Source organism: Zonotrichia leucophrys, chromosome 2, assembly GCF_028769735.1.
Source record: "Zonotrichia leucophrys gambelii isolate GWCS_2022_RI chromosome 2, RI_Zleu_2.0, whole genome shotgun sequence".
Lineage (NCBI taxonomy): Eukaryota > Metazoa > Chordata > Aves > Passeriformes > Passerellidae > Zonotrichia > Zonotrichia leucophrys.
In genome coordinates, this window is record NC_088171.1 from 101,643,700 (window position 1) to 101,765,595 (window position 121,896).

Below are 121,896 nucleotides of genomic sequence, written 5' to 3' on the forward strand. Positions count from 1 at the left end.
CACGGTGTTTCCAGGCAGAGCAAGCCCGCGGTGAGTCAGTGCTCCGACCTCCTGCCAAGCATCCCAGAGACTGTGCAGCCTCCAGCTCCGGCTCCCACCAAGAACAGGGCAGGATCCTCAGTTTGAGCAATCTGTGTCCGGGAAACAGGGACAAAATCAAGACCCAAATGAAGTTCTTTTATGAGGTCAATAAACACAAATCCCCAGTAGCTCATATAACCCTAAACATCAGAGTCCTCAAAAGTCTACCTCAACCACTTAGTTAAGGACACAAACTCAAGAAGTCCTGCTAATGCAAAATACTGTGCTGAATCCAAACCTACAGACTCTGGAGAGACAAAAAGCAGCCTTCTTTATGATTCCCTTTTGAACTCACTGCATTATTTCTGGCCTGTACATTAAAACAGATGTCTCATTGATTTCCCAGTCACAAAGAAATCATTCTTTTCTTGTCTTGTGATGGATGTTTCTTCAGATGAACAGCTTCCACTTCAAACAGGGTCTTTACCTCATGGAATAACTTTTCCCAAACTGATTTTAAAATATCTATTAGCAAACTAAAGCCAGCCTCATTGTATTTCTTAAGCAAGGGGTGAGCACAAATGATCTTTGCAAAATTGCACAAAATGTCACTGCCACTAGGCATTTTTGTCCCTTAAAGCACTGATCACAACGGAACATAACAGGTGCCTAATTAAGGAGCATTTACTTACCCTTATTTTAAATCTCATTATCAACCCTGAAAGAGTAAACTCCAAAAACATCAGTGTTTCACTTCAATCATCTCTCCTTCATAAATGAGGGAAAGTTTAATGCACTTTAAACCTTCTCAAACTGCTTTTGTAGAGTTTGCTTATTCAGTAATCCCTGGAAAAGCATTAAAGGAAAGGGAAGGAAAGGACAGAAGTATATAAATAACATTTTCTACTTTAAAAGTAAAATGCCCTGTGCTGAGGTAAAGGAAAACTGGGGAAATAACTTTGTGATTTACTGGAATTCAAGAAGGAAAATCTTTTATACACCATTTGGGGTTTTGGTTTGCAGAGGGGCACAATAATAGAAAGATTTGCTTGGCCTTTTCCACTTAGTCCTTGGCCACACAAATCCTTTGTCTCACTTGAGCTCACTATAAAAGGGGAATAAACCTCTCCCATGAGCTAACTTAGTTAAACAGAACCTGGTGGTGGGGAAACACTTGATTTTAATGTGGCTCTTGATTTAGCCAGGAGATTAATAATGCCAGCAGACCTTTTTCCTCAAGAGATTACATCAAGAATAAAAAAAAGAGAAGGTAATACATCTTACAGTGAATGTGACATGAATAACTACATGCAACCAATTAATTTCACAGGCTGCTTCTATCTGACCAGAGCACACCTGAGCATCTGCTTCTCAAGAATATGCCTGCAGTAGCTGTTTGCTTGTCAGGCACTACTTGAAAGGCCTCATAGAAGGGACCAAAAATACACTCACAAAGTCACTACTTCAAATCAGCTACAAGCTTGTAAACAACTTTCTCATGATATATTTAATTTAGTAGAAAATCCAGATTTATGATTTAAGAAAAAGGTAAATATGAGCATTGGAAATGCCAAAACTTAATCTCCAAAAGACACTCTCGCATGAATTGTTCTGTTGTCATTATACCACAAGGGTTCCATATTGCCAGAGTTTTGTACTTTCTCAGTGTTTCTTGTGGGGAACTCCTCCAGGCACTGACTCTTCCTTGTCCTCACAGCAGCCAACTGACTCCACTTCCCACCAATCCACTCTTTTATAACACTTCTTATTGGCTACAGGTGTGGCCTGTTAACATCAGGCCTGCTCCTAATCTTTAGTAATTGGTTCAGCTGCAATTCTTTAGGGGATAAGATTACATTCTATACCACCTTCACTTACCCATACTGTATCCCCCTACATTGTTCATCTTCATCACAGCTATATCTGATGCCTGCTTCTGTTTTCCAGGTAACACTGTGTAATATAAAATAAAGGTGGTCTTGTGGACTGGGATTTCACATGGTAAACTCTGGAGCTCCTGCTCCTCTGTGCTATTCTACTGGTGACCACTCTGTTTACATCCCTGTGTATACAGACCTGCAAAATAGAGACTTTGCCAAACAGAACAAAAGCATTACTCAAATGTCAGGACCACAAGTTTTCTGCCCTGGAAATTTGAAACATCAAATTTCCTAGCGGAAAAAATTTAGTCACCTCAAGCATTTTTTAAGACTTGAAATTTGCGGCAAAAATTCTTTTCAAACAGAAAGCATTTTAAAAAAGAAAATGTCAGCCACATAGAGAAGAGACATTTTGTTCCATGACAAACCCTTTAGCATCAGGGGCAGCACATAGGTCCTTTTGTTTTGCTCTGTCTTTTCAAAAGTCTTCAGGGTTTATGGTGAAGTAACATAGCACTGTGCCTGCTCTTTATGTTGAATTATGAAATATTCAACATATTTTGAATATTCAAATGTTGAATTATAAAATATTATGAGCTGGAGGGGACCCACAAGGATCACCAAGTCAGAGTGTGGCTCTCCATCCACGTGTGGATGTAACTAAGGGATATCTACAGCCACAGAGATGATAACAGGGCCGCAGGCAGGTATGGCACGTAACACACACAGATGTCCATGACTGCTTAGATGTGAGGCATGCATGAAAATACCAGGAGACCTGGAGTTCCAGCAACACAGGCTATGTTATCCTTCAATCAACCCCAGCAAACCACCTATTTTAGGCACTGCAGGAGCATGGGTTATGCTCACATACAAAAACAAACACGTGGGGTGACATCCTCTCCACATGAAAAGAGGAGACTGTAATCTCTGTGGGTGTCAATTTAGCATAATCCCCACAGAAAGGTTTAGCTTGCTTTAAAATACACAGATGTCGTATTTAAGAAGGGCCCATTCATTTCAGGCCCAAAATACATAAACATGCCTTGAGTAATAAAGCAAAAAAGGTACTTTTTGCTGATGTGTTGTGGTTTAGGATTTCTGAGGAGGTGAAGTATGGAGCTCAGTTGTTGTTTTCGTTTTCTGAGGAGGTTTTATTATTATTATTAAGTTTTAATTTAGTTTGGCTCAATCTTTATTTTGCAGGTATGTAAATACAGGGAACCCAGTGCCAATAGCTAGAGCAATAATTCTGGTCAAAATGAAAAACAGAGCTTTAGGCTATAAATGTAAGACAGAAAATCAAAGGATTTAAATGAAATCTGACATGGCAACTCATTAAATTCAAGAGTATCTACAATATTTTATTAAACATCAGTTAAGTGCATCTTTAAACAAGATGAATGTAACTTCAGGAAATGAAACAGTCATTGCCTAAATATTTAACATGCTAGAGACAAAGGAAATGCACCACTGTGTCAGAGGCATCACCCCAGCTAGTCCACAGCCTTACCTGCAAGACTGGCCATTTCAGCGTCTGCAGAGGCATTTATCTCCTTCCTAGAAGAAAGTCTAAAACTGGTCTTAAGATTGGCTGACCAAACTGAGCACAGTGTTTCTGATGAGGCCACATCTCTGTGATGGTATCAGAGCATTTCATTGTTTGACATCTTCTTTCTTAGTATGCAAATCTGCTTAATGCAAATCTTTCACCACACCACCCAATTACTGATTTTCAGGATCTAAAAAATGCCATACTGGGTCAGAATCAAACTCTCAGGATGCAGTTCAGTTTCCAACCATGTCTAGGTGATTCAGTGGGAGACACACAAGACCTACAGCAAGTAACTGAGATGATGTCTGCTGCCATTGCAGAGGTCTCCCTTATCTCTGCTGGCTGGCTTTTGTGTAAGATCTTTTTCTGTGTTGATAGGATAATTCAGAGTTCCAGATGTTTCTTCCAAAAACATGTTACTTTCTAGCCTTCTTTGAATTTTATCTGTCATTCACTCAAGAAAGTTAAGTCCACCTGGCTTTCTCCTCAGTCACACTCACTGAAACAATTTTGTGCTATTACACGGTGCTTTTTTGTCTCCTATTGCATATCATTAGCAAATAAAGCAACTCTTATCACCAGATATGAATTCAGCTCCCTTTTTGGAAACATTTTGCTATAATATTCTTGGAGTTGGCCAAGGCAGGAAGGGGTATTTCTCAAAACACTTTGTTTCTCACACCATAACTGTCTAAACATTTTGGGCAAGTTTTTTACCAAGATGAGAATTAAATTAAATGTATCAACCAACTTTCCTTTATCTGGTATGTTATTTTATTACAACCTAATTGAAATTTATTGATAGGCTGCAAAAGCTATACCAGTTACATTCAGGTATTTCATGGTAGTCTCAATCTTTTATTTCACTTTCAAATTTTTTTATTAAGCAGTAAGAATCATTCTGTGCAGATGTTGCTACTTTCTAATTAATCATGTTGCCCTCTGGCCTTTTAAAAATATGGATCGAACACAGTAAAATAAATTAAATAAATATAAATAAATATAAATTTAAGCAGATTATTAAAGCAATGAGTTTGTTAAAGTAAGGAGATCTTTAAATAGTTAGCTACTGCCTTAAGTTAAGAAAAGTCTCTTTTCCTGTGTATGCGTAAATAATTAGAACTTACAGGAAGGTGCAGCTGAGATTCCTCAAAAATAGGTGGTCCCATTCCTGTCATTTACAGAGCTAACATAATGCATGTTGACCTGCACTACCAGCAGCCCAAGTGTCCATCTCAGTGCTCAGACATACACGGAGTGGCAATTCAAAACAGATTTGCCCAACACACAAAATAGAGACCTCAACCTCCAGAGAATGAAAAATGGCTACAAACAGGGAAACTTAAGTAGCTGCAAAAGTAATCTGAGTGTGACCATTGTCCCCAGCCCCTCCTGGCTGAGCAGGCTACAAGAAACAGGGCTTGTTTTACCACACATCCTGGGCTGTGGCCATGCTTCCCTACTGCCAGAGCTCTGTAAACTGTCTAAGCTGTGCATGCAGTCTGCTTCTCAGAGGACTCCAGACTGCTACGGAGATTATTTTTATCAATGTTATCACAGGCAGTGTGCTAAAGTCATCAAGTTTCCTCAGCAACACTTCAAAGTAAAAGAAGGAAGAAAAAGAATTTAAGAATGCTTACCAGCCTGAGAGGAAGATCAAATCTCAAAATTACTGTGTTAGAACCAAAGATGTTTTGCTCTGCCAAATTTAAAGGACCGGTTTCCAAAAAGTATTCCTTGTGAGCAATATGACAGCCATTATCCATGGCTGTCATATAGATGAAGTAATATGCCCTGCTTCATGAGAAAAATCAGTAGTGACCATTTAACTAGAAAGGAGAAGAATGATTTTGTCTGGCTTCTATGCATTACTCTGCATCTGGTTGTGAACTCTGAGTTGTCCATAGATACAGAGCAGCCACAGAGCTCACAGTTAGCACTGAAATGCCAATATCTTGTTTGCTCCCTTGCCTTGGACCATCATGAGAATTCCCGGCTGACACTTGTCTGGCCCTCCATGCATCCTGTTCTCCACTTTTTGTGGCTTGACACACCAGACACATCACCCAGCATGACACATAACCCTGCATGCTCTGGCCTGCTTTAAAAATATTGCAACAGGTGTTAGTCTCCCATGTGGGATAATACCATGATACCACTTCTAATCCTCTACACAAGAGCTGAAGCCCCAGGCCATGGCGTGCTCCACAAAGAGAGCCTAATCCTTCCTTGCTTTATCTAGGAGGAATGGCACCAACATTTTCCTAAAGCCTCACACTTTGGGGTGAAAAGTTCCTTCTTCAAGGTGTTTCTGATAGTCCACCATTCACACTGTTACCCAACACCTTCCTCAGCAGCATCCAGGAAAAGTAAAAGTCATTGCTAATCTTAGAGGGGGTGGTTTGAGCAGCCACAGCATAAGTGATATGAAACATAATGCAGGGGACAGGAGAGGGAGTCAGAGCAAAGTGAACCTCTGAGCCTGAGGACTTTTTCAGAGGGCAGTGGAAAAACAATCACATGACTGTGGGAGTTGCTTCCAAAGGGCACGCCATGACGGAATGAGTCCAGTATCCACGAGCTCTTTGATCTGAGTTGTAAAAATAAATTATTTATGGAGTTAGATGGTATCTTTGGGAGTTCTGGTAGTATTGTCTTTAAATTTCCTTTAGCTGTGCAGAACAGATGGGCAAAACGTTAGTTTTATTTACAGACAGCCCTCATTCACAGAACAACAGAGGTGGAAAGGGAACTGCCTGTTTAGCTTTGACGTGAAGGACTTCTCTTGGAAAAAATTCTGCTGAGAGGTTTAGGGGAACTTTTTATTTTTAATTTTTTGCATTATCAGTTGAACTTAAACATCTATCCCACAGCTCTATTGTTCTCCCCTGGAAAAATCTTAATCAAAGTTTAAACATTAATCAAAAAGGAAATAAAACTAAAATTACCTTTAACTACAGTGAGTTATGCCTTGGCAACTCTACCCTTTTGACCCCATTATCACTTTGATGAATTCAGCCTATTGTTTTGTGTAGTAGTAAAGTGCTGGCTTGCATGAGCTACAGCACAGTTTGCAAAGTAGTGCAATGACTGGTTTGTAGATGACTCTACAAACTCCATTTCCAAAGCTTCTGACAGTGTGTAGACAATGTCATATGTTGGTTTAAACCAAGCTGCCGAACAAAAACAACATCCAGACAACAACTCCCATTCATCAGACAGAAGTCTAGGAGGACCTTGGGCTTCGTACCATCTAAAGAAGATCAGGAGCCTCAAATTCTCCTAGATCAATGGAAGAAAAGTTGCAGGGGTAGTATTTTTCCTTAAGAATAATTGGTTGGTGTCTACAATTAGTAGATTTGCCATTAGTTGGTCATAATTAATTAATACCAATAAATCACTGTTTATACTAACAATATACTCATGTCACTTGTCATGGCAAGACAAGTAACAGCTCAAAAGGTCTTCTGGCCTGTGTAAGGAATCAAAAACCCTTGGGTCCAATAGGCTTTGTGCCAATTGTCACACAGAATTCTGTATCAACATCTTTAACTGTACTCACATGCAAAGAGCTTGCACTGGAGAAAAAAAATCCAATCTCTTTTCCTTTGGCAAACCACAGACCTGTATGCTTGTATCGGGTTTGCTGAGCAAGGTTTTGGTGGCCAGGGTTGGTCTACCATCAGCAGCAGTGGTGGAGCCTCTGGGATAATGTAGATAAAAGGGGGGAAAGCTACTATGCAAGAGCAAATTGCAGCCAGAGAGAGGAGCAATGATTTATATGTCAGAGCAACAACAGCTGACACCAAGGTTTGTGAAGAAAGAGGACTTGCACCCCTGCAGCCCACAGTGAAGACCATGGTGAAGCAGGTTTTCTCCCTGCAGACATGGAGGTCCCTGATGGAGCAGAGATCCACCTGCAGACCCTGGAAGACCCCACGCTGGAGCAGGTGGATGCCTGAAGGAGGCTGTGACCTCATGAGAAGCCTTTGCTGGAGCAGGTTTTTTGTCAGGACTTGTGACCCCACAGGGGAACCACAGGGGAACACTGGAGCAATCGGTTCCTGAAGGATTGCACCCTGTGAGAGAGACCCACACTGGAGCACAGCCAGATCATAAGGAACCCTTTCATTTAATAGGAAAGAGCAGCAGAGATGTGATGATCTGACTGCAAACCCCATTCCCCATCTCCCTGCACTGCTGGGGGAACAGAGCTAGAGAATTCATGAGTAAAGCTAGGCCTGGAAAAAAGGGACCTGTAGGGGGGAGGTATTTTAGGTTTGGCTTTATTTCTCATCACCCTACTCTCATTTCTTCATTAATAAATAAGTAGTTTACCTGAGTCAAGTGTTTTGCCCATGGCTTTCATACTGTGTGATTTCTCCCTGTCTACATCTTGACCTATGAGTCTTTTGTTACATTTTCTCTCCCTTGCTCAGCTGAGGAAGGGAAGGATTGAATGGCTTGGGTGGCACAGAGTGACATCCAACCATGGACAACAGACCACAGCACAATTATTATGGTTTCATGCACAAAGGAGACCTCAGATGCTGTGAAAACCCAGAACAAACTCCCAGATCTGCCACTGTTCTGCACTGGGACCTTACTCATGCCATGTGAACGTTTTGTCATTCTCATCATCTCTGCTTTAGCTTGATATTTTGCACTACACCCACACTGGGTCATGTAGGCAGTAATTTTTTTTTTAAATCTGTCAAAATCTAGATCTAGCAGTAGGCTGCAATTATTTTCAGAGAAGATGCTTTTCTAGTGATACAATTTCAGTGTCATCAGAGCCGTCTGAAACAAATCCTTCATTGTTTTATTGCATAAACATCCTTCTAGGTCACATCTGTCTGCATGAGCTTGGCCTGTGCCACCAGAGGCTGGAAGGTGGCAGAGGCAGCCAAAGTGCGTCAGCCCTGCAATCCCACTGCTTCCTGCTCCAGCAGCAACCAGCCACACGTCACTGCTGGGAGACGCCTGCTTCCCAGGGGGAAAAATAGCAAATGCACTCTCTCATTGTGGGGCAGCTCCAGCACACTAAATAGAGCCATATACTATCACTCTATAAGCAAAACCTGCTGCTGAGGGGAAGGAAAGGTTATGTTTGGTTTTGAGGTTTTAAAGCTTTTTTTTTTTTAATTTTTTTTTTCTCTTAACCCAAAGGGATCCAAACCAGAAGTTCCTTCCTGTCCAAAAGAGTTAGGCAGATGACATTTGTGGCCTGATTCTCTTCTCAAATTAAGTCAGATACATCTCCGATGAGCTGACAGAGCTACTTCAGAGTGAAGCCAGGGTGAGAGAGACAAGGATCTGTGCCACACTAATGAAGTCATAACAGCAGCAGTGGTCCAGAGCAGAGTCAGCATTTTAAAACCAAAATTATGTTGATCTTTCAGTTGGAACACACAGGATTTTGAAGTTCATACAAGTACTCTGCACCAAAATATTCAATTCCTTTCCAGCATTGTTTCATTGCAGTTGATAATATGGGTCTGTAGCCTGCTGAAAGAAAAAAGAAAAATGGTAATGACTTTACTCTCTTCTCTCAGCTCGCCAGTTTTTGACTCATAGGAAAGAGAATATTAAGTAGAATAATCCACAGCAACAACTAAGGAGCCCTTGTAGGTGCCACAAGGTGTGACATATTCTAAAGCATCCTGACACTTATTGACAAGAGGGATGTGGTGATCACAGCCTGTGGCACACAGACCACAGAAGTCATTCAGAAATTCCTGCAGTCAGACTTGAGTGACTTGAAAGGTCTAGATTAGAAAGGTTTGGACACTGGAAATTATTTTGGATATTTGCCTCAAACAAGAAGAAAGAACTACCATCACATGGTAGCTCTTTTTCTTTCAAAAGGTAGTTATCTTCATAGAGTCTAGAAAAGGGAGAATCTCAGAGGATTCTGTCTGTGATAAATAAAACTCCTCTCTCTGAAGGAAGACAAGTGCAGCCTCCAAGCTGGGTCCCTGTAAGTATCTGAGACACAGCGCAAAATCAGAATTTCTGGTCCTAGTTAATACAGTACGGGTAGAGTCTGCTATGTGGTATATGTATATCCAATGTTTAGCTGTTCAGCATGCAGTGTTCCTTGTGTGCTCAGTCTTTGCTTTGGCCTTTGAACCTCACTTGTAATTCCCTGCTTAGCTCTTGACCCTTCTTCACAGACTTCTGCTTTGACCTTTGCTAATTTTCTTTCTCTAATCCTGACCTGCTTGTCTTACATTGCTTAAATCTTATCTCATGTGCTATCCCAGAATCTGCTCTGCAGTTTATAGTCCCTAATTTTGTGGTTAAGCCTCTAAGGACCCTCTTGACCAGACATTCTGGCGAAATGCAGCATAATTCCCAGATTCTGAGTGCAGTACCTTCATCCCACCTCTAAACCTCATTCCAATTTGACTCTCATTGGGGAGCCTAATTATCCATTCCTAATTATCCCTTCAGTATGTGCTTTATCTGCCAGGGCAGAGCAACCTGGCAGATTATCTCTGGAGTCATCCATGAGGGCTACCAATATCCAGCCTACCTTCTCTGCTAAGCCTCCCCACTCTTCTACAACTGAAATTCTCTCCTTTTTGGGCAGGTTTTTGGGCATTTTTTGCATTTTTTGCATTTCTTGTTACATTGCTGTACTTAAGCATGTGAATGCAGTGGAGGCCCTGAGCCATCAGTAGATCCCCTGGATCCACCTTGCACACTCCAAGTAAAAGATGTCTTTTTCTGTTTTGTTACAGAAGGCAACAGAGAACATCCTCTGGCAGCAGACAGCATCAGCCCAAGGCAGGGCTAACCATTCAAGCCTCACATTGCCCTTCCAGTCTTGTCATATCTTCTGTGGTACTTTCCTGTGCTGCCTTGCTTCTCCTTCCCAACTTCACCCTGATCTTCATAGTCCAATGAGTGTGTTGGCCAAGAGAGGATTCCTACAGGTCCCATCCTCTTATTGATCCCATCTTGCACAGCACATTGTCACTTGTCACACATCTGAATATTCAGTGATATCACAGAGTGACTGTACACCGAGGAGTCATGAGGACATTGCCTTTCCTTTTGTCTCCATCTCCTGAATGAAAGTCCTTTTTCTCAGGGTGAACCACTTCTCCTTAAAGAAGAGAAGCCCAGCCCCATAGACAAATGTAGCTTCCCTTTCCACACCCTGGCTGGGTCTGCTGGCTCTTTCCAGTGGCATGGGGTGAAGAAGGCAAGATGCTTCCTGCCTGCAGTTCCAAGCTCTTTGGAAGCACCCAAGATGTGGGTGCTACAACACTCCCAAAGAGCTTAAATTATAGCTCTGCAATCTGGGTATGGGACTGGTGGAAAAGTATTGTCCTCTTCCGTGCCAGCACAATCTGAATCAGCTCAAAGTTACTAAAGCAAAATTGGCTGTAGTTGCTGTTAGTTAAGTCATGACTTTTCAGAGTAATTTTCCCATAACAGGATACTCAAAAACAGGTGAAAAATCAATCTGACTAATAATAGGAAACCAAATAAGAACAAGGCAGATATTATGCACAGATTCTTCTCCAGGCAGCACAAAGGCAGGTTTTCTCAAAGTCACAGCCAATTTTAATAAATTCTAGATCGCATAATAGGTCCCTTCTTTAATCATCTCCTAAGATTTGTGAAGCAGTGTGATCCAAAAAGTTGTTGGCTTCTCTAGTAAAGGAAGGTGGGCTGGGTGGATGTCTGTAAATCCAACAGCTAGAAATTATGATTTTCCTCCTTACCTGCAAAAGATACTCACAGACTGACTCCTTTCCTTTCTGGAGAAATAATCCAACATGTATGCACAAGCATACTGATGATTTTTTTACTTTTTCCCTTACTTTTCTTCTGATGGACTGTCCAAGGAACTAAATAGGTGGAGGTTTACTATTTTATTACTTCTGTAGCCTTATTCTGATATGTTTATAAAGAAGGAAATCGACCTTTTCCTGGATACCAATGAACTGTCAGCTTCATGCAGCCAGCTTCCTTGTAATATATGTAAAGTCTTTATGATAGGCAGGCTTACTAGCCTTGCTCCACTATAAAAGGAAAAGAGAGCAAATCAAATTCTCAAATCCTTCTCCTGAACACCTCCTCATATTCACCAGAAAGAGGTAGGAGCTCAGTATGTGGTGCACATCTCAGGCTGGGTTCACTCCTCTCTGTTTTGGGACAGATCTGAGCAAGGACAAGGCAAGCAGTGAGTCAGGGCTTCCACTGAAAGGAGAGGGCTTAAGCAGAACCCCTCCTGCCCACTGAAGTACCCAGAATAAATTATTCACTCTTCCCAAATATGTGAACAAGAGATTCTTCAGCTTTCACCCAAGCCCTTACAATTTCAATTCTTTCCTTCACATGTGTGTCTGGAAATGCTCTTCGCTAATATCTAAATGCTCCATTTCTCTGTCCCAGCAGGAAACCTGGGACGTCCATTAAGAGCATCACAGCTTGCCAATACCCTGAAACCCATAACACTGAGTGAAACACCTGACCTGATGGTTCCTAGATTCAGTTTTATGCTTTTTCTCTCTCACACACACATACACACACACACACCATAAACCTGCAGGCAACTACGTACTTTCCTCTGCAAGTGTCTGGAGGAGAGTTCTGTCCCCTCTACCTTAAGGGAGGGTTAGATTTCAATGGTTTTCCAAGCTGGGCTGGAATCACAAATCAGGCTTAAACTATGGGCCCACCTCTCTCAAATTCTGGGAGGTAAATTAGGGAAATTCATGCACAATATCAAATGTCTGAGCCAGGTGGGGATTCGTAATGGCTGGACCATTACCTTTAGCAGGATTAGGACAGCAAGCCCTCGTAGCTTGGGCAAAGAAATAGGTATGGACAAAGAACAGTTAAACATATCTCCCATGATGTGATTCTGAGTCCTCATACATGGGAAATTGTGTGGGGATAGCCCCTCCTGTACAGCCAGTTGGTTCAGTGGCCAAAGTAGTGCATTGCAAGGGGGTAGATGAAAGCCAGAATCAGTGCAGGAGGTAGGAGGTTAAAATGGATCACATCCCTGGGAGGCCTGAGCTCCTTCAGGACAAAAGTAGCTAAAGCTTCCTAAAATAAAATAAAATTAAAAGATAATAGGAGATTAAAATAAAAACAAAAAACAGCCCAAGGGCACAGTGGAAGGACCCAGGCAAAGAACCTATTAAAGTTATTTAAAGTCCTGGTGGGTGGCAGTGGTGGGATTTTTAGTTTTGATACTGGGAGCATAGAGGAGGCAGCTGCAGTAGGAAGGAGGCTGGACCTCACCACACTGGGGGAAGAAAGGGCTAATAGGGAATCTCAGGGGGAAAGGAGCTGAGCTTAGGGCAACATCACAGCTCCAGAAAGCTGTCCTGCTGCAAGGGTGGTGAGTGCCGAAGGATTGGGAAGACAACATTTATTGCAGGGTCAAGGGCTGATGGTCTGAGACTGATTTGATGGCAGGATCCCATGTTAGGAAGCAGGAGAATTTTACAGTCATGAGACTCTCTCACAGGTACAAGAGTACTTCAGTTCTCTGGTTTACAACATGCTTTTCCCCAGCATGAGCAGCCCAATGGCTCATCAGTTCATGCTATCAACAGAGAGAACATTTTGTCTGTAGTGTACCCTTGCCCTCCCAGCATCAATCCGTAATTTTATTTCATTTTCAGCTTACAGAATTTACTGGTATAAAGCCAGAGCTGCTGCACTTCCCTTTGTTTCCTGGCAAAGGGAGGAGAGAAGGAAAGATAAAAAAGCCAGGGAGCTGTACAACTGTACAAGCTGTCAGAAGCAGCCTTTCTGTAGCCAGAGGGAGACAGCCATCAGTGAGAGGCATTTTGTAGGGAAGCACAGCACATTTAAAATGCACATTTTTCCCTGGATTGCTCATCTACTTTGAGCTGTCCTTCTCTCATCATTTTGTTGTTCTATTCCAAAGGTTTAAGGGGATTAGTGACTACTTTATGCTGAATCTGGAATAATGCCAGGAAGGCTGAAGGAAGCTGAGAACAGCTGTGTCAGATACCCAAATTTCAGGACATTGCTGTGCCCCTTGTATGTCTCCAAGACTGTTTTCCAGTCCTAAAGGAGCAGGGTCAAGAAAAAGGTGGGCAGATCTGGACCCATCAACACAACCTCTCTGGCTTATTGACACTACAATCGGTTGCTACTTATATTCTTTTAGTGCAAGGCACTAAACACTAGGTAAACAAAATGCTGTTTACCCGGGAAAAGAATCAGTACAAAGGTAGTATATATCACCTTGAGGGGCTTTCCCCAGCTGTGACACTTTGATGCAGCTCTGCAGTTTGTGGTTTTCCTTCCAGCCTCACCATTTCAAAATGCTTCTGTGCCCTCCCTTGCCAAGCATCTTGTGCAGAGTTGCTCCAAACATGTGACAATCTCAACATTGCTCATGGGACTGGAGTCACAAACTGTTCAGCCAATCCATTGGCAAACAAGCAGGCCACCTTCTCATCCAGCTCATCTCTACAGCCACAACAGCCCTATTTTCCACAATACCAGCAGTTTTGCTCCTAACTCTACTAGTTCTCCTCTTACTAACTATCCTCGATGTGGCAGTAGCGATAATCCAAGCCTATGTCTTCTTGCTCCTACTGAGCCTTTACCTCCTTAGAAAAAAGAAAGACAAAAAAAAAAGGAAAGAAAACTAAAGTACTAGTGAACAGGTATCTCAGTTCAAGAAGGCTTCTCCTCCAAGAGCATCAAGCATGGGCAGCTGAGAATGCACAAGTCAGGCCCAAAACAGCTCCAGTGCCAACCCAGTTCTCCCCAACCTCCTCCATCCAGCCCATCCCTCTGCCTGCTCCGACTGAGGGCCTGATGCAGGAGTGCACATGTGCACAAGGATAGGAGTGATGTGTGATTTGGTTCTGTGACAATTGCTGCCTGCTGGCATCGGTACACATCGAGCTGCCTGTCAGACAGAGGCAGGAGCTAAGGAGGCAGGAGCTGTTCCCTGGCAGGCACACTGGCCTCACACACTGGCTTGCCTCTCCAGCACGGAGCCGTGCCTGCCTGAAAGGCTCATCCCTGCCTTTGCCCTCACTCTCCTGCTGCCAATGTTTCAGTCTTGCACTTGCATTTCCTGCCGTGAGCTCGCCCTGACCTTTGACAGGCTCCACACAGTTAATTAAATTCGTCTGAAGTTGCTTCATTTTTAGAGGGGTTTTCATTTTGGCTATTCCCTTTCCCGCCACACTGCAGGATACAGCTCCTTAAGGAAAACAGATTCTGTCTTCAGCTGAAAGTCCAGAGAGGTTTTTTCATAGACCTAAATTAAATTCCAGATTTGCATTGACATCAGAATTTACTCCCAGAACTTTCAAGTCCTGCCAAATTCATAGAAATTGAGAGCAGCATAGTTAAATATCTGCTTCCACTCTTTAATTAAACAATATTTATAGTACAATTGGACATACGTATATGCATTTTGAGTGAATATTAATGCTTTAAATTATACAATTAAATTAATCATGAAAATAAATTATATGCCTCTATTCAGGGAGTCAGCAAAAGCAGGGACAGAAAGGATTTCTCCTCTTTTACCTGCTTAAGAAAAGAGTTGAAATTATATACGTTAATGCTAGAAAGTGGTTCATTAATTAAAATATCACAGGGCCCTCCAAAGAGAATAAAAAGCTAGGTAAGAATGATTAATGTGCTTTTACACAAAGAATGATACATTTTATATATCTTTGACCTTCTAAGGTCAAAGGGATTATAGGACTGTTTGAAGTTCAGGAGGAGCTGAGCAAGGAAACAAGAAGGCTTTTCATGGGGTGATGAGAAGCTGCAGCTGACATTTCAAGAGCAAAAAGCCTATTTTTATTAACTCCTTCTTTCTCAGGTCAAAAATGTTTTTGACAGAAGAAATAAAAACAAGCATGCAAATGTGCAAAAAGTAATCCAATTTCCTCTGCAAGCACACAGACCTCATCTTGAAGCTGAGCAGATGCAGCCGCACCAGCGCGGCCGACCATGAGGAGGCAGAAAGGAAAGATCCACAGGAGGCAGGTCACTGAAGGCAGGATGGCATGGCACTCAGTCAACTCACTTCTGGAAATTTATTAGGGCAGCTGTTCAAATTCTGCAGCAATCGTAGCATATTGTCATCACAGATCTTTCTGTTTCAACTTCTGATGAGCATGTCCTGCACACTCCTGTGCACAGCTCAGTGAGTAAGTGAACATCAGGGCAGTTATTTGAGCATGCAAATAATGGCAAATAAAGCATGCAAACCAGAGAAAGGAGTGCAGCATGAGGTCTCAAGGGTAGATTAGGTTATTTATCCTCAGTGAGTATTTTATATGCTGAAAAACACTTTTTGCAAGGGAGTAGAGGAAGGATAGATGAAATTTAATTAAAAGTTTTGACAGTGAGATCTTAGAAACATGAATGACAGGCCAAAGTGTTTCATTTTATATTTTCAGTATTCTTTCACTTTTTTGTTTTAAAATGGCATTTTTACTTTAAAGTAGTCCAATTATTCAAAGGGGTTTTAAAAAGGGTTTAAAACCTTACAAAGGAAACTAAATATTTGACTTTCCATCAAATGAAAGTTTTTGATCAATCCTAAATTATTTTCAGTTTTATATTGTAATTACAAATTACCTTTTATGTGACTTTTAGCATAAATTTTCATATTTTGTACACATATGTGCTATATAAAACCTAAAGTAAATTATGTATATCTACCTACTCAGCCACAGTGGTAAAATGTGGAGAAGACAAGTTTCTTCTTTATCTGTTCTGAAATAAACTGAAATTTTGTATTTTAATGCCACAAGAAAGTCCTGATGTTGAGTCCTGGCAAAACAGGACAAGTACAAATATAAACAAGTATTGGTCACTTAGGGGTCACCAGTATAGAAAGAGTTTGTTTCAGCACCCTCAATTCAGCTACCCAAGTGAAAATTCAGTAGAGGCCTTGTATGGAACACTTGGATCAGAGCTTGCTTCTCCCTTTTCATTTTTGTCTGGTTTTCCTGATATTTTATAGACAAAATGAAACTTTCTCACTTTTCCAAGATTGTTTTTCATTTTTTAGCTCTAATAAAGAATTGGGAAGAAAAAAAATCTCATTTTTCTCTGCCTCCCTTTGCTTACCCTCAAGCTCTGAACACTAATGCTTGACTGCTATTAATGCAGCTTGCTCAATTTAAACAGACTTTGCGAGCATAAGCTGAGGTTGCCAACAAAAGTTCTTCATCTGCAAAAACAAAGTCACATACACAGGGACCATTTTCTACAAAAATCCAGTAAATTGGAAAATTGAAGCTGAACTGGAAGTAGATTGCAAGTTTCCACAATCTAAGGGATGAGTAACTTGATTGCATGCAGAGCAATTGTCTTGGTCTCAGACTTTTTCCTTGTCTGTATCAGGAAAACACAAGAAGGTTCCTTGGTCATGAATATGCTACCACAGAAATGTACAATTCTGGAAAACCTATTCAAGGCTAAACCCGGCCTCTCTCAGCTCATCTTCATAAATAAAGTATTTTTTTTCCTCTTATTCTTTAATATTCTCTCTACAGACACCCAAATGCTGCAGGCAACTTCAGCAAAGATTATTCAGTCAAGGGCTTAGTCCAAGCATAAAACTATACCTAGAAGATATGGTATCTACCCTATAAAATCTACAATTCAAATTTCTTTGCTGCCTATAGACTACTCTGCTATAGCTCTATTTGTGTTGAGAGGAATGCCATGTATGGTCTTGATTTCTAGTGCTCTCTGAAAGGAAAGGTGAATTTCACCTTAAAGGCTTAATTCAGCCCACTGTTTATTCTGGACTTGTACTGTAAATTCACACATGTTTGAGGACATTTTTTATTTGGTGGGATACCTGCCATGTAATATATGTAGCAAAGGGCAGGCTGGTCAAATTCACCAAATCATTTTGGCTTGAAGAAAAGTTAAAAAAAGGCAGACTTGGGAGAGTATTAGTTTGTGGTATACTTTTAGCTAGTATTATACCAGTGGGAAAACACAGCTGGATGTGAGAAAACCCTGGTTTTCCTCCTCTGACAGAGGAGATGTAACCAATGGCCCTCACTTCCCAGAAGTTCACTGATTATATCAAATCTTGTCATGTTCAGGGCAGGGCATCTACCTCAGTCTGCCAGGCTATCTTGTTTCACTGGCAATCAGTAACTTTAGAAAACCTTGAACTGCAGGTTTCTCACCTTCCAGCTGAGCATCCTACCCCTTGGGGTAGGGAGCCACATTCACTTCCTCTAGCTGTCTTACCTCCTAAAAATCTAAAAAACAGGGTAGAAGCACTTTAGCAGAAGAGACTGAGGGAGCACCAGTAAAACCTGGTGGTTTGGATGTTTGCTACAGAGATCTGAGTTAAAATTCACTGCTTTGTGCTCCAGGGGCTTGGTAGCACAGGAAAAGTGAGCAGTACATGTCAGGAGTGGTTAAATGTTTTGCCATGCAAAGAAGGTGTGTGTGAACTCATCCTTCATCTTTACCACTGCTGTGCTTCAGGAATGGATGGGAGTGAAGATGCTGCCTTCTGGTCTACTTTTTGTTGAATATTTTTTTTAAATCTTCAAGGGAAATAGACACAGGAGGAGGTCTAGGTAACCTGCAAGTTGGAACAGTCCTCTGGGCTCATTTCTGTTTTCTAATAAATATTTATACAAAGTTGAAAAGTGACAGAACAGTTCTCTGGCACTAAGCTAAAATTGTCCAACTCTCCATTTCATTTTCTAGTTCTGTGACTCTATCCCTTCATTTCCTTTGCTTTTTTTGTAAAGGCTTGGGAAAACAAATGTTTCATTTGGGATTGAACAGAAAGTTTCATTTGACATAAAATATAATTTGGGGAGTTTTCATTCTTCTTTGGGGACAAAAAAAATGTTTAAAAGTCTAGATTTATTTTAATACAAACCAAAATCTTGATAATTTTTGTTTGGGGTTTTTTTCCCTGCTTGTTTGCTTGTTTGTTTGTTCATTTGTTTGGGGGGTTTGGTTTGGTTTGGTTTGGTTTGGTTTGTTTTTTTACCTCATCACTAGAGACAAACAAAATCAATTCTTCACATAGCCTTAATGGCACCTTCAATCAATTCCAACTGTTAGGTCTCATTTCCTCGGCCTCTGTAAGAATTCCAGACTATAAAAGAAATTGCTGCAACTGGAGAAGGTGTACTAAGCAGGTTTAAGGAAAAGACAATATGATTATTGTAAGATAGATGAGAAAGGAGAAGAGAAGAGAAGAGAAGAGAAGAGAAGAGAAGAGAAGAGAAGAGAAGAGAAGAGAAGAGAAGAGAAGAGAAGAGAAGAGAAGAGAAGAGAAGAGAAGAGAAGAGAAGAGAAGAGAAGAGAAGAGAAGAGAAGAGAAGAGAAGAGAAGAGAAGAGAAGAGAAGAGAAGAGAAGAGAAGAGAAGAGAAGAGAAGAGAAGAGAAGAGAATTGTCTGATACTATTTGCAACAAGAGAAGTCCCACTGACAGCTAGTTATTCTGACTTTGAGAAATGTGAAAAGCAAGCAGGCAATGGGAAATTTGCATCTGTTGTTTTGTAGCATTAATGAAAAGAATTAAAAAGAAAAACCAGTCCAAACTCCTACACTTCAAGACTCCTCTGCATGCAAAACCAGGTGAGCCTACGCCAATTCTTTCCAGTGTGTGTGTTGAGACTTGGCTGATGATGCATTCCACAAATAATTCCTCTTCTCTGTGCCTGCAAGACATTTTGGTGTAGGAATTAGAACACAATCCAGCATTTCAATTAAAATAATTATATCAATGAAATGAATATGGAGAGAAATTTTGTTTATGGATCAATGCAGTTTTAGGAAAATCCTGCATCTTGCTTGCTTGTCCTAAAGATCACACCCCCCCCCCAAGGCCTCCTTGTAAAAGGACATTGTTAATATGTACACGTAAGGATCTTATTGCACATTCAGGAAAATGTTCCCAGTAAAACATAAATTACAGTGCCACAAATATTGGGCAGGACAGCACATAAAATAATTCTATTACTTGCATAGAACAATTTGCCATCTCCCTTTCTAATGCTTTAATATTAATTAAGCATGTCACTATCCTTTTTACATGCTCAATTTTAATTTCTCAATTAATATATAGGAAAACAAAGGAAAATATGAGAGATTATTTTATTTTCTCTTTATTCAGAGTGAGAAAAAACAGGGCTCATGAGAACAGCACATATAAACAAATAGCCTTTTTTTAATTACAAATAGCTATTAAGTCTCATTTCTTATGCAAGATCATTCTCAGAGAGAATCTGGTCTGGTGCTACCAGACTGTGACTTCTAAGCCCTACTAGACGTTGTGTGTATATGCATCATAGCTTTGCTGAGGCAAGTTCTATTCTTTGACTCCAAATGTCTCCCCTGTGGCTCAACCCTTTCCTGTTGCTTTCATGAAAATGAGAAATAGTCCTTGATCACAGAGTTCCCAGGTTTTTCCTCACACTGACAAAGGAGATTGTTGTCAGCCTGCTGGCAAGTGTTTTGAAGGATACCAAAGAAATGGGATCCAAGTGAATATCCTCATGCATCAGGAAGAGGGCTGTTAATCCTCACTAGAAGCATTATGGACACAGAGATTGGAACATGCAGGAGAGGCCAAGGGCGGCAGGGCACTTAAACACAGATCTTTGGGCAGTTCCTCAGCTTCTCCCTCTCGTGACCTCGCTTCCCAGTGCACTTCCAGGCTCATGACCCCACTTCTGATTGCCAGCCCTACTCCTGCAATCAGCTTCCCATCAAGCCACCTCTTAAGTACCATGACCTCTTGTTTGTAACCCGGTGTTCTGAGAGGCTGGTAAAGAGGCAACTCCCTTGTGATTCCCTCAGCACAGATGCTGCCAGCAAACCACAGAGATCTCAGCTTGCCTGCTCGGTATTTCCTCACACCAGGACTGGAGGCATTTATACCAAGGATTTTGTCTGGGAGAACAATTGTCTTGCCATTATGCACTCCTGTCCTTCAAACTATAGAAATAAGAAGTTTAAACCTTCAAAATACAGGAAGGCCAAGATGTCTCACCCTGCCCAGCCTAGGTGCTCAGCCTGTGATCTCTCAGGATCAAAGGCACATTTCCACTGACCACCCAGACTTCTATGGAAGAGTGCAGCCACAAAGATAACGTGAAACCACACCTTGCCACGACTCTTTCACAGTCACTTCACCCGCAATTTGCAGTGTTCGTTGTGCTGCTAACAGAGGGAAGGGGAAACTAAGCCATTCTGGTAAACCTCCCTTCATTTTAATCCTTCCTCATCAAACAATGCCTCAGCTCCTGACTCTCTGTCCCTTCATCTCTGGCTTTCTCCATTTTACCATTGAAGTCTGAGAGTTTTTAATAGTGAGAACTTTTTCTGAGGTGGTCTTTAAAGGAGAATGTGTATCTAATCACAGAAGAACTACAGACCCAGGTCATTATTTAGGACTGAAACTGATGCTAGTCAGCCTCACACATGCTTTCCTCTTCTTGGTATCTCCTCTTCTGAACTGCCCAGAATCCCACAATGTTTCATTTGTCAAACTGCAGATGTCACTGCAGATTGGTAGAATCCCACAAGGATCCACATTCAGCTCTCCATGGAAGATCCACACAGGCCAGCTTAAGGTACACACATGCAGGTCCGCTAAAGCAACAGAGGGGAAAATGCATCCAACAAAATGTTTTTCTTTTAATAACAAATATTTTCTTACAGTGTGTTGGTACATCTGCCACACATTAAAAACGCCATCTCTGACTGCAGTAACCATATAGGGAATCTTGGATTCAACTGAAGATTTCCGATGCCTGTTAGTAGTAATGCCACATGACTCCCTCTCCCTGACCCTGTTTTGCTAAACACAGGGGAGATCCTCACACCTTTGCAGAAAAGCACAGAAGCATGGATTGATTTTCTTTTCCCCTTAGCGAACATGCCTGCCAGAAAGCAAGCCAGGAAATACCAGCTTCCATAGGCACTGCCGCCGTGGGTGGCTCCAGGCCGGTGCACCCATCCCTCTGGGGGAACAGATGTTGCCACTGATTCACTTTGCAAGCATGTGAGTCAAAGTTTGCATCTGTGACAACTTACACTAAAGAATTGCGAGCAGCTGCAGAGCAAAAAGCACAGAGTGAAAAGTCAATCAAGATGTAAGGCAAGATACGGCATCAACCCTGAAAACTGACAAATGGAATCCATTTGATTCAAGCTGCAGCAAATCTACCTGAGCAGAAGAAAGAAACAGAAAGAAGAGACAGTCAGCAATTCACTGAGTGCCCCGTGTACAATCCACAGTGACTGCTCTCTCATGCCTTACATACCTCGTTTGACATCAGAAAAAGCTGGAAGGAGTCTGTAAGATACAACAGGACTTCTGATCTGAGTGCTGCAATCTCTCCCTGACCAGTGAATTGCTCAGAGGGTTTGGCTGAAGCACCTGGCCATTTGCAGCAGCAGAAAGATCTAGGACATTCTTCATTGCAATGAAAATGTTGGTTCAAGTCTGCTGGTCAAATTCCACTTTTGCCATTTATTTCCTCTTTGATTCAATATTGGCACAGTGTCAAAACTAGGGGAGATGGCTTCTAATTGGTATGCTCTGCCTCACACCACAGGCTAGTGCAGTTCAGCTCGCACCAATGCAATTGAAGTTTATATGTTGCTTCTTGTCTGCAAAACAGGTCGAATTGTCTACAGGAAAAGCACTGCCTACATAAAGAAAACTACTTCTGTGCCTGCACAGGAAAGTGAATACTGGGCAGAAGGAAAAAAAGTGTGCAAATATTTGATCAACCTCCTAAACAAATGTTTCCCAGCTGTTTTTTCCTCCTTTATGTTTGCTTTTTCTGGATATTCATGATATTGGATTTTACTAGCTCAAATGCTTGTACAAGGCAGACAAGCACAAAGTTGCATATTGAGGAAAAACAAATTTTAAATAGGCTTTATCCCCTAACTTGGCAATCAGCAGGATTATGTTACTACACAGGTCAGTCACAAAAGAGAAACAATTCCACAAGTCTTAAGCAAATTAAGGCAGTGATGTGAAAACTTTCTCAAACTTACAGGTAGCATTGGTAGACCAAAAGATAGTTATCTTTATAATCTTCAAACAACTTATAATGATAATTAACCTAATTTAGTCAAAGTTGGAGGTTTCACCAGTCAGAACACTTTTCTAGCTAGTTACCAGGACTATAATTATGCAAAGGGAAGCAACATCTTCAAAATTATGTTCTTTATGAATGTTTTGTCTTCCAAACCCATGTGGTTCAGGGACTTCTTAAATTTAAAAGGAGCGATTTGACTACATGAATAGTTTCCATTTCTTCTTTGGGTAGGACTTTCCCTACTGAATATGCTACTTGTAGCAGCTTAGTAGCTACAAGCTGAGCAGATATTTTTCAATGTTTTCATGAGCTGCTGTAACATAGGACTGTCTTCAGCATACAGAGCACTTCCATACATTTGCACTGTGTTTTTCCATTGTTTTTATAACTAATACTGCAGTTATAAATTGCATTTAGCCATACTGAACCTCATTTGCTATGAGTAGTTCATTTATCTAGATTTCTTAAGCTTCACCAAATTTTTCCCAGTTTTTGTCTTCCTATCTACATCTTTCATCTTGACTCGTCTAAATTATTTGGGGGCCATCTGCTGACTTTCTGCCTCTGGGCTCACCATCCTTTCCAAGTTATTATTGTATACACGAAACATTGGCTGTAATACAGAAACTTGTCAGACCCTGCTCTTAGGATTTTGTAATAATGAAAACTGATCACCGATAGAAATTTATTCCTTCCTGCTTTTTCAGCAATAACAACAGCAGTGACTACTTAATTTTTTAATAGTTGCTGTTAAAGGTCTTTCAAATTCTAAATAAATTTTATTAACTCATTTTAATTTATCCACTGACCACTTCATTGACACAGTCAAAGAAGTCCAAGGATCTGCTCAGCACAATCTCCACTGCAAACACTCATTGTAATCTTCTAGATTAATTTTATTTCAGTGGCTCAAAGCCTTTTGCAAGGCTTGAATGAAAGGTTCTTGGCCTGAAACCTTCTGAATCATCTCTAAACCACTACAATATTTCTTTACAAAATAAAGAAAGACAAATAAAGAAAACTTTCAAATAAAATATTTTGAAAAAAAAGTGAAAGGAAAAATTTTGTGAATTTCCCTAGAAGAGTTTGTTTTCATTCTGGATTTTAAAAAAATCATCCTATCCAACTTGAAAGAAACGTTGTTTTATTATTTTTTTTAATAGCTATGCTTCAGCTTGGCTGGTCTAGTCTAGTTCTCTAGACTGATAAAAAATTATGATCTCTGAGACAATTATCCCTCTAGAGTACAATCCTTTCTGTGGAATATTGTCACATAAATACAGGTTTTGCAGCAAGAAGCCATCAGTAAGGAAAATAAAACAGTGGGGTTTTTAAAGAAAAGACTGAAAGTTGTTATTATGCCACTGTGTTATTTCTCATGTGACTGCACCTTGAATGCCCTGTGCAGTTTTGTTCCTCTGAAGCCAAAAAGGATATATTTGAACTGGGGAAGGTTCAGGAAAAGGTCACAAGGATGATCAAAGGTGTGGATCAGCTTCCCCACCAGGAATCACTAAAGAGAATAGGCTGGAAATGAAATGAGGAGCGGGGTAGGACAGAGGTCCATAAATCACACACGTGAGCCACGGGAGCAGACTGGGCACAATGGGAGTGTACCCTCAGGGCAGGGACCGGGCACGGCTGCAGAGAGGAGGCACCAGGTGGAAAACAAAGGAAAGGCAGAGGCTCTTCACACAACGTGTCATTAAACTCTGCAGCACCTTGCCTCAGGATGCTGTGGATACCAGCAGTTTCAGCAAACAGCCAGACAAACTCACAGAACAAAGGTTTGCAGGGGACTTTCAGCTCAGGGGAGATTGAGCCCCAGATTGCTGGCTGGCAGGAGAGTACACCAGGCAAGTACTGCTCACTAAGCCCTGTTCTTATTTTTCCTGACCATCCATGGCTCACCAACACCAGAGAGAGGACCCAAGGTTAGAAGGTTGTGTGGTCTGACCAGCACTGTCATTCCTACACTCCTGTTTTCTATCTCTGATGCTGAAAACCACTTCTAGTGACAGGTTTTTGTTAGCATCCAAACCATCCCATATCCAAGTTACCTGCCAACCCTCTTCTCGTGAGAACCACAGCCTGCTTTCAGCACCCTGCTTGCAGCATTTCAGTCCTTCCTCTTTGCAACAGAATAGGACCTTTCTGGAGATAAATCTTCTTTGGAGTCCCCTGAGGAACATCCCACCAACTGATAGGGAAACACAACTGTACTGATGACAAGGAGAACTGCACAAGTTGAATGACAAACAGATTTTGGTGTTTTCATAGCAAAGTATAGAAGATGTCATGCAAATGGATAAATTAATCCACAGAGCACCTGATGCCCCATGCTTTGGGCACTTAATCAGCATGACTTGTCAGAGAATGACCAAGGGATAGGCTGGTCTGAACCTAATCTGTAAATTTAAAGCCAAAGCAAAATGTTCCAACTTTTTTTTTAAAAACTAAAACAAAAACCCAAACAAATACCCAAATAAACACATAAAACTGAAACAAACAAACAAACAACCCATAAAATAATCCTGCTTTACTGATAAACATTATAAATGCCTATATGATATTTCAATAGCCACATTGGATTATCTCATCCTCGTGGTAAAGAAAAGCCATTAAAAATGCATTTCAGAAAAAGCTCGAGATATTATGGAGGAAACAAGTAAATAAACTTGATGGTCAAGATGAAGTATGGTATTTTCAAGCTTGTCCAACTGTGATTAAAAATTCAGGGCTGGCTTGTGAACATTTTGTCTTGCCTACTTACAGGCAAACATTCCACCATTTGTTCAAAAAAGATACTTTTAAATTTATTTATACACACTGAAAGCAAAAACCCCAACACTGCAACAACAGAACATCCAGCAAAAATCTTGTTGCTAAATTTGACAGGATCAAGCTAAAAATCCTCTGGGCTTACTTAATAAATATTCAGCCTTAAAAGGGTCAGTAACACTTATCCTGGACTCATTCCAAATGTCAACTTTTCAGAAGGCTCTCAAAATAGGTCTTTCATGCTAGTGAGACATCCTGCACTAAAAATTAGCTCTGCTTAGAAAAGTATGGGACAACGTGACCTACTTGACACGAGGAACTAAATTTTATGTGTTTCATTTCTGCAACTGTCACCAAAGCATTGTATAATTCAGTCAACATGATGGCAGGCATTTTTTCAATTAAATCGGCTTTTCTTCAATCAAAAAAATGTGATTTTTGTAAACACAGAGTTTTGATGTTTGTGTCCTTTAAACAATCCCAACTGATTCCTTTTTTTATTGCTTTTTAAAAGTTTTGACATTTGCTACTTCAAAAGCACTAGAAAAGTCCTGATCTCCTCTTTGTTATCTTTATTTATGTTTTTCTTTGCATTGAAAAGAAAAAGGTCATAAAAAAAAAAAGATTAAAGATACCATCAATATTTTTACCTTTCTGTACTCAACTCTGGAAAACTGACAAGACAACAAAGGTGTCAAACAAAAATAATTTAAAATGTAACTCACACAATGCACTGTAAGTACACTTCAGCTGGAACTCCCTGCACCCCAGGACTCATGGTGCTCGGCGTCCCTCTTCTTTCTTCCGAAGGAGTATGTCCCTTTGGATACCACCTAATCCTTGGCCATTCCTTCCTACCACTACTCTGGTTTGGGCATGATCTCCTCATGCTAAAAGGTGGCTGGGCTGAGGAGCACTTACTTTTTGGGCAGATCATTCCCTGGTCAGGATCACCAGGTAACCAGAGAGCAGCTTGTGCTGGCCAGAAGTGACTGCTCTCCCAGATGGAAATGAGCACACAAAACCAGAAAATCCAGCTCAGTTCTCTCAGGACCTGTTTGTTAAATTACAGACCCCATCTCCAGAAAGGCTGGAGTGACCTTCCCAGGTCCCTCCAGGAAGGCAGGGTACTCCTGGAGGTGTACCAGCAGCCACACAGGAGGAACAGGCAGCCCCAGGAGGGTGTCCTGAGGGGACAGCCTGTGTCCTACCAAGAGGCACAACTCTGCCCCTTCCACATGTGCTGGCCACTCCATAACCTAAAATCCCTTGTCCTAGGGTGACGTTATGATGCTTGTATCCCCATTCATGTGTTCTGTTTATGCTGGATATTCTGTTCTGTGTCTTCAAAACTGGCTCTGAAGAGCGAATGTTTTGTTTTGTTATCAGCCTGCTCCCCATGACTGGAGGGACGCAGAGACGGGGCAGTACATAGTGCTGCTTCTGCTTTTTGCTTGGCTTTTGCTTTGCACTTGCTTCTGCTTTGCTCCTGCTTTGCTCTTGCTTTTTGCTTCTGCTCATTAGTTAGTTTAGCTAAGCAGTCCGAATTTTTCCCTGGACTGTTTTTCCTTTTCGTTTTTTAGAACCACTCAAACCTGCTCTGGACTGGGACCTGGGAACACCGAGAGTTTGCACCTTGTGGCTGCAGCAGCTGCCCCAGCACCAGAGGGACTGATAACAGAGCAACCACCCCCAGGAGAGATTTTCTGAATCTGTCATCCTTTTCAGAGCAGTGAAAGAGTGGTGTCACCCAGTATTGTTCATTGGTGTGCTGGGGGGTGCTGTGCCTGTGAAATAAACAGATTCTTTCCACTTCTCTCTGAGGAATCCTTCCTGAACTGGTTGGAAGAGGGGGCCATGTGGGTTTGCTTTCTGGAATTTTTCTCCTAAATTTGCCCTAAACCAGGACATCCCTATTAGCAAAAGCAAATCCATCTTTTCGTGAGAGCACGGCTGCTGCTGGCCTCTCGAAGCGCTACGTGTGCATGTGCTGCGTGCCCAAGTACGTGCTGTGTCAGAAATGGTTATGAGAGAAATTGATGAAATTATGCACAATGTTAGGAGCTTCCAGGAGAGAAACAGCAATGTTTACAAATGCATAAGATGAGATTTCATCAGAAAAAAACTATGTGGATATGGGATCTTGCTTCTTTCCACATTAAAAGCACGTGTGCCCCACTGTTGGATCCAATACACTTACAGGCAATAGACCTCACTCAAAATTAATTTAGCTGCCTGGCCTACAGAGTACGTGCATGAAAATTTATGGTGTGCCTCATCTTTTCCTGAATGTACATGATAAGGCTTACCTACTCCTTAAGGTTATTATGAGAACATTTTAATCTGATTGAATTTAATTCAGTGCTTTCGTGCCACTTACCTACAGCTTTAAGAGTGAAATGGATACATCATTTTATTCCAAGTAGCAGAGTTGTTCACACAGAACCACATCCTCCAGACACAGGTACAGACAATTCCCATAAATATTAGATTATTCAGGAACATAACAGCATGCAAGAATGGAGTCTAAAATTTGTCCTGGTGCCTAGTCTGTAGATTAGTATTTGTTGGACACTGATACTTATTATTCATTGGTTTTGTTTTTTAGTTCTGTTTCTTTAATAGCCTGATTTATTTTGCACAGTGGTCCACCATCTCATGGAATAATTTGTCTTTTCTGAAAGGGATCACGTGCTAAATTCTTTTTCTTTGTTTCTTTTTAGTATTGTACCGTTATATTTTAAAATTTCAAATAAAAGCATGACTGGATTAAAAGACAGCTAAATTACGCCTACATGGATACTAATAGGCAGCCTCTAAAGTCTTAGCCAGTCGCCTCACCAAAACACAAAGCATATGGGAGAGAAGGGGGCCTAAAACTGAAAAACAGCAATTCTGTGCTTGGATTGTTTAGTCTGTGTGGTTGAGGGAACATGAGACTAGGGATAGGAGGGCAAGCATTGGAAGCCTAGTGCAACTATTTGGATACATAACGATGTTAAAGGACCCCCACCTGCATGTGTAGATCAATGTAGTATGCATTTAGACCTCTGTTCTTCTAAAAGCTTCTATTTCTCTTTGTTTCCTGTATATCTGTACATCTAAAAATTCCAGGACCTGGTGCAACATAATTGCATCCACAGCCTTGTGTGGAAGACTGAACAGCCTTACTCCTAGAAGGAGACCACACCGGAGACCACTATGAGCTCAGAGGTGCTTATAAATTATGGTCTTTCCAAGGCCCTGTAGGGTGCAACAAGCCATGCAAAAGGAGTTGTACAAAGTGGGAATGGCTGCAAGAGCCCCTCCACCTCACTGAGCCCATTTGCAAAAGGGAAATGCACACAGCATTGACACCCAGCCTGCTCCATGCTGAAACACTCACACAACTGGATCACTCATGCTTCCCAGTTTTTGCATTTTACTGAGGGACAATTACAGCTGAAAAACTGTGACATTTTTCACAACTGCAATTTGCTATTTTTCTGCTTTCATTTCTACTCAGGCAGATAAAGTAAAAAAACTTTCCAGAGCCCACATTTCTTTGCCCTGACACATATTGTGGTATGTTGATGAAAAGACAACAGTTTTCTTTGTCCTTGCTCTGCTCCCAGAGCAAGCATTCAAAACTGAGTTATCTTATCTGAGGGGAATACAGAAAGGACTGAGAAATGATGGTGCAACATGAAGTGATCTGATTTCCAGAGGAGAAGCAGCCCTCCACCCGCTGTGCTGTTCTATTGCTGCCGAGCAGTACATCAGGCAGCCAGTAAGAAAGTGTGGCAATTACAATGTGTTTCTCCCTGGTAGATCATAAAGGGATTGTCCCAGATGGGTAAATATATCCTATGCTCACCAGGAAACACAACTGAACAGAATCTGGAATCATTTCAGTCTGGGAAGTAAGGATGTCTTGCAGACAAAACACTGCTGAGCATCCCCAGAAAGCTGGGTACCAAGACATGATTGTATGACCTGAGATTAAAATGTAGATTATTTTTTAAATGCACATTAATTTTAATTCCTCAAGGTGGAGTAACATTTTTCTGTATGCCTAATAAATATTTCTTAAAGATGCTTGGTTGTATAAGAAGGGCTTTGATCCCCAGGTCCCCAGTTTTATCCCCAAGTCCCTTCACTAGGTTCACAGACAGGATTTTGTGGTAAGTAAGGCAAAATTTTTCTCTTGCATTTCACAGATGTGGTGAAAAGTTAGTAATTTCTTGCTTAAATCATTGAAAAACATATTTCACCCCAAAGTAGGGAGTTGACTAAAGCAGCTCAGAAAATTAGAAGCTAGTGAAAACAACAGATTACCATAGAGAAAGCTACACAACATAACAACTCCAATTCAGGAGAAGCCTTTGCTTAAGTTCAACAGTTCCTTAAGCTTCAGTTTCTGAATGTATGTGATAAGATTATTTGAGTTGAAATAATTATAAAAACTTATGTGGGTTAATGTTCATTGAATGCAGATCCAGCCTGCAAAAAATTTCTTACAATGCCAGGGCCTTTCCAAACAGATGTTTTATTTTAGTTTTACAAAACCAAGCTGTTTAATCTTGTGACACAATCTACAGTTCAGACATAAAAGGATTTGGCATAGATGCATATATATATGTGTATGTGTTTGGATGTATATATATATATATATATATATATGAGTAGACCTTAAGATATACCTTAAGTATTTTAACACTAATATTCAGATGCAGTAGATAAATAGTAACAGAATACAGTGTAGTTTGTATGATAAACTGTACCCCATTCTACCTAGCATTTCCTCAGCTGCAGCGATTTATTAAGTGTCCTTCACCAGCAGATAAATATTTCTTTACAAACAGCTTATAAAACTTCTCTTGTTAACAGATCTCTCCAAGTGTTAAATGCCACCATATCTCTGAGGTGCCACTCCCTCTATCATTATAATAAAATATTTTTTTGCCTGTGGATGTTTTGAATTGTCTTTCTGTGTCCAAGTCTCTGAGACTGTTTAGACAAGTAATGGTTCTTTCAACTTCAGCAGCAAGTGACTGCACCATTAAATAAAGCCCTTCTGTTTAGCAAGAGGTCAGGTTAGACCACGGATCCCTTGGTGTTACCATCACAGAGAGGAAAAGGAGCCTGAGTACCTAGAACATAAATTCAAGGTATGAAAAGAGAGGAGGCAAAGTACAGAAGCAAAGGACTCCACTCCTAAAGTCCATGTTGGACTACTGCAATGAAGGCAAATTTGCTTGACACTTAGACCATGGAAATGTGCCCATTCCCACCCTCATTCATACCTTCTTGGAGGCAAGATGCAAAGCCTACAAAATATTAAAACTTCAGACTTTGAAAATGAACACTTAAAGCCACTTCAGGCCCAAAACAGATCTGAACCAGCATCAAGGAAGCATAAAAGTGGGTTAAAGAAACCCAGTTGTTCATTTAGCATAAAGGATTACAACATTGGCATTGTTTTCTAAAACTAACATTTGCATAGAGAATTTTTCGTTCCATGTCAAATGTGAAAAATTTTAAATGCAGCCCATCACAACTCATGCTCGAGCCTGGACTGTTGCCACTTTTCCTACTACAGTAGTAATGCTTTTAACTTTCATAAGTTAAAACACAGACAAGCACCAATACAACAACATAGAAAGCTGAGGACAGAGCCTCCTTTCTGTTGCAAACAAACACATCAAGAATATTTTTTGCTATTCTACCATATTAGACACTACCAAAAATTTATACAACAGCCTCAGGGAACATCTCCTCCTTTCCTTTTTGTGGGAATGAATCTCCTTCTCTGCTTGCAAATTACTTTAGAAACATTTAATTTGTGAATATTTAAATTTTTCACGAGTACACCTTTCAAAGCGAGATTCCGATAAGTTTTGCAAGAAATAAGTATGTCTGTGAGATTTATGATTAAGGCAAGGCCCACAGAAATTAAATGAGATAACGAGCATAATGCTAGTTCATGGCTGAGCTAGTACTGGAACTTGAGAGTCCTGCTTCTGAGTTCTCTGATGTTAGGTTGTGTGGATTTGAAAAGATAGACATCTTGGACTCCCAGAGGAAAGTGCTCCAGACGAAATCAATCACTGTCAGAAGTGGGTGAGATTCCACTGAAGTCATGCCAAGGGTGAGTTGAGCAATTCGTCTTCAAAGAAGTTCATTGCATCTTATCTCCAGGAAGATATTAATGATATTAATGGCACATTTATGCAATGTAAGTTTCAACATGCAAATTATTAAGAGATTTCTTCTAGTTGTTTGCACTTGCTTTCAGACTGAGCTATAAAGGGTTTGTCACTAGCCCTAGAACCTACCCCACTTCTGTTGAAATCAGAGGCGAAACTCCCACTGACTGCAGTACAAAACTTCTGAACTGTATAAACTTGGACAAAACCTGGAACAACCTGGTACTTGGTGATAGTGTTTTGCTGAGAAATTGAAGAAATAACAAGTAAAAGGATAAATATTGTCATCATCAAGAATCGCGGAATCAGTCACAGAATGGGTATGGCTGGAAGGGAGCACAGTGGGTCATGTGTGTTGGCAAAATGTAATCATTCTGTGATTCTAATTGCCATCCTTTGTTTAAGGACTGCCATGCATCTCTTTGTTCCTGGGATATCACACTAGGAACCATTCCCAGTGCTTACATCTAAGGCATTGAGCCAGTGAACAAGGAATGCACAGCTCTTCAGAGCAAGCTTCTACACTGTTAACATGCCAAAAACCCAAGCACAAGCACGTCAAATAAGGCTTGGGATGTTCACAAATAGTACAGACTCATGTCAGACAGTAACAAAATGAGTAACAACAGTTTGGTAATGGCTGACCATGAAAGCAATCGAATCATGTAAGCAATCAAATTAATTTCTTTCAAGTTCTTGGTTTCCCAATCTTAATGTTCAAGTGAGAGAGAGCCTGAGAGTAGTGGAGCACATTGCAGAGGGCCCTTTACATCCAACCATCTGTACTCCTCTTCCCCTCCTCCTGTATTCCTTGGAGGTGTTAGCCCATAGGAATGTGGACCCTGTGGCATTGCCAGAAACCATTAGCCATGTTACTGTCTACATTCATAATATACAATTATAAAAATAGGCATAGCTAGAGAAAGACATTTTACAATTTTTAAGTGAAATGTCAGGTCCCATTCACTGCATATGTCTCTCTGTGCCCCTATGGAAGAATGAAAATCCGCAAGACGTGTGGATATGAACTTCACCCCTTCCTCTTCTTTCTAAAAAGTTTCATTCATCACAGGCAGCTTGCTCCCATGTCACACACAACAATGCTCAGAAGAAAATTCTGCTCCCAGGACAGGCATCAACGCAGTCTCATCAACTGGCTGCTCACTTTGACCACATCAGCTTCCTCCAGATTTGGGAGAGACCAAAATGAAAGCAGCAGCAGCAGCTGTCTGCCCCTTGATTCACAATGGAGGCAACCTCTGTAAAAGTCTCCTTTAAAAATATCTCAGGGAGTCTACCACATTTGTATGACGACCAGAGAAATCTTTGTGTATACGCCTTCATGTCAGACAATTACTACCAAATGTACTTTTTCTTCCTGTAATGTGATGGGAAACAGTTTCAGTAATTAAAGAGCGGGCTGAAGGGGATATTTTTAGTAACCTGATAGCTTTACAATCGCTGAATTATCTGCCAGGAGTAAGTCGCACACACGTGTGGTTATAATTGGAGTAGCTGCGATTATTCCAATGGGAAAAACAGTTCCACAGGTCACCTGCACATGGAGTGTTTATTTGTGCACACATGTGTCCAGCAGAGAAACAGCAGTGCAAAGGTCAGCACACCTTGGCTACCTGCTCCATGGTGCACATGTTTGCTCTCTGTTTCCCTCCTGGAGCATCCCACACACACAGCCCCATACCACACGAGGCAATGCAGGTGTGAGTGTGTCCCTTTTGCCAGGTGTGTTTTATAACTCTCCACAGGTCTGTGATCCCTGCTGGTGCAAGGCCAGGAAGCACTGCAAAGGGAAGGGGCTGAAAGGAGGGCTGGGAAAGGGGTGCTGGAGGTCCCAGGACCACAAACAGTGGATGGGATGAAAGGCTTGTGTCCTGCTGCTATTCCTTCCATTGTGGGAAGAAAACGTACCTCTGTGTGCTGTTTGCCACAAGATAATCACAACTTTGTCCAAACACAAAAGCCAGGAAAGGAGGGATGACCAGGACAGTGATTGTCCCCCTCTACTCGTCACTGGTGAGGCCACACCTCAAGTCCTGTGTCTGGTTCCAGGCCCTTCAATACAAAAAAGACATTGAGGCACTGGTGCACATCCAGAGAAGATGGTGAAGGTCTGGAGAGCAAGTCCCACAACAAGCTGCTCAGAGAGGTGGGGTTCTTGACCAGGAGAAGACAGGGCTCAGGGAAGACCACATCTCTCTCTACAGTTATCTGAAGGGAGGATGTAGCCAGGTGGGGATCAGCCTCTTCTCCCAGGCCACCAGCGGAAAGATGAGAGGACATAGACAGCCTCATCCTGCACCAGGGAAGCTTCTGGTCGGACATCAGAAAGACTTTCCTCATGGAGAAGGTTGTTAAGCATTGGAATAAGGGGTGGTGGAGTCATCGTCCTTGGAAGTATTTAAGGAACAACTGGATGTGGCATTTGGTAGTGATAAGTCAAAAGTTGGACTCAATGACCTCAGAAGCCTTTTCCAACCAAATTGATTCTGTGATACTCTGGACACAGAGGCTATGCAACTGCTTGGCACAGTTGCCTGTGAGAGGCAAAGAGCCAAAAGGGGACAGAGCAGCCCTCTGCTACTCTGAGCAGTTACTCACTCACTCTTTTCTAGACCCAAAATAGCATCAGCCACAAAAAACACAGACCTGTCTTACAAAATCCTGGCTGTTATATTCCTGCTTCTTGTACCAAGCACAGACATAGGAGAGGAAAGAAATCAGCTAGAATTCATCTGGTTGGTGCCTTCCTTTCCTCCTTCTCTATTCCTTTTATTACCTAAAATACCTGTAATTTAGCCACTGGTCTGAGAAACTTGGAGCTTCTCTCCAAGAAGATGCTGGTAATATTTTCTTAGTAGATAAAGAGTTTTTCAACAGAACCTGGCAGCTTTTAGGTAACTTATAGAACACCTTACAGCTGCAGACAGAATTGTCTGGGAAGGCTGCAGTTTAATTCAGGCAGTCAGCAAGCTGGCTGGCTGCATATGGACTTGAAGCCCATATGCATGGATAATGCATTATCCAGATGTTTCAAAGACTTTATGCATATAGAAAATAGACATATTTTATACACATATACATACTGTATATGTACATACATCACCCATACAAATATATGCATATAACACACATTTTACATTGGTAAGTAGATGGAAATGATGGAAGGAATTCAGAACTTACTGCAGTTGATTGGGAATACCCTGAGACAATGTATATACAGGCTGTCCTGTATAAGTTATGGAGACTTCCACCTTGGAGATATTCAAAAGCCATCTGAATACAGCCTTGGGCAACTGGCTCTGGGTGTCCCTGCTTGAGCAGAGAAGCTGGACCAGAGGAACAGTAGAGGTCCTTTCCAACCTCAACCATTCTGTGATATTTCTTATTGAAAGCCATATTCATGTCATTCTATCTGCATATGAGCTCTCACCCAAGTTACAGTTCTTACTGTACAAACATTCCTTTTAGCTGGTGACATTATTCACTGATTAGCTACTTTTTCCCACTGTTAGGGCAACTGAGGCCCTGAGAAAGTGAGTGGCTTGCACCAGCTTTGCACATCAAACCAGAGCAGAGGCTTGCCCCAGGCTTCTGTTCCACATCAGCTGCCAAGACTAGAAATCATCTCTCCAAGACTTCTTGTTGTTTCCTTCTTCTCCTCCTCCTTACTTGCAAACTACTTTGGAAACAAATGCTTTTACATTTCTTTGGAGTCAACTGTGCCCTTGGTGGCCATGCTGACACCTTCAGTATGTCATTGCTGAAAGTGTTGGTTAGCCCCCTTTGGGATGGAGCTTTGATAAAATACACTAGTGCTTGAACATATGAGTGGTTTTGAGAGCCTGAGTCTAAAACTCAGTGAATGCTTTGAACAAAAGTCAACTTTGTAACTGAGCAAAGAAAAATTGCCTGCAGCCTGGGTATGTCTGAGATATCTGCAGAACACCAGGACTGTCAGAGCTGCGACGCAAGATCAAGATTGAAAGTGCTGCTGCAACATCACACTGAGAATTAACCAACCTTAGCACAAGAACGAGACTGGATACAAGTCGACCAAAGCTCTGCTGCAAAACCCCAGGGGCACTGTAAAACATATACTTTCAATTGAAATATTTTCAATTTCTGTTTGGCCATTTGTGTATCTAATGCACATTGCAAGAGACCCATCACCAAATACAAACACTGAACAAAACCATGAAAGAAAATTTCCCACCTGCTTCCTCAAGGCAACACTCAAGTTCTACCCAGCCCAGCTGGCCACTTGGCTCAGATGTGGTCAGGAGGGCAGGAGGGCTTCCTCCTCCCCTCACTAGGGAACAGCTCTATTTTTAACAGGGCTGCCTGGAACAGATTCAGCTTCCTACTCTTTGTCCCTCCCCTGCTACAAAAGTTTGCCAAGTGAAATGAAGACCACGGGCAGTGCTGTGTAAGGGATGAAAATCCCATTTCCCAAAGGATGTTATTAACCTGGAGAAGCATTGGTCCCAAAAGAGCTACAAGGAGAATAAAAACTAGGAAAGTAGCTCCCAGGTGCATTAGATGCTACTCGAGACTTTTAAACACAAGCTTGTCGGATCACATTACTGTATTTTTCAGTCTGGAAATGAAATATCTGCTTCTTTAGATAGTTTATACATAATTGCCAAAATTTCCATTTTCTCAAAGAAATTAATCAAAATCAAAGTTCAATTTCAGTCTGACAAAATTTAAGTAGTAATGAACAACACTCTACAAGCATTTAATTTTTTCCAGAAGTTTTCCTTTGTCTTCAGCAATCAGAATCATTATTTCTCTGATCCATTGCACAGCTCTTCAGAGCAAGAAGATATAAGAAGGTCATTTTTTACCCAGATTGCAACAGATTTTCAATCTGCTGGTTTAGCTGTTTGAGGTGCTTTACTTTCCCTTAAGTCACAACATCACTAAGCCACTGTGCAAACAACGGGAGGTTCAAACAACATTTATGAAGACATTTTTGCCACACCCATTTTCATGGTATTTGAGTGCCATGAATGGATGGCAGTGCTGCAGAGGGTTAGGATGGCTGCCTGTATGCTGGGTGAAGAAACACCTTTGGCCCCTGTTTGCTGTGCTTCCAGATGAATGTCACCAACATATGAGCACTGGGTGTTCCAGTTGGTGTTTCCAACAGCCTCTCCCAAGGACTGATCCACCCCTCACTCTGGTCAATGGCAAGACCCCAGCCAAGCTCACTGGGAGCTGGACATGGCTCTCAAGCTCTGCTTACAGCAACAGCACCATGAAATTTGTGGTTGTAGCAAAGTAATTCTACACAGAGAAGCTCCTCTTTGCCTCTGAATTGTCAAATCAAAATCACATTTTAAATGCCAGAAGTGAGTGGGGAAACAAGAAGGAGAGAGCTAATTTTATGAAAAGCCATTGGCTAAGTTTGAGCTCTTTACATCTTTCTTTGATTTTTTCTGTCTGGGATGGCCCTAGCTCTGCAGGGTCTACTCTTACATCATTTTATACCTTTATTTCCATCTACTTCTTAAACCATTCTAGAAAAACTTTAAAAAACCCCTTATATGGATAACCAACCTCATTTCTGTGAAACCATCAAGTCTATTCTAGCAGATGGGCTCTGTGTTTTCATGTGCATGCACATCTCTTTGTGTATCTGAAAAAAAAAAAGAGAAAAGAGCCTATAGACAGTGGCCACAATAACTTCATTTTACTATGCTTGGTCTATACTTCCTATGTTTGCTTCCAGGCAACAGACTTTAACACGTGCACTGTGTCTTGGATGACTAAAATAAATTCATTTCCAAAGCATACTTATCAGATTAGTTATCTACCTATACAGGGAAAAGCAATAAAGGATAGACCTCTGAGGTAATCTGCTCCACCTCAGAGCCCTAGTTTCCAGGACAGACTTACCACAGGTACATGTTTGACAAAACTAAACCCAGATTCAGCGTCCCTTAAAGCAACCATAAAATTCCACTGTCTTCAATAGCTGCAATGAAGAAAAAAATTTCTGGTAGGGGAAAGTCAAGTAGTCTGCATAATTTGGGAGCCAAACATTTAGGAAATATTGCCAGAGGTTCTTTCAATTACTTTTTAAACAAAGAATAAGGAAAAAAACCAGCAGCTTAAACACCTTATTCTAAATATTTAAAACCAGTAGAGGAAGTAATGGATAAATCCCATTTCTGCTATACCCCCTAAAGTGTGGCGTTTTCAGTTCAGAAAGAAGGAAGAAACAAACCAATTACCATTTCTTTCAAATCGTCAAACAGATTAACTTCTTCCCCAAGCAGCTGAAGCCAAAATAAGAAGCTGCATAGTGAATATTTCTCTCTATCAAACAGTCTTCAGGCTTATCTTGTGGCTTCTAGCTCAAGCTGGATGTGTAAAAAAACTTCTCCCTACTTATTTTGATTATTTTGCCATGGGCAATTCACAGAAATCTGCCAGACGCTTGATTCTTTGCGAATTAGTCACTCCACTCCTTTTCAATAAATCTTTACGTCCCTTCTTTTTAAAAACATAATATAGCCATTAGTAAATCCTAGCTGTGCTGCCCCATCCTATTCTTCTCCATAGCATAAAGTGTCCCACACATTCGCTGCCTCCATTCTTTCCCATCCTCTCCCTCTTTTAAGCATCTTTCACCACCAGATTGGCATTGGCTGCCAGCCAACCAGTCAGCACTTTACCTAGACAAGTGCTATGCTGATATGCCTAGATCTTTGAAGTGTCACACAACAAGTCCAACAAGTTAGTTTTCCTCCTATTTTAATACTTTTTGCAGAGGGCCTCAGTCACAAAGTACATTTCCCATCAGGTTTGGGGTTTGGCTTTTTTCTTTCAAAACTGCTCCTTTCTGTGAAAACTTCTGCTGGCGATTTCCTTTTTGAAATGCTTTGACCTCTATGGTATTTTTGAGAATATGCATGAGAAATGCCTTTGTGAATGATATTGCATTATACCTAAATTAGGTATACACCCCAGGAGCTCCAGTTCAGAAAGTCATGGTTGGATTGGTTAATGCCATTTTTAATGAGAACTGATGTGACATGCTGCCTAGATCAAAGTGCAGAGAGCTGTTATTTGTCACTGCTTCCCATTACAGCACATTTTGAAGAGGGACACGGCAATGAAACAAGTAGGACTGGGTATATTTAAAGAAAAATAACATGCATTGGGCTGATAAAATACATAGCCTTAAAATGACAAAAAATCAAGGGGAAAAAAGAAGACAAGAAAAACAAAGTATAGTTTGTGCTGTCTTTCTTAAGTTCTCACATATCTGAACTCACTGGGTATTGATTTCATTTTGTTTCATTATCACATCTGAAGCTGCACTGATAGTAAACCACAAGCAGAGCCCAATTTACAAAGTTGTCCAGTGGAGCAGTGAAGGCATTGCCCTTTCCTCTTACGAAAAGCTGTTTGCTGCCATAAAGGCCTGTCACTTCCCAAGGGAGAAACCATGACCTTCTGGGATAACTGCCTTTTGTAAGAATTGTTTTTTTGCAGGCAATTCTCAGTCTCATCTTTTTGCAAATTATTATGTTGCTCGATGGGGGGATGGTAAAACAGAATGTGCCTATAAGAAGCCTCTCCTTTTGGATGTTGCTGCTTTTAAGCAATTACATTCAAAACCCCTAATCTTTCATCACTGCTTACAGTGACACTGGCCTGCCTTTTATATCCAGGTAAATAGCAAAAGTTACATTAGGAGACTTCCTACATGTCATATTACCCATGTGTGTGCCAAACACATGAGACTCTTCAGACTGCCTTCTTCCACCAGGCAGGATCCCTTAGTAATAACCTGCTCAACCAACAATCCACTTTCCCACACACATCACCTTTCCCTTCTCCTTCTAACACCCATTTGCACACCCAGCATCATGTTACTGATAACCCTGAGTTATCAGTGACTTCTCTTAGGGGAGGCAACCAGTAGACACATATCTGAAGTACACCACAGGTCCTCAAGATTCAAAAATGCAGACGTTTGTACTGTATTTTGAGTGGATATTGTTGTTTTCCTTGCTCATTGTATCTGACTCATTTACTGAACTTGCAGATAAAGCAAAATTACTTGGGTGTCTCTGCTATTGCACGATTGTTACAAGTGGCAAAATCAGAATTTTGACCTGGGTACACAACACTTTTTCCCAATGCTGTGTCTACAGCATGAATCACCTCCCTTCACACGCTCGCCTGACAAACACCTCTGTCGCAACTACAAGAGAAGACGATGAGCAACCAACGTGGAGTAAAGGCATTTTACAGCCTTACCCAGTGTTACTTGATTGTGTGCATGGACACCTGTGTCTTGGAGGACGCTGCCTTTCTCTGTCCATGTCTATCCAGGTCATTGGGAGGATATCTGATCACTACAGGCTTGTACAGACCACCACCAAGTGCTCTGGAAACCACCCCTTCGGGATGGAAAGACATTTGTGTGAAGGCACAAGTGTAACCCTGGGAATCCAAGGCACCAGAGCACTGACTGACTCACCACTTACTTGCTTCTGTCTCAGTTTCCTCCCTATATAACTGAGGAAAATTAAGTTTATTCTTCCCTCTCAAGGGACTTGGAAGGAATCAACATTGTTTGTATTTCTTTTAAAGCATGCAGCGTGTAAACACTTTAGCTGTTCAAAACGTAGTTATGTCGATTTTCTCAACATTTCCTCCAATTTGTTACACATTCTTTGCCATGAGGCCCTACTGCTGAGCCCACAGGACCAAACATAAACTGGAAAATATGACATCCCTATCCAGAGGACATCACAAATGAAAGTCCCGTGATTAAACTCAGGCACGAGTCACTCATAGGTACATTAAGTCCATGCGTGTTTGCATGACAGGGCCCAAGACTAGAGAAAAAAGCAAAATTAGTCAACAAGAGACATGGGGGAATGCGTGCAGGAGAGTGCAGCACCAAAAGTATCACTGACACGCATCTTTAGTTTATAAAACGCCGGATTTACATGGAAAGCAGTAACTACACCGAGGTTTCCTTTCGAAGAGAGGACGCACACCAACTTTCTTTCTCTGCAGCTTACGGTCGCGACGGCGAAGTCGCGCTTGGCACCCCTGGGGAAGAGAGATTCCTGCCGGCCCCGGGAGCCGCAGCCCAGCCGGTACCTCCGTGCCCGCAGCCGCGGGAGGACGGAGCAGCCCCGCTCTCTCTCCCACGGGATCCCCAGCCCGTCCCGTGCCCATCCCAGCCGATGGCAAAGCCCCGGGTGCTCGCACAGCGCGGTGTCCGCTCCGCGCCGCCCCCGCCCCGCGGATCCGCCCGGCGGTCCCGGCGCCCCTTCCCCCGCCGTGGGAGCGAGCGCTGTCCGGCGCTGCCGCCGGCCCAGCGGCGGGGCCGCCCCCTCCCCGCCCCGGGACGAGTCCCCACCTCCCGACCACTCCTCCTCCTCCTGCTGGAAGGGGAAATATGAAGCGGCGGCGTCGCCGCGCTGCGCGGAGACGAGCGGGGACGCGGCAGCGGCGGTGCGGGCATCCTCGGGCACCGAGCGGCGGCGGCCGAGCCGGAGCCCTGCCGGGCCGGTGGCGTGCGGGGCGGGAGCCCTGAGGAGCGGCGGCGGCGGTCCCGGAAGGTGCCCGTGTCCCCGGCCCGCCAGCCGCCTGCCCCCCAGCGCCGGGCCGTGGGCTGCCCGCGGCGGCGCTGAGGCGCGGGCGGCGCGGCGGGAGTGGCGGCGGCCGGAGCGCAGGAGCGGGCGAGGAGCGCTGCGAGCGGGGAGATGTCCGCCCCGTACGGCAGCCTGGTGCGGTACCTGTTCCCAGCCCTGCTGCTGCACGGTGAGTGCGCTGCCGGCGCGGCTCGGCCCCCCAAAGCCGCTGGGGTGCGGGGGGCCCGGAGCCGCCCTGGGGGCGCAGAGGGGCGCGGGTGGGTGGGTGCGCTCTCCCGTGGTGGCCGCGGGCGCTGGGTCCCGCCTGCCCGGGCGGAGGATGGGAAGCGGGCAGCCCCCGTGGCTCTGCCTGACCGCCGTGTGAGCGGCACCGCTGTGCAGCACGCGTGGAGCGGCACCGCCGGTGTGGGTAAAACCGCGCGGAAAGCGCCCCGCTGCCGAGCGGGTGTCGGCGGATTGCGTTGCAGCTCCGTGGATGGAGCGGTTGGTCCGGGCACCTCACACAAAGTTTCTTTACTCACCTCCGAACTCCGGCGCGTTTGACCGAGACGCCCTGCGGGGCCCGCGTTCTTCCTCTTATCGGGAAGCGTTTTTTGGCGTGGAGATGTTACCTGGGAAGGCTTCGGTAGCAAAGTGTGCCAGCACCGGATCTTGTGCGCAACTAAAATTGTTTTGCTACAGAGCACAAAAATTCTCAGTGTTCTTACACACACTCCTGCTTTGACAGCCTCTCAGTTTAACCCTGGACTGACATCTCTCTGCAGGGAAAATTTTAGTGAGAAAAGTCAGCGTATTTAAACTTGAAAGCTTATCTTGTAAATTCGTTTTTAGGCCTTTAAACAGATAACTGATCTTTTCAGAGAGCCAGTGTTCTTCAAGAGAAACTTCTGAAAAGGAGGCAGTTTAATGAGCTGCTTAGGTATGTCTAACATTTGGCAGCCAGATTTGAAAAATCTGGTTATGATATCCTTCTGAAAGTGCGACTCAAGCTATTCAGCATCATTTTGGAGAGTGTTCCCAATTCTGAAGTCCTTTGTAGCATCCAGCCTCCATCAGTTAAATTTCTTAGGACCCCAAGCTTAGTCGTAAAAAGGGGAATTTTTTTAACTGTTAAAATGCAAGTGACCTACATGGATTCAGTGGGAGATCTGTGAGCTGGGATTGAGGATTTCAAAGCTGTTCCTGGGGTTGATTTTGTGAAGCAGGGATTGTCTCTCTCTGTGTTTGTACAAGTGCTAAGCACACACTATGGTATTTAATAAATAATAAAGAGCATGGGCTTCTGATGGTATATTTTGTTTAGAGAAAGAAAGAGTAGGAGGCTCTGATCCCCAGGAGGGGGTCAATACTCTTCTCACAGCTCAGCTATGAGATCCGGAGAGCGTAGAAACATGTTTAGCTGAGCCAGAGCTGACAGGACGCCAGAGGTGTTCTTTAAACTCTGTGATCTGAGATGTAAAAGTTGAAATGGGAGACTTGAAGTTAGAGGGTAAAGAGAGGAGGTGTAATTGCAGGGTTGGACTCCCTGGCTCATCTGCTTGGAATTACAGAGCAGAGCTGAGTGCTGGCTGGAGCAGGAAACAAATCAGGGCCAGTGATCAGATCAAAACAGCAGCTGCCAAAAGAGGATGATGAAGAAAAGTCATCCATTTCTTCCATCTGCAGTTATATTTCACCAAACAACATAAACCAAAGTTCTTGTAGAAAGATACAACTCACTGCCTTGTATATGAAGACAAGGACCTTGGTAACGTAGCAGTCCACAGTTTGGATCAGAGTTTCAAGAGTATGGAAACTACTGCCCTCTTACAAACTTGAAAATTATATCAGTGGCACTGAAATATAGCTCATGGAAATGTCTTTACCCTGTTGGCTTTAACTTAGTCTAGAGCTTTTCCATCCATGCCATAAAATCAGTAGAAGCATCCTTTGATCCGCAGCTATCCCACATTGCTAATGTGTAAGAATAACCAGCGATCCTAGGGGACTGCAGTGTTAAGCCTCTCTGCAGCGTGCAGCATTTTCTTTCTGGATTTCTATTGCATATGGCAGTTCGAGGGTTAAAAGTGAGTGAGTGTGGGTGGGTGGTTGAGGCTTTTTAGGGCTTAAAGCTTTGTGACAGAAGTTAAAATGTCCTGTAAGGCTCAAGCTTCTGCTTTCATTATATTAAGAAATGCCTGCTTTAACGTCACTGAGTTGAAATTTGGAATAACTAGTCTTCATTAATCAAAATAAAACCTGTACATGTACAGTGTCACAAAAAAAAAAAAAACAAAAAAAACCAGCTTTGCAGCTGGAAGTTGTCCATTATCACTGTTTTCTTTGCTTAGACAAAAAGCCACAGAAGTTTCAGATGTCAAACACTAAGATCATTCAAGTCCAAAAAACCTGAATAATAAGAGCTACGTTCAAGTGGATTTAAAACAAATTTGGGTAATTTATTTTGTAAACATAACCTTTTCTTTTTATAAATACAGATGCTTAAAAAAAAGCTTTAGTATATTTCTGATTATGCTACTGTTAGAGTAATGAGTTAGAAACTTTAAAACAATTAGTTGATAACATCATGGAAATGGTACTAATAAAGATGATGAAAACAAGACTGATAGGCTTTTCAGAGCAAAACTTTTTATGCTTTTAAAAGTTCTCTGGCAGTGTTGCTTAAATTAGTTATGTAGTAGTGTTTTATTTCAAAACTTTTTCAGGAAAATAATAAGTAAATGCATCAGGAGATATAAATACCCATAGCCATAGAGTGAACATATATTGTGCTCTGTGCTAGAGACATGTGGTCTGTTTCCTCAGTTAAATAACGCATTTCAAAATCTGGAAGACAATAAAAAGATGGGAAGACAGTGCTTAGTGTAAGAGTTGGAGAGTTAGCAGGGAGAGTTAGAAGATGGACTAAATTTTATTCACACATTTGTCAGAGTAAATCCCATTTCACTCATTTTTGTAGCTTGACTGTGGGCTAACTCAGTGGTAAGATGTTGATGTCATCAACAGAGAGGACAACTTTTTTGTGCTCTGTAGGGTGTCTGTAGAAAGTAGGCTGGCACACAGTGGGGCCCAAAAGTGCCTCACCTGCACTGGAGGCAAACACCGTCAGCTATCCAAGGCAAGGGTAGGATTTCATTAGTGAGGTGACTATTTAGGGCTGGTAGAGGGCAGGATTATCTGTAGTGAGTTTGTTTAGCACTTTCTTCGCTTGGACACAAGTGCCAGGGGAGCTGGGGACAGCCAGCATGAATAAACCCCAGTGCCAAGGTGTGGGTACAGGATGGAGCAGATGCTCTGACAGAGGGCAGATGTTTCTTGCACAGAGGGCAAGACCAAACTACCATTGATACTGAACTGCACAGACATCCCAGCACTGCACCCATTCCTGTCAGGGGCAGAGTTCCCACTGCCCTGAAGGAAGATGGGCTTTAACCCTTCAGGGTTTCATAAAGAAGCCCTCTTTCTGGGCAGTGCCATTTCACCTTGCACACATAGCAGCAGCTAATCCCAATTTAGAACTTCAGCTAAGCAGAAGTTAAGGGCTGTGTAACAGCTGGGCTCTTGGTTCTCTGACCTCTTCCAAGAGAGGGCATTGAATGAGGACCAAGCTATAGGGTAACAGGGGACCTCCATGCTGGCCCTGCCAGCTTTGAGGGGATTTCTTTTTAGCTGTCCCATGAAGACATACTTTGGATCCCTCCTCAGGATCTTCCATGTTCTTAAGCATTCATTTTTCCTCTCTTCAAAAGCTGCCCTTGGAAACTCTGTGTGCACAAGAGAGGCAACAGATACATGTGAAAGGAAGTCATTGTCCTGTCTGCTTCCCTGGCCATAAAACCCGGCTTTCCTTTCCCAACCCTTTTGTTTGTAGTAGCTAATTTGGGCCCCAGTCTTGCGAGGACTCTTTGAAGTTTCAAGTGCAGGGAAAACACTGGTAAACACAGCTCGTGGCTTGGTAACAGGACATTATATTCTCCATGGCAATTATGTAAGCTTGCACTGGAGCTAAAAGCCTGTCATAGGCATTATCTGACACTATCCCTCATCAAGAAAGAGCATGATCCAAATGTCTATTTATTTAATTGTGCAGGGCAACTGCCCAGATAAGGAGAGCTATAAAGTTAATCCAGCCAATTTTTCTTTATCTGTTGTAAGGTTTTTCCAGTTTCAGACAAGTTCTAACTTGAAAAGAGGTTGCTGCAGGAGTAAAGCATGAATGTTAAAATATTTCTGTCAGAGATTAAGCCATTGCTTATTTTGAACTTATGCTATCACTCCAGGTTGTTTTACTTCAAAATAAAATTTTGTTCTTCTGTATTTACGTCACTAGAAATTAGGGAGAAAAAAAAGTGGTTCCTGCTGAGCAATCCCAGTCTAAAGCCAGGTTTGAATCCTACTCTGAGGTAACATGTCTCCAACGATCTAGCAAAGGATGAACCTGCTGAACACCTGGTAGCTTTCAGACTGGTTTAAAGCGCTACACTTGGACATGCTCGAAGCCGTGGTTTAGATTCTGGTAGAGACATTCATTAAAGTGATAAAATCTAAACAGTTTAAGATTATTTGCCTTGTGCTTTAGCAGTCTGGCATAGCTCTGAACAGAATTTGGCCTGGGTGTTGAGGCACAAATTAAATTAAAACTATCTGTGTTCAAGCACAACTCTACGTATTATCTTTGTTGCAATTGTACAGTATTTGCATGCTGTTTTTCAGAAAACCAAAACATTCATTCTAGCAGCTTGCAGTTTTTTTCAGAAATGTTGGCAGAGAGCTTTGTCATAACCATTTTTGAATCACATTTGGGTAATGGGCTGCCAACAGATTGCCCTTTTAAGATCTGTATTTTACTCGCAGCTATGTGCAGAAATCTTTGAAGAACTTGAAAGTAACCTATCTTCCCTTAACAGTTATTTTTATCTTGAATGGTTGTTCCCACATCAGATACAGGTTTATAGGTCAACATGAGAGCCTGAAGCCCTCTGTCTGGTGTGGTACATGCTCCTATCCACGTCTTACTGGCGTGGCAGCTGTGCCGGCCTCCACTTTTCCCACTCCGATGGATGTTGGATCCTGTAAAGTGTGATCTGAGATCACAGGCCCTCAAAGACCTGTGTGATCTCTGAGGGTCTGGGCAGGGATCCCCAGTGAGCTGTAGCACCTCTCATGCTAAAGCTGTGTCACTGCTAGGGCTTCATTTTGAAAGGGAAGCTGGATATCAGCTCATCATAACATGCTTTTGTTTTGCCACCTGGTATTTCAAGTGAATTCTGGAATTTTCCTTTTCCTTTTGAACTTGCTCCTTTGTGAAAACAAATGCTGTGGGGCAGGGGATACAATCACACCAATCTCTGGTTTGGTGTAGCTAAAGTGAGAGCCAACCAGACGCTTCACAAAATTATTGTTATTCGTCTCACACAAAGATTTTTTTGTTTGTTTGAATTCTGTCACACTTTTGATTAGTAGCATAGTGGGTGGATTTTTGGGTTTCTGTTTTTTAACAAGTGGGTAATATTCCTTGATAACACACAAAAATTCAAACAGTCAGTCAGAGAGAGTCTGAAATATTCTCAGTTGAGTCTGAGATACTCAGTCATGGAGATACTGAAACCTACCATCTGTCAGTGCTATAGAGAATAGCAGACTTGGATCTCTCTGAATGAAAGTAATGGCTCCAACTATGTTGCAACTGCATCTACTATCCAAAGTGGGCTTCTAAAGAGTCATGAAATTCTTTTCCCAGTTTTGTGAATGCATGTTTTAACCTTGAGCCTTTCCAGCAATGTCTCATTTAGCATGGCCAAATGGATCTTTTAAAATAAGTGAATCATCCCTGCAGTCCCTCAGTTTTGCAGAACACCTCGTGTGCACTGCCGAGGGTGGGGCAGGGGGGCACTGCACTGCCTCTGAGCACCTGCTGGGAGGAAAAACACAGAAGATGGGGTTTGATTTACTGCTCTGTGTGGGGAGCATATCACTGGTCTCAGTATTTGACCTGCAGATGGTAAAAGGGGAAGTTACATCTCCTTTGTGTGGCAGCTGTATCTACGGGAATATGTCAGTAACTACAAAAGTGTTGAAATTACTTCTTTGTAAGGAAGAAGTTTGCACTAAATTGAGTAGTTACTTGCTCCAGCAAGTCAAACATAGGTAAAGGTCCCATTGCTGTCTCTCAATCTTATACTGTATTTCATATTCTGATATTCTGGTCCTGTGATGTTGTTTAGCATTACTGAGAGCAGCCCCAAGGACAAAGACTTGGAGGTGTTGGTTGATGAGAAGCTCAATATGTGCACTTGGAGCCCAGAAAGCCAAATATCCCAGGCTGCATCCAAAGCAGAGTGGGCAGCAGGGCAAGGCAGGGGATTCTGTCCCTCTGCTCTGGGGAGATCCCACTTCGAGTTCTGTGTTCCATTCTGGGGTCTCCAGCATAAGAAGTTCGTGGACATGCTGGAACAAGTCCAAAGGAGGCCACAAAGATAGTCAGAGGGCTGGAACACCTCTCCTGTGGCAATAGGCTGATAGAGCTGGGGTTGTTTAACCTGCAGAAGAGAAGGCTCTGGGGAAACCTTAGAGCACCTTCCAGAACCTAAAGAGATCCTGCAAGAGAGCTGGATAGGGACTTCTTATGGAGGCATTTAGTGATAGGACAAGGGGAACAGCTTTAAACTGAAAGATGGCAGGTTTAGATTAGATCTAAATCCAATCCTTTCTTTCTTTATGAAGAAAGTCTTTACTGTGAGGGTGAGGAGTCAGTGGAACAAGTTGCCTAGGAAAGTTGTGGTTGCCTCATCCCTGGAAGTGTTCAAGGCCAGGCTGGATGGGGCCTTGACCAATCTGGTCCTGTAGAAGGTGTCCCTGCCCATGGTCAGGGGGAAGTGGAACTGGATAATTTTTAACATCTCTTCCAACCCAAACCATTCTAAGTTTGTGTTTTCTACATCTCTCCCTGTGTCTCTGCAGCCATCATTATGTTCTCATGCCTCTCTTGATTACCTGAATTTGTTCTTGCCTTCATTTGTCACGGTTGGATGGATAGAGTCCCAAACAAATACCCTCTTTCCTCTAGGCCTGTCAATGGAAATCTCCCTGCTATTCCCTACCTGCAGTTTATCATTTGCAAGTTGCAGACAGAACTACACTCATGTGACATGGAGAGCTGAGATACAATTGCTTCTGAGCTGTATCAAAGAAGATGCTGTATAATACCACATAAAGTTTGACTCCTTTTCAAAAACTCCTTCTTTTTATTATTTCCTTCAGGGAATAATTGGGACTGTCTGATGTGGTTACTGAGTTTTTTCTTTGATATGTGCACATACAAGATGGTGTCCTCCCAAAGAAGGATTTTTGCTTGAAGAAATTAAATCCCCAAGTATGTCTAAATGAATAAATCATTTCTAAATGCATCTGTATTCATGAGTCATATGGCATGAACTAGGCAAAATACAGCTGCATAAAAGCAGTGGTACAATAAATATGCATTGAAAATAGCCCGTTGAACAATTTCAAAACTTTCTTCTGATGGCAAATTTCAAACGTTCAACAACTTCAAAGGAAATGCGAGTTTTCAAAGTCTTTTTTCAATGTGAGATAATTTGTCTGCAGGAGACACCATGTTGAAAGATAGTGCTGGTGGCTACAACCTCTGCCATGTACCTTGCATGGACATGAAGCACAGAGCCAGCCTAGTCAGTCCTGCCTCTCCAAAGATGTAGTCAGTTCAAGCAGAGCATCACCCTGTCATGCCCATACTGTTTCTGGCTGCAGAGTGGAAGCTGTTTGGTGCTAGCATGAGTGACTCGGCTCAGCAGTGTAGAAATACCGGAGAAATCTCTGACATCCAGAAAGGGAGAAGTACTGATCCCCTGAAAATCAGGCTTCTGTAAGGGTATCTCAGGCAGTGTGCTCAAATATCAAAGTATTCCTAGTATTTATTACCCTATAGAAAGCAAGGCCATAAATTCTCATTCACATTGAAGAATTGTTTGCTACCTGCAACATAACAAAGCTATCAGTTTTTCCAGAAAAGATTTTGTGAGGTTGTATTCATTAATCTCATTAAATCCCAGTGTTGTTCAATGGTGAGCACTGTTTAGGTTAAAGTGTTTATTGTGTTCTTTCTGATCATTTTTTACCCTGTCTCCTGGACAAGTCTTTGCTTCTGTTTAGCTGAGGAATTGCTGTTTTTAAATGGTTGACATGTATTTATAATTTTGGCAATGCCATTTTCCCAGGTGCTACCCAAGTTTCTTCCAGAAGATCTAAGACCTAGCCAACATAATAAATCACCTTTTTTCCTTTTTTTTCTCTTTTTTATTTTTTTCTCTTTTTTTCTTCTTTTCTTTTTTCTTTTTTTCCTTTTTTTTTTTTTTTATTCTTTCTAATAGGAAATAGGAAAGACTTAAGAAAGTGTCTACCTAACACTGGGCATGTGCCCAAATGTCAGATGGGGCCTGGGGCGTAAAGCATGGGATCCTGTACTGGGTGGTTCCCACTGGTGACTCCCAACAGCCCCATTTCTTATCCAGGTCAGCTGAGAAGGCAGCGGAAAATATGGGGATGAATCCCAGACCCTGCCCCTGGAAGCTCTTACAGTGAGACATCCCTTCCTGAGATGGCTGCCCCAACCTCCCAGGCACCCAAACAGCCCCTTCACCCCACCCCTTGCCCATTTTGTAGCCCTCTGGTGCTCAAATTACTTCTGGCAATGTAATAGAGTTTCCAACATGTTATGTAAGGTTCGTGTTTGTCACCTTTTAACCCCTAGATGTGGGGTTTTCTTTTGATCCATGTTTTCCAACATATCTAAGAGCAGGCTGTGTCTAAAAGAGTAAAGGCACATTCCTTTTGAAGCTATGTATTCATTTTGCTCAATTAATATTGTGTAGAGAGCATGCTAGTAAATTTTGAATGTATACATTACTAGAAACCAAAATTACTGTGTGCTGGAGATAAAGTTAGCTTTTGAAATTCCTTTTCCCCTTTAAAATAAAAATAGAAGGATCTGCCTTTAATTGACCACCTCAGTCATCACAGAGGCTTCCTGTGTGCAGAGGCTTTGCTTTTAATATCTGTTTTCCCTTGACTTTAAAGAGTAGTCTTTATTTGCAAGTTTATTATAGAAGTGTTCAAATTAGAGGAAGGCTGAAACCGCAAAGTTTGTGTCCGGATCTGGATGCAACTTTCTGAAAGTTTGAAAGTCTAGGTTTTTGATTGTCCTGACCAGAGATTACAGAGGTGTCTCTAAAGTTCAGTTTCAGAGCCACATCTCCTGGGTGTGGAAACACAGCACTTCAGTTTGAGCTCTTTTCCTCAGTTTATTTCATAAATTTATTTAGTGGCTTATGACAGAAAGGAAGAGCTTCCCTTTTTTTTTTGTTTGTTTTCATAAGAGAAAATAAATGTAAACAGTGTTTGCCCAGACACATAACAATATGAACAAGTGTCATTCAACACAAAATGGTCACAATGTCCTTTATCATATTGAAGCCCAACTCAGCAGGGTCTCATGATGTAATTTACACTTTCTGTCACAGGGCTGGGAGAAGGTTCTGCTCTCCTGCACCCCGACAGCAGGACCTACCCTCGGTCCTTGGAGAAGAGTGCCTGGAGGGCTTTCAAGGAGTCACAGTGCCATCATATGCTGAAACACCTTCACAATGGAGCCCGCATCACCGTACAGATGCCTCCCAATATTGAGGGCCACTGGGTCTCTACTGGGTAAGGAAAGATAAAACAAAGTGCTTGGGATGGGGAAGAGAAGCTGATAAAAAAGCAGAGAGGGAGGGATGAATATTCCCACTTTCAACAACAGAAATATTTTCTTTAGATGGTGATGCTCTAAATTCCAGATGCTCTCTATATGTTTATGCATAAAAGGAGAAGGAGCAGCATTATGAACATTAAAATAGCATGCCATAAAGCTGTCTTGATGAATCAATTTATTGTCTGGATTTTAAGCAGCATGCTGTGAAATATCTTTAAATCTCTCTGAATAGGAAAGAGCCTACCAAGCTGCCAAAATGGATGCTCATTCGAACATAACATTGTACTATATTTGTCTCCATGCTCTTGATCCATTGAATGGGTTCTTGTTTTCAGAGCATTGGTCTAGCACAGGTTTTATTAGCAAAAGAAATCAAGAAGCTGTATTTCACTAGTTCTGTTGCTCTTTATATCTGGTGACTTGTGTTTCAGAGAGCTGTTTTGCTTTCTGTGTCTCGGCAGGCAATATTCACAAGCTCATTGGAAGTGACTTGCAGTAGGAAAGACTGGGGTTTTTTTTAACAGAAAGGAGTGTATTTCAGGATGAGAGGAAATGGTCGCAAGTTCCACCAGGGGAGGTTTAGATTAGATATTAAGAAAAATTCCTTCACTGTAAGAGTGAAGAAATTCAGATGTTCAGGCATTGGAATAGGCTGCCCAGGGAAGTGGTGGAGTTAACGTCTCTGGAAGTGTTCAAAAGACGTGTGGATGTGGCACTTGGGGTATGGCTTGGTGGTGAACATTGTGGTACTGGGTTAAAGGCTGGACTCAATGGTCTTAGAGGTCTTTTCCAACCTTAACAATTCTACAGTTCTGTTTATATTAAGCAGTGAAAGGTGACAAGGGGAACAAGTTTGAAGGCACAGGAGGACTTCCTACAGGAAGTGGAATTTAACTGCCATTTACACTGCCAGGAAAAAAAAAGGGAGGGGGTGGTCATTGGGAAGAAAGAGAAAGAACTGACAGAACCTGAGTATTGTTGAATTTTTGAGTGGAAAAGCTCAGGGTAGGATCCTGCATATCCACAGCAGACCAGAGATCATGGAGTTACACAGAGAAGCTTCTAGAGCAGCTTATAAGCCAGTTCTTTTTGCTGTTCCCTGGACATATGACATTTCACTTTCTGATGTTATCAGTCATTCTGCTAAATCTACCATGCAAAAGAGAGCAATAGATGTTAATAAGCTGCTACTATTTTCAACAAAGAATTGAGTCACATGGTGGTCCCTAGACAAAAGGCAAAAGCAAAACACAATTCAAAGTATTTAAGCCTACAGGATAAAGCCTTTAGTAGATATGATCACCATGAAGCAGTGTGTTAATAGCAGCAGGGGGAACTGTTGGATAACTGGCAGGCCACAGATGCCTAGTTCCTATTTTCTCCTATTCCTGCTGGAGGGATTTAAGCACCCAGGTGTCTCTGTGGACCCACGTGGGTCATGTTGCCCATGATGTGCCACCTTGCTAAAATTTTGTTTCCGCACTTCGTTTCCTCCCACAGCTGCGAAGTTAGAGCGGGCCCGGAGTTCATCACAAGGTCTTACAGGTTCTACCACAACAACACCTTCAAGGCCTATCAGTTCTACTACGGAGGCAATCGCTGCACCAACCCCATCTACACCTTGGTCATTCGCGGCAAGATTCGCCTCCGGCAGGCGTCCTGGATCATCCGCGGCGGCACCGAGGCCGACTACCAGCTCCGCAGCGTGCAGATCATAAGCCACAACGAAGCCGTAGCCAAAAAATTGAGCGAGTTGGTGAACCAGACGTGCCCTGGATTTATCCCAGGAGGTAGTCCCTGGGAGCACAATGTGAGCTATGATTTGCTGAGAGAAGAGAACGGCTGTGAATGCACCAAAGCTCTGAATTTTGCCATGCACGAGCTGCAGCTGATCCGTGTGGAAAAGCAGTACCTGCACCTCAATGTAGACCACCTTGTGGAGGAGCTATTCCTGGGAGACATTCACACTGATGCTACTCAGAGGAGGTTCTATCGGCCCTCTAGTTACCAGCCTCCTCTTCAAAATACCAAGGTACGTGTCTGGGGGTTTGCATGTGTCCTCGTTTTAAGACATTGCTGATAAAGCCCAAATCACTCAGTTGTTCTGAGTAAGTGCACTGGTGTAACCTAAAATCTACGTGTGCTTCTAATACAGGGGGTTGATTACAGCCATAATTAACAGAAGATAACAGAACTGACTTTGTGAGAACAGTAACTTTGCTGCAGTTTATGTGACTGCAAATATGGAAAAAAGTAATCTCATGAAGTAAACTCAGTAAAGGCCACTCTGAAGATGGAATCAGAGACTTGTAGGCAGAAGTGGGAGTGGTTGGCTGGGACCATGGCTGTAGGCTAGCAGCTGAGAGCAAGGTTTCATATAGAACTGAGATAGCAGAAGAGGAACAGGCATCAGTGGATACTTCTATGGCTGTGGGGGCAACCAGGGAGAGAGGAAATCAAATATGAATATCAGCAGATGGAAGTCGGGTTATCCATAACCTGAAGAAGAGACAAGGAAATTGGAAGGTAAACACATGGAAGGGGCAGCATGAAGGGGAAAAAACTGAAGGACTGCACAGGTCGTGGATCCAGACGTAGGCACACACATTAATGAAATGAAAAACAGGTGAATTTTGAATGGGGCTCTAATTCCATTTGATAATTCAGTTTTCAAAGGGGCCTCAGAGTGCCCTCAGTTTCATCGGGAATTGATCAACCCATAGTAAGCTAAATAAAACTGAAACAGGAAGCACAGACACTGATGGCCTGTAGCAGGAAGGCTGTTATAGATCTTTCCTGCTGACATTTCAAAGGCAGACAGCAATTGGAACCACATTGCCAGGTGCTGCTGCCATCAGTGTGCTCCAGCTGGGCCCTGCCACAGCATCACTTCCAGCTAATGGGTTACCACCATTTTTAGTCATCGCATCACAAATGGTTCAAAAATCAGTTACAGCTTATCAGCAATAGCAGGAAATACAGCATTGTGTGATCTGCCTTTAATTGCTTTGTAGCCTGGCCTAGGGATCATTTTAGTCCACAGTTGACTGTTTTGCTTTATAAAAAACTTTATGAAAACTGTGGTAATTTCTGTCATTCTTATGCTGTCTTATCCTGTCAAACCAAGGGCAAGTTTGAGTATTCTTTTTGAACTTACCTTCCCAAAATAGAGAGTTTCAGCAGCAGAAGATGTACCACAGCACAATCCTCTGCAAAATTTTGGTTTTCTTTAATTAACCACATCAACTTTACTGATTTGCTTGTGAGGGTTCTTTGCTAGATCTCTTCCTTACAGGTATCTGTAGATAGGAATTATCAGACACCAGCTATATTGTATCTGTTCTAGAAAACGTTGTAGATCTTTTTCCAGCTGCTTGAAAGAGAGACAAAATCTTGATTTAAATCACTGTAGCAGAGTAGTTTTTCTGGTCTAATCTAGATATTTTATTCTGGGCTGATATATAAGACAGCAAATGCCTACACTTCCACCTTGTAGTAATTTCATTACAGTCAGAGCAGTCAGACGTACTTTCAGACACCTTTAGAAAATTCAGATTTTTGTCCAGGCCTGCTGTAATTTTAGGTAATGATTTTCTTGCCTGTGTGTTCTGCTACCGTAGCATCCCTTTTTCTCTCTAAAATATAGTGGCTCTAAAATACAATGTTCAAATTTAAGGGACCAAATCCTGCATAGGAGAGGTGTGTTTCTTGAGACAGGTTAGCTAAGAGGAGCTGGGCCTGCTGGTACTAGGCTTTCAGCATGATATAAATAGCAATACCATAGAAAATTAACCTTTGCTTCAGCTGCTATGAAAGATTCCAGGATGTGGGTTTGTTGGTTTGCACCTAAGCATGAAGATCCCTATACCAACAGGTTCTCAACAGGCACTCTGACCTACAGTTTGCCAAAAGCAGGAAGAATAGTAACAGAAGTGCTTTTTCCCCTTTTTTTTCTGGAAGTCCAGGCAAACATACTGTTGAAAGGTTATAACCCTTCCTTTTTGAACTCTTTTCCTTTTTTAATTGTTGCTCCACTGGGACCCAGCTGAAAATGAGTTTAAATGCTAAATTGAGTTTAAAACTACAAGTCACAGACTCCTCTGGAAACTGGACACCATGAATAAATAGAAACGTTAAATCAACTTGTTTTTTTAAGGTTTCTACAGTCATACCAAGAGGTTGGGGAGGCCAGGAAATTGCTTCTGAAGTGAATCAGGTGTATTGTGTGGAATCTTTCATTTAAGGCTTTTTTCATTTCCTTTTTATTTATTTCTATTTTAGACTCATAAAGGCCTGCCTAAAATAAGTTAAGAGGATTCACATTTTGAGTTAAATTTATAGCTAAGCCTCTATATAGAAGAAGGTTCCACCCAGCCCAAGAGTTTACACAGCCTGTAAGTTGGATGTGGTAGCCACATTCATTACTTATGTGGTTGAAATGAACGGTAATTAAAAACAAATGATTGCTGGATATGTTAGGAATGCCAAAGCCACATGATCAGGACTTTAAACAAATAGAATTGGACCTTGCCCAAATTCCTGCAGCGATTTCACCACGGGATGGTAAATCAAAAGGGCTGTCCAAAAAGCAGACAGCTTTATGCTGAGCTACAAATCTGAATAAATTCACAGATTACTGTATCTCAAGTGTTCATATAGAATCAGGGAGCTTATAAAAACATATAATATGTCATCTCTAAAGGCTTTACGAACTCTCTTAGATAAGAACATACCTTAAACAAATTCCTCCTGTAAAATATGTGGAAGTTCTTGAGTGCAGATGATGAATAGGTCACTATATAGATTTATCTTGGCTGTTCTCTAACCTGGCTCAAGGTACTAGTTAGGACTGGCTGATGAATGGAGATGAAGATCTTTGATGTCTCTTGACGTTGCAAGTTTATTGAGTGATTCAAGCTATCACACGTGGAGCTTCTTCAGCCAGCGTGAGGGAGCACATGGCTGGGCAGGGCAGGATGGGGGAACTGCTAGGCCATCATCACATATGTTATACAAAATTTTCCCAGTTAGGACAACATCAGGGAGGCTGCCTGGTTAGTTGTAATATCACAGAAGTATACAGGGACTTGTAGCATGAAGAAGGCTTGAATGCAGTATTCATTTTCTGTGCAGGACAGAAAATGTCTTCAGAAATGTCTGCTCTAAACTACAGAAAATGTGTACAATAGCAGTACTGGGAGACTTATTTTACATGTAATTGCCTCAGCAATATTGCTTTGTAAACAAAGAACTCCTTGTGCTATTTCATCATGTGACAGAGTAACTGGAAATATCAAAGCAGGGCTGTGATGACCGGTCATTCTGATTAGATCATTACTTAGGAATAAGGCTATCGTGGCCAGGAACAGCACAAGAAATCTAAAAAGCACTCTAGGATAACCTTCACTCTTTGTCATGCTCAATCAGTTGCTGGACACACTCTTTCAGTAATATGTTTTCCCTTTTAAATGTGACTAATGAATCAATTCTCTATTACAACTTTATTTACCTCTGGGACCTGACTTCCAGCAGCACCTGGAATTTGCAGCTGATACAGATTCAATGTATGGAGAAGGACTGGTTCTTGGGCTTTCCTTTAGTCAGGAAAGAGCAAAGTGTGCAAGGTTTCCTGTGCTTCTCAAAAATTTGAGTCTTCATCTCTTTGAAACACAATGACTTCATCTCTAGGGGAATGCTATGTACTTGTGAAGCTCCCAGGGAAATGCAATCATAAGTTAATAAATAGATGTTAAACACATGAAGTGCCTCAGAGAAATATGCAAAACTCAACCAAAAAGCACAATTTTGGCAGACAAAACTCCTTTGTTTGTCCGAGTGGTGCCACTAGACTTCTAGATTAAGGCAACACTTGAAGGGTGCCTTTTGTCCATTTTTACTTGAAAAGAGCTCTTGGTTAGGAAAATTATGAGGGGAAGCAAGGTAGGAATATTCAGAAGAATGCTCAAGTGGGTTAACTCCAGGTTTATGAACAGTACCAGTGTGTGTGGTGCCCTAAGGAGATGAGGGAGCAGCAGCTTTTATCTGAGGGTGGCCCCAGCCGTGCTCGGCAGCGCTGTTGGCTGTGGCCCTGCGCCTTTGAAGGTGCCACGTCTGCACTGAGCGCTGGCTGCTCTGCAGCTGCAGTAAAAGCCTGCCACAACTCAAATGCAGCACCAGGGATCAAAATTAACCATTTAACCTAGCCCAGGCCTCCAGGTCAATTCAGCATATGTATCTAAACTACAGACACCTTCCTTTGGCATCTTAGCACAGTGGCTTCATCTTTTGTAAAAGGGCAGGGAAGACTCAGTGGTAATATTGCATGGTTTAGAGGGCTAGGTAGGATGTTTTTTAAGGGCATAATAAATACATAAGGCCGCTTTATTCAGGAATACTTTATTCTTGAAAATGGACATTCAAGCTGTCCCTTCGGGTTTTCCAGGAATCTTTTTTGTTAATACTTCATAAAACATTCATTTCACCATAATTTAGTATCATTTTAATGGGACAGATGACATGCAAGCACATTCATCTGAGAAGTCTGGTTTTCTCTTTGTTCTTGTCCTTTGCCCACACTAAAGTCATTTATACAAGAAAAGAACAACCAGAAGACTTTTGCATTTCATATTGGTGTTGTTTATTTCGGTTTTATGCAGGGTTGGGCAACAGAATCAACATCATAGATCAGACAGTTGTGTAATGGTAGTGCCTTGAGATTTCTTCACTATCTTTTCCTTCATAAGAGCAGTTAATAAAAACCATTCCTCAATATCTTAGAATATATTTGCAGATAAATCTGAGCGTATCTCCACCCTCCTTCCTGCTTGCAGCACCTCTGTTCCCTACCAAAAGAAATATCCATCTGACAACTCTGCAAAGGAGTTACCGCTCTCTCCAGCATTTTACTTGCCTCAAGATTTTTAATTAAAGTTTTAAATCTTCGTTTCTCTTCATTCCATTTGGCAGGCTGAGTTATAACTGTGTCAGCCGTGCTTGTCAACTCCCCAGAGCCAGCCTAATGCACATTAGTCAACTCAGCCTCATATGAGGTCATGCAAAGCCTGCAAATTATCACTTTTGTACTGGAGAGAATTTGTGGTCGTTTTTTAAAGTGTTGTCTTGGTCTGCAGTTATCTACAGTGGTGGAGGAGAGAGCCTGATACTATCCTGAGCAATTCATAAATGTGTCCTTCCTGTGGACTTGGCTCCTTGGCAGTGTGAAGCAAAGTCATCCAGCTTTTTTTGTTGAGCTGGAAGCATTTCCTTGAATTGATGTTCTCCCAAGAATTTCCATTTATACTCATCCTGGCAGCACTAGTTACTAGCACTAACACCTGGTACTGTGTTTCCTTGGGTGGTGAGGCTTAAAGCATCCTGACCAGGTATGATTCATTCCAGTCCCACCAGTCCTGCCTGTGACACGTGGTATTCAGGAGGTGTGCAAGGCCATAGTTGAGTGTGGCTTTTCTTTCCCCTCTTTTACAGCACTTCCCCTCATGGTAATATGTGCATTCACATGGCAGAGGTTTCTTACCCCAGCTTTTGTGGCTGTTGGCCCCTACAACATCCCAGGATTCTGGTTAGGTCTGTACTGCGCACACAGTTCAAGCCTGAGCCTCTGCCTGAGGAAATCCAATGCCTGGTCTCTCATCTCATGTCTCCCTGCAACAAGGATATGCTGGGTACAACATGACAGACCCAGCCACATGCTATGTGGCATAGCCAATGTCAGATAATTAGTCTTAGGCAGTCTTAGAATTCCACAGAACTTAAGAAAAAATTAAATTGTGCTGGGAGTATTTCTGACTGTCCATAGCAATTGGGAAAAAGATGAAGGAACCTCATCTTTATTTGCTTTTTTTAATTGGAATCCCCCATGCTTGGCTTCCAGAGCTCTCTGTCCTTATTACCACTTCAGCTGAGACAGCAGGACAGAGTGATAAGAAAGAATGTTGGTGGGAATTTTTAGATGTTTTCTCCCCAGCTACACGAACTGAGTTTTCAGCCAGAGATTCAGGCTTGTTTTGGCACACATGGCTTTGTGGATTAGTTCAGAAATTGGCTTTAAAGAAACACCTGGAAGGATGAGGAATATTGTCACTATGGCTTTGGCACTGCAGAGCTGCAAGGAGTCACCCCTCATGGGAAGGAATCTCCCAGCTATTTTAGGGCCCAGTCCTTCTAGCAAGGCCCCAGTATTAAAAATACTGCACTGTGCACCTAAGATAATCAAAATGTAGAACCGATGTTCATCCTCTCCTCTGCTTGTTTTATTGCTATTTAGTTTATGTCATGCCCCAATGAGCTTTTTACTAGAGAGTTCTTAATCCTGTTTGGACTCAAATGTCCTTTGTCTCTGTTCCCTGTTTTCTTTGAATGCCTGTTTTTAGAAAATAATCTTTCCCTGAAACACATGGAAAGGGAGTGATTTGCAAAGCCTCAGATAGTGTAATTAAGAGCCAAGAGCAGCTGACCTAAAAAAGCAAGAGTGAAATATACAGTCAATTGTTAAACATAAATTACTCCATAATTAAGCCAAATTGCCTCATAACAGAACTAGCTTTTTCCCTTGTCCATTACTTGGGCAAAAAGTCATACTGAGGGAATTTATACGTGGCATATTCTTCCACTAAGAAGTTTATAACATTGTGAAAGATAGTATCACAGCAAAACAGGTTTATGTGGGCTTAGATTCAAACGCTGGTCTCAAGAAAGCAATGGATTCAGAGTATATCCAGCGAGGGGCTGGAGCCAGCTGGTGTCTCACAGCTGTGAAAGGGATGTTTCTGCTTCCTCCCTCACCACCCCAACTTCTCCCTGCTGCACTCAGTTCGATGCAAAAAGTTTCTGGTTACCTCAGCCCCTTCATTTGGGCACACTGTCAGTGACCACAAGGCCATCAGTGGGACATTCCTTAGCAGCCCAGCTGGCCAGACCCTCACAGCTGGGGCAAAGCCTTCACAATTAGAAGGGCTGCACAGAGCTGCAGTAGTTCAGCACCACAGTGGTCAAAGAACTACAAAGGTGAACTACAGACAAGTAACAGAGAGTTGACAGGGACCTTCCTGGGGTTTGCCAAAGGAGTCACCTCTGCTCACAGTGTGATGGTGGCCAGTGGTGACCAAAAAAGAAAACAGGCTGAGTTGTTGTTTGGTTTTCTTCAGGTTTTGAACAAGGGCAACAGGAATCCCTGGTTCCCAGGTTAAATTGCCTTGGCTCACAAACTGGTTTTGGAGGATCAACTCCTGGGAGAAAAATGTGAATGTAAACCAAACCAATACACTGCTCTGCCAAGGTCTCCTCTAGGAGATGATAGAAGCTTTCAAATTCACTTCAGAAGAGAAGGGACTGTAACAGAAATTCTCTCCTACTATTGATAGATTCAACTTATATAAGTTATTTTTAGTTTTATAGCACTGCCTTTTTCTTGCTTTCTGGCTTTGTGAGTGGGGCAATCACAGCCATAAAGTTACTGTCATCATTGCCCTTAATGTGTCGGGGAACAGTGCAGCTAGTCTGCCCCATAGCAGGACAGAAATGTGTGGTTAAAAGGCACTGGCATCTTCATCTCCAGAAAAAAAAAAAAAAAAAAACATTATTTCTATTATAACTGAAAGATACTTTTTGTGGATATATCTGCACTAACTTCACCAGTTGCAGTTAAATTACTCAATTAAATGTTCTTTGTATTTCACTAAGGTACTGACAGACCTCAACCTGCTTGCACAATTTAGCTGAAAAAAACGTATCTTAAAATTTGGTAACAAGCTCCACAGTGTTTGGAAAGGACTACATCCATTTTTAGAGCATGTCAGCACATGTGGTCTCCAGAAGACCATGTGTTCAGGGGTGGAAAGACCCTCGGGAGGTCACCAAGTCCAACCTCCTTCCTCCTCAGAGCAGGGCTGTGGGCCAGCAGTGGTTCAGATCAACCAACACAGATCCTGTGCTTTCATCTCTCAAGGACTCTCCTCAGTCCTTCCTGGAGAGAGGGAGGCGCACTGGCAGGTTACTCACATCCACCACATTCAAGCTGTGAGGTGTTTTCCTGAGTTAAGAGATAAAGCTCAACATGCAGCCATCTGGGAGATTTACAGAAATACTTTTTCTATGTACACCTTTCCAGCCCTCTTTTTTGAGGCCTTTCTGAGAACCCTCTGTAACAAATGCTCATATCCACTGCTTTTACTTTAAAGTCCACATGAGCTGCTATGAAGTCAGCGTTTCTCCCCTCACTGCCTTCAGCTTTGGCTCACTTTAGAGGTGACATTCACACCATCTTCATTAGTGCCCTGAATTCCTCCATAAAATGACTGTAGGTAGCTTCAGAGAATCAACTTACAACACCCACAATATATTTCTTTTACACATATTAAACAGGGTTTATATTTGCCCCAGACCAGACAGTCATCCAAAGTCTTTTCAGCAGTAGTGAATTCAATGAAATGGCTGCTGTTCTGTGTCCCTAGGATGTAGAATAATGGTCTATGCGAAGTAGCTATAAATGGTGTTGCTCAGAAGGTGGAAGCCTCAGCCTGAAATTTCTCCACAGACTTGGAGCCTGCAGGCCCCTCCTAAGACACCCCAGGTACTCACATTTGGGGCCAGGGGTGCTTGGCTGCTTGGGGCTGCTGCATGGCCCACAGTGGTGAGCCACCCTGGAGCTCAGCATGTACCACAGCCCCTGTTCCTGCTGGAGAGGGCCATAATAAAGCTTTCACCGTGTCCAGCAGCAGCCAGCCACATCACACACTCCCCAAACTTGTGTTAGGGCTCAGCAAAGCTGAAAGAGTTTAAAAAGCACTGGTTACTATTCTCCCAAGGTGCCATCCAAAAAGAAAGAAGTCCTTATAACACCTATGTTTATCTACAGTAACAACTAAAATTAACAACTAAAAGACAGATAAATAAGAGTTCAGCAAATGTATTGATTTCTGACACAGGCATTGCAAAATCCCTATCATCATAGTAAATTACCATCTGCCAGCTTCTTGTATGATTTGAAGGATAAAGAGAGCCTTTTCTAGATCCTGAACTAAAATGTTAATTTCAGATAAATGCAGACAGGAGAGTTAATTTCTTACATGCCCCTCTGCTGTGCAGTCTTATGAATACAAAACCAAATAGTACCACTAACAAGATCAGAAATGACAATGCATTCCTTAAAGTGTGGAGCTGGTGTCACTTCAGCATGAAGTGGCTGGCCTGATACACTGCCCTGTATCCCAAGTGATGCCAACTGAGGGTTCCTCTCTGCTTTGTTTCAGAACCAGGACCACAACTGCATTGCCTGCAGGATCATCTACCGCTCGGACGAGCAGCACCCGCCCATCCTGCCCCCCAAGGCGGACCTGACCATCGGGCTGCACGGAGAGTGGGTGAGCCAGCGCTGCGAGGTGCGGCCGGAGGTGCTCTTCCTCACTCGCCACTTCATCTTCCACGACAACAACAACACCTGGGAGGGCCACTACTACCACTACTCCGACCCCATCTGCAAGCACCCCACCTTCACCATCTACGCCAAGGGACGCTACAGCCGCGGAGTCCACTCGTCCAAAGTCATGGGTGGCACGGAGTTTGTGTTCAAAGGTAGAGTAGCTGGATACAGTAGGGAGGGAGGTAGTTATGGACCAGAGCAGTTTGCTCATAATGACTTGGTTGCTGATGATTTCATTCCGGGATTTTCAGGAGTTCATAATTCTTGGGAAGTTTGCAGGCATTGTGTCAATGCCCAGCCAAACTATACAGCTGCATGGCATTTCACACCACTGAAGCAATACTCATTTGAGGCAGAGGTCCTTAAGTACGCACAAGAAAGTAAGATTCCACATTACTTAGTGATCTTGAAGGCCAGTGGCCAGACGTCAAGCCTCTAAGAGAAGTGGTTAGATCTGTGTCCTAGGGCTCCTCCTGTAGAGAGAAAAAAGCATCTTCAGAAGGCATTTCAGATCTGAAGGGGTATAAATAATTTTCTCTGGAAAACAGATGCAGCAGCATGCATCTTTTCATGTGCTCCCAAGGGGCCCTCAAGCAAATAAGGGTGTCCCTAAAGACAGCTCTGATTAAAGATGCCAGAGCAAAGACAAAATGTATCCAACCCAAACCATCAGGTACTTTGGAAAGCAGCTCTCAGTGGTGACGCCACCCATGGCTGAGAAGCTTTCTTTTGCAAACAGCCCCATGGAACCGTGCTTAAAAAGAGCTCAGGGGCCTGAGCCACTCACACAAACAAACATCTCCAAAACACAACATCCCACCACAGCACCAGCCCCAGCGGAGCCTCTGGTAGCCTCAAGCCCTCTGTAGGCTCTTCTCCTTATTTCAGTTACCACATTAGAAGTGTAAAGCATCTTACATGGGTCTAATTGTGAAAAGCATCCAACTAGAAGAAATAATTTATTTATCTGAGATTTTTCGTAGGAGGTGGGAGATACCCTTGCCTGTCAGAACTTTGGCTCTTTAGAGCCGCATGTGCAGCATGTCCCAGCTCAGCTCCTGGCATCAAATCCAGCTTGCATTTCTGGTTTATATTGTGCCAACGTACCTTACAGATCAAGGTCACTAATTTGGGCTTAGGTAAAACTTTCAGGTTCAATTTCTGTAAATTACCTTTTACTCCAGCTAGAGTAAATAATGTGAATTGTAGAGCTATTGAGTCAAATGGCTGTTTATAAAAGCTCAGGAAAAGCTCACAACAAATCTTACTACAAAATGATCTGCAAGAGAATTTGGGATTTTGGTATATTGGGAGGCATGAGGGATGGTTATTTGCTTCTGTTTTGGTAGCACCAATCCATTCAGATACCTTTTTCTTGATATACAATGTCAAACACACACCAGGAAAAATCTCTATTCAGCTTCTGCAGGCTCATTCGTTTTGACTTTTCTCAACTTCTTTAACTTGGCTAGAAAATGAAACTTTATATGCCTTAAACTCCTTTGAAATACAAGCCGGTTAGAACTAAAGAAACTGCAGCAGTTCTACATTTGATACTGCAAGCTGCAGCCAATGTTGAGAGATGAGAAAAAACATCTTTCTGTAGGTCATCTATATTTTATAATTCATGCAAAAAAGGACAGGTAATATAGGATGATAGTGCAATTGTGTTGTTTTACAGATTTCCCAGTGGGAAGTAATTATTTTATTAGGTTTGCAGGGTAGCTAGCAAATGTTAAGAAATGATGAAAAATATGTGATAAATGCCCCACTTACAAATTAATACAGGCAGTAATAAAACACGAGTAAAGTTTTATTGTTTCCTCTTTTCCTTATCTCCTAGTACAACAAACCAGGCTTTATCTGTGAAGGATTGTCTGGAATTTATGAAAAGCTCTGCTTAATCTCTGGCTGAGATATGTGGCCATCAGGTTTTCTTCAGCTGAGTTGGAGGGGGGTTGTTCTTTGCAAAAAGCAATTTTTGCACAAAGACATTAAATGGTGCTCCTAGATTTGCTGGCCACACCTGTAATGTGAAAAACAAGTTTAAGAAGAAACAAGGGGAGACAATTTTGATTTAACAGGTGTGCCCCAATGTGCGTGTTGGCTTTGCTGTTGTTTTCGTCCCTCCGCTAACAGCTCCCCTGTTCCTCTCTCACAGTGAATCACATGAAGGTCACTCCCATGGATATATCCACAGCCTCGCTGCTCAATGTGTTCAACGGCAACGAGTGTGGAGCCCAGGGATCCTGGCAGGTTGGGGTTCAGCAGGACGTCACCCACACCAACGGCTGCATCGCGCTCGGCATCCGCCTGCCTCACACCGAGTACGAGATCTTCAAGATGGAGCAGGATGCCCGGGGCAGGTACCTGCTCTACAACGGCCAGAGACCCAGCGACGGCTCCAGCCCCGACCGACCCGAGAAGAGAGCCACTTCCTACCAGATGCCTTTAATTCAGTGCACCTCATCAGTGCCCAGACCTGAAGAGTCACACGAGGAGAATAAAATCAGGCTCTACAGCAGCAGGGCACCGGAAAAATATCGCAGCACCCCAGCTCTTGCTCTGTTGTTTATTTGTACTGTGTCATATTGGGACATTCTCAGCTAGAAGTGAGGAAAACTTATTTGTCATGACTACAGAGCCAGGATTCCACCAGACTGGGGGTTGTTTTTCCTCAGACAGAAAAGGACATTTATTTTCTTGATGCACTTGAATGCCTGAGAACTGTTGTTCTTTTCCTTACTTCCCTCTTCCTCCTCGAATCCCGAACGGCACTCGTTTGATGTTTGTGCTTTGAACTTCATCCAGTCTGATCCCTGGCCTGACACGACTGCACAAAAGTAATTGCACTTTAGGACTGCAGACTTCTGGGGGGAGGGAAGGGGTCTCCTTTTGTTTTTTTTTTTTTTAACTGCTGGGATGAACTCTATGATCCTGCTTCAGTCATCTCTGCCATCTTACTGTTGTGGTACTCTTATCCCCAGTGCCTGATTTCTCATCAGAATTTAGCTCTGGGGAAGGGCTCGGTGTTGTGCCAGTACTGTGATAGCAGCTTCCCCCTCTGACTTCACAGCTCTGATGTAGATATGTATATAAGGAGGAAACCCACAAAGATTTATCTTGCCATTATCTCACAGCTCATAATACAGAAAGAATCAGCAAATCAACAGCCCTCTGTTCAAAAAGTGCTAAATGGTTGATACCCCTAATTAAAACAAAAATACTCCAAGTAATTTAAGCTATTTTTACAATCATTAAGTTGTAAAAATAACCAGTGGTTTGGTACTTTCTCATTCAATTAACTTGGCTGTGTAATTGCTTCGAGGCCTCCCTTTGTATCTAGAGAGTAGCTACAATGAAGCCCCCTCAAAGCCAGCCTGCAGCAGCAATTTTCCTGTCAGATGCACAGAGTGCAGGTAAGCTGCCAGTACAAGGCTGCAGGAAACACTTCCCATATTCCTGAGGCCGTACAAACTCCACGTGCAGTACTTGGGTGAGCTGGGTGGGCAGAGTAAATAAATGGGATCTAATGTGTTCTGCAGCCCTATTTAGCAGCGTCTTTTTAGTCATCTGACCTTGTGTAAGAACAGAGAAAAGGGTTACAGCAGCAAACACACTGTAGCTCCTGGTAAAACAAGAAAGCAGCTGGAAACACCCCCTCAGATGGAGGAACACCAGCCCAGTCTTCGAGAGAGAGGAGCAAGACATGCACTAATGCAACCACGTCCTTCCTTTTCTCCTTGCTGAAGTGTCCCAACACATGCCACGGTTTCATGGAGCTTAAATCAGCATTGGTATGGGGAGACACTGCTGGGAAGGTGGAGAGACACAGCCTTCAGAGAGCATTTGTCAACTAGAGCCTGCCCTGGAAACTCTCAGGTTTCCCTCAGTGGTGAATACATCCTTTTGTGCACTGATGCAGGTCAGAGCAGACTCTGGAAGCAGTAGGGGAGATGATTAAGGCCAGCAAGGGGTTGGAAGTTCATAGATGAGCCACGTTCCCCTGCTTTAATGGGGAATGAACTGAGAACGTAGCTTAATCGTGTGTTTGGGCTGTGGCTTTTACTGATGTACACATTTTGGCTCACAGGAAGAGCAGGAACGTCTGTAAGAAACATAAGGAAAAAGGTTGTAGTGTTTCTTCACAGCATAAGCAGCTGCTAGCTGCCCAGCCCAGTACTGTGTCAGAAAAAGAACCTTTAATGTATTATTTTCAGTATCCTAGGGAAAGTATGTTTTGAATGAAAGTCTTTCAACTTTACATAGTGAGTCTTCATACTGACTACTATAGCAAAAGCATTCCTTGAAAACATGGATGTGACTTTCCTGAGAGTTGGAACAGAATGAGTTCACCTAGTTTTGAGACAGCAGGAAGACAGGGGGAAGGAGCAGTATCATGGATAGATGCACTGCTGAGTCAGACCCCATCTTTCATATTTTTCCTCAGACAAATAAAAACTCACAGAAAACTGTTACTTAAGAGTCAGGAATGAAGCTCTGGTTGGCTCAGTAATCACCAGACAAAGTATTTATCCATCCTTTTAATGTTAGATCCTTCTTCAGCCTGTTGGAAGGATCTGAAAGCTGTGGTGAATTGAGTCCAATGAACAACAGCTGTTCTGATCAGCATTTCTTGATGTATTTTTTGCTCCATGCAGTCAAATGTACTTGAAGAGCCAGCTCTGGATCAGTTGCTGGTGGGGAGCACAGTTTTAACTAGAGGGTCAAGAAGGAGGCTGGATGCCTCTGACAGAGTAGTTATGAACCAGCATGGAGTTTGGTTTTCTCTAGATTGAGTTTTGTAGTCAGCAGAGTGATACCAGCATTTCTCTAACTGGGCTACTGAGCTGTTACAGTCAAGCAAGTCCCCTAAGTACCTGCTGCATTTCTGACTTCTGTTTGAGATCTAGCATCAGGAGTGAATTCACACTTGGGTTTTTTTTAAAGGATGGGTACTGTGTGGCATTCCTTAAATCACACAAGACAAGCTGCTTTTACCACCATTGACCACTCCCATGTGGTCCTATCTCTGAAAAAATATCCGTGGTTAGGAGTTGTCAGACTGTGTCACTGGCCTGTGCAAGTGCCACACACACTCGATCCCAGCTGAAATCTGCACATCCTTGTGATGCAGGATGAAAGCAAAGACCAAAGGAGCTGTTCCACAGCATGATTTTCTATACTTATCAGGGCAATCATCTACAGTTTGTTAGTGCCTTGTGACTCCTCTGTAAATTGTCTAATGTCAAAAATGTTGCAACAGTTTCAAGAGAAAGATCTGTCCAGTTATAACCTCCAAAAGCACATTCACGTCTCAGCTGTTTTGAATCACAGATTTGCAAAGGTCTAGGTTTTAAAAGGTTTATGGTTAGACTCCATGAAAATGTAACTCACTGTACAAATTGTACCATAAATGTTCTTTTTCCCCCTGTTATTTAAAGACACTTAAAAAGGAAGTATTTTTAAAAGGTCTTCACAATGCATTACATGAAATCTGACTGGGGACTTCTGTAGTTTATTTGTAGTGTTGACAGAAACAATTTTATGATCTGGGTTCTTAGCATTTGCTGCACCAGCTTACCTCCACGTGCCTGTATATTTTTAATTTTTCTTTTAGCCAGTACAAGTCAAGTTGGACAAAGCTGTAAGTCTTCAGAGTGCACAGTTTATGTGTTGGTCTGTATTTTCTGTGAGGCTTCTCCTTGCTTGCCGGCACATAACGAGGAGCTAAGCTTACCCCCTCTTTTGGTTTCATCACTCACTAAATTAATTGCTGCACAGCACCACATACATATGTGACACAAGATATTCCATTAATTTTATTTCTCCAACCTGACCTCATGTGCTGGCAGCCCTGGCTGCTGAAGAGGTTAAGCTGCAAGTGGTTTAGCAGTGAAAGACCTGCAAGCTGGGTGATTTGTCCCTTGCTGAAATGGAGAAGGTTTAAAAAAAAATTAATCCATTAATGTTGGTATCTTTAGCTGTTGCCAGTGTTGCCAAGACAGGTGAAAGCTTTTCCCTCAGTAATATCCTACTCAAGGATCCACCTGACAGAAGAAATGGCAACCTAAAGAAATTCTTAGGCAAATTGTTTCAAGAGGCTCTATTCAAGAAATAGGACAAAAGGGATCAGAAAAGTCAAAACAAGTGTTCTTACTCTGTTTCTATACCATTTACTTATTGTGCCTGCTGTCCTGGGGTAGAATGTCATTTCTATGAACAGAAGTCTGTATTTTAAGATATAATGTCAGTCTTGCTTGAGTCAGAGCATGCTTGCCTAAAGTGCAGGATTTTAAAAGAAAAAAAAATCTTTTTATTTTTGTAAAGTTATAGAAGATATTTTTCTTCTCAACTATGTTCCAGATTAAACTGCTGGGGAAGTTTAAGCACTTGTTAAACTATTGATTGAAATAAAAAAAAAAAAGCCTAACTGTAAAATTAAGGATTTTTTGCCTCTTCTATATGTTAGTTTCCTGTTCTGCTGACTCTCTAAGTGTAAAACAAATGTTTGGTGTCTTGGAAAGAAACGGCCAAAAACCTGAATGTTGAGTAACTTGTGCACAGAACAGCTCACTTTTTACTATATACACATTTTTTGTTTCAGAACACGTCTGTCATTAGGAACAGTTCTGATCGACACAGACATGGGATTTGGGGTTCACAGCACATCTTCAGGTTTTCTGAACAAAATTGTGGCTGGAGGTGCCCAGTGAGTAACGAGAGAGTGTGGTGAGAACAGCTGTGTCAGGACAAAGGACATTGTTCAACAGAAACCTAGTATTTTTCATAAGTGAGATGTAAACAAACAAACAACTATTGCTGCTCTGCTGTTCCATCCCAGTTGCTTTAAGAGCTACAGCCTGGGGCAAGGAGCAGGGAGGGAAGAGACACTTCTTAAAAAGAAAGAAAAACCTGAAACAAACCACAAAGGGAAAGCAAGACATGGGATAACAGAAGTATCTTTGCTCAGTGCTCTGCAGTTTCACTCCTGCCTCACACACAGAAAGAGGTGAAATACAGTCTTTGAGCCTTCCACCACCACGATCAAAAGCTTTGGAGTTTACCCGTTCCTGAGTTTTTCAAAGTGACTCAGGAGATCCGTGAAAGATGAGTTCTGTTTTCAGGAAATATGCCCAAAATTACAAGGTACTCCAAGTGCAGAGGCCACAGCCTCTGAAGTGGCCTCCCTTCCTCACATAGCAGCAAGTATGGATAAATTCAGGCAATTTATTGCAAAATTCTGCAAGATTCTACTTGGCATAATTTACTCGGTCCTGACAGAACAGGGAAGGACAGACAACAAAAAACAGCACCACTCCTTCTGGTTCATTCTGTTCCATTAACTTTCCATCATTTTTACTCTTTCTATAAGTATTTTTATCCTTTTAGCCTTCTCTAGTGCAATCACTTTGGATTTTTCTCATTGCCATTTTCTACCAGCAATAAATAATAATAAGAGACTCCACTTCTGAATCAGGCAGAGACAAACACAGTTTTGAGGAATCATACCACGGGTAGCCCTAACAGCCAAGGCAGAAGTGCTGTTGACCTGAGCAATTATTTTTCAGGCACCCTCTGCCCATCTATATTCTTCACAAGTCTGTTCCAGGGTATAGACCAGTCCGTGGCATGGATTCTAACTAAGGTACTACCAAGCCCTGAGGACAGTAAATTAATTCCTGCATGTCATCCAATAATGGGAACTGCCCATGATCACCACCTTAAAGCAGGCAGACATCCGTTTCCATGAGAACACCAGTGCTCCTTGTCTCCTGCCATTTCCAAGATGGTCTGTTGGAAAATGAAAAAGCACACTGCACAGGGTAGTGCTGTCTTCAAAGAAATAAATGAAAAATGCTGGGAGAAAAAAGTTTATACTTGGGATTTTTGGGCATTATACCTCCTAGATTAACACAGTAAAATAACAGAATCAGACATATGTACTGTCGTTCAAAGAACAGATGCTTGCTGGACAGACACATGCATTATTAATCTACTTAAGTAACTGCCCAACTACTGAATCCCTTTGCATATAGCGCCAACCAAAGACCAAAAAAATAATCTAAATTATCTATGGGCATCAGCTTTATTAACTGCTCAATATGAGAGCCCACCTGCCCATCCGGAGTGCTGCATCCAGCACCAGAGTCCTCAGCACAAGAAAGACACAACTTGTTGGAGCAGGTCCAGGCAAGAGCCGCGAAGATGATCAGGGCTGGAGCACTTCTCTTGTGAGGAAAGGCTGAGAGATCTGGCACCGTTCACTTCAGAGAAGGCTCCAGAGACACTTTATTACTGTGTTTCAATACCTAAAAGAGGTCTATCAGAAAGATGGGTACACACTAAAAAGTGTTTTGCAGCAAGGCCTGCTGCAAAAGGGAAAGGGCCAAAGGCTTTAAACTGAAGGAGGGTCGATTTATACTGGATATTAGGAAGAAATTCTTTACTGTGAGAGTGGTGAGGCACCTGTTGCACTCTGGCAACAGGTTGCCTGAGAACCTGAGGATGCCCCATGCCTGGAAGTGTTCAAGGCCAGGCTGAATGGGGCTTTGAGCAACCTGGAAGATATCTTTGAGGTCCCCTCCAACCCAAGCCATTCTAGGATTCTCTAAGGCATTTCTGGAAACAATCGCATCTTCCAACAAACACTACAAACAATAGTTTCAACACTACAAACAAGAGACACCAAGTCTCCAGACACTCTGCCGTTTTCTGGGAAAGCGGGAGCGGGGTGAGGAGCAGTGCCCGGGCCGGGCTGTCTGGAGAGGGGTGAGGAGGAGCGCCCGGGCCCGGGCTGTCGGGAGGCGGGAGAGGGGCCCTGGATCGGCCCGGGCCGGGCTGTCGGGAGGCGGGAGCGGGGCTCTGAATCGGCCCGGGAGCGGCGCGGGTCGGGGGCACAGCGCCATCTGGCGGCGGGAGCCTGCGGGACACTGGTTCCCCTCACAGCGTCCTCCCGCCAAAATCCAGCGGGAGCACGGCGAGGGAGGGGAGCGGCGCTCAATCCCTGCCAAACCGTCAGGCTCCGTCCGCTTTATCGAGCACAAGCTGCAAAAAGAAACACCCAGAAAACCTGAATGAGTAACAAAGCCAGTTTCTCTACGGAAACCATGGTTTTAGCGTACAGAAAATAAAGCATCCATCTCTTAAAGCCAGTTTACAAGTTTTCCCTGAGGCTCAGACTAACGCTACAATTTCATTCCACATGATGCATGATGCTGTCTTCTTACCAGAGGAGTGCACCATCTATGGGAGCAGTAGTGATAAAAGAAATCAGGAATTGCACTCAGAAAAATGTGAATATACACTTCCAGAAGCTAGGAAATGCCAAAATGAAGCTTTGCCCCTGCAGCCTTCATTGAAGCCGTCCTTGCATGCCCAGTGCCATATGATCAGGTCAAAATTTGCTGAACCTATGCACTAAACAATTCCCTTTTCTACACTCTGCAAGGAAATACAGGGGAAATGGTTACATGGCCTAAACTGTACCAATCACTTCTGCATTTATGCGTTTTCCATAGAAGGAAAATAATGTTACTAAACTGGCAGCCTTGCATGCCTCAACATATGACCATCTGTCCATATTCAAAATCTGTCCAGAAATGTACATATAGGTACCAACTGAAAATTGTAGTGATACATACACAATGCATGTGAAAGTACTTTATCCAGGGAATTACTGACATTTTTAATAAGTATCACACACCCAATTTAAACTAAGAGCTGTATAAACTCTCAAATACACTAAATATGGGGGAGAATTACAGAATTTTGACAGATACACTATAATTTTAAATCTTAAAGTATTATTGTCTCACCCTGTTATAACAGCAAGTTTCCATGATTAGGAGATAACTATCCATGTATAGTGACACAGAAGGGAGCATACAGGACTTAGGGGCCATCAGCAATGAGACCAGGAAGGATCTCCTGTAAAAAAATCTATATTTAAATTACTAAAATATAAAATGCTTTTTCATTTACAGCAGAGATCTGTGCACTATACAAAAGCAGTAGCAATTGCTCCTGGATGTTGGAAGTTGAGGTGTGTGAGAGCCTTCTCCTGCTTTAAGCCTCATGTTTCTCTTTGAAGGTCTCAACACTTGCAGAGGCTCAGAGTGCACTTCAGAGGGGTTTCAGATGAGATGGCTCCAATTTGGCAAGAAGGAAGGAAGTGTGCACGCAGCCACCCTCAAAATCAGCAGTATTAAAGTAACTCAAAAATTAGGAGCAGCTGAAGGAAGAAAATGGATTAGAGGCAACTGAAACAATTACAATTGTACGATACAATGCAAAGCTCTCTAGAAAGCCAGTCCGCTGCAACCACCAGCCCACAGACAGGCACCCCAGAAAGATCAGTCTTCGCAACTCGGATGTAAACATGAGCAGACACAGACACAAAAAATGGTTTTGCATAACCCCCTTGTCATGCCTGCCCACAGGGCAGCTGATACTGGTGTGGCTGACCTAATGTGCTGCGTTGTGTGCACAGAGCACCAGAGGACTCTGGTCACACACTACTCTTCCCCACTGCTCTCCCTGAGCAGTAGCCAAGGAAATCAGGAGGTCCCTTTCATATGCTTCTGGTTTACTTTTGATTAGCTGCTTCATTTCTAAACCTCTACTTCCACAAATGCAACCTCTACACACCTCACAAAGTGGATTTAGAAATCCAGAATTTATTAAAAACCTCTGATCTACAAGGAGCTTTGAGCTCAGTTTTGGCCACTCTGAACAGCAGACTCCTCTGATCTCTTTGCAATCATTGAACCATTAGTGTTTCTGAAGTGCCTGAGCAGAGCAGTGAGGATGCATAACATGCAGAATTATACTTTCTTCCAATTTTTAGCATTTTTCAGCCCATTTCTTAGCAGGTTTCTTGGGTCATCCATTCCCACTCCCTGGTAGAAGGAGAAGCAGTCTCACCTCCACACCCCCTCCATGAGTTTAGTCTGGTGACAGCTCTTGCCCCCACTGCTCCTGCCAACCCAATCCCTTGTAGCCCACTCATCTCTCACCCCATTGCTGACAAGAGCAGGGACACTGCCAGCAGCTGCCAGGGTGTTTGATCTGTGCCCATGCCCACAGCTTGGCAAGGATGCCAACAGCAGCAAGAAAACAGGTATCTTTCCAGCCTGCCACACAGACTTGCCCAGGCTGGGAGACTCAATTTAAATGTCTTTCATCCGAGCTCTAATCTTCCTTTAATTGGAGGTAATTGGTATCTGTGAAACATACACCTCTCTATCAAATGTGGCTTGAACTAGATTTCAAATTCACACAGGGAACAGCAGCATTAAAATGCTGCGATCACATAAATCTTGTCTCTTTTAAGTCAGGTTTTTCCACAAATATGCTGACCTTCCTTTGCCATTGTAACCTGGTTCCTGTGGAGGCAGGATGAAGAGATTATTTCACCTAATCAGGAAGGCAATCTGTTCTCATTTTCTTGAAGCTGGGATGTGAAATGAGAGGCCCAAGGGCTAAAGTATTTCAAGGTATTCAGTGCAGCCAGAAAGGACTGCCATGAAGCTGAAGGCTGCACTGGAAATCTGAGGTTAGACAATCCTGGGCACCAATAAAATGAAAATCCTCCTCCTGGCATTCTCTTGTTTACAAGGGCAGCCACCACGTTTGAAGCTTTACACCCTAAAACTGGAGAGAAATCCCCATGCCTGGAGAAGGCACGGCAGTTCCCAGCATGTGTCTAGAGAGAAGGCAGCACATGCAGACCTTTCTAACAGTCCAGGTGTCCTGGGACTACCAAGCCATCACAAAGCCACTTCTGATGCAGTCCACCTTGCTTTCGTCATGGCCATCTGTTCCTACCATACCCTGAATTTCTTCATTTGACACCAACCACTCCTGAGGTGTGGGACACATATCTCATACTTATCACTTCAACATTTTAAACTAACCAGAGGAGATTAAGGCAAGCAGTGAAAAATAGCCACTACATATGCTGCTGCTTCTTCTAAGAACCACTCACTTGATTATCAAAGCTGCACTCTTGGTACTTCTGACTGCAGTTCCAGAGGGCTGGACCCAAAGTTCAGGTTTTGTTTTCTGTAGACTTTCTTCCTAAGCCTTTCCATAACATGGTTCCATAAACTACACAAGGATTTTAAGTAATGTCTTTCAAGCATTAAGAAGCAGAGATAATTATTCTCATTACTAACATTTCTCAGACCAACCTTCATCCTAGTGCAGAAATCTACTGCAGTCTGAAAAGCAGTAATAGAAACATTTACTAATTTTGAGTGAAAACCCATCAGTGGGCTTAACCTCTGAGTCAGATGGATTCTGGAGCATCTTTGCTTGCAAGAGTCAAACATGTTTAGTTTTCAAAAAAAGAAGTGCCTTTTTATAAAAAGAAGTGCTGAAGTATCTGTCTGTATCATCTGTGTTTGGGCTATCAAAGCAGCAAAGGAAAAATACTTCTCCACTTCCATGGGAAGAGCAATTGTGGTGAGAAAAAATACAATGGAAGGCTCATGGGTTAAGATAAGGACAGGCAGAGGTCACTCACCAATTACCATCATGGGCAAAACAGACTATTGGGCAAATTACTTTATTGCCAACCACATCAGTGTAGGATAATGAAAAAGAAAACCAAATTTTAGAACACCTTCCCTCCACCCCTCTCTTCTTCTCAGGCTTGATTTTATTCCTGATTTCCTCTCCCTCCAAACAGTGCAAGGGGATGGGGAATGGAGGTTGTGATCAGTTCATCACACATTGTCTCTGCCACTCCTTCTTCAAGGAAGGACTCACACAATATCCCCCTGTTCCAGCATGGGGTCCCTCCCATGAGACAGTCCTTCACAAACCCCTAACATGAGTCCTTTCCATGGGCTGCAGTTCTTCACAAACTGCTCCAACATGGCTCTCCCTTCCACAAGGTGTACTCCTCCAGCAGCAGACTGCTCCAGCACGGTCACAAGTGCTGCCAGAAAACCTCCAGCATTGGCTCCTCTCTCCATTGGTCCATAGGTCCTACCAGGAGCCTGCTCCACTGCAGGTTTCCCACAAGGTCACAGCCTCTTCAAGCATCCACCTGCTCCAGCGTGGGGTCCTCCATGGGCTGCAGGTGGATTTCTGCATCCCTGTGAACCCCCATGGGCTGCAGGGGAGTGTCAGCACTGGTGCCTGCAGCAGATCCTGCCCCTCCTTCTTCACTCATCTGGGGTCTGCAGGGCTCTTTCTCACACATATTCTCCACTCTGGCTGCAATCTGCTCTTGGGCAGTACCTCTCCCCCTTTCTTAGCCACGTTACCCCAGAGTCACTACCACCATCACTGATAGATTCACCAGTGTTAGACCTGTGTTGGAGCCAGCTGGCATTGGGTCTGTAGGCCACCAGGGAAGCTTCTGGCAGCTTCTCACAGAAGCCACCCCTGCAGCCCCCCCACTACCAAGGCCTTGCCAGGGAAACCCAATGCAACAGTATATACCCCCACCAACAGGGCAGCTGTACACATTTAGGACAGTTTGCTTTCTTTTACTTGTTAAGTGCAAACAGCACTGGCTCCACAGAAGTTTTTTGCAACACAGACTGACTTTTATATTTCAGGACTACAAACACAACACACCCAAATGCTTAGCATATTTTTTCCTTTTTTCCCCCCTCAACTATCTTTGGCTGAAGTCAGGCATTATAATCCCAGTGAGCACATTCCACTTCTAAACACCTAACAGTTACATTTTCTGTCTGTTCAACACCTGGCTTCGGGAACAGACAAAGCAACAGCTCAGTCTTTAGGAGGCTGCTTCAAAAGACTATTACAAATGTCTAAGCAACACGAAGCAGAATTTTTGAAATTCAACAAACAAAAAAAAAGACTTGGACATGGCTCAAGAAATACTTGATGAGAAACAGGATAGAATGTATGCTAGAAAATAAGGGCTGTGCTTAAACTACCTAGTCATTTGCCTCAACACTGATGCCTCAGTTTCCCTATCTCAAAAGCCAGGATAACCCATCCTTGACAAGGCAGACCAGGACATTCACAAAGAGTGCTATTTAACTATTACCCACTGTGAGAAAAGCCTAGATACTCATATCAAATAACAGTCTCTCTAAATTGATCTTTGCATGTGAGCCTGCACCAATATTAGTAAAAACTTTCCATAAAATCCTGAAATAATTACTCCTAGGCTATGGCAATCTGTTGGTTGGTTGATTGTTGGGGGATTTTTTCCCCTTTGCAGAACTTGGATGATCAGCAGTCTAACATTAAGAAGAAAAAAAAAACGAACAAACCATCACAACTAAACCACTTACAAAGCCTTTTTTTTTCTTATCAACCAATTCAAAAGGTAACAATAACTATTTCAGCCACCCTTCAATTACTGTTTCACTTATTTCAAGTGCTTGAGCTCAGATTGCTTTGCTGTAATTACAGCTGTTTGTCCATAACTCTGTGCTTGGTTACCACAAACATCCTTTTAAGTCTTTTCTAAGGAAGAGGGAGGACATCAGCCTTCCACCACTGCCAGCAGGAGAGTAGCTGCAATACAAACACAGATTCAATACCCTGCTGGCCGTGTTACCAACATGACATACACTGGTACCAAGTTTTTTTAAAAATGACATTGTATTGTGGCACTGCATGCTTATACCAGGATTCAGTTAAAACATAATTTGTAGTAGATGAAACAGTAATTTCATCCAAAGCATGTTCCAGATCTAGTTCCCCACACAAACACAAACTCTTCTCCCAGCAAATGAGGCACGGACCTTACCAGCCCCTGCCAGTAACAAGGCCAGATAGAAGATAAGAATCAACTGTTCTGTCTTTCCACAAGACCTCTGTTCTATGTGATAATTTGTCACATACAGGGCAAATAAATAGGTGACAACACCAGCACTACCTCTGCTTACGCAGCCCTGTCAGAATCAGCAATTCCCCAACATACCTAACACACACTGAAACAGAAAAACACAACAGACCAACTTCAATCAGACGCTTGCACTATTTCAGTGTCCCTGGGAAATACATTTGTACAAGAAACAACCTACTTCATTTTATCATCATTAGTTTCAGCACTTCCCACAGGAAGGAGCTCAAACCCTTATGAAAACTGACTCCTGCATTTAGCTCCCCCTCTTGTCCAACACTCCAATGTGCCACCACTCTAAAGCTACCACAGAAGCTCAGGATCAGCCAAGACAGAGGCTCCTCAGCAGCAGTGGCGAGTGCTACACACAGATGGGCCTTCCAGGACAATCCCCCAAAAGCCATTCCACAGGAACCAGAGTAGCAGGCAAGGCAGTGAACTATTACCTTCACAGCAATGCAGCTAAAAAGACAGGCTACAGAATTTCAATCCCGCCTGCAAACTTGGAGAGGAGGGCATTGCAGTGTTATTTATTTATTTATTTATTTATTAGGGTTGCTCTGTAACTGCATAGCTCTCATTCCATCTTTTGCTACAGACTGAAACAAGTGTTTGCTCCAGCAAGTCAATTCACACCTAAAAACCAGTAGACTCCCAAAAGAAAAAAGAAAATTTGTCAAGATGATTCTTATGAATTTGAGAGACCCATCAGCATCCCCAGTGCTGCCTGGATTGAGGCACCTGTTCTTCACTCAATGGAGTCACGGAGAAGTTCCAAAATAAAAAGGACACCGCTACATTTTTAATAGTTTATTAACACTTCAACCTTTAATAACTTTGAAGAAGGCCTGAAAGATAAGTTTTGCTTATTGACTTTGTCTTTTCCCCTTTGGCAAAATGTCACCTTTCAACTCCTCCCTCCACCCTCCCTCCTCCCAGGAGGATAATGAATTTCCAAGCTAATGTTTGGTTGCTTCTTTTAAGTAAGTTGGCTTCAAACATAGCAGCAGAAACATGCAAGCCTGGGCAATAGTGTCTGTCAACAGCTTTTAGAGAATGAGTAGAAACACACAATTAACTTGTGCATTGATACAAATAACTTTTTCTTAAATGAACTTTATAGATATATTTTTTTAAGTGGGTTAAATTTGGTGCCCAGAATTACTACAGCAGCTGTATCTTCTAGTTAGCTATGTTTATTTTTTTTCCCCCTGAACCATACTACTCTTTTTTAAAGTGCTATATTCATAAAAAAATTTAAATAACTACTTTGATATTGTATACTTGTATCATCTTGCCCTTTCCAGAAATCAGAGGAGCAACCTGCAACATATATTTAACTGAAATTATGCATTTACCCTGACACAACTTTATGGGCATCAAGGTCTGCTCATCTCACCAGGAGCAGATGAAGAGACTGTATTTCCCTGTGCTTACATACACGAGTAAGCAGGCAGACAAAGCAAGAAGTTCTAACCATTTCAGGAACAAAGACAAACAATTTAATCCATATTACATAATTCACTGAATACAGCTGATCTCATCCAAAGTGACTCCTGAGAGCAAAATAGTTTTAGCATTACATTTTATATACAGCTATGAAGGGATTACGGGAAACCAAGACAGTCTCCTTAGAGCATTACTGAGAACTCCGGTTACAAGAGCGCTGTACACTTGAAAGCATCACTTAAACCATGACCAAAGTTTTACCACCAACTTTTTTCTTATTTATGAAAAAAAGTTATTTCACTCTGATTTTATCATTACTTTTACCATATTTCTGCTGCCAGATATCAAAACCTGAGTCAGCTGCATTGAGCAATGACTTTTTTTTCTGGTTTTAAGTCCTCTAAGTGCTAGCACCTTTGAAAACCTCCGCACACCACGCTGTAAACATTTTAAGATCTTCCAGAGTGTTTTGTGTGGTTTTTCTCCCTTCAATGCAGGAATGATTGCTCTATCTGAAGCAAACTACATCTTGCACAATATTGCTTTCGTTATTTTCCACGTAATCAGTTTGGAACAGGCTATGAAAGTTTGATGTGGAAATGTTCTGTTAGAGAAAAAAATCAGAAGAAATACACCATTCTGAACCAGCGGAACCAAAATAATCAAAACCTTAACACAGTTTTTTCCAGTCACTGGGATGGAAGGAGACTTGAATGCAGACACTGGAACAAGTAATTGGAAACATCAGTGCTTGCATGCTTAAGTGAAAAGATAAGCAGTATTTGCATTTTCTCCATCATCTTCCTTGTACATGTGCAAGATTTTATAAAAAAAGTTTATCACAGAGAGTTATGACAGAACATGATGTAATTAAAAAAAAAAAAGCAGTAGAAATCAAAGGCAACCAAGATAACGTACATCTTTCCCAGAACATTTTTCTCAGCTACATAAGGTGTGCATACACCAAGGTCTAACACACTTAGCTGCACCACATCAAGTCAAGCTGTCCAAGAGCATACACAATTTTGCTTACAGGAGTATACCTCTTCCACAATTTTTCAAGTTTACAAGTAATTCCCTGTAATTGGATTATGCTTACTCTGAAGTACAGATAATATTTTGTTTCAATACTACTGTTTGTTTTTATGACATATTCAGAGATGAGGCAAGACGTAAGATTAAGTGCAGGGAAGCATTTCAGACCCCAAAAATGCATTTTTTAAAACTCAGCTATACATGGTTAAAACAGGTAGATCTGCCAAGAGTTGCATAAAATGATTTTTATTTCCCAAAGGTGAGCAACTGAGCCAAAGGTGAGCAACTCAGCAAATATCAACTCTTCTGCATCATGGAATACACTACGGGTGTCTGAATGTTCATCTTGCATTTTTTAGTATCTGCTAAGACAGAATTATAAACTGAGTAAGTTAATATATGTGAATTAAGTACCCTTAAGAAATCAAAGAATAATGTTGACTCCTGGAAGACACCCAGAAGATCCAAAGATGGAACAGAAGGTTGATTATTACACTCCTGCACAATCCAAGCAAATTGTTAATATATTGAAAACATTCATGTCTGGCATTTGCACCTGCTGGATATCTAAATCATTCTGTCCCAAAACAAGTTTGATAACCATCTTCTTTGTAGCTGAAAGCAGTCAGAAAACAGTTCATTTTCTTAAACAAATGGAATGGAAACCTTTTTTTTTTTCTTTCCCAAGCTTCAATTACAACAGTCAAAGCCAGAGACTTAAGCAAATAAACTTCAAAATAGCCATTTGTTACAAGTAGCAAATTACCATGAACAATGAACTTGTTAAGAATCCCCTCTAAAAGCACGACACACACAAACAGGCTACCCAGCAGAAAAATCTGTTAACAATTTTATTTCTTTTGTCATGTTAAATATTATGGGACAGGACTGTTAAGGATGAAGAACTCTCAACAATGCCTCACAAGGAATAAGAAAGAAATTCTGCCATGATATTAGCAAAGTAAGGTAAGGAGAAAATTTACACAGTAAGAGGCACCATTTCCCCCAGAATACCTCTTGTCATATTCCTGAATGAGTGGGATTAGCAATCTAATAAATCATTTGTCAAGAGGTAACAGCAACAGATAAAATTTTAAAGGATTATTAAAATAACATTTACAAGACTCTGAACAATTTTCGAATTCTTATTAAAACCACAGAAAGAAAGAACAATTCTTTATTTATGAATTTTCATAAAGGACTGACTGTGCAACTGATACCTGCTATTGATGACTGAATGTACAATTTTGTCCAGCAGCTGAACAGTTTGTCTTTTCAGATTGTGTTTTCTAACCGTGCGAGATCATTAAAGGCAAAGCCTGTTACGATGCTGTACACAAGAACGGCCGCTCGGGCCATACTACCCATGATGTGGTAGGTAAACAAACCTTTTTCTGGCCAAGAGGAAAAAAAAAAAAAAAAACTAAAACAAAAAACAGGAAGCTGCAGTTTTGCATGCTTCTCTCACTCATTCTTTCTACAAGATGAACTTCCCTAGAAAGAATCCAATGAAAATGGCTGCAATTACAACAAGAAGTGAAGGAAGAGAATTAGAGCCATTATCTCTGAGGGCCAAAGCTGCGGGTGATCCAGATTTATCCGAGTGCGCTACCTTTCTGAGCCTCAAGCCTTCATCCTGAGGGGAAAAAAAAACATAGATGGAAAAAAAACATAAATACATCACTAGGATAGTGAAAGCTGAACTCAAAAGGCCATATTTACTGGTGAATATTTAAATGAAGTTTAAAAAACCCCTCAACACATACCCTCAACATTGCATCACACCCAAATCTGAAACATGAACATAGAAAACCATATTTTAAATAAGGACAATAATTCACTAGTCTCTCTGCTTAAAAAATATACCAAAAATCTTGCTAAGCCCAATGAAGCATTCTGCTCTTACTTAATACGTGTCAAAATTAAATAGCAGTCATTCCTTATTGTTAAGGAGATATATCCGTTTTGTTTAGTGTCAATGTCATCAGAATAACAGATGTGGAGGTATCATATTATTTTATAGTTCTTTAAAAGACTACCATGGCCAATGAAATTGCCAGAACTGTTCCAAAAGCACATATATAGAAAAGACACAAAGTCATGTATTGACTAGTTACCGGTCACTGGAATGACACCTTTACATAAAGGTACAAGGAAGTAGTGTTTGCTTACCTCCTCTGGCCAAACAATTGCTCTTGTTCACTAGCTGTTTGTAATACAAAATGTTACTGTTACTGCTCTAGATCTCACTCATTAATGAAAAATAAAGCACTTCTACAAAGCTACTAATTCAGTAGCTTCAACTTAGACTTAAAGTAACTAAGATCACCTTAAATAGGACCACTTCATTTAAGAAGAAAATTCTGCAGCTTCACTGTCTCCTCCATGACAACCACAAAGTCTCAATCACTGACAAGTTCAAAATATACATTATACACAGGACAGTAAAGTCATATTATGAATCGATCTTGACATTCTAATAACTTTATCTACTTGCTGGAATGTACATCTTTTGGCCAAATTAGAAACCAGACCTTTCACTCAAGAAGAGTGAAGCCACTTCAGTATAAAGGTGGATGCAGAACTTACTCTCAGGTGCCGATTTTCATCTGTCAGCTTCATAATCTCTGCCTGAAGTCTTTTGCACTCCTCCACCAGCTTCCTTGTTTCAGTGTCATTAAGTGAAACACTATGTGGTTTTGGCATCGGTCCATCCTGCTTAGATGTGTTCAGTACTGGGGTGGATTTGCTTGCATCTATATCATTCTACAAACATCAAGAGTGATTTGAGAATTTACTTACCTAGAGAAAAATCATCCACAGCTTAAAAGTGAAACAATGAAGCTACTAATATAGTTCAATGAGGTTTGTATTTACAGTAAGCTGAACAGACACACTGACAGCTCAATTCTGATTAGCTCAAGCATTAAAAAAGCAAGAGAAGATTGCACTGTCTACCTGGTACTACACTCTACTGAGACACAAATTGATATTTTAGCTGCTTAACACTGATCCAGGAGGCATCCAAAAGAGGGCATAAAATACACCAAAGAGCATTTGAACTTGAGGGGAGGAAATAAAAGCAAGAAAGTAATACTGCAATAGTAAGAAACAAAAAGTAAAATCAGAACAGGTCATGTCACAAACTCCTATGAAGTATGTGTGACACAGATGTTTTGTGCCTGTAATACCTTTCAGTGAAGGAAAATAAAGTGCTGCACAATCATGAAAATTAAGTCTGACAGCATCTGAAATACACATTACTACTTCTAAAGAGCCACAAAAAGCTGTGAAAAGAACAATACTAAAATTAACTATCTAATACCCACAGCTCTGCTAAAAATCTCACAATCATGGAATAGTTTGGGTGGGAAGGCATCTCAAAGATGATCTAGTTCCACTCCCTTGCCCCCTAGCCCACTACAGGCAGGGACAATTTTCACCAGATCATATGCTCAAAGCCTGATTCAACACAGCCTTGAACACCTTCAGGGATGGGACATCCACAATTTCTCTGGGTAACCTGTTCCTCACTACCTCCTGAGCAAAGAATTTCCTCCAAACGTCAAACCCAAATCTTTCCTCTTTTAGCTGAAAATTATTCCCCCTTGTGCTATCAGTATCTGCCTGTGTTAAAAGTTGCTGCAATGTGGTGTCCATGGAGCCTTCTCCAGGCTGAACAACCCCAGTTCTCCCTGCCTGTCTTCATAGGAGAGGTGCTCCAGCCCTTTGAGGACCTTCATGGCCCTCCTCTGGACTTGCTCCAGCAGGTCCACATGCTTCTTACGTTGGGGAACCCAGAGTTGGATTCAGGACTTCAGATGGGGTCTCACAAGGGCAGAGTATAAGGAGGGAGAATCTCTTCCCTTGACCTGCTGGCCACATTTCTTGTGGTGCAGTCCCAGATGCAATTGGTTTTCTGAGCTGTGAGCACACACTGTAGATTTATGTCCAGCTTTTCAACCATGAGAACCCCCAAGACCTGGCAAGCCTGACTGCCAGTGAAGGTTGAGGCAAAGAAGTCAGTGAGTATCTCAGCCTTCTCCATATTTGTTGTCACCAGTTCCCCTTTCCTGTTTATCAGTGGGGTTCAGTCTCCTTGTCCTTCCTTTTCTAACATACCCCACACTTACAGAGTCCTTTCTTGTTACTCTTCACATCTCTTTGCATCTATAACTGAGTTTTCCTGATCCCACCCCTACACACCCTCAAACCATACCCCTGTACTTCCCAAGTCACATGTCCCAGCTTCCACTGGCTGTGCATTACCTTATTCTGCAATGCAAGGAGCAGATCCTTGCTCAGCCATGCTGTTTTTTCTGGCCTGCCTTCCTTGATTTCTTACACACGAAGATGGAGAGGTCTTGCACTCTAAGAAAAATGGCCTTACAGAGTTGGCCCTAAAAGGGCCTAAAGCCCCTTAAGAGTGTAAAGATTACTCTTTAATCAAAAAGTAAGCTCCTCTGTCCCTAGGGACAGTTTCTTAGGAGGAAGTACAAAAGGAGGTAGTTTTGTATAGCCCATTACGTTTCTCTCACTACATTATACATTTTATATAATTAAAGCCAGAAACTAGACAACTAAGTGCCTTGATAATAAATGCTCAACCTTTACATTTTTACTGTTTAACACACATTTAGGAAGTTTACACCTTCATCTCATAAATTATCCTTTTCAAAAAAGAAAGAAAAAACAATAAACCAAACCCAAAATCCCCAACTACAAAGCAATCCCTACACCCCCTTCCCCTCAAGATTAAACAGATTGCATCTGAAAACTATAAAGTATAAAAACAACAAAAATATAGTTTTTTGCAACTGCTCTCAATTGCTGGAGTTTTTAAAGATGTGGTTGGACAAAGTGCTCCCTCTGGGACAAGATCTTGGACGAGATGGTACTTCAAGGTCCCTTTAAACCTGGGATATTCCATGATTCTGTGAATCCTTAAAAAGTTATATAGTGAACACCCCTCCTGTCTAATTTAGTACAAATTCCATCAATCCATTTAGTCATTAAATCAAATAAATTTTTAAAAATCCCTGAAATTTCTGCGAGATCCTACCAGTCAGTGTATGACAGTTTCTTATTTCTTACTTACCAGTTTATCATTTTCGTTGGGCATTTCAAACACACATCTCAATTTGGAGTCCATCAACTCATCAGGTTTTGCTTCTTTCCACTAAGAAAATAATTAATAGAGTTATTTAACATGCTGGACTCATGCAAACATCTCAACAGTTCACAAGTTTGCTCTTAGCACTGACCTCCTATACAGCTGAACAGCATGCTTACCCTCCCTGCAATTTTCAGACTTGCTTATGAACAATGCTTTTTGTTCACACTCACTGCTGTGAAGCAACAAAAGCTAGAGATGGTTATTCAAGTCTGGAAATGAAAAAGAGTAAACTGAATGCAAGGATGGATCCATCAGAGGTTTGTATGACACAGGGAGGGGACAATGCAGTGGTTTCTTAACACACAACAAGAAACAAGTAGCATCTGAGTCAGTTTGAAAAGAAAGTTCTAGCCCTATTATGCCTCAGTAAATACACTGCTTGTATCCCATCTTGAAAGGACTGATTTTAAATAAAAGACTGAAAGACACCTTTTAGTGATTCTACATGTGTTCTAGAATAAATTTCTTTAGTTCTTCAAATTTTAGACTTCTACTCACTTTCTCCTTTTACTGCATATCATGTGACAATTTGAATCTAGAGAATTTTTCAAAGCTGTTTATAAAAAACATTAAATTTTAATAGTTCTCAGTATTAAATAACTACACTATGTTGGAATCTCTCTACTCAACTGACAATTAACTTTCAAAGCATGCACTTCATGTAGTTGCCTTAAATTCTAAGGCTTAGAGACAGGTCTGAAGTCTGCAGCAATTTTTCTAACAGGCCCTCCTTTTACCTTACAGGTGTTACAGATTCAAATATTCAAGTTTTTCGTAACGTGCTTCCAATTTTTTTTTTCCAGCAGTATTAATTATACAGTAACTTTTAACTACAATTAGCAATTTTCTGCAAGATCTGTTTCTCAGTACTGTATACCTGAACTCACTAAGAAAGCAGTTATGTTACAGGTATTTCTGAAGTTCATTTTTATATCCTTACCAAACAGAGAGGCTTCATTTACCGAACATAACCAAGAGCTGCTAGAGCAAATGAAGGAAAACAAACCAGTTCAAAAAGGCAGACAGATGTTAACATTAATGTCTCCACAGCTTCACAAAATCTACAAGGTTTTCTACTGTTTCCAGTGAAGACTGATGTCACAGCAGTCTTTGCCTTCGTATAAGGGGACAGAGCCCAAAAGGTCTCTTGGAATTCAGCAATTTATAAAATCTCATTTTTATCCTTTGTTTCCCCTCTCCTTCCCTGCCTAGAGTGAACATCAAATGTACCTGTGTGAACCCAGGCATTACTTAAAATCGTTTGCAGAGTTAGAAGCATGTTCAACGTTGACCTCCACCTCAGGACATACTTACGTGAGTCCACATGCACCCTAAAAAGCATGTGCTGACAACTGAGGGCTTCAGTCCCATTGGTGCCAGCCAGGAAAATCAGAAATAGGCACCTCACTTCTGAACTAACAAGCACAAACCGACATACCTCCTGGATCTTGCATCAGACCAACCCAGCCTAAGAACTAAAGTTACAACATGTCCTATTAAAACAGAAAATAAATCTATCATTTGTGCTCTGTTTAGCCAGCACTTGGTATTTTGTAGGGAGACACATCTTAGTCTTGAAAATGTTTTAATTCGTTATAATCCCATTCAACATTTCACTTAAACACTTTTCGTACCAAATGAACCCATTTACACACAGCTTCAGGCTTGTTGTTTGAATAAACTCTTGATTCATTTAAATTAAATCTGGTTATCTCTTTTAAATTAGCTGCATATAAAGGTATAATATGCCCATATTTTAACACTGAACTGACCTTACCTTAGGCTCACTCCTATTTCCATTCAGTAACCTCTATGTTAATCATTACAATCAAGTTCTAAGAGGTGACCTTGTTCAGAGAAAACTCAATTATTCAAAAAGGAATCATTTCTAGTTAAGCCAAAATTTTTAAGGAAAAAAATACATCAGCCTTTTTGCTCCAATTTTACTTACCACTGCCTCCATATCTGTAATATTTGGTGGTGCATAGGTTGTTTGTACCATAAACTTGTGTTTACTCTTCTCATTTGGGTCATAGTCAAAAGGCTGCAGCATAACTGTTTCAAAGGAAAAAAATAAAACTGTGATTCTTCAGCTAATCACTACAGCAAGCATGCACATACAGCAACCACTTCAGATTTAGTCCTCAATGAACAGACACTGAAAGTTAAAATGCAAAGGCAGTGCATACACTGCAGAAAAAGGGACTGAGAGGTCAGAGTCTGGTGCGGCTGACATTATTATTTCTGTAATTACTATAGGAAAAGACATTTTATATACAAATACGAACAAACATCCTGTAAAAGAGACCGAAAAAAATTACATCTAAATGTGTGTATGTGGGAGCAGACTTGCAACTTGATCTACCAGAGGATGAGGACTCAATGAACTGGAGAGATAAATTATTTCGTAGTGTACATACACCTGTCTTCCACAGAATGGGAATTTCAGTTCAGTATATCTTTATACAAAATTAAGAGAAGCAGAGGCAGTTTCAGAAAAATATAAGAAAAAGTACATGGAGTCCTATAACAGTTACCTATATATGTACCTATTTTATAGCAATGAGAAAGCTATGGTAGAGATACTGATAGAGCTAGAAAAATGCAAAAGCAGAGGGGAAAACATTAAAAAGTAACAGTAACAAGCTGTGAAGGAACAAGAGTAACATGGTATATTATGAAAAAAACTCAACAACAAACAATTGCTGTTAACAAGTTAACAGCAAACAATACATGACAGGATAATAAATAGTAAATTTAGAATGTCAATGTAAAGAAAAACAGCTCTTATGCAATTGTATTTCCAGAAAAAAAAACTAAAAAACATGGTGGAAGAAGGTTACTTAGTGATTCACAGTTGAAAAGTAATAAATGATTAAAAAATGTCAGTGGACTTCTTTAAAATGATTGTCAAATCACATTTCCAACAATGAATTTAAAAACTGTGAATCAGCACAATGCATTAAACAGGCTGAAGACAGCTAACACTACCACAACATTCAGTTTTGAACGTAAGAACTTCAGCCCACAGTATCCTATAGTTATTTCTCTCTGCACAACAATATGAGAGAAATCTATTTTTAATTATATGAAAGATGACTCAGCACTGAAAACATTCAGCTGAGAGACTGATGAGATAAAGTGGGTCACTAGAAAAATAATCTGTGCACTTATCTTAGCAAATGACCCAAAAGAAATTATATGCCTAAAAAAAAAATATGAAGCTGACACTGTGGGGAAGAGAACTTAGTTTTGCAAAGCGCTGTGGAATCACTGTAACTAAACAATAGCACTCGAAAACATCTTGAGGTCACTGTAGCTGAATAACTGCATGAGAATCCAGCAATTACAGAAATAGGCACATCAAAGACTTCCTGCCATGCCAGCTGAAGGCTCAAGCAGTGTGACATGTTTCCCTTTATTGGAGATCCTGAAGCCACAGTATTGTTTACAGCTCCAGTACTGACTCATTTAAAAAACCAAAATATTTAAAGCTTTAAAAAGATAATTCATAGCTATGAAAACACACAGGATGTAATCCCTCAATCTATCCAATTCCCTGAAGAGAAATGCCAGCAAGATCTTTATTGTGATATTGAACTACCCACTAGAAAAATCCCAGATACCAGGTCAAACACACAGCTAAGGTAAAATGGCTCTAAGTTGTAGTTGAAGACAGAAATAAAGAAGTTTTTGACTATTTGAATCTTAAATCAATTCTCAGTAAAATCATCTTTCATCCCCAAGTCAGTGAATAAGTATCATGAGTCGAGATGCTGGACTGCCCATGGGAAGCACTAATGAAGTTTTAAAAGGCCCTATTCTACAGATCATATTCTATTAGAAAACTCCTACAAGGAAAGTTACTCTAAAGTTTTAATCAGTCATAAACTTGCCCTGCCTTCTTTTTTGCATCATTTGAACCTATCACCTGAAGACAGCTGTCCAGCTTCTTTTAAACTTCCCAAAGGGTTTAAGAATGTGGATCTGAAAAGCTCTCAGGATTGCTCCCTTATTTCCCTTTCGCTTTGCTACAGAGGTCTCCAAGGGTTCCAAAATAATCAATTTTGTAGACCTAGGATATCTAGGAGTTCACATCTGTATTGCCTGTGATACCTACAACCTGAATGAATATCCCTTATTCTGGAGATTCTACCAAAACGGTCAGGAGAATGACCTACAAAAATCATTTACCAAATCTGCAGACTATTATCTAGTCTTCCCATTTTCTCTAGAAAAACCACTAGGTACAATTGTAAACTATTTTTTTCTTAAATGCTATGAACGATGAAATGTTACACTTTAAGCACATCAGAGCAGCCAAGAAATGGTCTACTTCAGGACGCAAACATGAATATTGTACTGAGGCAAAGGTACTGTTAATGTCACTGCCCATTTTCAACTTGCTTTTCCTCCTTCTAAGACCCACAAATAAATGTGACAAAGGCAAGTATTTCTACATGGAGGATTTTTCCATGTATCACTGCAGCTCTACATCAAGTCGCCATCACACTAATGAGGGGAATCCTTTCTATTGAAAAATAAAAAGGTTTTAAAAAGCTGACATACTTCAAGCAGTCTTTAGGATCAAGCATTAGGGAACTGCATCAGAGGCCTTAAGAACACTTAACCTACAACTGCATATATTTATTTTTACCTGAAACAATTACAGATGATCCCGGGTCAATAATTCCACTGTTTGGCCTCACGCAGTATCGACGAGGCGCTGTGGTCTTCACTTTGAAGCATACTTTTCTATCTGATGGATTTCGTAGTTTAAGATTTGTAGTTACTACATCTGTAAAGGGACCTAAAAAAAAAGGTTGGTCTTTTTAAAATTGCATCTCTGGAGAAGAAATCTGTTCATACAGTACAAGTAACACTTAAAATACATCTTGTTGCCTACAAACTGGCAAAGGCAGATTAAATCTGTTAGGCACATACCCTGTGTTACATGCAAAGAGTGCTCCATCACCTTAGTTATAACAATATACATTACAGCAATCAAGAACTCTTAAATATTACAACAGACTCGAGCTGCTGGCACAAGTGGTTCATATATGTATATGCTATTCCTACCAAACCATTCTTAATATTTGAAATACCTAGAAGGTAGTGGTCACATGCAAAAGTAAATTTCACTGAATTGTTCTTCAGGAGTAAAAGTCACACATTCTTTGGAACTCTTTCAATTGTTGAAAGAAAGGAAACACTGAGACTAAAAAACAGTCATTGCTCTTGAGATTTCAACTTCTGTCGGCTTCTGACCTCCTGTAGAGTTAAAAGAACAAGGCATCAATCTCCTCTTTTAAACTCAAAATAAGCAAGAGAGATGATACTCTGTTTATGCATGTACTCTAACTGATCCACAGAAAAGCAATAGCTGCTATTGTAGTTGAAGTTGCTATATTTACGTATTCAATGCAGTGTACTCTCTAAACTATTTATGTTAATTAAACCTTCAGGATAGGAATTCCTTCCAAGTCTGGACAAGAGGCATAATTCTAATATCAAGCTTCAAAAGCACATCCTCCAACAGAGATCACCGTCATGCAATGCCACACAGCAACAGCACAAAAAATAAGGTTCACAGCATTTTGAGCAGTGTTAATCTTCCTTATGTTTGTGTCATCTGAAAGCAAGACTGCAAGGGCTCTAGAAAAATGGTGTTTCATATGAACATGAAATTTATTCAAGAATATTCCATGTGTACATTAACTTTTAAGAACCTTCTTTATAGTTCTTTAAACACATTAAATAACTACAAAATAATTTTATCAGTATTGAAAACACAACAACAACTTTTCCATTAAAAAACTACAATGAAAGCAAACTTCAGATTAAATTGGATGAAAAATATAAGTGATACAAACAAGTGGTAAAGTACAACAAAACAACTAATTGCATGAGACATAGGAAGTCAACTCAGAAAAGTCTGAACACCTTATTCCAGAGAGGAGTCTGCACTTCTCTGAAGGAAGCAGCTCTGCCCGCTAGCAAACACGTTACTACACTAGAGGGCGCACTATTTGGCTGATGCCTTTATAACTCATTCCAAGTAATTGATTTTGAGAGAGCGTTAAACAGTCCTAACACAAAACACCAAGATACAAATACATAAAGACTAAAAAGAGAATCCCTGAGAACCACAACACTGAGATGCAGATGAAGATACATGAGAGTTAGGTTTCCATTCACTGAGGTTCTTTTGACAAAATAGGAACTGGTATTATTTGTCTGAAACTTTACTCCTGATCTGACTTTACATGGTGGATGAAGTAAGTCATCCTCTCAATCCAGGCAAATCTGACACAGCCCCCAAGATTTACAAAATTACTTGAAAGTTTCCTGCCACTTATCTTTTTGATGGTTCTTGCATGATCTAGTTGTCTTTACCTATCGAGGGAGAGCCAAAAAAACCCTCCCATCACCCATACCACAAACTGAACTAAAACCAGGCAGCTGAATACTCTTCTCCTTCTAAGACTGGTGATACACTCATAACACACCCAACATGTATTTTTTTCAAGCTACACACACATTTTTGAGGAAGTTATTCTGGGAGTTTTACTAACAACCACCTAAGCTATTAGTCATCTAATAACCACTGCTCTTGCAGTGCCCAGAGGCAAAGAGCACTTTGAATCTGACTTTCAAACTTGAGGGTTACTTTTTTTTTAATTGCAACTCTAGGCAACGTGAGGTGGTCTGCTTTTCAATCCTCTCAACTACTTTTACTAAGGACACTCTGCACAAAGGAAAAAAAATTACACAGTTCAGAGGCTCATTTTGAAAAGCACAGTCATCAAGAAAAGGAGCTATATTATTCAAAACCAGCCTGCTTCAAGACAAAGCAATAGTGAATTTATAAACTGATGATAAACTGGTTCTTAAACAAAAATAAAAGATGTCCTGTTTCTTTTGAGACATGAAAGGTCTCCTCATGCCTGCCTTTTAAAAGTGTGCCATAATGAGATAGGATTCAATATATCCTTCAAATTGCTCTGCTATTTACTGTCAGTTTCAACACCTCAGATAATTAAAAGAAATCTGCTTTTCTTTCCCAGGTACATGAATGCAGTGACCTCCTTTGCATTTCCTGGATACTTCACAAAAAAAAAGCTTTTAGCTCGGGGACACTTTTTAGAATCAGACATTTCTTTCAGAGGTGACGGAAATCTTTTTCAAGGTCTAGAGGATGCTTATGACAGCTTTACCTTTTACCTGCTTTCTAAAAGCTTTAAAGAAAATAGCTGTATAAAGACTCTGAAGACTTGGAGCCATCAGATTTAATAAATAGGTGGTAACAAATTGGTGCACAAAAGGAAGAGATGACTGAATTTCACTGTTCCTGCAGAACCCAGGCGTTTGGTAGTTTAGTGGCAAACCAAGAGCATGGATCTGAGCAGGGACAGACAGGAACAGACAGAAGGATAGTAAATGAGAAAAAAAAAATCTAGTACTTTTCCGAGGAGCTACATGATCTAAGTGAGCATGACATAGCCTTCAAAGAAGAAACTGCAACACCTGAAGAAATTCTAGAGTTCACTACTACACAAACATAAGCACCACTACCTTTGCAGGAGTGGGGAAATTAAGCACAAGCTGGCAGTAACACCCTAAGTGCAAAATCCTAAACTACAAACATTCTTGAGGAAAAATGTGGGGCACAGGCACAGGAACCAGGAAGGAGAAATGTTTGGATTGTACTACACAGACTGCAAGTAAACAAGGAAAAGAACTGGCAAAGATGGATACAAACATTCTGCTCATGCATCAAAATGGACAAATGCACACAAACTTCATCTCAGTAAATATTCAGCTACACCAGGGCAGCATTATAATCTTAAAAATATCATCTCATCTGCATGATACTCAGGTCCAAGTAGATTTTTATTTAAATCTCAGATAGGCTTATGTCTAACTGTACACATAGAAGCTGTGGTAATTCAACTAATGAAATCCTCAGGCTACATACCAATATAACATGATGTCTAATGACAAGAGGTCACTGCTTTATAAACCTGTAATCTCAATCCAATAACCTCTGGAAGTCAAGAGTTACTTCAAAGGGGACAGTGAGTTCAGTAACTCTTTTAGTAGTGTAAATTCAAAACACAATTACAGCATCTTCCTGGAATAAAGGTTGTGAAAATGCCAGTTTGTCCCAACTGGTTTTGAATGGAGCAGCGACAATTCGTGCCACAAGTCTTCCTGTCACTTTGACTTATGAGGGCCTTAGAAAAGGATAGACACCTGCTTAATCACACCCAGAAATACCAGACCTACCCAAAAACTTCCTGTGCTGAGTTTCTATTTCAGCTAGCTTGCAGTGCAGTCATCACACAACATTAATGTTGGGGTTGCCTCTGGCAACTACACAGCTTGGACTACAGCAACTAGTGGGCAGGAAGAAATGCCACAAATTCTGCAGAGCCAGTTTCTACTGCTGAAACAGTGCCAAGTTTCCCAGCTTGCCACAAGCTTGCCAGTTATAAATGCAGTAAAATCAAAATATGCATATTACTGGATAGGTAGGACCCAAACAGAGATCTTTTTCATCAATGGTGTCATTTTCATTTCAGATTCAGGTCTCCTTCACTGTCCCAGCTTCAAAACCCATTTTTCTACCATCTGAGACAGTCAAACATCAGGGAAAAAATGATGATATGAACACACCTTCCCTAGTGTGGGAAGGAAGAGCTTAGATAAACCTCCACAGGTTTGGTACCCCTGGCAAAGGTGAGAGACCCATGTCAGAATCTCTATCTGTACAGAGCAAACAAAGCACGTCAGAGAAGGGGGCAGGTTTGGTCAGCAAGAAGCTCCATTCAAAATTAGTAAGGCTGCCATAATGTACAGAGAAAGTCTGTCTTAAAATACCACCTCTACATAAAATTGGATAAGAATAAATTATAATTTTATTAAATTACACAAAATCTTTGATAATTAGAAGGCAGATCTCTTGTAGAGTTGTACAAAAATGAGCATGCATTATTTAACAACATCAACAGCATTCTATGAAACAGCTTAAGTGTTAAGCATCGCCTGCTTCAACTTAAGACAATGAACTGTAGCTGCTGCAAAAGCCAATGTCTAAGCTAATTCTGCTAGAAGACATTTTAGTTCATGCACTGAATTAAAGTTTATTTAAGCTGTAAATTGACACGGCAAAGTGATACATTCAGCCACATCTAAAAACAATGTAAGCACACATAAAAAACTTACAGATTGGCAAAAGGAATCCAAACTCCTCAAAAATATGGGGATTATACTCTTTAAGTGGAATGCTGTTTTTTAAAAGCTGCTGCATCACCTTTGAATTTCCAAGAGTACTTGAAACATACAGAACACTTCAATGCACCTTAACTAAAACAAACTCAGGGTAGTTTTCTTTGGGTGCACAATACAGTTAAATTGGGCAGACAAAGAAAACTTATTTACTGCATTTGACAGTTTGAGCCATAATAAATGAGAAATGAGCTCAAGTCAGCAGAATAAAAACTAATAGCAATATTGTAAATCAAGCAAGAGAGATTTTGAGACCAAGTAAACTGACTTTTCAGATAGACCTGAGAGGAACAGAGTGAGATCTCCAGCAACTTCTTCTGCCAGAATCAAATACAACAATGGAGTAAAGAAAGAGTAAGTTAAATTGAGAAAGCTCTATGTAATCTATATTTGTATGATGCTGTGTGGAATTTTTTAATTAGGCCAAAATAGAATTGCTGTTCTTTCCCATCATTTGACATAGCAATCACAAAATGGCTGTGGCTGGAAGAGACCTCTAGAGGTCATCTGGCCCAAACTCCCTGCTCAAGCAGGGATACCAAGAGCCAGCTGCCCAGCACCACAGACAGAAAGCTTATGAATACATGCAAGGATAGAGACTCCACAGCCTCCCTGGACAGCCTGTGCCACTACTTGGTCACCCTCAGAGTAAAAATGTGTTTTCTCACGTTCAGAGGGAAGCTCTTGTGTTCCAAGGTGTGCCCAATGCCTCTGGTCTGCTCACGGGCACCCATCTCCACCACCTTTGCACCTTCCCTTCAGGCTATTATAGATCAGGAAGATTCTCCCAAGCCTTCAGTTCTCCAGGTTGGAGCAGCCACAGCTCTCTCAGCCTCTCCTCCAAAAGAGATGCTCCAGTTCATCATCTTCCTGGCCCTTCCCTGGACTCTCTCCATGGTGTCAGTGTCTCCCCTGTACTGGGGAGCCCAGAACCGGACCCAGCACTGCAGCTGTGGCCTCACCAGTGCTGAGCAGAGGGGGAGGATCCCCTCCCTCAGCCTGCTGGCCACATTCCTCCTGCTGCAGCCTGGGACACCACTGGCCTTTGTAGCACGGGCACTTTGCTGCCTCATGGTCAAGCTGGTGGCCACCAGAACACCCAGGGCCATTTCTGCAAAGCTGCTTTCCCAGCTGGTCAGATCCCAGCCTGCACTGCTGCTTGGATGGCTGTTCCTCTCCAGCTGCAGGACTTTGCACTTTTTGCTGAACTTCACAAGGTTCCTGTCAGCTTGTCTGTCCACCTGCCAGCTCCCTCAGCACTCACGTGTGCATTGCACCAGAGTCCTTGGACATACTCTGTCTAGCTTACTTAATTATTCCTTGACCAGATCACCTTCCACCAGAGGTACTGAAGTAAAGATGTCTAAAAATGAGAAATACTTGTGTTCTGTAGCAAGTCAAAACTACCTTGACTATCAGATAAGAAAATCAATCTTAAAATATACCCAAAGCACTTTATTGCTCAAAATTGAATTTTATAGTCCTTTCTGAAAAAAAGCATAGGTGACATAGCTGACACAAAAGAAAGTGAGTGGAATTTGTTTATTTCCATACATTTGTTTTAAGAAATTAATATTCAGACCACTGTGAAAAAATCTGAAGAGAATATATAACATACATTGCCATCGAACATAAATAACTCCTTCCTCTTGAAATACCAGAACCATGAGCATTCAAACTTGAAAAAAAATCCCAATTCTAACAAATCACCTACATTAAAATTATTCATGGTCTATGAAGCATAATAACTTAGGTTTCATGGATTAATACTTAAACATGAATATGAATGATCAGGAATAATCAGTGGATGAAGGTAAGAGATTAATTATACCCACAAATAATCATGGCTCTCACGAAGATTTAATATATTAGAGCAGCATTACAGAATCTTTCACTTCTTATTCTACCCTAGCACTTGAGAAACAGTTATATTTTATCATCAACTTGCATGTAAAAAAACAGAATGCAAAACAGGCTTTGTAAGAAAGCTGACACACCTCAATGTCCACAATTCCTGAGGGCTGATTCTAGGCTACCACTGTTTACAAGGGGTAACATCAGATTTTATCTGAGCTCCCCACGATGACATGCTGTCAGCATTCATACTGCTGCTGTGTCTATCATAGATTTTTCTTTCTAAAAAATGCTGAGACAATGCCCATTTTTTAATCCTAAAATAGCTCATCTTCCTCTGTCAAAGGGGCAGAGCCTGCATATGGCTACAGAGCTTATTAGAGGTGCTTGTGCAGATGCTGGCACACACACTGAACTGGGGGCTGCTGGAAGAGAAATGGGAGCTGAAACCTTTTGCCTGCCATTCTGACAGAGGAAAGACAAAAATACAACACAGTGACATTTCAAAGCAGACAAAACATTTCCTTACATGTTTTTTCTGGATCAAAACTTCTTATTCACCCCAGCTTGTGACTAAAATGTTGTTAGTAGCCAAGGAATCACAGTAAAAATACAGTAAGCATCTGTCTCAAGGGTAAAGTACAACCACAGATCATTACCAGGAATTCTGATCAAGAGAGCATTATTTTCTTTATATATTAGATAAAATACAGACTAAATGTAGACTGTCCTGTATTTAATGTTAAATATGGGCAATGCTTTCTTTAGCCCTAACAACAACAAAATACCACTAGCTGTAAGATGGCATAACACGGAATAACTTCATCCAAAGATATTATTGCTGGTATTCAGCTTAAGCTTTAAAATCTAGCAGCCTAGGCCCAAGTCAATCATAAACATCTATTCCTGACATTTTTCCTATTGAAAGAGTGCCATTACTAAAGGATGATCTGGTTACTAACATCAAAGGGATGCTTGTACCTTAAACTTAACCTCCATAATAGCATGAAATTCTTACTCACAATTTAGCCATACTCGATTATATTGTTATTCTTGTCAGAGACTTATTAAGAGCATACTAAAATTGGTAGCTCTTAATTCTACTAGGATAAAGTCTTCAGGATCTAATCATAAAGTATTATTCATACCAAAGCACTGCTGAAATAACAAGAACAGCAGAAATATTTCAATGATGCTTAACTTGAACATTTAAACCATCAAATTATCCCCCCAAAGTCCTGAAGCAACTAATATATACATGCAATCTTTCAGTATAGATTTAGTTCAGTAAGGGCTATGTTATAAACCTTTCCTACTGGAGCAACTATTCTCTTTGCTTGCATAAAGTAGGATATCTAATGAGCTTGATATTTACAGGGTTTCTTAGATTTCCAGAATACTAGCATATTTGATCAACAGAACTAAATAAACAAGTAACTTTTCCCTTTCCTTTTTCCTTTTAAACTTGCTTTGTATTTAACCTGCTATTGCTTACCAGTGGTTTCAGTGATGCTGAAAAACCCAGATGTGCTGCTTAAAGTATTCAAATATCCAGCAACTCAAAATCCATATGCATCCTCATGTAAGAAATCTCCCTTGGATACACCTAACTGATCTGCATTGCAACATACAAGATACTCTTCAAACTCTATAGCACTAATCAGAGCACTTGTAATCATCTCAGATGACAGCTGGAGTGGCACATAGAAAATCGGTCTTCCCACAGAAGACCTGATCAAAAGCTCTTGCCTTGCACTTTTCCCAATGTGCTCCAAGAACTGGGTATCAGAGGCCAGACACAAACCTTGAACAGACCACCAAAGCTCTTGTGGTTTTCACTGGTTTCCTGGCAAGCAATATCCCAACAGTGTAACAAAGTAACTTTAAAAATCAATCAAATTCACAAGTCTCCCGCTATGGACAACAGCCCAGAAAATCCTTAAAAACAAACAAACAAACAGTTTTAGCTGTTGGACCTCTACGTGGTATCCAACCTCAGCTCATAACACAGAGCCTGTGTAAACCAGACTTGTGTATCAGCCATTAAAATCTCCTACAGACAGGGCTAGCTGACACTGGCCTGCCTCCCAAACACACCAACAGATCACTGCAGCTTCAGGGTGACTTTTCAGTCTCTGGAAGCACAGGCCACAGGTCTCCATTTCCCAAGCCACTGAAAGCCAAGCACAACCACTTCCTCCAGTCACTCAGGCAAACAAACACCTGCTTCAAACAGAAGTTGCATTTAGTTGGTCTTGTCCATCAGGCAGGACCACAAACTCCACTTCCGCATCAACTTCACATCCCAGTTCTGAGCTGAGCTAATGCAGCCACACTTCTCCGGACCAGCCAGGTCACTGCTACAGAAGCAGCTGCAGTTCCAACCTGAGCTGTAACACAGAACATGCCTGGTAGATGGCTGGTGGACATTCAAATTAAAAAACCAAACAGTTTTTACTTTCAGCGGGTCTACTATGGCTTTATCAGCACCATTACTGGCCTTATTAGCACCATAGTGTTAAAACATGATAACACGTTAAATTAACATCATATCCCTATGGACTAGAAACACTAGGTTTATTTCACATATGGAGCAGTTAGTCCCACATATATAATTTTTAAATTCATGGAGATCTCTTTTGACAAAGGAAAAAAATTAAACACATCTCAATCAAGCTATTCCAATGTCTTGGAATGTAACACAACATACCTGCTCTAGCTTAAGTAAATAATTGTGCACCATTAATGTCCTACTAAACTATCAAGAACATTGCAAACTCATGACCTAGGAGAAGCTTTCTGAAGTCCACATGAAACTTATAATTTTGTAGGATGGTATCTGATGAATTTAAAATTATTTTTGTCCACATAATTTTTAGAAGGTTGGCTCAGACTGACATGATTCACATTCAGCTATGTTTCTAATGATCTAAATACATTCACAGCCACTTGAAGCAAATTCATTTTTCCACCAAGTCTATCCTTTAGTCTAGATAGATTTTCTTTTCCCCAGTGCTTACCTTGCTGATGTATTTATAGATAGCAATCAGATCCCCTTTCAGTCTTCATTTTGCTAAGATTAACAAGCTAAAGCTATTCTACTTCTACTTCACTTGTGTTAATAAAGTTGTCTTTGCATCATTCCCATTTGGGTTCATTTTATCTGACTAGGTGTTGCCAGGGATGCATTCAGATGAAGCTTCATCAAAGGCAAAAATCTTGACATTAATACTTTCCTCACTACAAAATTACAGTCCTATATTTGCCCCATTTCATGACTTGTCACGTTCACAATAAACCCATAATTAAGTACTAGTCGCTAGTTTTACTTCTTTTTCATCACTTCTAAGAAAATGGTTTATTATTAGCACACATCCAATTTTATATTTTTTTGCATTCATCACATCTCCTAACCTTGCATTACCAGTGAGCTGTACCAGCATACTCCCACCCATATCAAGGTCATTAATGAGAAATGGAACAGATTTTCCTCAAAAATATATCAAAATGTATTGAAGACAAGGAGTTAGTGACAGCAAACATGGCTTTATCATGGTCAAATCAGGCCTGACTAATCTTGTGGCCTTCTATGGTGGACATCAATGGACAAAGGAAGAGCTACACGTGTCACCTACCTGGACATCTGTACAGCCTTTAATGTGGTCCCCCCAACATTGTTACCCCTAAACTAGAGAGATATGGGTTTTGTGCATGGGCTGTTAGATGCACAAGGAATTGTCTGGGGGATTTGTCCAAAGAGTTCTAAAGAGTCAATACCAGAATGCTCAAGTGAAAACCAGCAACAAGTGGTACCCGTATCCCCCAGGGATGCACACGGGGACCAGTATTACTCGGTGTCCCCATGGATGACACTGACAGTGCAAGTGACATCACCTTTGGCAAGTCTGCACCAAGTGAGCGATGCAGTGGATGGAAGGGAAGGGAAGGGAAGGGAAGGGAAGGGAAGGGAAGGGAAGGGAAGGGAAGGGAAGGGAAGGGAAGGGAAGGGAAGGGAAGGGAAGGGAAGGAAGGGAAGGGAAGGGAAGGAGGGAAGGGAAGGGAAGGGAAGGGAAGGGAAGGGAAGGGAAGGGAAGGGAAGGGAGGGGGAAGGGAAGGGAAGGGAAGGGAAGGGGAAGGAAGGGAAGGGAAGGGGAAGGGAAGGGAAGGAGGAAGGGAAGGGAAGGGAAGGGAAGGGAAGGAGGAAGGGAAGGGAAGGGAAGGGAAGGGAAGGGAAGGGAAGGGAAGGAAGGAAGGGAAGGGAAGGAAGGAAGGAAGGGAAGGAGAAGGGAGAGGGAAGGGAAGGGAAGAGGGAAGGAGGAAGGGAAGGGAAGGGAAGGGAAGGGAAGGGAAGGGAAGGGAAGGGAGGGAAGGGAAGGAAGGAAGGGAAGGGAAGGGAAGGAGAAGGGAAGGGAAAGGGAAGGGAAGGGAAGGGAAGGGAAGGGAAGGGAAGGGAAGGGAAGGGGAAGGGAAGGGAAGGGAAGGGAAGGGAAGGGAAGGGAGGGAAGGGAAGGGAAGGGAAGGGAAGGGAAGGGAAGGGAAGGGAAGGGAAGGGAAGGGAAGGGAAGGGAAGGGAAGGGATCCACTGGGACCTGACAGGAGGGAAAGCTGATGAATGGCAATCTCATGAGGGTCAGTAAGGCCAAGTGCAAAGTCCTGCAAAGGGGTCAGGGCAATCCCCAGTATCACAGATAGAGAAGGTCTCAGGTCACACTGCCACATTCTGCCTGGGACACTGCATAGTATTCCATGTTCCATCTACCTCAATGACTTCATTCTTTCCTCTACGGCTTTGCTTACTATTGAGGCCAGATCAAGCACTGAAGTGTCAGAAGATTATTTTAATCCAAGTTAGACCACATTTTGAGAAACAAAAGGCAGAAAAGTTCTAATTTGACCACCCTTGTAAATTTCATGCAAGCACTTTATTTTCTTCCTCTTCCATGTTTAATTAAACACATGAAGTCCTACAGCAGGATAATACTCAGGAAACTATCTTGATTCACAAGACTTTGCTCATATAGGAATGAGCAGAAAATATTTGTTTTCCTCTACATAACCATCTATTTCTAAATACATTCAAATATTAAAATGAAATATGACATCTACATTGCTAAATAATTTTCAATGCCAGGAAATAACTTTATACAATCCAAAACAACACTAAAAGGCAAGAGAAGCAAGAAGCCAAGACAACCACACCTCAAGTAAAGCCTTACCACCTTAGGAAAAACAAAGTTAGTAAAATTCTAACTTGTGCTTATGCATTTTTATTTTCAAAAATACCACATCAGAAATTATCTTAGTAGAGTCATTTTGCTGATTTTTTTCTTTTTAAAGAAATTAACTTACACTCACTTATCAGGTTCATCTGACACCTCAAGCCTTGTAAACTGACAACTTCCAAGCTGGAAAGTGTAATACTTATCTAGTTAGTCAGGTTAGTTTTTCCACTTTTAATACAGTAAGTTCTCTTCAGAAACCTTTTCTATTTAAATTCATGGTTTATAAGGGAAGCATGTAAAACCCTTAGTGACTGATAGTCACAAAGATCTGGCTAACAAACATCTCCCAAAGACAAAGAAAGTAAAACGTTCACAAACCACGGTCAGGCCAAAACAGGAACAATTTATATTTCCACAAGGGACAGTCGGTGCACTAAATTCTCTGATCTATTTACTGATGCAATAAAACAGCTCCTTTCAATCCTCTCAAACTTTCTACTTTTCAACCTGGCCTTGAACAACAGTACACTGTTCATGCATAATACAGAATGTCTTTATAATATTAATAAAAATGTCTTGTGGTGATCTAGAACACCTGCTTATGCTATCAACAAGCTGCATGAATAAGCACTTTATATTAATTACAATGCAAAGGTGAAGATTTTATACCAATCATTGGTACACACTGGAAGGACAAGATGTGAGGTTTGGATAGTGTTTCACTGTTCAGCGAAGCAACAGCAATATTAAGCAAAACAGAGCCCTATAATTTTCAGGTAAAGGACTAAACTTCTAAATTTTCACTGCTGTATACCTCTACCACCACAGGAAAGCACTTCATTACTGAATCTTAAAACAAATGACAAACTAGTTCTGCCAAAATATAATCTAACACTGTAACACACCTGACTTCACAGATCAATATAATTCCCTTTTTACAGGGCAGTTTCAAATGCAGTCTAGCACGGTGGTAGAGATGATTGTATAACATAATACCACCTAATAAGCAACACCTGGTAAAAAAACATTTTCCTTCTTTTTCTTCCTCAACACATTCCCACAAATCATCCTGTGCTTCGGTCTTCAATAATACATATAATGTAAAGAAATTAAAATACTAACAAATACTACATTTGAGCCATGAAACAATGGATAGAAGTATACATACACAAAGAGCAAACAATGCCAAGAATCGCTCTTGTATTTAAAAGAAAAAAAAAAGTCAGACTATGTGTTGAATACTGAGTCATTTTATTGCCATTATGCAATTCTCAGCCAGTAAAAATATTAACTTAAATGGAACCATTTCAAAGTATCAGAAAGTCACAACTATATTAGTAATCACTTACAACCAGTTTTTCCCCCCTCTACACTCCCACTCTTTTAGTTTCAAAAATGTTCCTGAATGAAGACAGCAGAAAACTGACATCCCAATCACCTTTTTTTTCTAACCTATCTTAGAAAATTGGGACCTCACAAATTTACTGGTACCTTGAAGAGAGTGAAAATAGGCATAATTTGACATAATCAAGATACACACAAGTAAGGCAGTAAGATCACATTTGAATACTTCAAACTCTGCCTACACCAAAAGGCATCCTAGGCCAATTCTGGCAACAGACCTTGAGGGCAGGGGATGCATTTAACGTTGAGCTATTTTTGCCTTTAAATTCCACCTTCTCGATTTGCAGCAACACATATCCCGTGGCTTTCAGTGTTACCAATAGCAGTGTAATGATTACAAAATAACCTACAGCAATATTTCTGTAGTATTTAAAAGGTTGTCGAAATCTGCATTTCAGAATAAGCTGCAATACTTGAGTGAAGTGCTCTCTACCTCCCATGAAAAGTCATTTGAACATACACCAGCTGATAGCTGATTTTATACACTGACAATTCCAGGCTGTGATGCAGATCAACAATCAGAAATGAAATATTCTCTGTCACACTGATCTCTCCTAGTAACTCAACCCACCAAAAAGAAAATTTACTGCACACAGACACATTCCAAATTTTATTTTAGTCTGCTAAAGGAAAAGAGTAACTCATTATTTTGAGATGTTTACAAAGGTAACATAACTGGACTTCACACACTTGTAAGCAAGAACTTCGGTAAAGGATAACAATTTAGAAAACTCTGGCATTTTTAAAATCTTGCATTGCTAGTCAGACACCTCTGAATCACATGAAATTCAAATTCTGAACACTGTCTACTAATCTTCCAAAGCTCATCAAATCAACTAGTGTTGATTTTCAATTAGGTGTTGCAGAAGCATGTCTTATGACTGATTTAAACATTTGGAGAAGGCTTTTAATTTTTTTTTTAAAACTACCATAATCCAGGATCAACTTAAATCCACGTTACTTAAAATTGCAAAAGTGGCTTCTTTGGCCTTAAGGAAGAATGAGCTTCCATAAAAGCGCTACAAATTTTTGAACTTAAAACTTCAAATGTTGCTATTAAACTACATGACTGCTTACAAAAAAAAAATTAAAAACATATTTATTCACAGGGCACCAATTCCAGATTCCCATAATCTTCACTGAACTAGAACTACCAACAATGATTACATGTATGAGTCACACGAAGAAGACACCAGCAAGAAGATGTTCCACCTGCCAAAAGGGTTGCTTTTAGGTGTCTTGTGTTTCAATTCTTCCTATCCAGTCCTAAATAAAACTCCAACAATTTTAGATTTGGGAAGTCAAACAAGACACATTAGAATACAAAAGAAAGCCAGGCTGGAGGAGCAATACGGCTGAAAAGCCTGGGTACAAGAGCAGAATTTTGCCACGGGGCAAATTCTCAGTGCTCCATACTGAGTGTCTGAGAGTGATATTACACAGTTTATCAACTGCCTCTTGGTTTCATCACTTTTAAGTACAATTTTTCCCTTTGTCACATTTGCACAACACTATGAGAAGTACTTAATTGTTCTGTAGGCTTTCTTAAGATATTCCTGATGGTTTCAGAATCCAAAGAAATCCACCTACCAAAGAGGGTCAGAGGGAATCAATCATGACCCAAACACTATTAATGACTGTATTTTCTAGCACTACAAGGACTATAAAAACAGGATTGCAATCCTGGACACCAAGGGAACCATGTGATGTGTTAGCTACCACAGGACACGTTCTTAGAGCTCCCCTTGAATCGTGCTGAATAAAATTCAAGGATAAATGTATTACAGACTTTTGCTGACAGAGTAAATTAGGTTTTACTAATAAAAAAAGCAGTTTCATCAGGCAATGATTAATTTAAAGGCTTGTTAACAACTCCTCATGCTAAGTACTACATATATTTAATGAAAAAGTTGTTTGTAAAGGGGCACACTATCACATTTCACTGTTACCCTAAAGGTCAGCAAATCCATTATAACTTCCTGAGGCAAGAAAACTAATAAAATTATTTGCTCAATTCAAATGTTTAGACTTAAACTGGATCTCTGTTCATATGCATCAACAATAATAATAAAAATGGATGATTGTACCAATAAAATAACTTTGAACAAGCTACTGCACTGAAAAAATGTAGAGTTTTATTCTTTTAACAAAATGTTATGCTCTTCCTACACTATGCTACATTTATTCTGAGTCATATATTCTCTTTCTTACTAACCAATTACTTTTTAAAAGGTGACACTCAGAATTCACTACTGCCAATATTGTATTCTTCAACACAGTACTTTAGAACTGGGTGAGTTTGTGGCCCACAAACCTTTTTAAACACCTCTAAATAATAATCAGTTAGAAAATATTTCTTGAGAGTGCACTCAATGCTCTCTTGAATTGACAGCACTTTCTATAGTATATTACTGCAATAGTACAGTAATAGAGAGTGCTGCAGTCTCATTATGCTTCATATTTTGTTTTTGCTTAGTCTGCTCTACAGGAATTTTCCTAATATATGCATTAGCCTGAAACAGAAGTTTATGCCTAAAGAATCCACATTTCATGCTCTAAGTGCATAGACACACAGCACAATAAAGATCACTGACTGACAACAGCTTCACACAGACAGAATTTCTAATCTAGTATTTATTCTATCAACACACTGTTTCATATCACATCAATACAGCTTAGTTCCAGCTCAAAGACATCTCACATTTGCAGGCTTTGAATTAGATACAGCATTTTTTAAATTAAAAGCAAAAACTAAAATAATGCATTTTTCCCCAACCTGTTCTGAACACAGCATACTGAAATGTGAGTGCAGCCAGACTGGCAGCATTTTAACAACACAAAACCCAAGTGAAAATGACAAGTTTCTGCAACGGTTTTGAGTCTGTGTATGCAAGTGCAATTTAAAAAAAATAAAATTGAAGCTATCGAGAAATTAATATGCATAATTAGACAGATGCTGGGGTTTAACTGATTTGACAGATCAATAAAACAAGTATAGTTTGCTAATGCTAGGCCAGACCAAAGGTATTTTGGGGGAATACAGTGTTCTCTTCTAATACAAACATTCATTTGCTCTAGTTGTCCGTGGAAGATTTTTACAACATCATAAATTCCATTCTGTTCTCTAAAACAATGAAAAACGAGCATACTAAAAGTAGAAAACAGAAGAATGTACAAGATTAGGCACGCGCATGTGGTGACACCAGTCACAACACTTAAAAATATAAGTTCACATAATATTAACTACTCTTTAAAAAAAAAAAATCTAATACTGATGATTCCAAATCTGAAAGGTTCTGAGATTGTTCTCAATGCCCCTTGCAGGTATATCATTACAAAAACTACATGTTCTGACACGCTTCTTTTTATGCCCTTGCCTTTCAACGATCACTCATTTCTGACAGAGCCTTTCCTTTCACAACTATCTAATTCATGAGCAGAGAAAACCACAGGCACACACGATACCAGCACTAGCTGGGACCTATTTTGACAGCAGCACGTCAGCAGTCACAGCCATGCGGTCGGCACGCAGCACACATAAAACTTCCGAAAGGCACGCATTCCCAGGAAAGAGGCGAGCTCCCTGTTTACGTTCCGAGAGCCGGCCTGAGCCGTGACAGCTCTGGGGAAAGGCGGGGAGCCCTTTGCCGGGCTGGGATGCACCGGGGCGAGGGCGCGGGTGCCGGGCACTGCTGGTGCAGAGCCGCAGCGGCTCCGCGCGGGCACCGGGCCCCAGCACGCCTGAGAGGAAAAGTGGGGCAAGGCCAGGCGTCAGGGCAGCCTCGTGAAGCTTGGAACCCCGCAAGGCTTCCACCGCCCGCTCCAGGGCCTCTCCTGCCCGCTGCTGCCAGAGGGAGCCCGCACCGCCAGCGACCGGAGCGCGGCACCCGCGTCCCCGGGCGCCGCTGCTGCGGGGCCGGGCCTAGGAGCGCAGCGGTGACTCGGCGGGGCGGGCGGGGGCAGGGGCAGGGAGGGGGCGGCCGATCCCACCCGGCACCGCGGATCCCCGCGGGATCCCAAGATGGCGGCGGCCGATCCCGCTCGCCGGCTCGGCGGCGCCCCCCATCCCCCGGCGGGCGGGCAGCGCCCGGCACCGCGGCCCGCCCGCGGGAGGCAGCGGGGAACGCGGCGCCCGGAGGCGGCTCGGCGCCCAGGCGGAACGGGACACCCCGGCGCTGCCGCCCCGCTCCCCTCCGCCGCGCCGCGTTCCCCCCTCCTCACCTTTGAATTTGAGGTCGGTGGGCGGATCGAGCACCAGGATCTGCTCGTGCTTCGCCAGAGCCCCAGCGGCCGCCATCTCGCTCGCTCGCTCCGGCGGGAGGAGGGGCAGGGGGGAGGGCGGAGGAGGCGGAGGAGAAGGCGGAGGAGAAGGAGGAGGGGCGGAGGGGGCCGGCGGTGCCGCCGCTCCCTCACGGCGGGCGGGCGGTGTCTCGGCGCGGCTCTGCGGGCGCTGCCGGCGGGGCGCGGGCCGAGGGCGGGCACTGCCGCTGCTGCTGCGCGCCCCCGAGCGCGGCCCCGCGCCCTCCCCGCCCCGGCAGCACCGCCCCCTGCGCGGGCACGGCGGCGGCGCGCTCCCCCCCGGCCTTTCTTGTGCGCATGCGCCAGGGCGCCGCGGGGTTGTCCCACACATGCACTGATACCGGGACACAGAGGGACGTGGAAACAGACGGACGTACACTCCCACACACACCCTTCCTTCCCGCTCTGACGGCTAGAGCGAGTCAGAATCCCCGAATCAGTTGGGTTGGAAAAGAGCTCCGAGGTCATCGGGTCCAACCTGTGAGGTAGAACACGGCACTCCGTGCCACGTCCCGTCTTTCTTTAAACACCTCCAGGGACCGTGACTCCACCACCTCCCTAGGCATCACATTCCAATACCTAATCATCCCTTCTGTGAAGAAATTAGTCTTAATGTCCAACCTGAACCTCTCCTGGTGTAAGTTGAGGTTTTGCAGTCTCATCCTATTGCTAATTGCCTGGGAGAAGAGACTGACCGCCACCTGGCCAAAACCTCCGGTCAGCCATGGACCTCCCCGAGCCGCCTCTTCTCCAGGCTAAACAGACTCTGCTCCTCACAGGATATGTGCCCCAGACCCTTCACCAGCGTCGTTGCCTTTATCTGGGCATGTTCCAGTACCTGAATGTCTTTCCTGAATTGAGGTGCCCAGAATTGGACACTGTTCTCAAGTGCAGTCTCACCAGTGCTATATATAGGGGAGAAATAACTGCCCTGGTTCTGCTGGCCTCATGATGCCTGATAAAGGCCAGGATGCCATTGGCCTTCTTGGCCACCTAGACACACGCTGGCTCACTTTCAGCTGCTGTTGGCCAGCATCCCCAGACCCCTTTCTGCTGAGCAGCTTTCCAGCCAGTCTTCCTCCAGGCTGTAGTGCTGCAGGGGTTGGTGTGACACAAGTGCAGGACCCGGCACCTGGTCTCGTTGGACTACACCATTGGTCTCGGCTCATCGATCCAGTCTTGTCTTTCCCCGCCCCGCGACTTAGCCCGATCCGGACCCCACAAGCAGCGCTGGCTGGAGCGAAGTGGGGAGAAGCAGCACCCCCGCTCCTCGCCTTCCCAAGAGCACACACACACTTCGGGCTGGAGCGGGAACGGTGCCGCTAGCTCGGCGCTTTGGGCAGCCGCGCCGGGAGAACTACAGCACCCGGCATGCCCCGCGGCAGTAGCGGGGCCTACCGGGAGTTGTAGTCTGGGGGTCAGCAGCGGGCTCCCTTCCCTCGGGCCTCAGGGGCAGCGGCTTGACCGGCCTTTCCCTCTGAGCTGGAGAAAGCAGAGGGAGCCTGGCTGATGGGTCCCGGCGGCACTGGTGGCTCTGACACGGGTCAGTGCTGTTCACGGATGAGGCAGTTCCCAGTTGCTGCCAGGTACCCTCGTTGCAATGGCTGTGGTCTGGTCCAAAGGGACCTGGGCACTGACGTGAATGGGCCTGACCTTCTGGCCTTGAAAACAGCCAAAACCATTAAAGTAGGAATATTGTTGTTACATTACATCTTAGGAATGTTAACAGGGAATAAATGGACCTGTTTAGTCTAGAGAGAAGACTGAGGGGGAATCTCATTAATACACATAAGTATATCCAAGGCGGGTGGTGGTCAAGGTCAAGAGGATGGTGCCAGCTTTTTCCATGGTGCCCAGAGACAGGACCATAAAGGAGCAGTGGCCATAAATTGAAACACAAGAAGTTCCATCTCAACATGAAGAAGAACTTTACTATGTCAAGAGTCACTGAGCACTGGAAGAGGGAGGTTATGGAGTCTCCCTCTCTGGAGACATTCAAAATGCACCTGGATGCGTTCCGGTGTCACCTGCTTTAGGTGACCCTTCTTTGGGAGGGGGTCAGGACCACATGATCTCCAGACATCCCTTCCAACTCAGTTAACAATTCTGCAATTCTGTGAAAAGTTGAGAGAGATTGAGCTGCAAAACCTGAATGAAAAATAAGAGCCATTAATTATTAGTAGGCAGAAACATGAGTTGTTTGCCATCCTCCTTGCTAACACTTTTTGTCAGATACAGTGTTGTCACCGTGGGCCTTTTCATTAGTACCATACTTTCAAGCAGATGGTGCATCCTGGGGTATTTGAATGTACCAGTATCAAACAAACAAACAAGAAAAAACAGTTAGACAGTCAAATCCATCCAAACCTTGATGATTTCTGTGTCCTAAATATGCTTCTGAAGAATTTTCCTGTAAGAGATAAGTTTGTATTCATGCAAAGTTGGAGTACAGGTGATGAAAATTTAGTCAGAAGGACTAACACATTTTTTCTCTCTTGCAAAATCTGGTGTAGGTATGCTAAGAGCATATATAGGGACATAATAACCCTTTTCAAAAGTATGTCCTGATAATAAATACATTGAGAGGACTTGAATGGTTTGCATTCACAATCAGCTCTTCATAGTAATACTTGCAGATCACATAATTTCTTTGGTGAATACCTCTTGTTCAGTCGAGCCATGAAGGAAGGACTGTGGACTGGTAAGGCTGGGGAGACCCTCTGAGTAATTTAGGTTCAGATTCTGCCCTGGAGCCTCCACCCTCCATTTCAGCTGCCTCCCCTCCTCCAGGCCTGCCACCATCATTCATGCCTACTTTTTTCCACACCACCCTTGCCAACACCAAAACCCACCTGACTTCTAATACCATCACTGCCTGAAGAAGAAACAAGTAAAAAGTGCTCCAGAAAAGCACCTCAGAGCAGGTTTGCCTGATTGGAATTGGCTTCAATAGGTGGAGTTACATGACCTATGTGTGGAAATGTCACTAGAGCTCTGCAACTACTCTGGCTGCAGGTTTTTTCCAGACTTACTTTATGATCCACATAAAACAGCATCTTAAATTACATCTTTTATTTACAATGCAATATTTAAAGTTGCTGTCTGGAGGTCTGTTGGGCTTTGTTAACAAAACAAATATTCCACTTTGTTTATGCATTCTTACCCTTGGGATCTGGCAGATAAACTGGAAAATAGAGGTTTTTCTTCTTCTATCTTAACACAGAAGAAGAATGTTAACTCTGTTATCTTCCTCTGTTTCTGTTCATGAATCAAGCAAAGATTAAGCCATAGTGCACACTTTTCAGAAATAGTAATTCAGCTTCCAGAATTACCTGCTGCTTATGTACCAGAAGAGCTGGGTCTCAGCTGGCAAAAAATCAAGACATGGGAAATGGCTGCAAAATGCTGAATGCCACAAAAGTTTCTGTCTTTTGTCCTTTTAATGAGGTAGAAAAATAACAGAAAAAGAGTATAAATGCAAAAGAAGCTTCAAAGCTTCTGCTATGCAGATTTAGAAGACAGAAGTATCTCTGTTGTCTAATTCTTCTACACACCTCTTGTTTAACAAAAACTGAGGAAAACAAGAAGTTTGGATCTCTCCTTAATATAATAACAGGACTTAGAGGTTTTCCCATGGAAACACCTTGTTAGGCATGGCTGTGCAGTAGATGGGACTGACATCAGGGGGTGTGCACAGTTTGGGGGAAGACTGGTTTGGTACCTATCAACAGCACAGTGAGAGGCAGTGAATGAAGAACAGGGCACAGCCCCAAGCTCTGGGGGGATGTCACATCATCAGCAAGGCTGCAAAGGACCCCAGTAAGGCCACAGTTTCATTTCCAACTCAAAGCTGGTTTTTACTGTGGTCTTTGTTGTTGTTTGAACACATTTTGAAGCTTGCTAATGCATTGATCTGTTTTATTGCATTTAGTGTCATTTCTGATCTAATGCTTCTATTTCGTCCAGACTGATGTAATTTTTTATATTAAAACAACACCTGTGCTGTTGATAGCAATATCAGGCAACCTTCCACAACATCTGATTAATTTCATTTCATCACCTCTGAGATGAAACTTTGGATGTATTGCAGTCAATAGAACTCCTGTCACTGATTTCAGTGAGATAATAATGTCATTCCAGAAGTGCTATTAGTGAATCCATCACTGCTTGCAAAAGGATAACATTTGCTTAATCTGAGGTCAACATTTGTCCTGTGTATTTGTAGATCTTGATGTTTTTCACTCTGCAAATTCAGCATTGTTGTTATAATATCTCAGTTTCGAGACAGTTTGACATCTTTCAAAACTGTTTGCTATTAAATATTAAATAAGCACTTTCTGTTCCTGAGAAGTAATAGAATGGATTCAGATTCTTAATAGCTTTTTCCTTTTTATTGTGCAGGTTGCTCAGTCCCACCAATTCTAAACTTGAAAATGCCTTGCAATAAAACAATATCACAACCTTCTTTGCCAGTTCTTGGTGTTACTGTCAGAAAGAGTAACCAAGTGCTGCATTACTTGTTGTGTTAATGGGAAAACTCTGGATCTCACTCAGTGAAGTATCTCATGCATCCTGCACTGCTAAGTCAGTGAATATTGCAAAATGCAAAGGTATAAAGCCAACAATACGTTCCAATTTCTCTTTAGGGAAATACCTGGCCTTGTGTTGCTGCTGTTTTTCTTCTGAAATACAAAACTGTTCTTACAGGAGGCTCTAGTCATCATTTACTTGACTGCTAGAGATCCATATATAATTTTAGGCCCACTTGTTATATTGTAAATCAGAGATTCAGTCACAGTCCAAACTATTATTGAAGATTTACAGCAATATTCAAATGTTTCCATTCCACAGAATGGAAAAGTAGATCTTGATTGAGTATCTTCAACGTGGTTTAACTACAATGTATTTCTTTGCCACAGTAAATTACATATAAAAACACACAATACATGTTGAATATTCATGAAGAAAGAAGCCAATAACACATAATGGTGTTCTCATAAACAGCTATAGCATGAAATTTAATGTGCTTTTCATATTTTGGACCCAATTCTGTTCTACTGAACACAAAATTGCCCTGGACCATTGACTCCTGTAAGAGCAAGACAGAAGTGTTGTCTTGTCTTTGTGGTTTAAAGTACAATTTAAAGAACCAAAGGATTCCTCAGACAATTTCAAATGTGCTAAAAGCCATTAGTCCTTTAATAAAGGAAAAAGTTATTAAGGAAGTGGAGTTTTGAATATTGTTTCCAGAATTTATTCTTGCATTCATACCCATTCATGAGGGATGTAATGAGACAACTCAATATACAAAATACAGTCTCTGTGTGTATATGTGTTGGCTGTTGTTTGCTGATGATGCCTATCTAAAAATCAACAAAGACTTTCCTAAAAAGTAGCCAAAAATCAAAATTGTAGCTAAGTATACAAACATAAGTACATAGCTGACACTTGCTTCCAGAAGAGAAGTGTTAAGGCCTCCTTAAAGACTGTTAAAAGACTCAAATGAGTCTTACCTGAGAAGTAATTCTGCAGAACCAGCATGATAGTGCCCTATGGTCATCACATACATCTCTTTCTCAAGCTGATATTCTTGCAAAAAATGTCATGGTCTTTCTGAATCTCAGCTTGAAGAAATCATCTGGCAACTGGGATTCAAATTCCCCCTCTCATTTGCTCTATAGCAGCTCTGCAGTGCTAGTTCCACCCTCAGCATTTCCCCAGCCATCCCAGGAAGCCCTCAAATTTTAGTTTTGATTTATGCTCTGTTTCAGTTCTAATGGGTCACAAGGTAAATGTGAGCAAATAGTGTCATATCAACGTGTGAAAGACAAGCACTGTGCTGAGGCTGTGCCTGACACTTGAACTGCTTCCACTCTTAAAAAGCATTGATAAAACCTGTACTGAAGGGATTTGTCTGGTTTGGGCCCTATCTGTCAGAAAATATGTGGGATAAGTGAAGGGAGTCCAGAAGAACAGACCTATATTGACTAAGATCCAGAAAACAGATGGATTGAAACAAAAGAACAGATTGAAATACCAAGGTTGTTTAGCCTAAGGAAGAAAAGAGGATCTCACGTGTTCAGTAATAGTCTTCAAATACATTCAAAGCGATTGGAAAGAGAAAAAAATAGTCTTCTCCCATTTACTTTGAATAAAACAGGAAGTAATGGGTGTAGATCAGAGCAAGAATTGATTTAGAGCAGGTATGAAGAACTTTTTAAGAGTAAGGATAATTAACAAAAAAGATTGCCTGGAAGCACAATCCATGGTATCCCAGTCACTGACCTTCAAGAACAGGTTAGACATCTGTTGGGAGATGTAAATTTAGCTGATCTTGCCTTGAGATGTGACCTCTGAAGTCCTTTCCAGCCCTATGAGTCTATCATTGCATGAATTCCAGCATACTCAAAGATTAAATTGATCATCTGCAGTGGAAATGTCCACTTCCTGAGGTCTGGGCTACAGCCCATTAAAATCAGGGGGAATTTTCCAAGTGACTTTAATAAGCATTGGATCAGGCCCTAATTGAGTGTGTAATTTGGAGCTGCATATGGAATTTGGTCCACAATTTTGTTAATGGTATTTGCAAATGGGAAGGATCCAATTCCTTTTCCCAGGGCACATTAGTTTGCAATGGTTTTACAAGGGAAAGTAAACACACTCTGAAGGTGCAGTGCTAGATTTTTCTTACAAAATTGAGTGGAATTGACTGGAGGCAGACACAAGGAGAAGATCTCTGGGGGGGAATTAGCAACTTTTCTCAAGGAAGAACATTTTAAACAGCTATTTTTTACATCAATTAGGCAGGGCCAGACAGAGGGAGACAGCTGAAACTATGTTAACAACACTTTAAAAATAAATAGGTATCATGAACATGAGAATGAAATGTTTGTCTCTGCCAAAAGATCAAATTAGCTAAGAGCTTGAAAATGAGCAGAGCAAAAGAAGGGGAGACATTAAAGCTGTCAGTGGATTCAATCATTTGTGTAGTGACTGATGAGGAAATATCCATTTTCCCATTGTCTGCTACCAAATAACATAAGGATTTTTCTCCATTGTGAATGATCAGTTAAATCACAAGCACTTATGCCAGCTAAAGGTCTGCCTCTGCAATTGCACTTCTGTGCAATTGAGAGGAATGCTGGATACATGAAATTCTACATGAAATTATGAGCTTGCGTATTTGCAAGATCACAGCTCCTGTGGGCATCCATAGCCACTCTGCTTTTGTGGATTGTGAGCATCTCCTGGAAATTCTTGCACCGTTACCTTTGTCTTGTAGCAGGAAACAGGGATGGCTCCTAAAGCTTCTTTAACTGATGCAAGAAGCCCCTACTAATGTGGGGCTAATACACAGATGAAAACTCTTTGCTTTTGACTAATTTATTATGTCTAGTAGTAAAGACACAAGGTTTCTAAAATCATCTCCCCACTCTGGTTTGTTTGTTGCAGATGTGTTCTGTGTCTGCACAAAAGCTTGAACACTCTACCTGAGAGATTATTTATGAAATATTTACTTTGCATTCTGGGAAGAAAAAAAAAAAGGAAAAAGTCTGCATATTATTATGGATGGAGTCTTTGACTGCCAAATACTGAATTATTTATCGCTTAATTGTACAAATGATATCCATGAGGACCTGTTAGATTTCAATATGCAATTGATACACTGCACAAAAACAGGGCTGTGTCTTTCAGACTTTGTTCTGGTACTTTGGTGGGTCACCTTAAAAGAGGTATGAACACTTAGCAGAGGCCAAGCAGGGATACCTGGCAGCACTTTCTTGTTTGCAAGGGCTAAAAAGACCTGCAGAAAGCCCCATGTAGCAAACAATGCTCTGACCTGGATCAGCTCATGTGGGACCTTTCCACTCCTCACCCAAATGCACTCACCAGACAGCAATCTGTCATGTTTTTCTGATGCTCCCCTTCCCTGTGGGCAACCCAGTCCCTTGTGTCCTTTAGCAGAGTTCTACCTATGCTATGGACACTGGACCTTGTGCAGGGTTTTCCACCTACAACTCTAATATCTGCCATTTTCCTCCTCCCACAACAAGCATGAGCAAGGAAGGCTGGGAGACTGTACCCATTCAGCTGCTACTTTGGCCCTGTACCTACATACCTGTTGCAGACAAAAACATAAATAGACTTGCGCTGTTAAATTCATTAAGTTAAATGATTGTAAATATTTGGTGAGCATGCCTTTAATACAGACTTTAACTGTGCAGTCTCTATTTTAATGCCACAGGTTTCCTGTCTTCAATTCTGCTCTTCAGTGGGAAAAAAATTACAGTGAGAGAGAGACTCTTCTGCTCCCAGTCCATCACCCCATAACTAATTCTGTCGTCTTTTTCTGGGGTTTTTTTTCCCCTTTTCCTCTCTACTAATTCACATTGTTCCTGCCCCTGTGTTCCCAGCAGCTTGCAGCAAACTTCCCCTGCTTTCCTCTTCAAAGGATGCCGAAGACCTTTTGCCTCCTTTTTCCCTAGTATGAGAAAAAGAAATGTAATAAAAATTAATCTAGTTGTAAAATAGAATTAGTCACTGTAAATCTGTAATGTATTTTTTTTCCTATGTCAGGCCATTCCTTGCATTTTTTCCTTCTGTGAGTAAGATAAATAATAGAAATGAGGAAAAGGGGAACCTCCAGTGGATCAGAGAGTAGTCTCTATTCATTAATCACCCTCCCTCTCTGGGTCAGCACCAGAAGCTTCAGAGAATTCCACATTTGAAGACAGAAGCTAGTGTTATCTTCCACATTGAGATTAATCATTTTTTAAAATAGTGGCTTAATGCTCAAGATCTGAAGCAGCATCTTCAATACCATTATGTAATTTTGTTCTCTTCATTCTTTCCTTTCCAGCAATTCTGGTGTAATTTGCGAAGTTAGCAGCAGAGTTTATGTTTTCTTCCAGATCACTGATAAAGATATTGAGCTGTATTAGCTCCTTTGAAGCTGTTAAATAACCCATTAGAAGAGAGTAGAAACATGCTGATGTAGCTGCTAATTGGTTCCCAGTGCATTTGATATGGGTAAATTGATTTTGTATAGTACTGCATTTTTTTTACCAGATTGTCATGCAGGGCTACATCAAATGACTTCAAGTAATCCATGTGTATTAAATCAATACATCTATCTTAAGCAATGTATTTTAGTCTCATCTTGTTGCTTGAATGTATCTATTTTCCACACAAAAAATATATTTATTAACATTGCATAAGATACTAACTATGAATTAATTTATATTTATTTCTGTCTTTATAATCTGTTTTCATTAGTATTTTGCCCAGGGTCTATATAATGCTTATAATTATCCAAAACTCCTTGCATTTATTCTTTACAGTGTGCCACATTCACTTTTTACCAGTCATCTGAAATCTCCCCTGTGACCGACACATATTTCAGAATGAAGATGAATAGCTCCAACAGTATTTCCACAATTTTTTTTGTCATACTCTTTGGGAGCACTGAAGCCTGAAGATTTAATGTGTTTTGTTTTCACTGATGAACATACTCTCATACATACAGTGAGAGTGAAAAAAAATATATCACTTCATTATGATAACAGAAAGAAATCCAACTTTTCAAAGTAGTTTAGTAAAAACTGTGTTTTGTTATCAAAAAACATTGTCCCTATGTGAATTCATATCAAAGGCAAAAAAGAAATCATTGCATTTTGCTCTTGTTGGCTATTCAGAGACTGTACGATTGTGACAGAGAGAGCTGAGCTGGATTTTAGACTGAGCATCAGTAACAAAACTTTTAACCAAGTCAAAATATTGGATGTTCAATCTTAGAGGTGACTAAGCCCTAATAAGATTTCACTTTAGGCCATTTCCACATTCTATCCAGTTCACTCTCTAAGAGACCAATGTAAGACTGAAAACCTCATTTCACTTTTCAGTAAATATAAAGAGAAAAAATGGTCAAGAAATATCACACATAATGTCAGTGGAACACACTAGCTTTCCCAAATATGATGGTTTTTAAAGAAGAGTCTGATCCTCACAGTTAAAGTGTGACTTAGTCAAAATGTAATGATAGAGCTTGTTGCTTTGTTCTCCATCAAAGCTATCCAGATCAGTCCTCCTGAGATTTGTTGAAGATTGCACTCCAGGCTTGGAAACCCAACTCAGAATGTGAAAATGGCCTAAAGAGTAATCTCATTGGTTTAGCCCCCCCTAAGATTGAACATCCAATATTTTAATTTGGTTAAATGTTTTGTTACTGATGCACAGTCTCCAAGGACCTGCTCTGAGTATAAAGGATGCGAGCAAATGACAACTGTGACATAGCCATAGCAATGGTTATGTTTAAAATGGTAACAACTACAGAATTTGATAGAATTTTGTTATCTCCTCATCACACACTTTCTATGACATGGTTGTGTATAAAATCAGATGGCCTAGCTTGAAATATGGCCTCCTTACATTTCCAGAATGATCCAAAGATACCAGCAGAAAATCACAAGCTCCTGAACTCAGATTTCCTGCCTGTGGCCACATTTCATGGCTTGAAATATACATTGGACTTACCTAACATCCAGGATATTGTTATGGCTTGGAGCTCCCACTAAATGGAAGGGAAATTTCCAAAGCTGGTTGAAAATCATGGGGATCCTATCTTTCCTTGAACTTCTTGAGAAATGAGGACTCCTCATGGGAATCCTGGAACCATTTCACCAGGAAAACTAGCTGTCTTCGAAAGCAGACCTGTCAGAAAGCTGCTGTCAGTAACCTCAGGCTCTCCTGCACTACCAGAGAGTTGGGCTGAGTCATTTTGCCAAAGAGCTAAGTAACCACTTTCTTAGAGCTTTGAAACCTGTGGCTCCCAGACATCCTTACCTCGCTGTCATGGATGTGATGAGAAACAGCCTTCTCAGATGGCAACTCTCTTTCTAATCTAGTAGTTGCTTCAGGCCGTGTAATTTTTCAGCTGTGTCTATCACACAGGGGAGGGTGCAATTTTGTGCCATGGTGTGCATCTTTCCCTGGTGTGTGAGTCACAGTGAGATAAGGTGAAGTGTCTGAAAGACATGCCCGCTGACAGTGATGACTTGATGACTCAAGCGCTGCAGATTTTCTAAGGCATCAATTTCCTCCCAAGAGATTTAAAATAAAAATCCCTCCATTTTATCTTTCAGTGATGGATGTTGTGTTATTGTAAAGCCTTTATACTGCCAGCAGCAACTACTTAAGTACATACTACATGCTGTGGTTCAATCAGTCAATATAAATCTACTTGGATACGTTTATCATCGCCTCATCCTTTCTTCTTTAGTCTTCTTTGGAACAATTTGTGCAAAAGCACCTATCATTCCAAGGCATCATTCAGACAGCATCAAGCATCATGAAAAGCTAAACCATACAGCAGGGTTGCTACATAAATGTACTGGAATGTATTAGCCAAAGCCCTTTGTCCAGAGTTCCAACTCAGTAACTGGTGTGTCATGGACTGCATGAATGGGTATCATCTTTTATTCCATGGACTTTGCACTTGGTAAATTCAGGCATACCCACATGTAAAGATATGCTATCATTTTTAATAGGTGGAGCATAGGCACCTGGTGTACTCTAATCTTGTGTTTGTTTATGCTTATTTATTAGCTAGGGTTCTCAAGCAACAGTGGTGTTAAGGTGGCATGGCTGTGCCATGAAATGAGTGTATATGCACTCTGACCATTTACAGCGTGCTATTCTTTTTACCCCAAATCTAGATTTTGTACTTCAGACACAGCTTTTGTTTCTTATCACCTCAGAAAGGGTTGTGACCCACTATGAAGAGAATCTCCCAGGGTAGGATATTTTCATGTTGTTCATCCCTTCTTTTCAGTTCTAAACATTATTTTCCCTCTTCAAATTTTGTAATCAACAAGACATTCTGGATTCATTCTCATTCCAAGAAACCTCTTTATCCTCCAGAAATTTCAGACCTAAAACATTGCAGGAAAAAAAAATACTGTGATAAAAAACATATATATTAAAAATAGTTTGCTTTTCTGGTATCTGTATCATCAGAAAACAAGTTAAACTGTTGAAACCTTTTCCTGCATCAAAATGAGTTCATCTTTCCAGCACATCTCAAGACTTCTGTCCCTTCTTACTGAGATTATGGGGAGAACCATTGTGGTGTCAAAGGCTGCAGAGTAGGAGGGGAGCTGGTTGGGTGCCAGCAGGCAGTTCAGGTTGCCACCTTGAAAGCAAATTTGCCTTGAGAATCAGGAATGACTTACAGAGTGTGGCAAAACTCATAGGACAAACAGTATCTCTAAAGGGAATGCTGCCAGGAAAGCTATTTAATTCTCATTTGTGTTTCTGACTGTGTCAAGAAATAGCACAGAAAAGCTACATCTTTATTTTGAATGTCCTTTTTTCCAAGGGCTCTTACTGGACTACTTCTACATATTTTATTCTTTTTAGGTAAATATCTATGGTGCAAAATTTTCCCATGTTATGAGTGATGAACACACACAAGAGCTTGGATATTTGGTAGTGATTCTATAGGTTTGGTGATGATGTGGTTTTTTGCAGAGCTGGAATATAGAAATGCATTGTGTCATCCAGGCTGAAACCATTGCTCTTTCTTGCTAAACCCCTGTGACAACTCCCAACACATATTTGTCAGCAAAGCTGCCAATGTCTGAAGATGACAGGTAACAGGGATTTCTTTTATAAGATGATTAACCTACATTTCAACCCTATTAAACAAGTGAAGAGAAACTGTTGCTATCCTCCTAAGCATTTTTAATTTATTTTTTGTCAGTAACAACTATGCTATTGCTTGTTTCCCCAAGTCATGTTATATTGACCAAAAGGAAGGGATGTGATGTTCATTTTCCTCAAGGGCATCTCTCAGACATGTAAGCTGACTTTCTTATTGATTTGTTCCTGTCAATATGTAATCAGAAGCAGAGGGATCATTTCTGTTTTAGTCTGTAACAGATCATTTCCCCAGGGTACCCTACTTGATGTAGGGGAATAGGGGTTTAGTTGTTCGGTATTTATCTTCTTATTTAAACATGTATTTTACTGCTGTGGAGAGAGCACGAGTGGCACTAAGTAAAACAAATGTGAATTAAATGGACTTTAGGGGAAAGGCATTTTTGTTTTCTAAAATTCCCAGTGTATGGTTGAGTCTTTTATCATAAATAAGGTGTGTCTCAAAAAACTTTTGACAGATGATGGGAGAGAGAAAGCTTGAGCTCTTCAGGAGGTTTTCAGAAAACAGGGTCAGTACTTTTCAAAGAAAGCTCTTTTTTTTTTTTCTGTAAGTCTTTCAGGCAGTCACAGGGATAAAAAAATGAGTAATTTAACAGCCAGATAAAAGAAATCCTTCCCAAGCTGTTAAATGTTTAATACCTAGCCAGGATCCTCAAAATTCTCTTCTCCACACTAAATAACAGTATCTTATTAAAAACTTGTTAATTGGTGTGACACTAAATGCAAGTTTGTACAGGTCTCTTACACTTCAAGTTCTATCAGTGTACTATCTTCAAATTTTCACAATGCCTGTGTTACAAAACAATTCCAGTAACACTTCTAGAGCTATGTCTTGAAAACAAAAGGATTATGAATGAGTATCAAGAGCCTGTCTTCCTATTTGAACAGAATACACAGCAGTGGTAGACAAGAAGGCAAACTAATCTGCATCAAGACCCACTTGGTAGTAGCAGAAATGCAGGCATTTTGCAATAAAGACTCTTCTTAATTGAAACACAAGAAACCCACCTGAAATAGACATGAAAAAAGCTATATTTTGCCACATTATGCTAATACTTATTCTTTCTCATCTTTAACCTGTTAAATGTGGCTAGCTATTGATTTTATAGTTTTTTTGTGAAGTCTTACTTTTGGACAGTGAGAGAGCATTTATATCAAGCAATTAATTTATCCCTGGTCCAGCTGGCAAAAAACAGTAGTCCAAGAGAGGACCTTATTGATGGCCAAGAACCCCATTACACAATGAAGACTTCCATCCTATCATTGATGTCAAGTCCTTAGGGAGTAACCAGCACCAATTAACAAAGGCATTTGTACAACACCTTTAGATAGTCTATCCCCCTATGAGTATTTTAACACTTTCAAAGAAAATTATTCTGTAGCCTTATATAAAACAACACTGAGAGGGGATAAAAAAATAATAATCCTGCAGTTTACTCTTTTCCTTTCAGGGAAGGGAGGGAAACCTGGTAGTGGCCTGAACAGTTTTGCAGATTAGGTGAGGGGGTGGAGGTATGAAGTAGCTGCACAGACTATTTCATCAGCCTTGCTGTCCTGATTTCAGTGCTCAGGAGATCACAGCACGGTGTCCTATGATGCTCTTTGCAGAGGCTGAAGCTGCAGTGGTGAAGATTTTGAAGGCCAAAATGTCAAATACTTTTCCTTAAGTACCTTGAGACACAACCTTCAATCTTCAAAAGGAAATCAGAGGAGATTTATTTTCTAGTCAATCATATAGCTCCCCTCTCATTGCTGAATTCGACTTCAAGCTAACCTAGAGCACCACAGGCACATGCTTCCAAGCCATGTAAAACATCCCACTGACAACACAAGGACTGATCCATTCAGGGGCACAATTCTCTTCAAACACCTAAGGGCAAAACAGCATTCACTTCAGATTTTCCAACACACTGATAACAGTTAAAGGGCTTAGGCTTTCCATTAATTAAGTACATCGCCCTTTAGTTTACAGTTATGTACCTGGGTTCCTTCTTGTTTATGCACAGCTGGAGGTAAGATACATAATTTTTTCAAGATAATTTTAATTGCTTTAAAGCAAGGAAGAGATCCTGTGTATCTTCCAGCAGTAACTAAACTCACTATGTATGAAATGTCTTTGAAATACTGGTTTCTCATTACACAGAAAAGTGGTGTTCTGTGCTGTTATTTGAATGACACTGCTTCTTACATACTGCTGTGCATTGAATTTATCATTGCAGTCAGAAAAGTCTT

The 121,896-nt window shown here is 41.6% G+C and overlaps 2 protein-coding genes across 2 annotated transcripts; one reads left to right on the plus strand and one right to left on the minus strand.

Annotated features, from left to right (window-relative positions):
- Positions 1-41,039: 41,039 nt before the first annotated feature.
- On the plus strand, positions 41,040-68,802 carry APCDD1 (APC down-regulated 1). The gene is made up of 5 exons (XM_064705841.1): positions 41,040-41,341; positions 50,709-50,892; positions 52,439-52,970; positions 62,206-62,527; positions 64,537-68,802. Exons 1-5 carry the CDS (start codon positions 41,284-41,286, stop codon positions 64,983-64,985), a joined length of 1,545 nt encoding a protein of 514 aa, XP_064561911.1. The 5' UTR covers positions 41,040-41,283; the 3' UTR covers positions 64,986-68,802.
- Positions 68,803-78,012: 9,210 nt separating this feature from the next.
- VAPA (VAMP associated protein A) lies at positions 78,013-107,151 on the minus strand. The gene is made up of 6 exons (XM_064705842.1): positions 106,870-107,151; positions 89,535-89,687; positions 86,829-86,932; positions 84,800-84,880; positions 82,291-82,467; positions 78,013-81,337 (listed from the first exon to the last, which is right to left on the minus strand). Exons 1-6 carry the CDS (start codon positions 106,943-106,945, stop codon positions 81,179-81,181), a joined length of 750 nt encoding a protein of 249 aa, XP_064561912.1. The 5' UTR covers positions 106,946-107,151; the 3' UTR covers positions 78,013-81,178.
- Between the last annotated feature and the right edge of the window lie 14,745 nt (positions 107,152-121,896).

Excerpts from the sequence above, each read along its gene's own strand:
- APCDD1 (XM_064705841.1), top strand. The coding sequence starts at position 41,284 with ATGTCCGCCCCGTACGGCAGCCTGGTGCGGTACCTGTTCCCAGCCCTG. Across the intron at positions 41,342-50,708 it reads CCCAGCCCTGCTGCTGCACG|GGCTGGGAGAAGGTTCTGCT; the intron begins GTGAGTGCGCTG and ends TTTCTGTCACAG. Across the intron at positions 50,893-52,438 it reads GGCCACTGGGTCTCTACTGG|CTGCGAAGTTAGAGCGGGCC; the intron begins GTAAGGAAAGAT and ends TTCCTCCCACAG.
- VAPA (XM_064705842.1), bottom strand. The coding sequence starts at position 106,945 with ATGGCGGCCGCTGGGGCTCTGGCGAAGCACGAGCAGATCCTGGTGCTC. Across the intron at positions 89,688-106,869 it reads CACCGACCTCAAATTCAAAG|GTCCCTTTACAGATGTAGTA; the intron begins GTGAGGAGGGGG and ends CTTTTTTTTTAG. Across the intron at positions 84,881-86,828 it reads TTACAGATATGGAGGCAGTG|TGGAAAGAAGCAAAACCTGA; the intron begins GTAAGTAAAATT and ends TTATTTTCTTAG.